The sequence below is a fragment of the Syngnathus scovelli genome, unplaced genomic scaffold (genome assembly GCF_024217435.2).
Source record: "Syngnathus scovelli strain Florida unplaced genomic scaffold, RoL_Ssco_1.2 HiC_scaffold_23, whole genome shotgun sequence".
NCBI lineage: Eukaryota > Metazoa > Chordata > Actinopteri > Syngnathiformes > Syngnathidae > Syngnathus > Syngnathus scovelli.
The window spans coordinates 2,351,519-2,495,697 of record NW_026061323.1 but is presented as its reverse complement, the minus strand read 5'-3'; the positions used below and the strand labels follow the sequence as shown (position 1 = coordinate 2,495,697).

The 144,179-nt window shown below is 46.5% G+C and overlaps 5 long non-coding RNA genes, 5 other non-coding genes and 1 pseudogene across 11 annotated transcripts; 8 read left to right on the top strand and 3 right to left on the bottom strand.

Moving 5' to 3' along the window:
- Window positions 1-33,701: 33,701 nt before the first annotated feature.
- LOC125992622 (uncharacterized) lies at window positions 33,702-35,963 on the bottom strand. Its single transcript, XR_011086284.1, has 4 exons — window positions 34,450-35,963; window positions 34,277-34,354; window positions 34,116-34,190; window positions 33,702-33,929 (listed from the first exon to the last, which is right to left on the bottom strand). It is a non-coding gene; the product is annotated as an uncharacterized lncRNA (long non-coding RNA).
- A 4,452-nt stretch (window positions 35,964-40,415) lies between these two features.
- On the top strand, window positions 40,416-47,463 carry LOC125992621 (uncharacterized). Its single transcript, XR_011086283.1, has 8 exons — window positions 40,416-40,586; window positions 40,694-40,775; window positions 40,883-40,993; window positions 44,450-44,566; window positions 44,669-46,715; window positions 46,811-46,888; window positions 46,975-47,049; window positions 47,236-47,463. It is a non-coding gene; the product is annotated as an uncharacterized lncRNA (long non-coding RNA).
- A 13,417-nt stretch (window positions 47,464-60,880) lies between these two features.
- LOC125992675 (U2 spliceosomal RNA) lies at window positions 60,881-60,963 on the bottom strand (annotated as a pseudogene).
- A 1,732-nt stretch (window positions 60,964-62,695) lies between these two features.
- Window positions 62,696-62,767, bottom strand: trnaq-cug (transfer RNA glutamine (anticodon CUG)). The gene has a single exon. It is a non-coding gene; the product is annotated as a tRNA-Gln (tRNA).
- An 8,837-nt stretch (window positions 62,768-71,604) lies between these two features.
- trnat-ugu (transfer RNA threonine (anticodon UGU)) lies at window positions 71,605-71,677 on the top strand. Its single transcript has one exon. It is a non-coding gene; the product is annotated as a tRNA-Thr (tRNA).
- Window positions 71,678-73,469: 1,792 nt separating this feature from the next.
- On the top strand, window positions 73,470-88,407 carry LOC125992670 (uncharacterized). Its single transcript, XR_011086275.1, has 5 exons — window positions 73,470-75,014; window positions 75,804-77,504; window positions 77,691-77,771; window positions 78,344-78,440; window positions 84,882-88,407. It is a non-coding gene; the product is annotated as an uncharacterized lncRNA (long non-coding RNA).
- Window positions 88,408-88,846: 439 nt separating this feature from the next.
- Window positions 88,847-89,037, top strand: LOC125992674 (U2 spliceosomal RNA). The gene has a single exon (XR_007489735.1). It is a non-coding gene; the product is annotated as a U2 spliceosomal RNA (small nuclear RNA).
- A 385-nt stretch (window positions 89,038-89,422) lies between these two features.
- On the top strand, window positions 89,423-94,251 carry LOC137839866 (uncharacterized). 2 transcript variants are annotated; one of them, XR_011086274.1, is made up of 3 exons: window positions 89,423-89,800; window positions 91,626-91,735; window positions 92,268-94,251. It is a non-coding gene; the product is annotated as an uncharacterized lncRNA (long non-coding RNA). The 2 variants fall into 2 exon arrangements; XR_011086273.1 differs by lacking the exon at window positions 89,423-89,800 and having other exon boundaries at window positions 91,461-91,735.
- Window positions 89,750-89,911, top strand: LOC125992673 (U1 spliceosomal RNA). The gene has a single exon (XR_007489734.1). It is a non-coding gene; the product is annotated as a U1 spliceosomal RNA (small nuclear RNA).
- Window positions 94,252-95,622: 1,371 nt separating the features above from the next.
- LOC125992686 (U5 spliceosomal RNA) lies at window positions 95,623-95,737 on the top strand. Its single transcript, XR_007489737.1, has one exon. It is a non-coding gene; the product is annotated as a U5 spliceosomal RNA (small nuclear RNA).
- Window positions 95,738-96,515: 778 nt separating this feature from the next.
- LOC125992661 (uncharacterized) lies at window positions 96,516-98,585 on the top strand. The gene is made up of 3 exons (XR_007489721.2): window positions 96,516-97,937; window positions 98,153-98,370; window positions 98,440-98,585. It is a non-coding gene; the product is annotated as an uncharacterized lncRNA (long non-coding RNA).
- The last annotated feature ends 45,594 nt before the right edge of the window (window positions 98,586-144,179 follow it).

Sequence of the window (144,179 nt, the reverse complement as noted above, 5' to 3'; positions counted from 1 at the left end):
TTTGGAGACTGTGTGTGAGATGCAAATGAACATTGATGAATGATAGCCTGAATGAAAAGAAATTACAGGTTGAATGGTTGAAGTCGTTGGCGACTACTATGGAAAATTAGTAGAGCGACTTTGATGAAAGAGTGATTTTGAGCAGGTTGAATGTTAGAAAGAAACACATAGCTTTTGGATTGATAATTAACTACAGAAAAAAAACTGGAGAACCAGTAACACATGTAGAAGATGTGTGAACTGGGAAATTGAGAAGCGTTTTGGACAGAAAGTCAAATTAAATGATGATGGAATCGTATGTAGTAAAGAACGCATTCTCCCAAAAAGATTGTCAAGGTGTGAGGTATGGGCGTTGCCAAGCCTCAAAAGGAGGGAGTGAGTAGGACAGATAGTGGAAGATAGTAATAATACAACACTTTATGACAATGAATTTTCGAATACATTTGGTGTTATACTGTGGTAATTTTTTTATTCTGGTGTAGATAGGTTAGCAACACGAGAGATTTAGAGGTTCAAAAGAAAGACAGTCAAAAGAAAACATTTTTGATTTGGACAATTGCAGGCTAACAGGAACATAAGAACGATAACAACTACGAGAGTTGCAAACAACAGATGAAGAGCAGTCCTTGGCAGATTATATGATCAGGACGCTCAAACTGTGTCAAAGACAAATTCACTGCCGCCTTATCTTTCCTCCTCACAGGTCGACAACCCCATCAATCCAGGAGACTGGGTCTACATCAAGGTCATCAAAAGAAAGAACTGGGCCAGCCCGCGGTGGGAGGGACCGTTCCAAGTTTTGCTTGCTACTCCCATGGCGGTAAAAATTTCTCAACGGCCCAGCTGGATTCACCACAGCCACTGCAAGTTGCAGAGAGTGCTGGACCCCTAATTCGGAGTGGTGGGGAAGGCTGACTACAAAGGGGCCCCATCGTTTAGGGTGAGGCGTCTCAATGTTGGTGAAGAATTCATCGATCCCCACTCCGCTAGGCGAGGGGATGTCCCGGTGTCTCTGCCATCCTAGTAGCAACGGGGCTCCATATGCCAGATGGATCCTCTGCTGCGTTGTGGTTGGAGCGTGCTATGGTCTATTGACTCATCTGAACAGACCAAATGACAATGTTGCCCGTGGTAAACGATGGTCACATGATGAGAACTTTGAAGACTGGTCATGGGACCCCAGAAACCCATACGAAACCAACACTTGGTACCGGTATGTCAGGTTCACTGTGAGAGCTCACACACGGGAGGCGTGCTATGTGTGTTCGAAACTCCCCCCTTCCTCCACGCAAGTTCGCTTGGAGGCCAGAGCAATGAATGTCACTGAAGCAAAATGTATGGCATCCATGGGAGGAGTTGGATATCAGCACCGTGCCGTCACAGTCAAAGATGCCGACCCTTACCGCCCTGGACTTGCTGACGGTGCCTGTGATCAGCTGTTCTGGACAAATCTCAATGTGACTGTTAAAGGACGGACAATACCACAAGTGGCCTACACAGAGAGACCAGCTGGAGTGAATTACACATGTTACATCCAAGGTAACAAGACCCACGTCTGCATTAACGACGACTGCTCTCCAGGAGGAAACTGGATGGGAGCTTTGGACATCACCGATGAGTGTCAAGATAAGAGAGCCATTTCAGGTGGTGAGGGCTCTCCAACCAACATGGCTACACCATCGAACGGAACATACTTCATACAGAATGGCTGGTGGCTTTGTGGTCACAAGGTTTATCCGATGCTGCCCGCCAACTGGACAGGAGTGTGTGCACCAGTGTGGGTGACAGACCACACCTACAGGATACGACATCATCTGCTGACAGGAGCACACAACTCATCTGGACGTCGACGCAGAGCAGTTGCAATCTTTGACCCTCATGACCCTGTCTGGGGTGCGAACGTTCCAGAGGACCATAAAGTGTGGTCTGCCGGAGACAAAGTTGTCCTTGCGCTCTTCCCTCAGATTGGGGTTGGGAAACTATCGCTCTTCATCGAGACACTGAACTATCGTTTTCAATCCTTTGTGAATCTCTCGCTGCAAGTCAACGATGGACAAAATAGAGAGATTCAGGCTATTAGACTGATGGTCTTGCAAAACAGGATGGTTCTGGACTTGTTGACGGCAGCACAAGGTGGTGTGTGCCACATCATTGGGACTTCCTGTTGCACATACATACCTGGAGAAAATGACACCCACATAAACGACGCCATGAATTCGCTGAAGAACTTACAGCAGGCCATGTCTAAAGACAAGGTCCCACATCAGTTTGATTTCTTTTCATGGCTATTCTCTGGCAACTGGTGGCAACTGCTGTTGAAATTGCTGTCTCCTGTGCTTGTTGTGCTGGTGGTGTTGTGCTCGTTTACGACCTGCGTTATCCCATGTTTGAAGTCTGCTGTGTCGAAATTTGTGTCCTCTACTGTAGCCCAAGTTCATATACAACTTCTTAGAGATGACGGATGTGATGACGATAATGACACGTGGATTGCGTAGATGCTGCTCTGTTGGGCATGTTTTACAGAAACTTGATGATTTAACCATCGAAAATGCTTCGCAAGTGATGGATACAATGATGTACTGTTTCTGTGTTTTTATTTTTATTTTTTATTGATAGCATTCTGGTCGCCTGTGGCACAGGGGCCGTTTAAGAATTTTCCTGCTAATAACATCTGGCCAGCAGGTTTTTCGCTTACACAATAAGTTTGATCTGGGGTATTGAGGTAATGCCTCATCTTCACTGGAAAGTGTTGCTATCATTGTTTGTTGTTTTTATTTTTACTATTCTTCTTTCTTCATTATACATATATATGTATATGTTTTTTCTTACTTGTCTTTGTTGTTTGGGGTGACATAATCATATGATAAAACAGGAGGGAGATGTTAGGGTTTTCCAGGTTATCTTTATCGTAGGATTATGTTGGAATGTAAACTATAATGATTAAATCAATCTTGTCTTGCCCTCACAATGCAGAGTAAGATGAAGTGGTTGCTTCCTCTGCTTGATTGACCAGCTGCAGGGGAAGCAATCAAAGTTGTTCTGTTTCCCACAACAGTGTAAAACACCCCCTGCTCTGATCTTATCAGAGGCCGGGGGTACACCAAACCTGTCCACTCTCACCCCCACTCTGTTCCTCCTAATAAATATGCCCTTGCAGGAAGGAGACTTTTAGATTTCGTTCCTGTAGCGAGTGATCTCTCCACCTGCAGGTGTCTAAAAGAACTTGCTTGTCTCCCGTGTGGTTCTTGCAAAATAAGTTGGAGTGAGCAAATCTCTAACATCAACAAGCTTCTTTCAGCGCAAAGCCTTCCAAAAGTCACATTTGAGCCGCCGAGTCTCGTGGAGTGCGAACATAAGGAGTTCGGCATACACTTACGGCGTTATCGCCCAGGATGTCCAGCTTCTTCATCAGATCACTGATGACGATGTCCGGGGGAAAGGCGCAAGGAGCAATGTAAGGTGTTCTGGGACCTCGGGTTAAGGTTAGGGTTGCGAGGGACGCCTTACGGTCCACTTGATGTCCGGGCCCCAACCGTCGATGGGCGACAGCTGCACTGCTATGTCCTTCGGAGGAGTGTGACAGACGACATAGTGCTCCGGATCCACAGGCTTGTAAGTGCCCGGAACAGAGTCTTGCACGGCCACAAAGCTGTACGTGACACCGTGGGCTGCGCGAACTGTGTTATGCAGCATAGTGTGGGGCATCTTAATGTACACTAGACTGTTTGCGGGCGCCGGGTCCACCACCAGTCCCGTTTCGGGTACCGTGATGGTGGGAGAACTGCCCGTTAGCTTCTTGCACAGCTCTGCGTGGGTGTACGGGCGCCCGGTATCTTCATTTCTCACATCGATGTTACGTTCTTTGCACATTGTTAGGGTTTTCCAGGTTATCTTTATCGTAGGATTATGTTGGAATGTAAACTATAATGATTAAATCAATCTTGTCTTGCCCTCACAATGCAGAGTAAGATGAAGTGGTTGCTTCCTCTGCTTGATTGACCAGCTAGCTGCAGGGGAAGCAATCAAAGTTGTTCTGTTTCCCACAACAGTGTAAAACACCCCCTGCTCTGATCTTATCAGAGGCCGGGGGTTCACCAAACCTGTCCACTCCCACCCCCACTCTGTTCCTCCTAATAAATATGCCCTTGCAGGGAGGAGACTTTTAGATTTCATTCCTGTAGCGAGTGATCTCTCCACCTGCAGGTGTCTAAAAGAACTTGCCTGTCTCCCGTGTGGTTCTTGCAAAATAAGTTGGAGTGAGCAAATCTCTAACATACATGGCGACCACTTGTCTCATAGACATCGTTCTCATGCACTCACGCATACTTGGAATACGTTGGACGCTGTTGCTGCTGCTGCTGCTGCTGCTGCTGCTGCTGCTGCTGCTGCTGCTGGCCACCGCGGGCCGATGCGAAGCTGATGTAACGGTACTGGTCTGCGGTGAGCCCGAGAGTATTGCCACTATGGCCGCTTTGTCAACGGCTCTGCCCCTGTCCATGATCACAATATCCGGATCGCTGCACATAAACTGGAGTTGAGTAGTGTTGTATTTTACCAGGACGCGATCCACAGCCTCATCGTGGAGTGGGTGACTCATGATGCAGTCGTTTTCATTAGGCTGAACTGTCTCTTGGAGCGTGCGTTCGGCCGGGTGAAACAACATCTCACACAACGCGTGCTTAGTCAGGGGCTTGTCTCGCTCATTCAGGTAAGGGATGCCCTTTTCCGTGCACATGTTCTGCAATTGCCCAGAGCCCTATTACGGTTGCCCGACTGAACTAGATACCACCATGATCGAGACGCCCACACGTTACGAGAGCACCGTCATCGACGCCCCCAGTTGGCCCATTGAACCGACACGGGTTACAGTTAGGCAGTGTGACATATCCACATTGCGCATAGCGGCCATTGTGTGCATACATAGTGCAGCGGGCTCTGGGCTGCTAAGAGAATGCCAGCATCTGGATGATATTCGAGTTGGGGAGGCAAAAATAACCAGAGGCTATAACCTTCCGGCCGATTTTGTCATCCACACCGTAGGCCCTGTGCTGAAACGCGGCAGTGTCCCAACCACGCAGCAAACCCGGCAACTGATGGGCTGCTACGTGCAGTCTTTGTACGAGGCCATGAACAACCACTTACGCACAATAGCGTTCCCGTCCATCTCTACAGGTGTGTACAACTATCCCATATGGGACGCTGTGCGAGTGGCCATGAACAGTGTGCGGGCCTTTGTAAGGCAACACCCACACGCGTTCGATTGGATCACATTCTGCCCATACAGTGCGGCCGACTTGCAGGTGTACCAGGAGGTGTACGCGCAGTACTTCCCATAGTTGGCCTACACCAGAGCGCTCGGGTCGATCCTGTTGTTCTTGAGCACGTATGCCATGTGCTCGGGCTTGATGAGCATAGTGCCGCTGCTGACTCAGCAGCACTCCCACAATATGCAGGTACACACAAATGTGCTGCTGCTGGATGCGCACTCCAGGCATCTTGTCCTTCATGAGCCTGATGATAGTGCCCGACTTAACGTAGTACATGGGTAGCTGGACCTCTGGCCACCCTGAGATGCCGATCACTTTGAGCAGCTTCTCGGTAACAGTTTTACTGTTGTTATAGTCGAGGCCCATGGTGATACGGGCGCACAGGTCCACAATGTACTGGTTCTTTATGTGGGCGATGACCTCTTGCAGCACACTGTTGGACAGTCTATACTCAGTGCCCATGGCGCTGAGTAGTTGCTCTTTTACTGAGTTGCACGACAGTGTGGCCTCTTTGCGCAGTGGCTGCTCGGTGTCTGCCATTTTATTTTATAACGCTCTGTTGCCTGAGCAGCTCTTTACGCACATACGCAGCCTGCAGATGCGCAGCGTACACTTTGCTACACACGGCGCCATAGACAAAGCCGTGACAAAGAGCTGATCACACGCATTTATGACGCTCTTCATGTAGTACAGGCGGTCCAACGGGTACACATCCTTGGTGTCGCTCCAGTGGTCATAGTCTAGGATCCTGCCGCCGAGGGGCGCTTCAGGCACCCCATGCTGGTGCCTGAGCACAACGTACTCGACGCGCGCCCCGCACACGACCGCGCGCCCCTGAAGCCTCATGCGCTCAGCGAGTTGGGCCTGGGCAGGCATCTGTTTGACAAGCTCCTCTCTGAGGGCGGCACGGTATGCATCCCCTGTGCCATAACGGCACCTCTGCTGCGCCACCTCCTGCGCCTTCTTGGGGTTGCGTATGCGGTACGAGCCCTGGTCATTGCACTCACCGCCTATGCCCTGTACGCTCTTGGTGAGCACAAAGTCATTGTCGGGCAGCGCCCCGGGCACCATGATGGCCGTCATCATGTCGCTGGCCGTGACGTGGGCCCGGGGGTCTTCTTGGAGGATGGCGGTCATGACGGCTGCATATATGTTACGGGCGCACATGGCACTGTCCCGCCTGGACAGCATGACGCCCTTGCTGCCTGTGCGGGTCGTGCCGTCCCTGGCCGCGGCTACATACACGTACCTCTTCTTTGTGAAGATGATGAACTTTGTATAGATGCACTGCTCGAACTCGAGACGCACGGGCTTATCGAAGAACGGCGACACCGTGTCGCTGGCGTCGATGGCCAGGTCCCACAGCTCCTCGAGGGAGGCTGTACGTAGCACGAGTCCGTGTCGCCGTAAACCATGGTGGCCCCCACCACGGTCCTGAGAAGCTCGGCGGCTCTCTCGATGAGCTTGCGCCCACAATACGTGACGGTCATAGCCCCGGCCATGAACGGTAGATATCCCCTCTGTGTGCCCATGGTGCCGTACACGGAGTTTGCGCTGATCTTGTACGCCAGCTGTCTCTTCTCCAACACCATGTACAGGTCCCTGTCCTTGATGTCCTTCATGCGACGGCGTATGGTCGCTCTGCTGTCCAACAGTCCCCTGAGCACCTTGGGCAGCACGCCCTCAAACTCTCGAGTGAACCTGTAGCTGAACGTGTTGCACTTTGTGCTGCCGGGCACCATGGCTGCGTACCGTACTTTGAGCTGTTGTATGCGATCCCTGAGACGGGCGCGCTCTTGCTTAGCTTTGGCCGGCAACGCTGCGAGCGAGCACTGCTGCGCCCCTATCTCCCGACCCAAAGCCTCCTTCTCGGCGTACCGCGGGGCATGCTCGCAGCCCTCGTGCTCCTCCCAGGCATACTCCTCGCCGCCGTGCTCTACTATGGTGGTGTAGCATATGTTTTTGCTGATGATGATGTTTGGATACAGGCTAGAGAAGTCTAGGGGTATGACGTTCTTGTACACACCCGGCACGGGCTCGTAGACGTAGGCCCCCGTGTACGAGCCGACCGCTTCGGCTTCGTTGCCGTCGGGTATGACGTATACCTTGTCTGTCACCGAGCGCGGCGTACAGTGCTTGTATATCTGAGAGTACACGCGCACCTGTTGACCCTGGGTGAATAATTGCATGATGGACGTGTTGCACACCGAGGCCATCTCACATAGGGCCAGCCACGTATTGAAGTAGCAGGCGAGCTGGTGGCACAGCAACGTGCCTTTGACACAGTACCTACCAACCGTGGCCATGTTGCCCGTGACGTACGCGTTGAAGATGTCTTTGGGCTTGACAGGGTCCTTGCCCGTCTTAAGAAAGTGGTTGGCCACAAAGTTGAGACTATACGAGTCGAGCTTATGATCCATGGTCACTATGGGCAACAGGTCTATGGTGAGCACGCCTTCCCACTGTATGTAGGCTATCCTCGCATGCCCCATACCCACGGTCTTTTCCAGGGCCAGTCTGGTGGGATCCCAGCCCACACGCCTAAGTGTGCCCAGGGCCGACAGCCGGCTGTACCTCTTGATCATGTAGGGTATATCGAAGCCCATTATGTTGTAGCCGCACACTGCAACCACCTGGTGATCCTTGAGGTACGCAACAAACGCCTGCAGGAGGTCGGCCTCTGTGTCATACTGGTACACTGTGCTGTCATAGTTGTTACCCCTGAGCGAGAGCAGGTCGGTCTTGAGTACCTGACTACCCTTGCATAGCACCATACCTATCTGAAAGACCACCTCGTCGTCCTTGTCACTGGGGAACACATTGGCAAACTCTGACTTGACCTCTATGTCAAAGTAGCAAATGGTGGGCGGCGGCACGCCCTCTATGTGGGGGGCGGCCTCAATGTCCGTGTTAGAAAAATTGTATATATATGTTATCATGCGTTCTCTAATGAGTACTTATTCACAATATTACTGTTCAGTATGCTTGCTGCTTTGCCTTGCTTATTCTTATCTTGTACAATAGAACAGAAGGATTACGGCTGGGTCAGGGGCGAGATGACGGTTGTGTCAAACAAGATGCTGCTGACAGCTCAGCGTCCACCAGAACAGATCGTGAAAACAACACGTCAAACAATGCGTCATGAACCTTCTGATCTTCCTTAAAGAACGTCACTTTCTCTTTTTATCTCTCGGAATATCGCTTAAACTGTTTTGCTGATATAGCCATATCTGCACGCAACACTTTGTGCGTTACTTTTTGTTTCTTTTCTTACGAGACGAAGCCACAATCTCTTCCCCCCCCCCCCCTTAAGGGCTAATCGTCTCACACTGTGGGTAGGGCATTCCAAATAAAAAGAGCGAGGAGTGTAAAACAGATTTTTAGTGTAGTCGGATTGCTGTAAGTCTGAATGCACTCCTTGCGAGAAAAGACTCAATATTCTGCCTCACTGGTTTTGTCTGCTGATCCTTTTGCTGATTTTGAACCTAACAGATTTTTGGGGGCTCGTCCGGGATCTCAATAGACCTATTTCGGGATTCCAGCTGACTTTTCGACCCAGGACAAGTCCTTGGCCAAGGCATATAGAGGAAACCCTTTTCACGGGGCTGACTCGATCAGTCAGCTGGACGCCGGAGTGGTTGACGAGATCATCCGAGGAGAAGGCCCAGCAGACTGTGAGTACGAATCTTGATTCTGTTGAAAGTAATGAAAGTGCAGTGACAAGAGGTCACTTAAAACCTTGACAATTCTAGACCCTATCAAGTGCAATTAGAAACAGTAAATTCCGCTGGGATGATGGAGTCCCCTGACTGATAAGTCAGTTAAATTCCATGGGAGAGCGGACCCATCTGTTTTCTAAAGAAGTACAGGTAATTTGGAGCAGTTAAATTCCGCTGAGGTGTCGTGGGCCCTCCTAACTTAACCTTCCTAATGTGTTAGCTTTCTGCTGCCATCTGTGGTGTTTTTCTTAACTCTTGTTTAGCTGGTTTGGCTTCTTTATCCATGAAAAGATAGGTTTTATATCTACTTTAAGAATAAGGCAAAAATAAGTTTTTTATTACACAATAGGAAGGTTAAAGAGTTTGTTAAAATCCACGGGAGGGCGGACTCCCCTGCTTGCCTGTGAGACGATAAGGATGCGCATTGTGTGTGTGTGTATGGTTTGACTGAGAGTGATCTCATTTGAGCTCTCCTTTATGTAAACAGTGGTTTTGTGTAAAAGCAGAGGAAAGGAGACTTACCACTCATTTTACCACTGTCCGGTGAATAAAGTTGGCTTTCGGACACTGTAGGTGCCATTCGAATTGCCAACTCCGAAATTTTGAGAAATAAACCATGGGAAAATCAAATAGCAAACAAAAGCCGCTACCCCGACATGAATTAAAATGCAAGGGGTTGACACCGAAAATATAAAATACCTTGACAAATGCATATTTTGGACAGAGGGGATTGCATTATGTGACGTGGCGGTGGCGAGGCTCTCCGCACTTCAGTTGCTCCCCCACCCTTGTTATCAGCTGGGAAGATTGTCATGTCTATGTTGTGGGCCCGTGTGTTTGTTTCTGTGTATGTTTGTCTTTGTGTATCAGTTCGTTATAAAGGTTGGAATTGCGCTAAATTGGTGCACGAAAACGGTGTGCTAGACAATGGTTTATCAGATTTGCATTGTTAAATGTAAAAATTTGAAATTATAGAATAATATGACGGTTGTGGGCAGAAACTCATCCCACGAGGAGAGTGCCCAACCCTCATAAAAATGTGAGAGTAAGAGAAAACATACATTGTAGAACTGGATACAATTAGGTTAATGATTATAAATCAATTGTGTTATTATTATTCTCTAATCCCCTGCATTGCAAATGTCTTCTTGATGCAGATAGGTTAACAGGCTAGGACTTTAGTGAGGAGATAATTTATCAATTGATGGGGGTTAGTAATTGTCCAAATTCTAGTCACATGTTTTGAGGGACCACAGCAACAACATTATATTTAATTTGCAGGCCATTATTTAGTATGATATGACAGTGTCTAGCTAAGTAGACTGTTCTATCAAAAAATGTGAGAGTGAAGGAGGAGGTTTGATTTGTAATCTGACATTTGGGTCCCATTTTGCAGAGTCTCTGCAGGAGCATAGATTGTTTTTGTTTAAAGATATGTTTAACAGTTTATCTCGGTGCAGTAAGGATATAGCAATTTTGCAAGACTTAAAATTAAAAATTAAAAAGCAAAATTACATTCTCATTTTCCCAGATGAGAGGAAAAGTGAAAGATAAGGAAGACGAAGAAAAGATAAAAAAGAACTTGCTGTTGCACAGACAGGAAGATGATGACACAGTGTCAGCGCGAGCTCGCTTAAGAATCGCAGCTAAGAATGTGATGAAGATGAGAAAAATGATCAAATTACAAAGACAGATGTTGTGGCACGGCAAAGCGAACCATCCTTTCCGTCTTTGTACCCCAAATTAAACAACTCATTGCTTCCTATAATTTGAGAGGTGATGAAGTACAACAGGTTTTCATGGCATCCTTAACCAAACATTGGGCAAGCGTTAAAGGCACCTGGAGTCCTTTTGATCTCCAGTGCCGTCCATTGGAATATAACAGGGTGCCATTACAAATACAAATTGACCAACTATTGGGCAGGATAAAAATAAAATTCCAACGTAGAGCAAATTACACAGACATTGGCCGAACTAAACAAAAACAAGATAAGTTGTTTGAAGACTTTAGACACAGACCAGAAAGAGTGTTCAACTGATGTCTATGATCAACAACTCAAAAATGCTCTACATGCAAATTTGCGACCAGTATTATGTCGACAACGAATAAATTCGACAAATTTTTCCCTATAAAATGGTGCCGTTTGGGTTTGAAGTACATAGTCGCTTCAAAGGAGGAAAAGCATGATTTAAGATACGCGATTGATCAATGAGAAGGCTATCCCTTGTGCCAGGGGTGTCAAACTCATTTGTTCAAGGGCCGCGGTGTAGTCATGGCTTCTTTTGGAGGGCCGGTATGACTGTCATACCCGAGTAGATGTGTGAGCGCCTCATATTGTGGGAGTTGCAAAACAAGCTGACGAGTAACTCGCTTTCAAATCAGACAAATACAAACTGGTCTAATATTTAAACTTACAACATTATTAAGAGGGAAGATAATTTGCAATTCGAGTAATGACATGAATATGAAGCACAATTTGACACCTGTGCCTTATACAAAGGTAAAGTAGGATTAGGAATTGCTTGCAATATAATTACAAATTAGTTAACACCTGTGTGATTGATTGATTGATTAATTGATTTTCAGATTGAGTGAGTGAGTGAGTGAGTGAGTGAGTGAGTGAGTGAGTGAGTGAGTGAGTGAGTGAGTGAGTGAGTGAGTGAGTGAGTGAGTGAGTGAGTGAGTGAGTGAGTGAGTGAGTGAGTGAGTGAGTGAGTGAGTGAGTGGCTTTTCTGTCACCTGCACGTCATCTTTCCTGCATGGCTACGTTGCTGTCTCAGCTGCATCTGACCGTTGAAAGATGCACGACACTCATTCCTGCCACTCTCATTCCCCTTCCTGACGACGGTGAATTCCATGATTGTGTCGATGCTGCCCAACAGATTGCAAAGGCTCGGCCTGATTTGGAAGATACGCCTCTGCCAGATGGTGATGTGGTTTTTGTTGATGGGTCTTCTAAGAAAAATGATTCTGGAGTGACCCTTACTGGGTATGCCATTGTTACTGCCGACGAAGTCTTGGAGGCTGCTAAACTGCTATCCTATATGTCAGCACAGGCCGCTGAGCTCATTGCTTTGACTGGGGCCTGCAAATTGTTTGCAAACAAGTCCGTCACTATCTGGACTGATAGTCAGTATGCTTTTGCTACAGTGCACGTTTTTGCTCAGCAGTGGAGCAACCGTGGCATGATAACTTCTACAGGGAAGCCCGTCACCCATTCCACATTACTAACTCAACTTTTGGACGCTGTCCAGCTACCTTTAAAGGTGGCGGTTTGCAAATGTGCTGCTCACACTGCAAGATCTGATCCTGTTTCTCTTGGTAATGCTTTTGCTGACAAATCCGCTAAGGCCGCTGCAGAAGGCCAGCTCCATGTCTTCTCGTCTCTCACTGATCATGATTCGATGTCACACATCTCCCCTGATGTGTTGCTTGACATGCAGTCTCAGAGCCCCTCCCAGGAACGACTCTCTTGGGAAAAACGGGGTGCAACTAAAAACACTGATGGTCTTTTTGTGTGACCTTTGGGCAAACCTGTCTTGCCTCGTAACTTGTTCAAATGGGCTGCTATTTCGAGTCATGGGGTCACCCATGTCTCGACGGGGGGTATGGTGAAACAAGTTGAAGCTATTTATACGACATACGGTTTTGCAGCTTTTTCACGAGGCAATTTAAGACCTCAGAGAGGAAAGTTCCCGACTCCATTGTATCCGCTTCAGACAATACATATTGTTTATATCCAATTACATAAATGTGAAGGGAAAAAATATTGTTTTTTTCTGCATTTATTTGTTTTCTGCATTTATCTTATTGTAAAAAGGTGATCTCCGCAGACCCAACCTAAGTACGGAAGGTGAGCAAAGTCTGGTAATAGTGCCTGATCCTGGTGCCAAGATCCAGGGTTGACACGAAAGCTAGCAGAAGCCAATTTCCAAGACACCAACCCGAAGCTCAGGGTGTTGACTCTGAGGAGATCCAAAAACATGAGCATTAGAGAGTCATTTGGTGAGTACTTTAATCCGGCTGTGGCCTGCGCAAAGTCTGCCATGTGTTTTTGGTTGCTTTTGCTGGTTTGTGTTACCATTGTATTTTTTTTTCGGGGGTTATTTTATTTGGAGGGATGGAGTACCATGAGCCTCGAACATTCTTCTCTCGGGCAACTACCGACGCTGATTCTAATCAATACGGCTCATGGGGAAAAATTGCTAGACATGAGGGCAACAAAAAATCCCCTTTCGATCATGTTGTTTGTACACCAGAAACCGTCCGCGTTCCAACTTGCGTACCATGGCTTTTGTCTTGGACTTACAATAACTCATTAATGTTTACTGTGGCTCCTAATACATCTTCTTCTATTATTTTACCTATGAAAAGTTTGAAAGGTTTCGAAATGGTCACCCCGCTCTCTGGTTCCAGTGAAGAGGCTGTGTTCTTTGCTAAACGAGTGACTTTGAAGAATCAGGGCACAAGCCTCCTTTTGACTCTTACACTCCCTGATGGTCAAATTCGTCCTCCAAATGCCACCTTGTTTGACACTTCTTGTTGGGGTTTTCAACTGTGGGCCTGGTCCTCTGGAATCGATCCTCACTTTCCTATTGCTATTTGCCTTAATATAACAATGTCGATCGCAGACCGTCCCGTTACAAATAATTACACCTTGTCAGCAGGAGCAAAAATCACAAGTATGCTCCTCACTGATATAGACAGCTATTTTGTAGCTTCCACAGGAATAAGCGGTCAAACCAACAACTGGCTTCTTATGGCTGAGCAAGCCGCAAAAATGGCTAACACCAGTTGCATTGCATGTATGGGTCCAAGACCTCTTTTGAAAATACTTGCAAATATAGTTCCTAAGTGTGCTGCTGTTTTAATGTTAAACTCATCCATTTCACCCACTCATGATTGTTTTAAATGGGATAAGGTTTACCCTGTTGCCTCTATGACAAAATATAAACCCCTTTTTTTCGTCCGATGTAGCTAAGGGTAATTTTACATGCATTAGATTACCTGGTACTGGTGAGAAGCTCGGCGTCCTACCTACTCCATGGTGTGAGTCCATGACCAATGTCACTGCCCCTTTTTTGCCCATTGCTCGTAGTGATATTTGGTTTTGGTGTAATAGTAACAAACTTTATGATAGGTTGCCTTTAAACAGCTCTGGAATTTGCGCTTTGGTAACCCTATTGTTTCCTGTTCATTTGATACCAATGTCCTCTTATGATCTAACATCTTTTGCTAAGTCCGTAGTGCCCGAATACTGGCCGAGAACGAAGCGAAACGCCGAATGGCAGGGCGCAGTTAATCCAACTTACATAGACGCCATTGGTGTTCCTAGAGGAGTACCGGATGAGTATAAGCTGGTGAATCAGATAGCAGCTGGTTTTGAATCCGCCCTGTGTTGGTGGTGTACTCTTAACAAAAATGTTGACAGGATTAACTACATCCACTACAACGTGCAGAGGCTTGGAAACTGGACCGAGGCGAGTTTCAAGGCGGTCCACTCCCAACTGGCCGCTACTTCCCTCATGGCTTTCCAGAATCGAATGGCCCTTGACATGCTACTCTCAAAAGAGGGCGGTGTCTGCGCCATGTTTGGTGAGCAATGTTGCACATTTATTCCAAATAATACTGCAGCCGACGGAAGCCTGTCCCGGGCCCTTGAGGGTCTGAGGACCTTGAATGGGAGGATGAAGGAACACAGTGGGGTGAACACGGAGGTTTGGACCGACTGGTTGAATGTGTTCGGAAAGTACCGCACCCTGGTTTTCCTCGGTCCTGGTCTCCATTGCCGTTTTCTCTGCCATTTTGACCCTGTGTGGATGTTGCTGCATTCCTTGTCTCCGATCCTTAATTATTAAGCTAATTACAACTGCTATCGCTCCACCAGCTGAGACTTTTCCGTTACTCCAAAGGGATGACCTTTCGATCGACGGGAGTTCTTTCTCTAGTGACGACTCTGTCAGCGAATCCATTGTGGTAAACCTATCTGATTTGTTTCGTGACTCTGGCTTTGACGATTAAGACTCAATTTCCTCCCAAGTGTAAGTTAGTTCTTGCGAAATGTGATCCCTTGGCTGAAAATCTTTTGAAGTAGCCATATGGGTGATAAGTTAGTCCCCGAGAACTTATGATAAACAGGGGGGAATTGTTAGAAAAATTGTATATATATATATGTTATCATGCGTTCTCTAATGAGTACTTATTCACAATATTACTGTTCAGTATGCTTGCTGCTTTGCCTTGCTTATTCTTATCTTGTACAATAGAACAGAAGGATTACGGCTGGGTCAGGGGCGAGATGACGGTTGTGTCAAACAAGATGCTGCTGACAGCTCAGCGTCCACCAGAACAGATCGTGAAAACAACACGTCAAACAATGCGTCATGAACCTTCTGATCTTCCTTAAAGAACGTCACTTTCTCTTTTTATCTCTCGGAATATCGCTTAAACTGTTTTGCTGATATAGCCATATCTGCACGCAACACTTTGTGCGTTACTTTTTGTTTCTTTTCTTACGAGACGAAGCCACAATCTCTTCCCCCCCCCCCTTAAGGGCTAATCGTCTCACACTGTGGGTAGGGCATTCCAAATAAAAAGAGCGAGGAGTGTAAAACAGATTTTTAGTGTAGTCGGATTGCTGTAAGTCTGAATGCACTCCTCGCGAGAAAAGACTCAATATGCTGCCTCACTGGTTTTGTCTGCTGATCCTTTTGCTGATTTTGAACCTAACAGTCCGACTGCCAGTTTGCCACAAGATACTCGTGGTCGACCATGGTCTTTGTTCTGGCTACGGCGCACCGCTGCTGTACGGCCACCCACCCCACTGAGGGTAGGCCTGCGCGTGCAGTTAACTCTAGGGTCTTACTCACCTTTGTTTCGTGCAACTTAAATGTGTGTGCCTCTACGTGCTCTTGTATGGCACGCAGTGCCATGTATCCAGACACCCGCGCCCCAAAGAAAGTGCCTTTACCCTTACCGCCATGCAGGTTGCAGGCCAGCGGTGTTTCGTACACTTTGAACCCGTGGTCGATAAACAGCTTTTTGACTTCGACAGGCTCGCCCAGACACTCTACGTACACCACCTGCCTGAAATTGGGTATCCTAACGCACGCTACCTTAGATGTACGCGTTAGGCCGTACCCTCTAATCTCATAATTTGAATACAGCCACTGGTAAATGTATACTGTGTCCATTGTGCATGCTTAAGTATCTGATGCACTTTGTGCTGTTTCACAAATACAATTTTTTTATATATAAAATGCCTCAGCCAAATGTCTTCAGGTGCACTGCCAGCCCACGGTCCCTGCGCCGGATAGCCAGCCCCAAGAGACGCATGTCCCCCCGCAGGAGAAAGTCCCCCGCCACACGACGCTCTCCTGCTAGACGCCGCTCCCCCAGTAGACGCCAATCATCCCCCAGACGGCGCTCTTCCACCGGACGCCGTTAAATAACAACATTCTTGAGGCGCACATCCCTCAGCAGTTTGAGGTGGTCGCTGTTAGGGTTTTCAGGTTAGTTTGATCCTATGATTATGTTGGAATGTAGACTGTAATGATTAAATCAATCACGTCTGGCCCTCACAATGTAATAATTAAATCAACCACGTCTGGCCCTCACAATGCAGAGTCTGTTTCCCACAATAGTGTAAAACACCCCCTGCTCTGATCTTATCAGAGGCCGGGGGTTCACCAAACCTGTCCACTCCCACCCCCACTCTGTTCCTCCTAATAAATATGCCCTTGCAGGGAGGAGACTTTTAGACTTCATTCGATAATCGCTGTTCAGACAGCGACGAATGGACTCTCCACCTGCAGGTGTCTAAAAGAACTTCCTTGTCTCCTGTTTCGTTCTTGCAAAATAAGTTGGAGTGAGCAAATCTCTAACATTTTGGTGCCGAAACCCGGGATCCTCATACCCACCATCTGACCGGCGAAGGAGGACGTGCTGCATTGTCGACAAGCCAGCGTCCATTAGGAGGACCTGGAAAAGAAAGTCCTGGGAAGAGAATTCTTCGCTGGGCCAGCATCTTAGGTCTGCCTTCGTCTGACAGAGGTGGATTGACGGGATCCGGCGGTGCAACGAACCAGGGGACAAGTAAGTTAAAGCGCTAAAGATACGGCTTTGGTTTGTCCGAGCTATGAGATACGGCTTTGGTTTGTCCGAGCTATGAGATTCGGCTTTGGTTTGTCCGAGCTATGAGATTCGGCTTTGGTTTGTCCGAGCTATGAGATACGGCTTTGGTTTGTCCGAGCTATGAGATACGGCTTTGGTTTGTCCGAGCCATGAGGCCTAAAAAAGCGCTGGAGTTTGTGTGATTGAGTGTGTGACTGGTAGGATAAGTTGACGAAGAAGCAGTTCTAGCATTGATACAGGCTAGTGATTTGTTGAAAGGTCAATTTAAACCTGCATTGAGGATCCTCAAAGACATAAATAAATAAATAAATAGTAATAATAATAATAATAATAATATTTTTGAGAAAAATAAATTGTATAACCTAGAACTACTAGAATTAAGATGGGAAATAAAAACGGTAAATCTCTACCTCTTGACGGAGATGAGAAGTACATGGCGAGTAGATTTCTTAATTGTATGCAATACATGCCAAAGTGGAAGAAAAAGTATGGTGTAGAAGGGAAGTTGATAGTTGAAGTGTGGAAGATAGTGGTTGAAGTTTTGGAGGACAGTGTGGCTAGGAAGATAGGACTGAAAAAGAAAAGAAAAGAGAGTGAATTGGATTGTGCTAAAATGTGGTTGAAAGCTTCACAAGAAAGAAGAGAACAAATCCAAAAGACAAAAGATAGAAAGTTGAAAAGTGATGAGGCCGCCATTCAATTGAGATTTGAAAAAGAATTCAGGGTGCATAGTGGCATCCCATTCAATGATACAGCTGAGAGTGCTTATCAACAACAGCTTAAAAATGCGCTCCTCACTAATTTCCGCCCTGAAATGGGCAGTTGGGTGAGGAAACACTTGGTGGAAGCGGACACTGCTTGGTTTACAAAAAACATGCAGTGGCCCGGAGACGCTGATAAAGGGATTGAGATAGGCAAAAGTTCTGATGTATTTCATCTAGATGATGATAATGATCTAAATGAAGATACAACGATCTTCTTCCAAAGTTCCCAAAGGGGCAGAGGAAGAGTTAGATACCAACAAGGTCGCAGGCCGCCATATAATTCAAAACCCCCACGAGATTCTGACAACTGTTGGAACTGTGGGAGACGAGGACACTTCACACGAGAGTGTCGTTTTGCAAAACAATATCAATCAAAGGGTGGAGGAAAGAGCAGAGGAGAAGCCAAATGTTTAGCATGACAAGCTTCCTCCTCTTTGACCGCTTATGCTCATACAGAGAAAGAAAGAATAGATGCCCATATGACAGCAAAACATGTCATTGTCAGATTATTAGAATTTTTTTTAGATTATTAGAAGTCCTGTCCATCCAAGAAGTATGACAATGCTGTTTGTATGCCCAAATTACAAATGACTAGAGCTCAAATTGTGTTACACTGAAGTTAAAATATGCAAATCAAGTGGTAAAGAAATGCAACTTGCTTCTAGAAGATAAATAAATAAAATTAGAATGTGCTGTCCTCGTGTGCATGGGAGGGACCAGCTCATGATCGACCACAGGAAATGGCCAGCCTGTGACGAATCATTGGTGCTGGGAACTACCTTTTGCGTGCGAGAGCTGTGCATGTGTGTGCGTATATGTTAAAATGATGAACATTGGCTAAAGTTTTAGTATAAAAAAAATTTGCTAGACTGTGGTCTATCCAATTTGCACCGCAGAACAGAAATGATTTTGAAAGATAAAAATGAGAGGAAAAAGAGAGAAGTCTGTTTGCGAGCAGAAACTAATCCACACTAGTGCATGTAAAGTGTCGAGCCCACATGAGAAATTCGGAAAAAAAAAAAAAAAAAAAAAAAAAAAAAAAAAAATGACAGAACATGCTTTCAAGAATTGGAAGAAGCTAAATTGTGAATTTAAGATTTTGCAATGCTACATTTAATAGGAATAATTGATTGGTTGTGTTATAAGATTATACAAAATTCTAAATGCAAGCTAAATCTGAGAGATTGAGTTCTTCAAATTTAAAAACAAAGAAAAAATTCAGATTAATTTGCCAGTTGTTTGTTTTAGTTAAGTTTTTTTTGAATTGGTGGATTGTTCTACCAGGAAAGCTAAGTTGAAAATGATATATGAATGTTGTGTGGTGAGCTTGGATGAATTGGGACCAATGTGATAGAAAGACTCCTTTTTGGAGACTGCGTGTGAGATGCAAATGAACATTGATGAATGATAGCCTGAATGAAAAGAAATTACAGGTTGAATGGTTGAAGTCGTTGGCGACTACTATAGAGAATTAGTAGAGCAACTTTGATGAAAGAGTGATTTTGAGCAGGTTGAATGTTAGGAAGAAACGCGTAGCTTTTGGATTGATAATTAACTAGAAAAAATGGAGAACCAGTAACACATGTAGAAGATGTGTGAACTGAGAAATTGAGAAGCGTTTTGGAAAGTAAGTCAAATTAAATAATGATGGAATCGTATGTAGTAAAGAACACATTCTCCCAAAAAGTTTGTCAAGGTGTGAGGCATGGGCGTTGCCAGGCCTCAAAAAGGGGGGGAGTGAGTAGGACAGATAGTGGAAGATAGTAATAATACAACACTTTATGACAATGAATTTTCGAATACATTTGGTGTTATATTGTGGTAAATTTTTTGTTCTTGTGTAGATAGGTTAGCAACACGAGAGATTTAGAGGTTCAAAAGAAAGACAGTTAAAAGAAAACATTTTTGATTTGGACAATTGCAGGCTAACAGGAACATGAGAACGATAAGAACTACGAGGTGGGATCCAATTTCATTGGGGAGATTGAGAATTCACAGCACCATACTCTTAGTCACATTTTTGAGCAAGCATGACAATAATATGTGAGAGGTCAAGACATACAGATCAGGGCTTGATGTGGAAAGCAGACCTCGATGAGTTGATCTTCAATAATGATACAGAAGACAACATACTGTCCGATTAAATTGGAACTATAGATAAAATGTAGCTCAAAAATAGGATGAGTTGCAGGATTTACGATATAAAAACGAGACCTCTGTTATTAGAAGAATTTGAAGTTTGGTAAACAAACATTACCAGCAAATTGATGGAAGCAACTACATTTGGAGATAGTCTTACAAGTGTTCAAACCAGCCTGTCATTCTCAGTGTCAGGGCCCCTGAAACCCAATCCGAGTCTTCGCCTGCAGCCGTGAACAACCACAAAATGGTGCCTGGCTCTGAAGCACCTTTGACCTTTGGCGAAGGACAAGAAAAGACTGCTGTTGTGCTTGGAGGAGGACAAGTACACTCCAGAGGAAATACAACATCCTCGGGGACGAGAAAAGACAGTGAAAAGCGGAGGAACTCACAATGATGAAAATTGACTCATTTGAACAATGGACTCATTCAAGAGTGATGGATGGGGTCGCTCTGAAGCAACAACAAAAGAACACCAACTTGATAGGGTGAAGTGCGGCAAAAAGATATGGACTTGGAGTGTCTGACAACCAAATCGCACTCCTTGCTACGGCGTTCCCAAATTTGGTGAAGCTTGGTTCAAAGTGGAAGGGAGGTTCATTGTGCACTGAGTTTGACAGAACTGAGGAGATTTGATAAATAAATAATTAAAAATTTGAAAAATACGTAGGGGTACAGATTATAATCAGAGATTGAACGGATTTGGATAAAACAAATAGGCTAAAACGGTAGGAAACAAGAGCAAGATCTTATATTTTGGCTCATCAAGCTTAAGACGTAGAGGTCGAGTTATATAAATTTTAGAACAGGACATTTGGCAGTCAGGAGGAAGCTAGGTTGCTCAATGTACCTACTCAATACAATAGTAAGTTTTTTTGCACCACAGTGGAGGTTGGATGGTCAGAAAGTTAGGTACGTTCAATTTTTGACATTCACACAATCATGCATAGGAGCCACACGGCGACAGTTAACAAGACAATGACTGCAATAGGGGCCACCTACGACTGCACCGACATGAAAAAGTAGAAGTGAGAGAGCAGAGTATGGGATTATATGCTAAAACGTCTGCTATACATTTACCAATAGGAGATTCTATCAAGAGAAGCTACATGAGAGATGGATTAGAATCTCTTTGTCTGCGTGGGTGCGTGTGTATGTGTGTGTGTGTGTGTGTGTGTTCACACCCTGTGTGGGTGCGAGCGTGTGAGGACAAAGAAGGCATGGATAAGACAATCTCTTTTAAACCAGGAGGCAATAAATGGGAACGCCCCTGTCATAAATAGTTTTTGGTTAAAGGGAATCATTAGGAAGTGTTCAAACTCTTCCCGCAAACATTCCTATTTGCCAGTTAAATGGGCACTACAATTGACTACGAGAGTTGCAAACAACAGATGAAGAGCAGTCCTTGGCAGATTATATGATCAGGACGCTCAAACTGTGTCAAAGACAAATTTACTGCCGCTTGATCTTTCCTCCTCACAGGTCGACAACCCCATCAATCCAGGAGACTGGGTCTACATCGAGGTCATCAAAGGAAGGAACTGGGCCAGCCACGACGGGAGGGACCATTCCAAGTCTTGCTGACTACACATGTTGCACCCAAGGTTGCAGGACCCACAAATGCATTAACGACGACTGCTCTCCAGGAGGAAACTGGATGGGAGCTTTGGACATCACCGCTGTGTGCCAGGATGAGAGAGCCGTTTTCAAGGTGTAAGGGCTCTACTACCAACATGGCTGCACCATCGGACGGGACCTACTTCAGCCAGAAGTTCAGAGGCACTGCCCCACCTGCATCCTATGAGTGCACGTGCCTGTTCAGTACGGATCATGGTTTTGTGGTCACAGGAGTTGTCCGATGCTGCCTGCCAACTGGACAAGAGTGTGTGCGCCGGTGTGTGTGACAGACCTCACCTACAGACTAGAACATCATCAGCTGACGAAAACACGGGCACATATACAACTTCTTAGACGTGACAGTTGTGATAATGATAATGAGACGTGGATTGCGTAGATGCTGTTCTGTTGAGCATGTATTACGGAAACTTGTTGATTTGACCATCGAAAATGCTTCGCAAGTGATGGATACAATGATGTACTGTTTCTGTGTTTTTCTTTTTATTTTTTGTTATTCATAGCATTCTGGCCGCCTGTGGCAACGGGGCCGTGTAAGAATTTTCCTGCTAATAACATCTGGCCAGCAGGTTTTTCGCTTACACAATGAGTTTGATCTGGGGTGTTGAGGTAATGCCTCATCTTCACTGGAAAGTGTTGCTATCATTGTTTGTTGTTTTTATTTTTACCATTCTACTTTCTTCATTATACGTATATATGTTTTTTTCTTGCTTATCGTTGTTGTTTGGGGTGGCATAATCATATGATAAAACAGGAGGGAGATGTTAGGGTTTTCAGGTTAGTTTGATCCTATGATTATGTTGGAATGTAGACTGTAATGATTAAATCAATCACGTCTGGCCCTCACAATGTAATAATTAAATCAACCACGTCTGGCCCTCACAATGTAATAAGTAAATCAATCACGTCTGGCCCTCACAATGCAGAGTCTGTTTCCCACAATAGTGTAAAACACCCCCTGCTCTGATCTTATCAGAGGCCGGGGGTTCACCAAACCTGTCCACTCCCACCCCCACTCTGTTCCTCCTAATAAATATGCCCTTGCAGGGAGGAGACTTTTAGACTTCATTCGATAATCGCTGTTCAGACAGCGACGAATGGACTCTCCACCTGCAGGTGTCTAAAAGAACTTCCTTGTCTCCTGTTTCGTTCTTGCAAAATAAGTTGGAGTGAGCAAATCTCTAACAGTCGCGGTATAGGGTTACCTCATGGTGCCGTTGAAAGGGGCTCTTCCCGAGCCGTGTGGCACACTCGTGCCTTTCTCGGTTGACGGAGAGCAGCATGGCGACCACACTGACAGCCACTAGCAACCTGACAAACACGGGCGACCCGCTGGCTATGAGTGCGGCAGCTACGATGGTGTAGATAAACACAAATGTCATTTTTTCCTAAAACATACCTTAAAAAATGCCTACCAGTAAACCCCATTCGTACTACACTCTACACAAGCTCAAGGGTGCCGCTAACGTGGCAGACTACCACGACGGCCAAGACCACTGTCAGGACTGCAGCCACCATAACATGGGCGTTAGCACCGGTGATGGCCCCAAGCCCGACACTCCGACCAACTGGTACGGCAACATATCCACCATGCAGATGTGGGCCATTGCCGCGCTGGTGGCCGCTGTAGTGGTGTTTATCTGGTATTTTGCATCCAGCGGGCGTCATGGCCACAGCCCTGCGCCCGCGTACCCTTACCACCGGGGTGGATTTGAGTTTTAGAGTCCTTATATAAAATATATGGCTGAGGCCAATCTCTGGCAGAATGTCGCTGACGTGTGCGGGCGGGCTTACCCCATAATCCGTGGCTACGCGCTGCAGCTGAGAGACGGCCACGATAGCGGTCTGTCCTTCCGCAACTATTGGGCCATGAGGGGCGCGCACATCCTTGCGGACATGCCCTTCGAGGCTAATGACTACTTTGAGACCATGCTCAGTGTGTTGCGCCACTGCCCTGATCTCAAAGCCATGCTGCGGGAGTACGACTCTGCCGTGGTCGAAAACCCCTCCGACTACCTCGACCTGCCGCAACTCAACGGCTTTGTAACTAACGTTATGGATTCTGATTTCTTCAGGGACATCCGCAAGGACCTGGAGGCTTCGGGCGGCGGTGAGGGCATCATAAAAGTAGTGATAGACAACATGTCTAAGCACCACGACTACGTGCAGACCTTTGCAACAGAACTGATCAGCCACCTCGAGAAGATGTCACCCGAAGAGTTGGCTCAAGTGCTGGCCCGCTTCAAGACCATCGGCAGCAGTGCCGGTATCGACGTAGAATCCATGTTTACGGGCACATGAACATAACAATGTCATCAGCAACAACACAAGTGTTGATGACATTTACCCTGCATGCATGATGTGAAATGACAAACCAGCTTCACATCAGACTGTGAACAGATCCCTGTCCGAGAGCAGGGCTTCACCTGCGGCCAGCACGGCGCTGCGCCACGCTGAACTCTTGGTGCCCGTCACCTCGCCCAGCCTCCTCAGGCACCTGCATTCCTTCCAGTACCTGTAGTGTGTGTCCCTGCTCCGGAGGAGAAAGTAGCGACCGTGCACCCTAATTATGGGCGTGGGATGGCCGCGAGGCGTATACGACCATCTCTCTTGAGCCAGCGGACGTACCGGCACCTGTTGAAGTCCTCAGCGTACAGTTCGTAATTAACTCTAAGCATGTGCTCATCCAAGACCCGGTCTATCTTGGCCTTGTCGTCATCGTCAGCATACTTGGCCGTGGCGTCACACGTGCGTACGAACCTCTTGATGCGTGCGGACACCGACCCAGCCGTACTGTTGTCAAACACCAGGTCACACAGCTGTTCCCGGGCATAGTCTAGCCTCGGGGCCATATATTCCTCGAGGGTAGTTTCGTGCATTTTGAGGGCCTGGTCCTCCGACAGCTTCGACACTCTAGCCCAGCCGTGAGGAGGGGGTGGCTGGGCCTCAGGTCCCGAAAGCATGGCAATGGCCACGTCCACCTGGCGTGTGCCCTTGCTCGGGTCTCTATTCAGACCCAGCATACCTACAATCTTGTCGATGTACACAGACTGCTGACTCGTGGCCATGGGCAGTCCATCCAGGGTCTTAGCGTTGGTGTAGTACTTCACCTGTTCCTCCACCTCCTGCAGCTTCTTCCGCTGCTCCAGTGTGAACATTTTCTTTAATCATCATCCCACTCGATATCATCCCCCATCACCGGTACGGGCATGTGGTTAAACTGCGCCGCGGTCTTGGTCCGTTGAGAAACATATGTGGCCAGGTCCCCGCACGTGGACCCCATGAGCCTGGGTGCGTATTGCATGTATGTTCTGACTGTCACGTGGCCGGTGATCTCATCCCATGATGCATGCATGACCTCTGGTTGTCCCTCATTAGACGTTCTGTACATGTCAAGTCCCTTCTGGTGTGCCACGACAAGGAATGACAGGTTCCAGTTGACCAACCTATCTTTGACGTGTTGCATGCTATTCCCCGGTAATACGATGTACTCAAACATAGTGTTTTCAGAGGGTGGCATGGAACCGTACTCGGGCATGGACATGATCGACACGAGCTGTATGATCTTATCGATGTACCCCACAGTGTGCAGGGCGCCCGCACCCGCTATCTTCATGTCCACCATCTCCTTAAAGTGTTGTACTTGGAAGTAGGACATGCCCACTACAAGCAGCACCATTGAGTGTTGTGTCTCGAGGCTGTTATAGGCCATGTGTATGACGAGCTTGTGGTGGTTATAGTTGAGATACGCAGGGCACAGGCCCACTTGGCCGACGTTGCCACAGTTGACAAAGCCCATTTGAGCCATGTATGGTCTAGCCAGGTCTCTGGGGATCATGAGCCTGGATCCATATATATGTCCTGCTGTATAGAGGCAGGCCGCCATATAAGTGCTGAACTCAGAGCTCCCCACGTCCACAACCTTTACACAACCATGCGTCACTTTAACCGTTAGGAACACCGAATTATCGCGGTCGTGCATAAATGTCACCAGGTTGTTTTCGCGGCCCACTACCAACACAGTCCCAATTTCCAATATACTGTATATTTTAATGTAAAATGGAGGCATACTTTAAGCGCACCGATCCCCACCCTCCGAAGGCCGTGTTTGACAGGTTGACCGAGCGCTACGGCCGGGTGTTTACAGCCGCTACCATCGAGAATGCCTACGTGCTCACGGGCTCCGAGAACATCGCCTGTGCATACCTAAATCGTCTCGCAGTGCGTGAGGCCAAGTCTCAGATGGCACTACGGCGTGACACCGACCACAGGATGCCAGACAGCACTTCCGTGGCCAGGTCTATACCGAGTGTCATCACCACGGCCCTGAAGGCCAAGGGGCACACCATTTAGCGGTGTCTCCTGCTCCTGTGTATGTAGGCACAGCGCATCAGCATGTCATCCACCATCCTGTCCACGGTGCCGTTGGTCCTCTCGATGTTGTCCAATATGGCCCTGATGGAGCCTCCGGTAACCCCACGCACAGCCAGGACCGTGGCCCAGTCTACCAATGGCTCAACGCGCTGTTCTCCTGTGCCTACGTCCACCACACGCACAGTACCTTCGGAGGACTGCGGGGGCTGACACTCCATTTGGGCCGCCACCAGCAGTAGTGCATCAGCGGGACGCTTCCAAGCAGTGCTCTTGTAGACGTGTCTAACCAGTACACGGCTGTTGTGTGAATTGACACGGTGTGTAATATGCGCCGTTATCCTGGCCAGAACTAGGATGCTCTCAGCGCACGGGCACGCCACAAGATTCGCACAGGCCACCCGCAGTCTCTCCAGACTATAGCCAAAGTGCTCGATAACGGTACGCCAGGCCGCACGGACGTCGCCCGCCAATGGCTGTGGGCCTATGGACACTACCGAGCGCATGATGAACAGCATGGCGAGCATGGTGTCGGTGTCACAGACATTGCTTGTGGGCAATATCTCGGTTAGCAAATGGCACAGACTCCTGAGATTCCTGTGATGAGGTCTGCTGTCCTTGGTGGTGGGGATACTGTTTATTAACGGTTGATAGTCGACCACTCCGCTGCGGGATTGCATCTGGCGCAACACGTAATCCAGGCCCATGAGAAATACCGCCACGTCGTAGCGCCGGTCAGGGCGGTGGGTAGTGGACGATATGCCGATCTCCGTGAAGTAGTCTGCGCCCAGGTACCGCCGGTCGTGGGAGGGCATACGCGACAACCCAAAGTCTATGATCACAGGTTCCAGGCCATGGGTAGGGGTGGACGCCAGCACATCAGGGCCGCTCACGTACACCACAAAGTCATGGGACGTGCGCCTGATAAGGATGTTAGCCACATGTAGATCATTGTGCCCTATGCCGTGCGCATCCATCGCACACATGCATCCTAGCGTCTGGAGTATCATGGCGCTTATGTGATCATTGGGTACATCTTCGCATGCGACGTACTTGAACATACTGTGGTACTGCGTGTTTGGTGGGTAAATGTTAGAGATTTGCTCACTCCAACTTATTTTGCAAGAACCACACGGGAGACAAGTAAGTCCTTTTGGACACCTGCAGGTGGAGAGTCCATTCGTCGCTGTGCGTGCAGCGATGATCGAAATGGAGGTCTGAAAAGTCTCCTTCCTGCAAGGGCATATTTATTAGGAGGAACAGAGTGGGGGTGAGAGTGGACAGGTTTGGTGAACTCCCGGCCTCTGGTAAGATCAGAGCAGGGGGTGTTTTACGATGTTGTGGGAAACAGAACAACTTTGATTGCTTCCGCTGCAGCTGGTCACTGAAGCAGAGGAAGCAACCACTTTACTACGTTGTGAGAGCAAGACAAGATTGGTTAATCATTATAGTCTACATTCCAACATAATCCTACGATAAAGATAACCTGGAAAACCCTAACATCTCCCTCCTGTTTTATCATATGATTATGTCACCCCAAACAACAAAGACAAGCAAGAAAAAAACATATATATATATATGTATAATGAAGAAAGAAGAATAGTAAAAACAACAAACAATGATAGCAACACTTTCCAGTGAAGATGAGGCATTACCTCAACACCCCAGATCAAACTTATTGTGTAGGCGAAAAACCTGCTGGCCAGATGTTATTAGCAGGAAAATTCTTACACGGCCCCGTTGCCACAGGCGACCAGAATGCTATCAATAAAAAATAAAAAGAAAAACACAGAAACAGTACATCATTGTATCCATCACTTGTGAAGCATTTTTGATGGTCAAATCAACAAGTTTCCGTAATACATGCTCAACAGAACAGCATCTACGCAATCCACGTCTCATTATCATTATCACATCTGTCACGTCTAAGAAGTTGTATATCCATCCATCCATCCATCTTCTTCCGCTTATCCGGGGTCGGGTCGCGGGGGCAGCAGCTTTAGGAGGGACTCCCAGACTTCCCTCTCCCCAGCCACTTCATCCAGCTCATCCCGGGGGATCCCAAGGCGTTCCCAGGCCAGCTGAGAGACATAGTCTCTCCAGCGCATCCTGGGTCGTCCCCGGGGTCTCCTACCGGTGGGACATGCCCGGAACACCTCCCCAGGGAGGCGTCCAGGAGGCATCCTTATAAGATGCCCGAGCCACCTCATCTGGCTCCTCTCAACGTGGAGGAGTAGCGACTCTACTCCGAGTCTCTCCCGGATGACCGAGCTTCTCACCCTATCTCTAAGGGAGAGCCCGGACATCCTGCGGAGAAAACTCATTTCGGCCGCTTGTATCCGAGATCTCGTTCTTTCGGTCACGACCCATAGCTCGTGACCATAGGTGAGGGTAGGAGCGTAAATCGACCGGTAAATTGAGAGCTTTGCCTTTTGGCTCAGCTCTCTCTTCACCACAACGGACCGGTACAGGGTCCGCATTACTGCCGACGCTGCACCGATCCGCCTGTCGATCTCACGCTCCATCCTCCCCTCACTCGTGAACAAGACTCCAAGATACTTGAACTCCTCCACTTGGGGCAGGATCTCATCCCCGATCCGGAGAGGGCATTCCACCCTTTTCCTTTGGACTCGGATTTGGAGGTGCTGACCCTCATCCCGACCGCTTCACACTCGGCTGCGAACCGTTCCAGCAAGAGCTGGAGATCACGGCCTGAAGAAGCCAACAGCACCACGTCATCTGCAAAAAGCAGAGACGCGATGCTGAGGTCCCCAAACCGGACCCCCTCAATGCCTCGGCTGCGCCTAGAAATTCTGTCCATAAAAATTATGAACAGAATCGGTGACAAAGGGCAGCCTTGGCGGAGTCCAACCCTCACTGGGAACGAATCTGACTTACTGCCGGAAATGCGGACCAGACTCTGGCATCGGTGATACAGGGACCGAACCGCCCTTATCAGTTGGCTGGGCACCCCGTACTCCCGAAGCACCCTCCACAGAACCTCCCGAGGGACACGGTCGAACACCTTCTCCAAGTCCACAAAACACATGTGGACTGGTTGGGCGAACTCCCATGCACCCTCGAGGATCCTGCCGAGGGTGTAGAGCTGGTCCACTGTTCCACGGCCAGGACGAAAGCCACACTGCTCCTCCTGAATCCGAGGTTCGACCTCCCGACGGACCCTCCTCTCCAGCACCCCTGAATAGACCTTACCAGGGAGGCTGAGGAGTGTGATTCCCCTGTAATTGGAACACACCCTCCGGTCCCCCTTCTTAAAGAGGGGAACCACCACCCCAGTCTGCCAATCCAGAGGCACTGTCCCCGATGTCCACGCAACGTTGTAGAGGCGTGTCAGCCATGACAGCCCCACAACATCCAGAGCCTTTAAGAACTCTGGGCGGATCTCATCCACCCCCGGGGCCTTGCCACCGAGGAGTTTTTTAACTACCTCAGTGACTTCGACCCCAGAGATTGGAGAATCCGCCTCAGAGTCTCCAGGCCCTGCTTCCTCAATGGAAGGCGTGTAGGTGGAATTGAGGAGGTCTTCGAAGTATTCTCCCCACCGACTCACGACGTCCCGAGTCGAGGTCAGCAGCACGCCATCCCCACTGTAAACAGTGTTGACGTTGCACTGCTTCCCCCTCCTGAGACGCCGGATGGTGGACCAGAATTTCCTCGAAGCCGTCCGAAAGTCATTCTCCATGGCCTCACCGAACTCCTCCCACGCCCGGGTTTTTGCCTCAGCAACCGCCGAAGCCGCGTTCCGCTTGGCCATCCGGTACCTGTCAGCTGCCTCCGGAGTCCCGCAGGCCAAAACGGCCCGATAGGACTCCTTCTTCAGCTTGACGGCATCCCTTACCGCCGGTGTCCACCAGCGGGTTCGGGGGTTGCCGCCACGACAGGCACCGACGACCTTACGGCCACAGCTCCGGTCGGCTGTGGCCGTTGAAGTTGTATATGTGCTCGCGTTTTCGTCAGCTGATGATGTTCTAGTCTGTAGGTGAGGTCTGTCACGCACACTGGCGCACACACTTGTGTCCAGTTGGCAAGCAGCATCAGACAACTCTCGTGACCACAAAACCATGATCCGTACTGAACAGGCACGTGCACTCATAGGATGCAGGTGAGGCAGTGCCTCTGAACTTCTGGATGAAGTAGGTCCCGTCCGATGGTGCAGCCATGTTGGCAGTAGAGCCCTTACACCTTGAAAACGGCTCTCTCATCCTGGCACACAGCGGTGATGTCCAAAGCTCCCATCCAGTTTCCTCCTGGAGAGCAGTCGTCGTTAATGCATTTGTGGGTCCTGCAACCTTGGGTGCAACATGTGTAGTCAGCAAGACTTGGAATGGTCCCTCCCGTCGTGGCTGGCCTAGTTCCTTCCTTTGATGACCTCGATGTAGACCCAGTCTCCTGGATTGATGGGGTTGTCGACCTGTGAGGAGGAAAGATCAAGCGGCAGTAAATTTGTCTTTGACACAGTTTGAGCGTCCTGATCATATAATCTGCCAAGGACTGCTCTTCATCTGTTGTTTGCAACTCTCGTAGTCAATTGTAGTGCCCATTTAACTGGCAAATAGGAATGTTTGCGGGAAGAGTTTGAACACTTCCTAATGATTCCCTTTAATCAAAAACTATTTATGACAGGGGCGTTCCCATTTATTGCCTCCTGGTTTAAAAGAGATTGTCTTACCCATGCCTTCTTTCTCCTCACACGCTCGCACCCACACAGGGTGTGAACACACACACACACACACACACACACACACACACACACACACACATACACGCAAAGCGGTATCACAGGGGACCCATGGTAGTATCCTGTTGACAGGGGACTTTAGGTTCCAGTCGTTTTAACAGTACACAGACACAACAGAAATATTATTTTGAAGATATTTGGTCATAATATTACTGAAAAAAACCCAAAATGTTTTGATTTGAGGAAATTACAAACAGGGGACGTTCCTCCTTGAGTGACGTTTACATCTCAAAGGGAGGACATCCATGTACTGCAGTAGAGCTGCCTGTATTCATTGTTTCACAAATGGATTGCTAATAGCTTGTTAAGCAAAACAGAAAAACATTTTAAAGTCCTTTCTGACTTTAATATTGTCAAAAAATACAGTCAATACAGACAAGCAAAATGTTAAATACTAATAATAAATTGATTTTGATTTTTACGTATTCAAGAGGGCATTTCTCTTTTAAAAAAAGAGAAAAAAAGTTTGCTGTAGAAGCAAACAGGTAGAGTGGATTCGTGTTTATTATTATATTTAATAAATACCAACGTTTTCATGCAGGTCATATCATATTATTTTTGTTGTATTTATCCGCCACACCTCAAAGACCGGTCCTTGAAAATATTGTCTGACATTAAACCGGTCCGTGGTGCAAAAAAGGTTGGGGACCGCTGCCTTAGGCAGCCTTTCAGACTCAGCTTTAGTGAAGTTTAATTATACCCTTAAAAAGAAATAAACACTAAATTAAATGTGTGTTTTAAAGGAAATACTTCAGAAATACTTCAGGAGATTTATACTTTTAAAAATTAAGAAAAACAGAAGATCATTTTGAGCTCTTTCATGAATCTATTATAGTCAAAAAATGCACGGATTGGACATACAAATTGTGTTTACCTGTTGCCTTTATCTGACAAAGCTTTCTGACATTTAATTTTTGCTGGTACAGTGTCTTTCTATCATACAGGGGACTTGCGCGAAGTTTATATAGTAAAGCGGGGACATGCGCATTGTGAAATGTCAGACAAACAAAATATTACACACTCTGCTTACAAGCTGATTTTTTTTCATACTGAGTAGGGCACTTTTCTGTCCATACAAATAATGCATATAGCTGACATTTCCGACATCTCATTTTTGCTGGTACATTGTCAAGACAGGTTGACTTGTGCGAAGTTTATATATTAAAGAGGGTACGTGTGCATTGTAAAATGTTCCGACAAACAAAATATTACACACTCTGCTTTCAAGCTGATTTTTGCAGACTGAATAGGGCACTTTTCTGTCCATACAAATAATGTACATACCTGACATTTCTGACATGTTATTTTTGCTGGTACAATGTCATCCTATCATAGAGGTTGACTTGCGCGAAGTTTATATATTAAAGAGGGGACATGTGCATTGTAAAATGTTCAAGACAAACAAAATATTACACACTCTGCTTTATTGAATTTCAAGCTGATTTATACTTATTGAATAGGGCACTTTTCCGACATTTCATTTTTTGCTGGTGCGATGTCTTCCTATCCTAGAGGGGACTTGTGCGAAGTTTATATATTAAAGAGGGTACGTGTGCATTGTGAAATGTTCAGACAAACAAAATATTACACACTCTGCTTTCAAGCTGATTTTTGCAGACTGAATAGGGCACTTTTCTGTCCATTCAAATAATGTACATACCTGACATTTCTGACATGTTATTTTTGCTGGTACAATGTCATCCTATCATAGAGGTTGACTTGCGCGAAGTTTATATATTAAAGAGGGGACATGTGCATTGTAAAATGTTCAAGACAAACAAAATATTACACACTCTGCTTTATTGAATTTCAAGCTGATTTATACTTATTGAATAGGGCACTTTTCCGACATTTCATTTTTTGTTGGTGCGATGTTTTCCTATCGTAGAGGGGACTTGCGCAAAGTTTATATATTGAAGAGGGGACATTTGCATCGTAAAATCTTTACATATGTTAGCATGTGTTATGTTAGAAGGGTGCCGGTTCAATTCCCCCGCTGACCCTCCCTGTTTGCATGTTCTCTCCGAGGCTTCAGGGATACTCCGGTTTTCTCCCACATCCCTAAAACATGCTTGATAAAGCCGATTGAGCACTCCAAATTTCCCCAAGGTGGGACTGCGAGTGCGGATGGTTGGTTGTTTCTGTGTGCCCTGCGATTGGCTGGAAACCGGTTGAGGGTGTCTCCCGCCTACTGCTGGAAAGGCTCCAGCACGCCCGTGACCGCCATTGCGACAAAATGGTGCAGAAAATGGATGGATGAATTTTTACATATTGAAGAGGGGACTTTTATGTACAACAGTGTTAATTGCAAGTGTGTATTTAGTCGTTAGACTACAATGCTATTTAGTCTTAGTTTTATGTCAGTCATCTGGACTCTTTTAGTCTTAGTCTAGTTTTAGTCGACTAAATATAAATTCTAGTCTTAGTCGACTAAATGGTTCTCCAGAATTCCCAGTCACTGGAAATATCAATCACGCTGGTTGTTGGATTTGGTCCACAATTAGGAAAGCGTGCTATCCGCGCCTCACGGCAAAACCCATAGCCAATCACCTGTTATCCAATGTATTCACTGCATGCTCCTTTTATTTCTTCAGTTTTAGGAAAAGGCCAAGACTTGGGTGAGTGTTTCATTTTTTTTCTTACTGTCAAAAAAAGAAAACAAGTGACTTTCACCCCCCCCCCCCAAAAAAAAAAAATAATGTTACACTAAGTAAAATAAAGCATTGTTTGACATGATAGACCTGGTTAAGACCAAACTATATATTTTTTATACTCAGAGACCCAATAACCCCCCCCCCCCTTTGCACTTTGCAACGGAGGGATGGTAAAACGAGAAGAACCCTCGGACAAACCCTGACTGCAGGTGGGTGGCCATCTGCCTTGACCGGTTGGGTGGAAAGAGACAGCGAGAGACAAACTTAGCACTCATTTATTACACATTTCTCCTTAAGGATGCAATTTTGTTGTGTACAAAGAATTTTATGGCTTTCCAGTCTCGTCCATGATCTTTGAGTGATGGATTTTCATTTAAACATTTTTCACAGTCTTCCTTTCGAGGAACCCTCATTTCTGTCAGGAACTGCTTCAAATGACATTGGATAATGTTTTTTTCTGTCTTTGACCAGAGTATTCTGGATTTCACTGTAAATAAACAAAGAAAGTAAGAAAGTGAATAAATAGATGGATGGAAATGATTATCGTTCAATCTTCTTAAACAAGCACATTACACAGGCATTATTAGTCATCCATTTTCCTTGTTAACAAATGTCAAACAAAGTGTTTGATTTCAAGGAGACAATATATTTTAGAGTCACTACACTAACACACCCTTTTGTTTAGATGGCTGTCCCCCAACTGCCTCTCTTGAAGTAGCAACTGTTTCTTTACCTTCCTCTGAGTTTTCTGAAATCATAAGACGTTTGCACTTATTGTGATTGAAAGTCACAATGCAGATGTAAATAATGAATGAATATTCAGTGAAAACTTACTTTCTTGACTTTTGAGAGTGGGCCTCTCAGACGGAATGTCCTTCCTCTCAGAGTCATCCGGCTCCTCTTCAGCTGAAACTAAATATTTTAAATCAATACTTGTGCACTAAAAGTCATTTTCCTTTGCTTTGTTTAGTAATAAGTGTAGCAAGTTATTGAAACCCTATACTTACAGTTTATGTTTGGCATTAAGCCCTCCAAGGTCTGTCCTTTGAATTGCCCCACTCCACTTTCCATGGCATAGAGGAGTCTACTGACTTTTGCTGTTTGCAAGGTCTCTTCAGGCAGTCTGTAGTATTCCCTATGGACTTCAATATCATGGCCCATGAAAGTTGCCAGCTGATCAAGCTCATGGCTTTTTAGATTTAGCAGCTGTGAAACAGTAGCCACATGTTTTCGCAATTTTGTGGACGTTATATTTTCTGGCCGTTCTGCTCCACAGGCCTCTGCAAATCTTTTTAGAGTATCGCATCCACGAATATTCCCCTCAGAACAGAAATGGGTGCGGGCAAAGATGTAGGGGTTGTTTGGGGCAATCCCAACCTCTTCCCTTGTTTTGAGGAGAAGATCCACAGATTCCTTGACATCAGGAGGGAACAACACTGGAACTTTGCGGCCTCTTTTCCCCTCTATTTCTACCCTGGTGAGATGATTGCACAGATTCTTCTCCAAAGGGGATAGACTGTTCAGAATGTCATCCTGCATGCTTTTCTTGTTTCTGTCCAGGTATGATTTCAACTCCATCCGCGACACTTCTCCTTCACGACGCCGATTGAATATTATAAGCTGTGTCAGAGTTATTTGAGACAGTTCACTCCATGCCTTTGTCGATGGATGGTCGATGAGTGCTTTTTTGTTAGCTTCTTCAAGGCATTTCAGATGATCACGAAGCTTTTTGATGTCCTCGGATAAGGGCAGTGTTTGGGGGTTGTTCCATTTCTTCCGATAAAGTGTTTTCAGAGCATTGGATGACACAAGCGTTGACCACTCCATTTCGATTAATCGCAGGAATTGATCTGCTCTTTCCTGTAAGCCGTGGTCCTGTTGACGCAGAGCCTCTCCTTGCAAAATCTGTGCCACCGTAACAAGGGAATAGCGCAGTTTCACCGGTGTTGAAGGAACGGCATATCTGTTCGTCAAGTCATTGAACCCATTCATACTTTTCACAGCCTTGAGTACAGTGTTGAACTTCCCTGGGTGGATTAAATCCTTCAGAAAGACAATGTCTTTGTCGATTTCCCTTGCCTCTAGGACAAGTCTGGCAAGTTCCCTCATCTTATTGCGCATGTCTGCCCGATATCGGCTAGACTCGCCATTTTTTAGAAACATCCTCTCTCCCAGTGAGATTATCAGCGTGTCACTTTTCACCACTTGAGTAACATGATCATATGTCATGTCTCCAAGAACCCGTTTCAGTCCGATGGAAATGGAGGTGTCAGTGGGCAACAACATGGAGCAAGCAGCTTGAACTTTTCTCCTCACTGGTCCATCTTCTTTCACTCGCAATTTGCAAATTTTGATATGTCGCCAGATGTCAGATTTGACATACATAGCAAAGCAAAACTTGCATGGCAAATAGTCTGCAGCTGTTGAGGGATTTGTTGCTTGCCTTCTTGGCACGATTTGTCCATTTCCAGATGCTAGTACTTCACAGTTATGTTGGTAGTTTCCTTGATTCCTCACTTTGGTCAATAAACATTTACGCTGGCTTGAGCCTTTCTTATGCATCAGTGCCTTAGCTATGTCAGGTTTATCGCAATGTTTCTGCATCAGATGCCTTGCAATTTTTGCAAAAGGTTTCTCGCAATAAAGGCAGTAATTCCTCTTATCATAGACACGATGATGGGCAGTGTTTGAGGACATTTTAACATGAATACCTCGTTGAATGTCGCTACCATTACCATTATAATTTACTGCCTTTAGGGGTTTTAACGAAGTGCTTGACACTTCTGCAAGCTGTTCTTTCTTATCTGACATGTCCAGCTCAAGGGAAACCTGTTTCCTTGGGATTTTGGAAGGTGGCTCTTTGTAGATCCCTCCCTTTTCTGCTTCTTCATCGTCATCTTCCTCCTCCTCTTCATCATCATCATCATCATCATCATCATCGTCCTCTTCTTCTTCAACATAGTCCTCATCTTTTTGTTCATCTTTATCCTCATCATCATCATCATCATCAGTAGCATCAGAGATATCCAAGGGAAGGGAAAGCTGTTGCACACTGGTCTGAAATAAAGACACACAACGTATGTACCTTGCAAACAATAAACTGTGTCAATATCCTCAATACTTTTCTCCTAGAAAATAATGTATTAAACCACTTCTTACCATTTCAGACACAGATGGTTCCTTTTCAATGGGAGAAGCTGAATCCACCAGGTCATTGCCAGTAATTTCCAACACATCTGGGGTTATGAAATCACAATTTTCAGTTTGAGTTGTGACCTGTAAAGATATTTAAAGGAAGAGTTAAACATTTTGGTGAATTTACATGTTTTGCACATACGGATACAATCCAGATGTACAGCTTAGCATGAAGATTTTGATAAGCCTCTATCATGACAAACATCTTGATTCACCGACAATTACATTTTATAATCCATGTTTTACAGCATGAAATCACTCATTTGAAGTAAGTTTCTATCATTGCGAATATAAAAAACAATTCTTGTTCCCTTGACATGTGATATATCATGTAATTTTAACTATAATAAAAATAAATTATTAGTCAATACCAGAATCTGCATGTAAAGGCATGCAGTACTTTTGTTTATTTAATTTACAATTATAGATATATATATATATATATATATATATATATATATATATATATATATATATATATATATATATATATATATATATATATATATATATATATATATATATATATATCCATCCATCCATCCATCTTCTTCCGCTTATCCGGGGTCGGGTCGCGGGGGCAGCAGCTTTAGGAGGGACTCCCAGACTTCCCTCTCCCCAGCCACTTCATCCAGCTCATCCCGGGGGATCCCAAGGCGTTCCCAGGCCAGCTGAGAGACGTAGTCTCTCCAGCGCGTCCTGGGTCGTCCCCGGGGTCTCCTACCGGTGGGACATGCCCGGAACACCTCCCCAGGGAGGCGTCCAGGAGGCATCCTGATAAGATGCCCGAGCCACCTCATCTGGCTCCTCTCAACGTGGAGGAGTAGCGACTCTACTCCGAGTCTCTCCCGGATGACCGCGCTTCTCACCCTATCTCTAAGGGAGAGCCCGGACATCCTGCGGAGAAAACTCATTTCGGCCGCTTGTATCCGAGATCTCGTTCTTTCGGTCACGACCCATAGCTCGTGACCATAGGTGAGGGTAGGAGCGTAAATCGACCGGTAAATTGAGAGCTTTGCCTTTTGGCTCAGCTCTCTCTTCACCACAACGGACCGGTACAGGGTCCGCATTACTGCCGACGCTGCACCGATCCGCCTGTCGATCTCACGCTCCATTCTCCCCTCACTCGTGAACAAGACTCCAAGATACTTGAACTCCTCCACTTGGGGCAGGATCTCATCCCCGATCCGGAGAGGGCATTCCACCCTTTTCCGATCGAGGACCATGGACTCGGATTTGGAGGTGCTGACCCTCATCCCGACCGCTTCACACTCGGCTGCGAACCGTTCCAGCGAGAGCTGGAGATCACGGCCTGAAGAAGCCAACAGCACCACGTCATCTGCAAAAAGCAGAGACGCGATGCTGAGGTCCCCAAACCGGACCCCCTCAACGCCTCGGCTGCGCCTAGAAATTCTGTCCATAAAAATTATGAACAGAATCGGTGACAAAGGGCAGCCTTGGCGGAGTCCAACCCTCACTGGGAACGAATCCGACTTACTGCCGGAAATGCGGACCAGACTCTGGCATCGGTGATACAGGGAGCGAACCGCCCTTATCAGTTGGCTCGGCACCCCGTACTCCCGAAGCACCCTCCACAGAACCTCCCGAGGGACACGGTCGAACGCCTTCTCCAAGTCCACAAAACACATGTGGACTGGTTGGGCGAACTCCCATGCACCCTCGAGGATCCTGCCGAGGGTGTAGAGCTGGTCCACTGTTCCACGGCCAGGACGAAAGCCACACTGCTCCTCCTGAATCCGAGGTTCGACCTCCCGACGGACCCTCCTCTCCAGCACCCCTGAATAGACTGAGGAGTGTGATTCCCCTGTAATTGGAACACACCCTCCGGTCCCCCTTCTTAAAGAGGGGAACCACCACCCCAGTCTGCCAATCCAGAGGCACTGTCCCCGATGCCCACGCAACGTTGTAGAGGCGTGTCAGCCATGACAGCCCCACAACATCCAGAGCCTTTAAGAACTCCGGGCGGATCTCATCCACCCCCGTGGCCTTGCCACCGAGCAGTTTTTTAACTACCTCAGTGACTTCGACCCCAGAGATTGGAGAATCCGCCTCAGAGTCTCCAGGCCCTGCTTCCTCAATGGAAGGCGTGTAGGTGGAATTGAGGAGGTCTTCGAAGTATTCTCCCCACCGACTCACGACGTCCCTAGTCGAGGTCAGCAGCACGCCATCCCCGCTGTAAACAGTGTTGACGTTGCACTGCTTCCCCCTCCTGAGACGCCGGATGGTGGACCAGAATTTCCTCGAAGCCGTCCGAAAGTCATTCTCCATGGCCTCACCAAACTCCTCCCACGCCCGGGTTTTTGCCTCAGCAACCGCCGAAGCCGCGTTCCGCTTGGCCATCCGGTACCTGTCAGCTGCCTCCGGAGTCCCGCAGGCCAAAACGGCCCGATAGAACTCCTTCTTCAGCTTGACGGCATCCCTTACCGCCGGTGTCCACCAGCGGGTTCGGGGATTGCCGCCACGACAGGCGCCAACGACCTTACGGCCACAGCTCCGGTCGGCGGCCTCAACAATGGAGGCGCGGAACATGGTCCACTCAGACTCAATGTCCCCCGCCTCCCCCGGGACGTGGGAAAAGCTCTGCCGGAGGTGGGAGTTGAAGCTCTTCCTGACAGGAGATTCTGCCAGGCGTTCCCAGCAGACCCTCACAGAGCGTTTGGGTCTGCCAGGTCGGACCGGCATCTTCCCCCACCATCGGAGCCAACCCACCACCAGGTGGTGATCAGTTGACAGCTCCGCCCCTCTCTTCACCCGAGTGTCCAAAACATGCGGCCGCAAATCCGATGACACGACTACAAAGTCGATCATCGAACCGCGGCCTAGGGTGTCCTGGTGCCAAGTGCACACATGGACACCCTTATGTTTGAACATGGTGTTCATTATTGAAAATCCGTGTCGAGCACAGAAGTCCAACAATAGAACACCGCTCGGGTTCAGATCAGGGGGGCCGTTCCTCCCAATCACGCCCTTCCAGGTCTCACTGTCATTGCCCACGTGAGCATTGAAGTCACCCAGTAGAACGATGGAGTCCCCAGAAGGAGCGCTCTCCAGCACTTCTTCCAGGGACCCCAAGAAGGGTGGGTACTCTGAGCTGCCGTTTGGTGCATAGACACAAACAACAGTCAGGACCCGTCCCCCCACCCGAAGGCGGAGGGAGGCTACCCTCTCGTTCACCGGGGTGAACCCCAATGTGCAGGCGCCCAGCCGGGGGGCAATAAGTATACCCACACCTGCTCGACGCCTCTCACCGTGGGCAACTCCAGAGTGGAAGAGAGTCCAGCCCCTCTCGAGAGGGCTTGTACCGGAACCCAAACTGTGCGTGGAGGCTAGTCCGACTATATCTAGTCGGAATCTTTCTGCCTCGCACACCAGCTCGGGCTCCTTTCCAGCCAGAGAGGTGACATTCCATGTCCCAAGAGCCAGCTTCTGCAGCCGGGGATCAGACCGCCAAGGTCCCTGCCTTTGGCTGCCGCCCAGCTCACATTGCACCCGACCCCTTCGGCCCCTCCCACAGGTGGTGAGCCCATGGGAAGATATATGTATATATATATATATGTATATAAAACACACACATACTGTTATACATACCTGTCGCCATGGACAGTTGGTGTCCCCATAGTCGTACACAATTTCTTCTCCTTTGTTTATTTTTGTGATTGCAAAAGCATTTTAAGCAATTTAAGGCTCTACTACGGGTCTGCTATGCAAAACTTTTTTTTTTTTTTTATCATACTATAATTAAATGTAAATACTCACATTTTTCAGGTTATGGAATAATTGCCACCAAAAACATGGAGGCAGGAGAGTTCTTGCTTGAATACGTTGGAAGGCACGTGACAGGTTCAGAAGGAGAAGCCCTGTTCAAACAATACTCAGATACAGATGCGGCATTTCTGTATTTTTACTCTTTCCGGGGACAGATTTTCTGGTAAGAACAATTAAATGAATCATTTAGTTATAGATGCTTCAGCTATGTTTGATAATATCGCTGAAATGCAACAAAGACTAAATAAGTGCAATAAATCCCCTATACAGCGTGGATGGCAGCAAGCACACAGCAAGACTTGGAAGATTCATAAATGATGATCACATAAAGCCAAACAGCAAAATTAGAATAGTAAGTAACAATATATATGTATACACTGTTGAAACCGTCAGACAGAAAAATTACTGTTAATGACTGTAATTCCTACTATTTATTGTCTGTGCCTATATGACCAACAGATACTGGATAAACAGAAAAAAACACATCTGTGTGCTTTTGCAATCACAAAAATAAACAAAGGAGAAGAAATTGTGTACGACTATGGGGACACCAACTGTCCATGGCGACAGGTATGTATAACAGTATGTGTGTGTTTTATATACATATATATATATATATATATACATATATCTTCCCATGGGCTCACCACCTGTGGGAGGGGCCGAAGGGGTCGGGTGCAATGTGAGCTGGGCGGCAGCCAAAGGCAGGGACCTTGGCGGTCTGATCCCCGGCTGCAGAAGCTGGCTCTTGGGACATGGAATGTCACCTCTCTGGCTGGAAAGGAGCCCGAGCTGGTGTGCGAGGCAGAAAGATTCCGACTAGATATAGTCGGACTAGCCTCCACGCACAGTTTGGGTTCCGGTACAAGCCCTCTCGAGAGGGGCTGGACTCTCTTCCACTCTGGAGTTGCCCACGGTGAGAGGCGTCGAGCAGGTGTGGGTATACTTATTGCCCCCCGGCTGGGCGCCTGCACATTGGGGTTCACCCCGGTGAACGAGAGGGTAGCCTCCCTCCGCCTTCGGGTGGGGGGACGGGTCCTGACTGTTGTTTGTGTCTATGCACCAAACGGCAGCTCAGAGTACCCACCCTTCTTGGGGTCCCTGGAAGAAGTGCTGGAGAGCGCTCCTTCTGGGGACTCCATCGTTCTACTGGGAAACTTCAATGCTCACGTGGGCAATGACAGTGAGACCTGGAAGGGCGTGATTGGGAGGAACGGCCCCCCTGATCTGAACCCGAGCGGTGTTCTATTGTTGGACTTCTGTGCTCGACACGGATTTTCAATAATGAACACCATGTTCAAACATAAGGGTGTCCATGTGTGCACTTGGCACCAGGACACCCTAGGCCGCGGTTCGATGATCGACTTTGTAGTCGTGTCATCGGATTTGCGGCCGCATGTTTTGGACACTCGGGTGAAGAGAGGGGCGGAGCTGTCAACTGATCACCACCTGGTGGTGGGTTGGCTCCGATGGTGGGGGAAGATGCCGGTCCGACCTGGCAGACCCAAACGCTCTGTGAGGGTCTGCTGGGAACGCCTGGCAGAATCTCCTGTCAGGAAGAGCTTCAACTCCCACCTCCGGCAGAGCTTTTCCCACGTCCCGGGGGAGGCGGGGGACATTGAGTCTGAGTGGACCATGTTCCGCGCCTCCATTGTTGAGGCCGCCGACCGGAGCTGTGGCCGTAAGGTCGTTGGCGCCTGTCGTGGCGGCAATCCCCGAACCCGCTGGTGGACACCGGCGGTAAGGGATGCCGTCAAGCTGAAGAAGGAGTTCTATCGGGCCGTTTTGGCCTGCGGGACTCCGGAGGCAGCTGACAAGTACCGGATGGCCAAGCGGAACGCGGCTTCGGCGGTTGCTGAGGCAAAAACCCGGGCGTGGGAGGAGTTTGGTGAGGCCATGGAGAATGACTTTCGGACGGCTTCGAGGAAATTCTGGTCCACCATCCGGCGTCTCAGGAGGGGGAAGCAGTGCAACGTCAACACTGTTTACAGCGGGGATGGCGTGCTGCTGACCTCGACTAGGGACGTCGTGAGTCGGTGGGGAGAATACTTCGAAGACCTCCTCAATTCCACCTACACGCCTTCCATTGAGGAAGCAGGGCCTGGAGACTCTGAGGCGGATTCTCCAATCTCTGGGGTCGAAGTCACTGAGGTAGTTAAAAAACTGCTCGGTGGCAAGGCCACGGGGGTGGATGAGATCCGCCCGGAGTTCTTAAAGGCTCTGGATGTTGTGGGGCTGTCATGGCTGACACGCCTCTACAACGTTGCGTGGGCATCGGGGACAGTGCCTCTGGATTGGCAGACTGGGGTGGTGGTTCCCCTCTTTAAGAAGGGGGACCGGAGGGTGTGTTCCAATTACAGGGGAATCACACTCCTCAGCCTCCCTGGTAAGGTCTATTCAGGGGTGCTGGAGAGGAGGGTCCGTCGGGAGGTCGAACCTCGGATTCAGGAGGAGCAGTGTGGCTTTCGTCCTGGCCGTGGAACAGTGAACCAGCTCTACACCCTCGGCAGGATCCTCGAGGGTGCATGGGAGTTCGCCCAACCAGTCCACATGTGTTTTGTGGACTTGGAGAAGGTGTTCGACCGTGTCCCTCGGGAGGTTCTGTGGAGGGTGCTTCGGGAGTACGGGGTGCCGAGCCAACTGATAAGGGCGGTTCGCTCCATGTATCACCGATGCCAGAGTCTGGTCCGCATTTCCGGCAGTAAGTCGGATTTGTTCCCAGTGAGGGTTGGACTCCGCCAAGGCTGCCCTTTGTCACCGATTCTGTTCATAATTTTTATGGACAGAATTTCTAGGCGCAGCCGAGGCGTTGAGGGGGTCCGGTTTGGGGACCTCAGCATCGCGTCTCTGCTTTTTGCAGATGACGTGGTGCTGTTGGCTTCTTCAGGCCGTGATCTCCAGCTCTCGCTGGAACGGTTCGCAGCCGAGTGTGAAGCGGTCGGGATGAGGGTCAGCACCTCCAAATCCGAGTCCATGGTCCTCGATCGGAAAAGGGTGGAATGCCCTCTCCGGATCGGGGATGAGATCCTGCCCCAAGTGGAGGAGTTCAAGTATCTTGGAGTCTTGTTCACGAGTGAGGGGAGGATGGAGCGTGAGATCGACAGGCGGATCGGTGCAGCGTCGGCAGTAATGCGGACCCTGTACCGGTCCGTTGTGGTGAAGAGAGAGCTGAGCCAAAAGGCAAAGCTCTCAATTTACCGGTCGATTTACGCTCCTACCCTCACCTATGGTCACGAGCTATGGGTCGTGACCGAAAGAACGAGATCTCGGATACAAGCGGCCGAAATGAGTTTTCTCCGCAGGATGTCCGGGCTCTCCCTTAGAGATAGGGTGAGAAGCGCGGTCATCCGGGAGAGACTCGGAGTAGAGTCGCTACTCCTCCACGTTGAGAGGAGCCAGATGAGGTGGCTCGGGCATCTTATCAGGATGCCTCCTGGACGCCTCCCTGGGGAGGTGTTCCGGGCATGTCCCACCGGTAGGAGACCCCGGGGACGACCCAGGACGCGCTGGAGAGACTACGTCTCTCAGCTGGCCTGGGAACGCCTTGGGATCCCCCGGGATGAGCTGGATGAAGTGGCTGGGGAGAGGGAAGTCTGGGAGTCCCTCCTAAAGCTGCTGCCCCCGTGACCCGACCCCGGATAAGCGGAAGAAGATGGATGGATGGATGGATATATATATATATATAATTGTAAATTAAATAAACAAAAGTACTGCATGCCTTTACATGCAGATTCTGGTATTGACTAATAATTTATTTTTATTATAGTTAAAATTACATGATATATCACATGTCAAGGGAACATGAATTGTTTTTTATATTCGCAATGATAGAAACTTACTTCAAATGAGTGATTTCATGCTGTAAAACATGGATTATAAAATGTAATTGTCGGTGAATCAAGATGTTTGTCATGATAGAGGCTTATCAAAATCTTCATGCTAAGCTGTACATCTGGATTGTATCCGTATGTGCAAAACATGTAAATTCACCAAAATGTTTAACTCTTCCTTTAAATATCTTTACAGGTCACAACTCAAACTGAAAATTGTGATTTCATAACCCCAGATGTGTTGGAAATTACTGGCAATGACCTGGTGGATTCAGCTTCTCCCATTGAAAAGGAACCATCTGTGTCTGAAATGGTAAGAAGTGGTTTAATACATTATTTTCTAGGAGAAAAGTATTGAGGATATTGACACAGTTTATTGTTTGCAAGGTACATACGTTGTGTGTCTTTATTTCAGACCAGTGTGCAACAGCTTTCCCTTCCCTTGGATATCTCTGATGCTACTGATGATGATGATGATGATGAGGATAAAGATGAACAAAAAGATGAGGACTATGTTGAAGAAGAAGAGGACGATGATGATGATGATGATGATGATGAAGAGGAGGAGGAAGATGACGATGAAGAAGCAGAAAAGGGAGGGATCTACAAAGAGCCACCTTCCAAAATCCCAAGGAAACAGGTTTCCCTTGAGCTGGACATGTCAGATAAGAAAGAACAGCTTGCAGAAGTGTCAAGCACTTCGTTAAAACCCCTAAAGGCAGTAAATTATAATGGTAATGGTAGCGACATTCAACGAGGTATTCATGTTAAAATGTCCTCAAACACTGCCCATCATCGTGTCTATGATAAGAGGAATTACTGCCTTTATTGCGAGAAACCTTTTGCAAAAATTGCAAGGCATCTGATGCAGAAACATTGCGATAAACCTGACATAGCTAAGGCACTGATGCATAAGAAAGGCTCAAGCCAGCGTAATTGTTTATTGACCAAAGTGAGGAATCAAGGAAACTACCAACATAACTGTGAAGTACTAGCATCTGGAAATGGACAAATCGTGCCAAGAAGGCAAGCAACAAATCCCTCAACAGCTGCAGACTATTTGCCATGCAAGTTTTGCTTTGCTATGTATGTCAAATCTGACATCTGGCGACATATCAAAATTTGCAAATTGCGAGTGAAAGAAGATGGACCAGTGAGGAGAAAAGTTCAAGCTGCTTGCTCCATGTTGTTGCCCACTGACACCTCCATTTCCATCGGACTGAAACGGGTTCTTGGAGACATGACATATGATCATGTTACTCAAGTGGTGAAAAGTGACACGCTGATAATCTCACTGGGAGAGAGGATGTTTCTAAAAAATGGCGAGTCTAGCCGATATCGGGCAGACATGCGCAATAAGATGAGGGAACTTGCCAGACTTGTCCTAGAGGCAAGGGAAATCGACAAAGACATTGTCTTTCTGAAGGATTTAATCCACCCAGGGAAGTTCAACACTGTACTCAAGGCTGTGAAAAGTATGAATGGGTTCAATGACTTGACAAACAGATATGCCGTTCCTTCAACACCGGTGAAACTGCGCTATTCCCTTGTTACGGTGGCACAGATTTTGCAAGGAGAGGCTCTGCGTCAACAGGACCACGGCTTACAGGAAAGAGCAGATCAATTCCTGCGATTAATCGAAATGGAGTGGTCAACGCTTGTGTCATCCAATGCTCTGAAAACACTTTATCGGAAGAAATGGAACAACCCCCAAACACTGCCCTTATCCGAGGACATCAAAAAGCTTCGTGATCATCTGAAATGCCTTGAAGAAGCTAACAAAAAAGCACTCATCGACCATCCATCGACAAAGGCATGGAGTGAACTGTCTCAAATAACTCTGACACAGCTTATAATATTCAATCGGCGTCGTGAAGGAGAAGTGTCGCGGATGGAGTTGAAATCATACCTGGACAGAAACAAGAAAAGCATGCAGGATGACATTCTGAACAGTCTATCCCCTTTGGAGAAGAATCTGTGCAATCATCTCACCAGGGTAGAAATAGAGGGGAAAAGAGGCCGCAAAGTTCCAGTGTTGTTCCCTCCTGATGTCAAGGAATCTGTGGATCTTCTCCTCAAAACAAGGGAAGAGGTTGGGATTGCCCCAAACAACCCCTACATCTTTGCCCGCACCCATTTTGGTTCTGAGGGGAATATTCGTGGATGCGATACTCTAAAAAGATTTGCAGAGGCCTGTGGAGCAGAACGGCCAGAAAATATAACGTCCACAAAATTGCGAAAACATGTGGCTACTGTTTCACAGCTGCTAAATCTAAAAAGCCATGAGCTTGATCAGCTGGCAACTTTCATGGGCCATGATATTGAAGTCCATAGGGAATACTACAGACTGCCTGAAGAGACCTTGCAAACAGCAAAAGTCAGTAGACTCCTCTATGCCATGGAAAGTGGAGTGGGGCAATTCAAAGGACAGACCTTGGAGGGCTTAATGCCAAACATAAACTGTAAGTATAGGGTTTCAATAACTTGCTACACTTATTACTAAACAAAGCAAAGGAAAATGACTTTTAGTGCACAAGTATTGATTTAAAATATTTAGTTTCAGCTGAAGAGGAGCCGGATGACTCTGAGAGGAAGGACATTCCGTCTGAGAGGCCCACTCTCAAAAGTCAAGAAAGTAAGTTTTCACTGAATATTCATTCATTATTTACATCTGCATTGTGACTTTCAATCACAATAAGTGCAAACGTCTTATGATTTCAGAAAACTCAGAGGAAGGTAAAGAAACAGTTGCTACTTCAAGAGAGGCAGTTGGGGGACAGCCATCTAAACAAAAGGGTGTGTTAGTGTAGTGACTCTAAAATATATTGTCTCCTTGAAATCAAACACTTTGTTTGACATTTGTTAACAAGGAAAATGGATGACTAATAATGCCTGTGTAATGTGCTTGTTTAAGAAGATTGAACGATAATCATTTTCATCCATCTATTTATTCACTTTCTTACTTTCTTTGTTTATTTACAGTGAAATCCAGAATACTCTGGTCAAAGACAGAAAAAAACATTATCCAATGGCATTTGAAGCAGTTCCTGACAGAAATGAGGGTTCCTCGAAAGGAAGACTGTGAAAAATGTTTAAATGAAAATCCATCACTCAAAGATCATGGACGAGACTGGAAAGCCATAAAATTCTTTGTACACAACAAAATTGCATCCTTAAGGAGAAATGTGTAATAAATGAGTGCTAAGTTTGTCTCTCGCTGTCTCTTTCCACCCAACCGGTCAAGGCAGATGGCCACCCACCTGCAGTCAGGGTTTGTCCGAGGGTTCTTCTCGTTTTACCTTCCCTCCGTTGCAAAGTGCAAAGGGGGGGGGGGTTATTGGGTCTCTGAGTATAAAAAATATATAGTTTGGTCTTAACCAGGTCTATCATGTCAAACAGTGCTTTATTTTACTTAGTGTAACATTATTTTTTTTTTTGGGGGGGGGGGGGTGAAAGTCACTTGTTTTCTTTTTTTGACAGTAAGAAAAAAAATGAAACACTCACCCAAGTCTTGGCCTTTTCCTAAAACTGAAGAAATAAAAGGAGCATGCAGTGAATACATTGGATAACAGGTGATTGGCTATGGGTTTTGCCGTGAGGCGCGGATAGCACGCTTTCCTAATTGTGGACCAAATCCAACAACCAGCGTGATTGATATTTCCAGTGACTGGGAATTCTGGAGAACCATTTAGTCGACTAAGACTAGAATTTATATTTAGTCGACTAAAACTAGACTAAGACTAAAAGAGTCCAGATGACTGACATAAAACTAAGACTAAATAGCATTGTAGTCTAACGACTAAATACACACTTGCAATTAACACTGTTGTACATAAAAGTCCCCTCTTCAATATGTAAAAATTCATCCATCCATTTTCTGCACCATTTTGTCGCAATGGCGGTCACGGGCGTGCTGGAGCCTTTCCAGCAGTAGGCGGGAGACACCCTCAACCGGTTTCCAGCCAATCGCAGGGCACACAGAAACAACCAACCATCCGCACTCGCAGTCCCACCTTGGGGAAATTTGGAGTGCTCAATCGGCTTTATCAAGCATGTTTTAGGGATGTGGGAGAAAACCGGAGTACCCGGAGAAAATCCCTGAAGCCTCGGAGAGAACATGCAAACAGGGAGGGTCAGCGGGGGAATTGAACCGGCACCCTTCTAACATAACACATGCTAACATATGTAAAGATTTTACGATGCAAATGTCCCCTCTTCAATATATAAACTTTGCGCAAGTCCCCTCTACGATAGGAAAACATCGCACCAACAAAAAATGAAATGTCGGAAAAGTGCCCTATTCAATAAGTATAAATCAGCTTGAAATTCAATAAAGCAGAGTGTGTAATATTTTGTTTGTCTTGAACATTTTACAATGCACATGTCCCCTCTTTAATATATAAACTTCGCGCAAGTCAACCTCTATGATAGGATGACATTGTACCAGCAAAAATAACATGTCAGAAATGTCAGGTATGTACATTATTTGTATGGACAGAAAAGTGCCCTATTCAGTCTGCAAAAATCAGCTTGAAAGCAGAGTGTGTAATATTTTGTTTGTCTGAACATTTCACAATGCACACGTACCCTGTTTAATATATAAACTTCGCACAAGTCCCCTCTAGGATAGGAAGACATCGCACCAGCAAAAAATGAAATGTCGGAAAAGTGCCCTATTCAATAAGTATAAATCAGCTTGAAATTCAATAAAGCAGAGTGTGTAATATTTTGTTTGTCTTGAACATTTTACAATGCACATGTCCCCTCTTTAATATATAAACTTCGCGCAAGTCAACCTCTATGATAGGATGACATTGTACCAGCAAAAATAACATGTCAGAAATGTCAGGTATGTACATTATTTGTATGGACAGAAAAGTGCCCTATTCAGTCTGCAAAAATCAGCTTGAAAGCAGAGTGTGTAATATTTTGTTTGTCGGAACATTTTACAATGCACACGTACCCTCTTTAATATATAAACTTCGCACAAGTCAACCTGTCTTGACAATGTACCAGCAAAAATGAGATGTCGGAAATGTCAGCTATATGCATTATTTGTATGGACAGAAAAGTGCCCTATTCAGTATGAAAAAAAATCAGCTTGTAAGCAGAGTGTGTAATATTTTGTTTGTCTGACATTTCACAATGCGCATGTCCCCGCTTTACTATATAAACTTCGCGCAAGTCCCCTGTATGATAGAAAGACACTGTACCAGCAAAAATTAAATGTCAGAAAGCTTTGTCAGATAAAGGCAACAGGTAAACACAATTTGTATGTCCAATCCGTGCATTTTTTGACTATAATAGATTCATGAAAGAGTTCAAAATGATCTTCTGTTTTTCTTAATTTTTAAAAGTATAAATCTCCTGAAGTATTTCTGAAGTATTTCCTTTAAAACACACATTTAATTTAGTGTTTATTTCTTTTTAAGGGTATAATTAACTTAATTAATCACCTACAATGTTAAGCTTGAAACTTCACTAAAGCTGAGTCTGAAAGGCTGCCTAAGGCAGCGGTCCCCAACCTTTTTTGCACCACGGACCGGTTTAATGTCAGACAATATTTTCAAGGACCGGTCTTTGAGGTGTGGCGGATAAATACAACAAAAATAATATGATATGACCTGCATGAAAACGTTGGTATTTATTAAATATAATAATAAACACGAATCCACTCTACCTGTTTGCTTCTACAGCAAACTTTTTTTCTCTTTTTTTAAAAGAGAAATGCCCTCTTGAATACGTAAAAATCAAAATCAATTTATTATTAGTATTTAACATTTTGCTTGTCTGTATTGACTGTATTTTTTGACAATATTAAAGTCAGAAAGGACTTTAAAATGTTTTTCTGTTTTGCTTAACAAGCTATTAGCAATCCATTTGTGAAACAATGAATACAGGCAGCTCTACTGCAGTACATGGATGTCCTCCCTTTGAGATGTAAACGTCACTCAACGAGGAACGTCCCCTGTTTGTAATTTCCTCAAATCAAAACATTTTGGATTTTTTTCAGTAATATTATGACCAAATATCTTCCAAATAATATTTCTGTTGTGTCTGTGTACTGTTAAAATGACTGGAACCTAAAGTCCTCTTGTTAGGGTTTTCCAGGTTATCTTTATCGTAGGATTATGTTGGAGTGCAACAGGTAATAAATACCTTACCTTGTCCTCCTTATCACAAGGTCATAAAACATCCCCTGACATGTTTAGACTAGAGGGCAAGGGCTTTAGCCAGCCTACCCATACCCCCACTCTGTTTCTCTTAATAAATATGCCCTTGCAGGAAGGAGACCTTTCAGATTTCATTCCTGGAGCGAGTGATCTCTCCACCTGCAGGTGTCTAAAAGAACTTGCCTTGTCTCTTGTGGTTCTTGCAAAATAAGTTGGAGTGAGCAAATCTCTAACATTTTGGTGCCGAAACCCGGGATCCTCATACCCATCATCTGGCTGACGGAGGACGACGCGCTGTACACCGTCGACGGGCCAGCGTCCACTAGCCGGACCTGGTAAAGAAAGACCTGGGAAGGAAATTCTTCGCTGGGCCAGCATCTTAGGTCTGCCTTCGTCTGACAGAGGTGGATTGACGGGACCCGGCAGTGCAACGAACCAGGGGACAAGTAAGTTAAAGGCCTGAAGTTGTGTGATTGTGTTGTTGTGAAACGCGTATAAAAAAAAAAAAAAAAAACACGTGAGATTCGGCTTTGGTTTGTCCGAGCTATGAGATTCGGCTTTGGTTTGTCCGAGCTATGAGATACGGCTTTGGTTTGTCCGAGCTATGAGATACGGCTTTGGTTTGTCCGAGCTATGAGATACGGCTTTGGTTTGTCCGAGCTATGAGATTCGGCTTTGGTTTGTCCGAGCTATGAGATTCGGCTTTGGTTTGTCCGAGCCATGAGAAAAATACAAAGCGCTTGAGTTTGTGTGGTTGGGAGTGTGACTGGTAGGATAAATTGACTAAATAGCAGTTCTAGCATTGATCCACGGCAATAATACAGGCTAGTAATTTGTTGAAAGGTCAATTTAAACCTGCATTGAGGATCCTCAAAGACATAGTTAAATAAATAAATAGTAATAAATAGTAATAATAATAATAATAATAATATTTTTGAGACAAAGAGATTGTAAAACCTAGAACTACTAGAATTAAGATGGGAAATAAAAACGGTAAATCTCTACCTCTTGACGGAGATGAGAAGTACATGGCGAGTAGATTTCTTAATTGCATGCAATATATGCCGAAGTGGAAGAAAAAGTATGGAGTAGAAGGGAAGTTGAGAGTTGAAGTGTGGAAGATAGTAGTTGATGTTTTAGAAGAGAGTGTGGATAAAAAGAAAAATGGACTGAAAAAGAAAACAAAAGAAAGAGAATTGGATTGTGCTAAAGTGTGGTTGAAAGCTTCACAAGAGAGAAAAGAACAAATCCAAAAGACAAAAGATAGAAAGATGAAAGGTGATGAGGCTGAGACTATGTTTGTCAGGCCGGAAGACAATGAGGCCGGAGTGCGCAGGCGCACTGCCGCGGCCACGGCTCCCGCTGACGCTGAAGGCGCAGCTCGAGCAGAGGAGCAAGAGGGGCCTTCCGCTCGTACACAAAACTTGTATCCAAGCTTAACAAACCTGCAGCCCCCCCCATATAACAGCAAAAGAAGTCAGGGTCACATTACTAGAAGTCCTGTACAAACAAGAAGTTTGACCACTGCTGCTAGATTTTCTCAAAATTTAGACAAGGTTGATGTGTGCCCAATGATACAGGTGCCAAACCCTAATGTAGGGGAAGGCCAACTCCCACATACATATGTTTTCCGGCCATGGACTTTGGAAGAGGCAAGAAAAGCTGTTGAAGGGGTTACCCCTGTTGCTGAAGACCCAGCTATATGGGCAGAGGACATGGCTGGAATTATACATTCCTATAGACTGAATGGACATGAGGCAGGAGAAGCTGCAATGTCCTCCTTGGGAAAAGACTGGGCAAAGGTTAGAGGAAATTATACAGGTAGAAATAATCAAGGGCCTTTTCCCTATCCCGTTGAGGGAAATCAATTGGGAGAGGAGTATGCAGCACAATGGAATGGTCTTGTGCAAAGAGTGCGAACTATATTTCAAAGACGAGCGAATTATGGTCATTTGGCAGGAATAAAACAGAAGCCTGGCGAAGATACTGATGATTTTCGTTTGAGATTTGAAAAAGAATTCAGGGTGCATAGTGGCATCCCATTCAATGATACAGCTGAGAGTGCTTATCAACAACAGCTTAAAAATGCGCTCCTCACTAATTTCCGCCCTGAAATAGGCAACTGGGTGAGGAAACATTTGGTGGAAGTGGATGTTGCAAGTGTGACAACCACTATGCAATGGGCCAGACATGCTGAAAAAGTGATCAAAAAAGGCAAAAGTTCTGATGTATTTCATCTAGATAATGATGATGATGAACTAGATGAAGATACAACAGTCTTCTTCCAAGGGTCCCAGCAAGGCAGAGGGAGAGGTAGAGGCCAACAAGGTCACAGGCCGCCATATAAATCAAAACCCCCATCAGATACAAACTGTTGGAACTGTGGGAAACGAGGACACTTAGCAAGAGTGTGTCGTTCTGCAAAGCAGTATCAATCAAAGGGTGCAGGAAGGGGCGGGGGAAGGGCCAAATTCTCAGCATGACTAGATCCCCCCCCCTTGACCTCTTGTGCTCCTATAGAGGAAGAAATAGTAGATGTCCATACAGCATGGGACGTTCTGAGTGCATTAAAAGAAAAACCATATGTTACTCTAAACATTGGAGGCAGTGATGTCGAGTTTTTGTGTGATACCGGGGCTTGTAAAACCGTGATAAAAACTAAAATCCCAAATCTAAAGGCCTCCCAAAATACTATTTGGGTGAAATCTGCTGATGGGCAGGTACACAAGGAGAGTATCTCTAATCCAGTTGAAGTGAGAGATAAGGAAACTGGAAGCATGGCTTCAGTTTCGATTGTCCTATCCCCAAAATGTCCCATAAACCTGTTGGGACGAGATCTGATGACTCGGTTGGGAATTGCAATAATTCCAGTAAAGGATGGCATGCGAGCATGTAGAGTGAGAGATGTGGACTCATATGCTGCACAAGCAGGTGAACAGATTTGCTGCTCCTATGCCATCCCTCCTGAACGAAATCCTAAACTCCCAAGCAGATTGCTGGGTGAAGCTCGAAAACAATTGTCCCAACCTGAATCAGAAATGACTTGTACTGAATTACATGTCACCATGAATATTCTCACTGATCCACAAGATGACTATATTGGAAGTTTTCTCAGCGACACAGAAGTAACTTTAACAATCACTGCTCTGTACACTGATCGCAGGTCATTTGCGGCTGCCGCTGTACGCCTGCCCGCTCCTCAGAAAGATAGATACAAATTGTCGGCTGTACCCCACATCTCATTGTTTAAACCTCACAGTATAACGTGGGCAGATGTGGGTTCCCGAATTAAACTTGCTGGATCTGTGACTGATTATGAGGACAAAGGTGATGGGTGGAGCTACAGTACCAGTTGTGACGTGTGGAAGCAAACAGTGTGTGAAGTGGCTGTAGGCAGAGCAGGCGCTTGTGCGCTTCCCTGACTAGTTGACACTTGTTTGAATGAAAAGGAGGAGGGGGAATTGGCTGGGCTTCCTGAAAAACTGTGGACCAAGGGCCCATCTGATGTAGGACTTTTAAAATCCATTTCCCCAGTACAGATCAAACCAAGATCAGAGTGGCGTCCAAGAGTTAAACAATATCCTTTAAAACAGGAGGCAATGAACGGGATTGCCCCTGTTATAAATGATCTTTTGACAGGAGGAATCATTAGGGAGTGTTCGGATTCTCCTTGCAACACTCCCATTTTCCCAGTCCAAAAGGCCGACAAAATTAATTGGCGAATGATACAAGATTTACGAGCAGTGAATGATGCAGTGCAAACAAGAGCACCCAATGTGCCTGACCCACACACACTTCTGAACACTTTGAAACCTAATCAGAAGTATTTCACAGTAATTGATCTCAGCAATGCATTTTTCTCAGTGCCAATTCACCCAGACTCACAGTTTTGGTTCGCTTTTACCTTTAAAGGACAAAGCTATACATACACCAGATTGCCACAAGGATTTGCTGATAGTCCAACTATTTTCGTTCAAGCTATCATGTCCTGTTTGGCTGATTTTCAGATGTCAAACAAAAGCCAACTTCTAGTTTATGTAGATGATCTCCTGGTAGCCTCTGAAACTGAAGCTGCTTGCAAGGCAGACTCCTTAGCATTGTTACACTATCTCTGCAAAACAGGGAATAAAGTGAACAAAAATAAGTTACAATGGGTCAGACAGGAAGTGAACTATTTAGGTCACACTTTGTCAGCTTCTGGAAGACAGATACAAAGAACCAGAAAGCAGATTATTTCAGATACACCGAAACCTGAAACAAAAAAACAAATGATGTCATTTTTGGGGCTCTGCAATTACTGCAGAGCATGGATCCCATATTATGCGGAAAAAACACAACCGCTGCTGGATATTGTGCATGGAGTTCCCATGACAATGACAGAAAAAATCATGTGGACACCAGCAGCGGATGATGCTTTTGTAGTGCTGAAACAGGCTCTGATAGAAACCACAACTCTTATCTTGCCAGACTACAATAAAACCTTTGTGCAAACAGCAGACTGCAGGAATGGTTTTATGACCTCAGTGTTGCTGCAGAGTCATGGCAGCAAACTAAGACCAATTGCATTTTATTCAAAAAAACTGGATCCAGTGGCTCTGTCTTTGCCAGACTGTGTCCAAGCAGTGTGCGCGGCGGCGCTTGCAGTGAGACAATCTGCAGATGTGGTGCTCTTTCACAAAATGGAGCTGCTGGTTCCACATGCTGTAGATGTGTTGCTGCTGCAAAGCAAAATGAACTTTTTGTCACCAGCCAGACATCTGTCCTACACTGCTATACTTCTGTCACAACCACACATTGTGATAAAGAGGTGCACAATCCTTAACCCAGCAACGTTGATCCCGTTGCCAGGGGATGGAACACCACATAACTGTTTGGATGCTACAGAACATCTACAGCTGCCCAGAGGAGATTTAAGTGACACGCCACTTGACAAGGGGGAAAAGTGGTTTGTGGATGGATCATGTTCAAAGGATCCTAAAGGGAACAATCAAAGTGGTTATGCAATTGTGAAATTGCCAAACCAGATTGTTGAAGCAGAGAAGCTTCCATACACCAGGTCAGCACAGGCTGCTGAGCTGATTGCTCTAACAAGAGCTTGTCAATTAGCGGAAGATAAGGAAGTCACTGTATACACAGACAGTCAGTATGCGTTTTCTTCTCTGTTCTATTTTGCAAAACAATGGGAGCGCAGAGGGATGACAACATCAACCGGTAAACCGGTTACCCATGCCTCCTTGTTAAAAGACTTGTTGCAGGCCATTCTTTTACCTGCTAAACTAGCTGTGTGTAAATGTGCTGCTCACACCACTGGCAGAGATGAAGTCTCAAATGGAAACAGATTAGCAGACAAGATTGCAAAAGAAGCAGCTGCAGGGAGACATGGCCATGAAATTTTTTTAATGGGTTCAGAGGACACACAACTCATAGATAAGACTGTACTGACAGATATGCAGGGCAATGCTCCAATGATGGAAAAACGAATGTGGACGACAAAAGGTGCAATAGTGGATACAGATAATATCCACCGCATCAATGACAAACCTGTTTTACCAAAATCACTTTTTAAGGCAGCAGCGCTTGCGACACATGGGCCTTGCCATGTGTCGACAGGAGGGATGAAGTCCATCATAGATCAACAATTCACTACCTTTGGTTTAGATGCTTACTTAAAAATTTTTTGTAAAGCATGTCCTGTTTGTGTGAAACATAATCCACAAGGAAACATGAGACCTAAGAGAGGCTCATTTCCAAAACCCTCTTATCCATTTCAAATCATGCATATGGATTTTATTGAACTCACACAAAGTGGACCTTACAAATACTGCCTAGTGATGATTGATGCATTTTCAAAATGGGTGGAAGTAGTTCCATCTAAACGCGCAGATGCCTTAACAGTGGCAAAAGCTATCTGCAAAACCATCATACCAACTCATGGCATCCCCCAAACCATTTACAGTGACAATGGTCCACACTTTGTGAACCAAGTTGTGCAGAACATGGCTGTACACCTTGGAATAACGTTAAAAAACCACTGTGCTTGGCATCCTTCGAGCGCAGGCCTGGTTGAACGGGCAAACTTTACCATCAAAAGCAGGTTGAAAAAATGCATGGAAACAACAGGCAGACCTTGGCCAGAGTGCCTCGACTTAGTGAAGCTCTATATGAGAATTACTCCCACTTCAGAAGGACTAACACCTTTTGAAATCATACATGGGAGACCATATAGACTACCAGTGTTCCCTGCAGATTTGCAAAAAGCAGATGAAGAACAGACCTTGGCAGATTATCTAATCAGGACGCTCAAACTGAAAGATGTGTCAAATGCAAATTTACTGCCGCCTGACCTCTCTCCCTCACAGGTGGACAACACCATCAATCCAGGAGACTGGGTCTACATCAAGGTCATCAAAAGAAAGAACTGGGCCAGCCCGCGGTGGGAGGGACCGTTCCAAGTTTTGCTTGCTACTCCCACGGCGGTAAAAATCTCTCAACGGCCCAGCTGGATTCACCTCAGCCACTGCAAGTTGCAGAGAGTGCTGGACCCCTAATTCGGAGTGGTGGGGAAGGCTGACTACAAAGGGGCCCTGTCGTTTAGGGCGAGGCGTCTCAATGTTGGTGAAGAATTCATCGATCCCCACTCCGCTAGGCGAGGGGATGTCCCAGTGTCTCTGCCATCCTAGTAGCAACGGGGCTCCATATGCCAGATGGATCCTCTGCTGCGTTGTGGTTGGAGCGTGCTATGGTCTATTGACTCATCTGAACAGACCAAATGACAATGTTGCCCGTGGTAAACGATGGTCACATGATGAGAACTATGAAGACTGGTCAGGGGACCCCAGAAACCCATACGAAACCAACACTTGGTACCGGTATGTCAGGTTCACTGTGAGAGCTCACACACAGGAGGGATGCTATGTGTGTTCGAAACTCCCCCCTTCCTCCACGCAAGTTCGCTTGGAGGCCAGAGCAATGAATGCCACTGAAGCAAAATGTATGGCATCCATGGGAGGAGTTGGATATCAGCACCGTGCCGTCACAGTCAAAGATGCTGACCCTTACCGCCCTGGACTTGCAGACGGTGCCTGTGATCAGCTATTCTGGACAAATCTCAATGTGACTGTTAGAGGACGAACAATACCACAAGTGGCCTACACAGAGAGACCAGCTGGAGTGAATTACACATGTTACACCCAAGGTAACAAGACCCACGTCTGCATTAACGACGACTGCTCTCCAGGAGGAAACTGGATGGGAGCTCTGGACATCACCGATGAGTGTCAAGATAAGAGAGCCATTTCAGGAGGGGAGGGCTCTCCAACCAACATGGCTACACCATCGAACGGAACATACTTCATACAGAATGGCTGGTGGCTTTGTGGTCACAAGGTTTATCCGATGCTGCCCGCCAACTGGACAGGAGTGTGTGCACCAGTGTGGGTGACAGACCACACCTACAGGATACGACACCATTTGTTGACAGGAGCACATAACTCTACTGGACGTCGACGCAGAGCAGTTGCAACCTTTGACCCTCATGACCCTGTCTGGGGTGCGAACGTTCCAGAGGACTATAAAGTATGGTCTGCCGGAGACAAAGTTGTCCTTGCGCTCTTCCCCCAGAGTGGGGTTGGGAAACTATCGCTCTTCATCGAGACACTGAACTATCGTTTTCAATCCTTTGTGAATCTCTCACTGCAAGTCAACGATGGACAAAATAGAGAGATTCAGGCTATTAGACTGATGGTCTTGCAAAACAGGATGGTTCTGGACTTGTTGACGGCAGCACAAGGTGGTGTGTGCCACATCATTGGGACTTCCTGTTGCACATACATACCAGGAGAAAATGACACCCACATCAACGACGCCATGAATTCACTGAAGAACTTACAGCAGGCCATGTCTAAAGACAAGGTCCCACTTCAGTTTGATTTCTTTTCATGGCTATTCACTGGCAACTGGTGGCAACTGCTGTTGAAATTGCTGTCTCCTGTGCTTGTTGTGCTGGTGGTGTTGTGCTCGTTTACGACCTGCGTTATCCCATGTTTGAAGTCTGCTGTGTCGAAGTTTGTGTCCTCTACTGTAGCCCAGGTTCATATACAACTCCTTAGAGATGACGGATGTGATGACGATGATGAAGCGGGGATTGCGTAGATGCTGTTCTATTGAGCATGTTTTACAGAAACTTGATGATTTGACCATCGAAAATGCTTCGCAAGTGATGGATACAATGATGTACTGTTTCTGTGTTTTTCTTTTTATTTTTTATTATTCATAGCATTCTGGTCGTCTTAGGCAAAGGGACCGTGTAAGAATTTTCCTGCTAATAACATCTGGCCGGCAGGTTTTTCGCTTACACAATAAGTTTGATCTTGGGGTATCAAGGTAATGCCTCGTCTTCACTGGAAAGTGTTGCTATCATTGTTTGTTGTTTTTATTTTTACCATTCTACTTTCTTCATTATACGTATATATGTTTTTTTTCCTTGCTTGTCTTTGTTGTTTGGGGTGGCATAATCATATGATAAATCAGGAGGGAGATGTTAGGGTTTTCCAGGTTATCTTTATCGTAGGATTATGTTGGAGTGCAACAGGTAATAAATACCTTACCTTGTCCTCCTTATCACAAGGTCATAAAACATCCCCTGACATGTTTAGACTAGAGGGCAAGGGCTTTAGCCAGCCTACCCATACCCCCACTCTGTTTCTCTTAATAAATATGCCCTTGCAGGAAGGAGACCTTTCAGATTTCATTCCTGGAGCGAGTGATCTCTCCACCTGCAGGTGTCTAAAAGAACTTGCCTTGTCTCTTGTGGTTCTTGCAAAATAAGTTGGAGTGAGCAAATCTCTAACACCTCTGTCAACAGGATACTACCATGGGTCCCCTGTGATACCGCTTTGCGTGTATGTGTGTGTGTGTGTGTCTGTGTGTGTGTGTGTGTGTGTGTGTGTGTGTGTGTGTGTGTGTGTGTGTGTGTGTGTGTGTGTGTGTGTGTGTGTGTGTGTGTGTGTGTGCGCACCCTGTGTGTGTGCAAGCGTGTGAGGAGAAAGAAGGCATGGGTAAGACAATCTCTTTTAAACCAGGAGGCAATAAATGGGAACGCCCCTGTCATAAATAGTTTTTGGTTAAAGGGAATCATTAGGAGGTGTTCAAATTTTTCCCGCAAACACTCCTATTTGCCAGTTAAATGGGCACGACAATTGACTACGAGAGTTGCAAACAACAGATGAAGAGCAGTCCTTGGCAGATTATATGATCAGGACGCTCAAACTGTGTCAAAGACAAATTTACTGCCGCTTGATCTTTCCTCCTCACAGGTCGACAACCCCATCAATCCAGAAGACGGGGTCTACATCGAGGTCATCAAAAGAAGGAACTGGGCCAGCCACGACGGGAGGGACCATTTCAAGTCCTGCTGACTACAGATGTTGCATCCAAGGTTGCAGAACCCACAAATGCATTAACGACGACTGCTCTCCAAGAGGAAACTGGATGGGAGCTTTGGACATCACCGCTGTGTGCCAGGATGAGAGAGCCGTTTTCAAGGTGTAAGGTGCTCTCCAACCAACATGGCTACACCATCGAACGGAACATACTTCATACAGAATGGCTGGTGGCTTTGTGGTCACAAGGTTTATCCGATGCTGCCCGCCAACTGGACACGAGCGTGTGCGCCGGTGTGTGTGACGGAACACACCTACAGACTAGAACATCATCAGCTGACGAAAACACGAGCACATATACAACTTCTTAGACGTGACAGATGTGATAATGATGATGAGACGTGGATTGCGTAGATGCTGTTCTGTTGGGCATGTATTACGGAAACTTTTTGATTTGACCATCGAAAATGCTTCGCAAGTGATGGATACAATGATGTATTGTTTCTGTGTTTTTCTTTTTATTTTTTATAGATAGCATTCTGGTCGCCTAGGCCAAAGGTGCCGTGTAAGAATTTTCCTGCTAATAACATCTGGCCAGCAGGTTTTTCGCTTACACAATAAGTTTGATCTTGGGTATTAAGGTAATACCTCATCTTCACTGGAAAGTGTTGCTAACATTGTTTGTTGTTTTTTTTTTATTTTTACTATTCTACTTTCTTCATTATACGTATATATGTTTTTTTTTTCTTACTTGTCTTTGTTGTTTGGGGTGGCATAATCATATGATAAAACAGGAGGGAGATGTTAGGGTTTTACAGAGTATCCTTATCATAGGATTATGTTGGAATGCAACAGGTAATAAATACCTTACCTTGTCCTCCTTATCACAAGATCGTAAAACATCCCCTGAGATGTTTAGACTAGAGGACAAGGGCTTTCTATTCAGCCTACCCATACCCCCACTCTGTTTCTCTTAATAAATATGTCCTTGCAGTTGGGGGAGCTTCAGACTTCACTCCTTCAACGTGTGAACTCTCCACCTGCAGGTGTCTAAAAGAACTTGCTTGTCTCCCGTGTGGTTCTTGCAAAATAAGTTGGAGTGAACAAATCTCTAACAGATACTACACTTGATCTTAGCCAAAAGGCAGAGAAGCGATGGAGTATGCGAGTGAGGGACACGCTTACAGGCTTCCCCGTCTACCCATTCTCACCAACGGTTTGTTAGAATAGGCCTCTTTGGCACATGTGATTAGCGAGGGAGCGTGAGCTATGCCATTATATCGCTGTAACCCTTCTCTTGCTTTATTAGCTTTCTCTACTCTATGACACCCTTTGCACATATGTAGAAGTCGCTCTCGGTTAAGACGACAAGGTCACACATTATCACACAGGCTAGGCAGAGTCGCCTCCTTGCAGGAAGGCGGCCAGAGTAGTATAAGAGCAGGAACCTTGGCGCTGGGAGAGGGACCTTCTTTTGCATCTCGCAGAAAAGGCTCCACAGCTGTGCATCGATCATTTTGGCATACATTAAATAGTTAAATTGTGAAGGCTGCCTCTTGGTAATTACTGTTAGCATATTGAGCATTAAAGATAAAGAACTGGGAACAAACCTAACAGGTTACAGTACGGAACAGAGTGCTGCTCTTCTGGGCACTAATAAATCGGCAAACCTGTCTGCCGACTTATTTGTTCACTCTTCTTCACTCGCAGTAATGCATGAAGTTCTTGAGGCATATATGTGTCCCCTTTGACCAGTCTCTATCCACCTACACAGTGTAGGTACCTATTAAAAGGGTAGTCCCGATGAACATGAAAGGCAAAGATTGATAATTCGCCAAGAACTTTCCAGGGTATCATATGTACAACGGCTGCACCGAAAAGAGTTGGGCCAGAAGAATAGTACGGAACTGACAGAGGATTATAACCCACGCCTTAGGAGATACTGGAGCCTAAATCCAGCAATTTAGACCGCTCAGCCACACTACCTACCAGCTGCAGTTCCAACATTGAATTTTGTTGACAATTCTATTAAAACATGAAAGTGGATAAAAAGTTGGTTTCTCCACCAGCATCCAGGTTAGTGCTGCCCGACTGAGCTTTGTTCATAATGTAATGAACAATATGAGTGACAATCAGAATCCAGTTGCGAGTTGGAACCAAATGCTTGTTTGCCGATTAGAGGACTTGAAGAACTTCTAGCACTGAGCAGCAGAGTGGCACAGCGGGTGCGTGCTGGGCCCATAACCTAGAGGTTGATGGAATCAAGCCATCTTCAGCTGTTTGGAGTTTGTCTGCTTTGGACCTTCTTTCAAGCCATGCTTTCGAGAAGAAATGTCGTGTGCATAATATTTTCCACACGTTGGTTGTGCTGCATGGAAGTCGACCCATCCTCAATGCATACAGTTTATGAGGCATATATGTATTTTTTTTTCACTAACGAGGGGTTCGGTGATTGCGCATATGAAACTGGTGGGATTCGGTACCTCCAACAAGGTTAAGAACCACTGCTCTAAACACTTCCTATAGCTTCCAATGAGAGTGTGGATTCTGGTTGAAGGTATATTGGACCATTCTTCTTGACAAATCTGTAACTCCTATAAACTTCATTTCACTTCTCAAATATCACTGTGTCTGTCTGCTATTGCTGATCCGAACAGCCAAGGATTTATGAAGAAAATCTTGAAATTGATTAGGGGTGCCCAAACTTTTGCATATGACTGTATATGACCAAAGATTTGAGGTCCAACCGAGACTGGAACTGAGATCACTGGATTCAGACTCTAGAGTGCTCATGGAACCCTCAGGTGTAGGGAAGCATACGATTTCATGGGGCAGCCCACAAGCTGCTGCCATCTGTAAATTTTTCCCAGCTAAATGACAAATTATTTGAGGTCCCACCGAGACTTGAACTCGGATCACTGGCTTCAGAGTCCAGAGTGCTCACCATTACACCATAGAACCCTAGCAGTGGCAGAAGGAGGAGCATAATTTTTCTGAGCACAATGCACTAGCGCTCATTTTACGAAAGTGACAAAAGTAGTGGAGGCAGGGCTTACACACTCATAGGGCTGTACACAAAGTACTGAATTGGAATTTTCAATTTTTTTTTCCATGTAAATGACTACATTCTACCGTGGCACCATTGAGAGCGTCCTTACCAGTTGCATCGCTGTCTGGGGTGGTAACTGCACTGAACAGAACTTGAAGGCCCTGCAGCGCATAGTGAATACGGCTGGTAAGATTATTGGTGCTTCGCTCCCCTCCCTGAAGGACATTTACACCTCCCATCTCACCCGCAAGGCAACCTCGATTGCGAGAGATGTGAGTCACCCGGCTCACTCTTTGTTTGACCTTCTGCCCTCTGGGAAGAGGTACAGGAGCCTGCGCTCCCGCACCACCAGACTCGCCAACAGCTTCTTTCTCCAGGCTGTTAGGGCCCTGAACTCGCTACCCCCTTCTGCGTAGCGTGCGGCACTGTTGCGCTATTTCCTGGAATGTCTGCTGTACGCGCACTTGCTCCTTTTTTTTTTGCTCCTCTTATTTATTTATTTATTTGTTGTTATTTATATATTATTTATTCGGGACGCTTTTGTTATACTTGTTTACTTGTTTGTCTGTTGTGGGCCATGTCTTGTCACCGTGGGATAGGGGGGAACGAAATTTCGGTTTCTTTGTGTGTCTTTGGCATGTGAAGAAATTGACAATAAAGCTGACTTTGACTTTGACTTTGACAAATTGGTAGTTTCACCACGACTTGAACTTGTATTGCTAGATTCAGAGTGCTCACAATCACAGCATGCAAACATTGATTGATTGATTGATTGATTGATTGATTGATTGATTGATTGATTGATTGAACATTTATTGATCCGGGGGTGGGGAAATTCAGGCCCCAGCAGAACCCATAACACAGAGCGGGTACACAAAAGACACACAGATGGCATGAGCGCAACTCAATAGGCTCTCATAAGGCACCGTACAACGGCGCCACAAAGACATCACAGCAAACCAAAGCAAAAAGACAAAGGAAAAAATGTAACAGTTGCCAACTAGCACCCCTCAATATCAGAGAACACCCCAAAACACACAAAATACACTCCACGGGGTCCATAAACAGGTGAAAGGGCAGTCCAGTTCAACGGCGCTCAAAGGACCGTGGTCGTGAATCGGTGAAAACATCACAAAACAGGCACCCTGGGCACCCAGTCGGGGCACGTGCAGATGGTCACCACGGGGCTTGCACGGCGAAGGTCGTTGGTTCCGACGAGCACAAGGCTGCGAGGCCAAGGCGAGGGACCCGTCAGCACCAGCCGGATAAGCAGGAAGCCGGTTTCGACCGATTACACGGTAATCCAGAAGAGCATTAGCTTTAAAACCATCCAAGATCTAAAGTAAGTTCCACCAGTTGACATTGTAACTTGGAGAACATGTGACTACTTTATCAAATACTATATGACCAAATATTTGAGGTCCCACTGAAACTTAAAACTCGGATCACTGGATTCAGAGTCCAGAGTGCTAACCATTACACCATGGAATAGACACACACACGCACACACACGCATGAACACACAGGCACACACGCACGCACACGCACTCACACACACACACACACACACACACGCACACACACACACACACACACACACACACACACACACACACACACACACACACGCACACACACACACACACACGCACACACAAACAATACTCAATGCAGCTGTATAATGTGGACATTATTTACCAAATCTACATTGAAATTATAATGAATACATAAAAAATAAACTAACTATGGCGAAAGGATAGCCAAGAATGAGAATATCATCGAATGACAAGATGAACAATAAAAGCAACTCGAAATAAGCGATATGGGCATGAAAAGGTTTTAACGTTCATAAGGGGTGACCATGAACCAACAGATTAGGCTCCACTAGGTTGTACCCTGATAAGTTGCACTCACTGAATGTCTTCTGGATGGATGAACTGGAGGCAGTTCTGGAGTGGGTCTGCAGTCAGCTGGCCAAGCCAAGAAGGAAAGAGTTGGCTTGACAGTTAAAGGTAAAAAAAAAAAAAAATGGAAACACAGATTAGAGGCTGGTTTCACCCTACACGTGGTCAGGGGAGCATTTTAGCGGAGTGTCGCACACCTGGCTGTTGCTGACTCAGAGAGCTTCTGGCTCACATTTGCAGAGGTGTCCCTGGCACACTTTGCAAAGCAGACAACACTGACAAATAAATTTAGAAAACGTTGTTTCCACCCAGTCTCAAACAGGGGTTGTTTCGCATCTTCGAAGAACATGATGACCACTACGCTATGGAAACTGCTGTGACGTCCAAAGCATTTTGAGAAGCCCGGCAAAAGTTCAACAAAAGTGAGTGAGGAAGAAAGCAGGCACTTATGAACTTTTTGATTTGCTTTTCAAAACTGTGCCAGCAAAAGCAATGTTTTCATTCAAAGAAATGAACTCCGCGCCGGGGAATTGAAGCCCTATTTGCCGAGCCCAGGCTAAGTCGTTTCGCTAAAGGGTACCTGATTTGAGACTGGGTGAAAACTAGGTTTCGCACTTTTGTATAACTTTTGCCAGGCTCTTCAAAAGGCTATGTGTGTCAGCGCAGTTTCCACGGTATAGTGGTTATCACATTTGCCTCACACGCTGAAGGTCCCTGGTTGGAAACAAGTCTTAAGATCCTTTTGATTTTAAACTTTGTGTCAGGGAATTGAAGCTCAGTTTGTCAAGCCGAGGCTGTGAATAGCATAGCTAAAACGGGCTGTTGCGTTTTGTTCAAGATGTCCATCGTTAAGCAAGGAAAACAAAAATGTGGAGTAACAGTTTTTGTAACAGATATTAGGTTGTTTAATGGCGGTCAGTGCACAAGGCACTTCAGCAGAAGAAACAACAAGGTCACACTCCAGATCAGAAGGCTTTATACTGACCAAAAGCAGGAACAAGGAAGGGAATGGGAGGGAAGGATAAGGTATGTTCTGTTATCACCTGAATATCCTGTTATTTACTGAATGTTTTGTGACTATGCGCCATGGAACTTTACTGAGCTCTGTGTGCCGTGTCTGTGCTCACTGCCTATGTGTAAGTGAAAGTCACAAAGCTCTGTGTGCTGTGTCTGTGCTCTGATTGAGCAACTATGTTTGGGTAAATTATTTACACATTGATTGATATGATGAAGTATATATGTTTGTATAAACTAATAAGAGTATCTGCACATTGCTGTGGCTCCCTCTTCAGGCCCTAATTGGATCCCCATTCACTTCCATCCTTTCCGTTCATTATCTGTACCGCGGGGGTGTCGCAGGCGAGCTGGAGCCTATCCCAGCAGCCAATGGTGCAGTAGGCGGGGGACATATTGTAACTGGTTGCCAGCCAATCAAAGGGCACACAGAGACAAACAATCATTCGCACTTGCACCACACCTATGGGCAATTTGGATTACTAAATCGGCTGACCAAGCATGTTTTTGTGATGTGGGAGGAAAACCCAAGGAAAACCTACGCAGGCACAGGGAGAACCTACAAACTCCACAGAGGTAGCACCAGATCACAAGTCAAAAGTCCTTATATGGTACAAATGGATTTGCTTTCATGTCGAATAGTATGCTTTGCATGTTTGAATGGGGATTTGGGGAGGTTTCACTGAAGATGTGAATGAATGAGGGACACTTTGGGCCAGTAAGTAAGGTGCACCACCGTAGCAGATGTTTCCATAGTGTGATTATCACGTTTGCCTAACACGCGAAAAGTCCCCAGTTCGTGACTGGGTAGAAACAGCTTCGTTACGTTCCGATTGATAGCGAATATGACATGGACCTGAGGACTGGATTTCAGTGATTAATGAATTCTGATTAATATCATAGTCGGTTTGGGCGTGCACTTCCAGGGTCATAATTGTGTGTCTACCGCTACCTCGTGGCAGTCAGGCCTAAAAAAAAGATGGGAACGCCTGAGGGAGTTTCGCCAAGATGAATTAGGAAGAACTTTATAAAATAAAGTTGATGTTAAAACGTAGGTGGACGTAATGTCTGGAAGCTTGTGTTCAACAGAAGTCTGTTTGGCAACAGTGAACAACGGACAAATTCAGCAAAGTAATTTAATTACGCCATGACCCAGATTCGTTCCGAGGATGCTACGGCCACCATGCTATACGATCATGACCGATATGATATCACAATAAGTTTAGGGTCTTTTATTTAGGATCTTCATCCAGGACACGCAGGCAAATCATGAAGGAATGTTGATCTTAAAATGTTGGTGGAACTATCCAACTGTGCAGATCCGATGATCCCAAAGATTTGGGGTAAGACAACATTGAAAAAACCTTTTTCTTTGTTGACAGTGTCACTTCTATTGTGGCTTAGCTCTTCTTCGTTTCACATCTAAAGTATCGTATCATTTTACCTTGCGGCTTATACTAAACCGTACATACCATATCATGTCACCCATACAACTCATGCATGAGATGCGATGGCTGAGATATTTAGGCGATGGGTTGCCACTCATCATTTCAAATCACATCCTAGTCGGATTTTCATTATCTTCACATCCAAAGTGTCTTGGCACAACATACATACCGTGACTTGTCAACACAAGACTTTCAAGACGAGGTGGCTGAGAGGTTATGGCGATGAAATGCTAGTCCGTTGTGGTCTGCACACCTGGGTTCACAGCTTCATCCCCGTCGAAGGTTGGTTTTAAATTTTTGTACAGTGGAGCCTCGGTTTTTGAATGTCCCCGTTCTCGAACAAATCAGTATTTGAACAAAAAATTCGAGATTTTTTTTTTGTTTCGGATGTCGGACGAAATTCGGTTGTCGAACCTCGCGAGATGAGCCGAGAGAACCCGCATGCCAACTGACTCCGTTCGTTATTAGATTCTCGTTACTCTGAGGATTGCATCAACTCTAATCGTGCCTCCAAAGGAAGCAAGTGGGAGCAGTAAAGCAATCCTAAAACACAAAGACGCTCCCAAAGCAATGCGACAGTGAGCGCCCGGTGCGTTGCGGTTGCGCGATCGGACCAAATTAAGCTCCCTGCGCACTGAGGTCCACTTAAATTCTGGAAAGTACATCAGGACTTTAAAAATATTTTGTAAATTTTAGCGACCGCTCTGTCACAATAATGCGAGCAGCAGTTGTGCGGTCGGCGACGCGCTGCAGTTGCGCGATCGGACAAAAATCATCTCCAGATGATTGATTGATTGATTGATTGATTGATTGATTGATTGATTGATTGATTGATTGATTGATTGATTGATTGATTGATTATAGATCCCTGGGGGTGGGGAAATTCAGGCCCCAGCAGTATTCATACCACAGAGCGGGTATATAAAAGACTCAGATGACATGAGCGCAACTCAATAGGCTCCTATAAGGCTGCCACACAACGGTGCCACAAAGAAAGCCAGTAAGCACGAAAGTTAAAAGCCATCAAAGCAAAGCAACAAGACAAAGGAGAAAAGTAACAGCGGCTAACCAGACTCCCTCAATTCCAAAGAACACCTCAAAACACACAAAATAGCCTAATAGGGTCCATAAACAGGTGTAAGGGCAGTCAAGTTCAACGGCGCCCAATGGACCGTGGTCGTAAATCCGTAAAACATCACGAAACAAGAAAACGTGTGAGCAGCGTCCCGGGCACCCAGTCGGGACACGTGCAGATGGTCACCATGGGGCTGGTACGGCAAGGTTCCTACGAGCACGAGGGAGCGGACCTCCCAAACGGGTCGCGGCTGCGAGGCCAAGGCGAGAGACCCGGTCAGCATGAGCCGGATGAGCAGGATGGCCATCGTAGAGTCACGACCGATGTGTACAGCCATCCCAGCTCCCAGGGAAAAAAAATATCTGATCCGAAACAATCTGCACACGCCGAGGTGCAGTCGAAGGCACCAGCATTGCCGAATGGACAAATAGAAAGAAAGAAAAAGGAGATAAGAACAAAATAAAGTACAAAAGAGAGAACACTGCTGGTAGGCTTCCACTCACAGTGGCGCCAAACCAAAAAAAAAACAAAAAGGCCTTGCATATAAGGTCACCGCTCGTGGGGTCCGACAAATAGTGGATTTTGAAGTTTCTCTTCAGAGAGAATCTTTGGCCACAAAATGAGTAGGAGACAGGTTTTTCACCTGTGTGTGTTCTTGCATGTGATTTTAAGTTTACTTTCTGAGAGAATATTTGGCCACAAACTAAACAGGAAAAAGGTTTCTCACCTGTGTGTGTTCTTGTATGTGTTTTAAACTCTCCCTTCTCTGAGAATCTTTGACTACAAATTGAGCAGGAAAAAGGCTTTTCTCACCAGTGTGGGTTCTTGTGTGTCTTTTTAAGTTTCGCTTCTCTGAGAATCTTTGGCCACAAACTGAGTAAGAAAAAGGGTTTTCACCTGTTTGTGTTCTTGCATGTGTTTTTAAATTTACCTTCTGAGAGAATCTTTGGCCACAAACTGAGCAGGTCAAGTCAAGTCAAGTTTATTTGTATAGCCCTAAATCACAAGCAGTCTCAAAGGGCTTCACATAGACAAACAATTGACACTTATTCTCAAAGCATCCCCTGATCTTTAGCTCCCAAAAGGGCAAGGAGAACCTCAAAAAAACCCTACCAGGAGAAAAATGAGAAACCTTGAGAAGGGACCACAGATGGAAGGATCCCCCTTTCAGGATCACCAGGCTGCAATGGATGCAGAGAGGGCACCTAAAATACTTAATATGAAAATCAATGAAAAAGTGGATGTCCAAGTCAAAGCGAAGAGCTGCCAGAGGTGCCCTCGATTGTCCTGGCAGTGTGTTCGAGGAAGGTAAGCTGCAGTTCCCTCATCCTGAAGTGGTCCACGAGAATCCAGATAGCCGCTCTCAGCTTGAGTGCCACCGAACCACCTCCCAGCCGGGGAGGGGTGGGGGGACGGGGGATGGGGAGAGGGAGCAAAAACAAACTCCTGCCGAATCGGCCACTACAGGTTAATTAAAGGCCATATCATAGAAATGTGTCTTTAAACGTGTCTTAAATGTTTCTAGAGAGGTAGTAGTTCTAATATCCATTTGTAGGGCATTCCAAAGCTCTGGAGCTCAAATAGAAAATGCCCTAGACCCTGCAAACATTTTCTTGGCCCTCTGTGTCACTAAAAGACTAGCGTTTTGTGAACGAAGGTTACGAGACGGAACATAAGGAACAACTAGGTTGGCGAGATATGAAGGCGCTAAGCCATGCAATGATTTATAGGTTAATAGGAGAACCTTGAAGTCACATCTTAAATGGACCGGGAGCCAATGTAAATTGGCTAATATTGGGGTAATGTGATCAAATTTTCTTGTCCGTGAGAGCAGCCTTGCAACAGTATTTTGTACTAACTGTAGACTTTTGATGCTGGACTTAGGAAGACCAGAGAATAATGCATTACAGTAGTCCAGGCGCGACGTGATGAACGCATGTATAATAGTTTCCGCATCACCGGTCGAGAGGATCGGACGAATCTTAGCAATATTACAAAGGTGAAAAAACGCAATTCTGGTTATATTCTTAATGTGCTTTTGAAAGGAGAGCGTTTGGTGAAATATTACCCCGAGATTAGTTACAGTATCACTCTGAATGATAGTACGGTTATCTATAGTTATAGTGGTTTCCTTAAATAAGTGTTATTAACGAGTTGGACCAATTATCAACATCTCAGTTTTATCTGGGTTAAGACGAAGGAAGATGAGAGACATCCATTGCTTGATCTCCGCAAGGCACGCCTCAAGATTACAACAGTCCCGCAGATCTGTCATCAATAACGGCATATATAATTGGGTGTCATCCGCTTAACATTGACATTATAGTAGAACTCAGAGGACGTATTGCCATGGACCACTCGGTGCGTCCGGTCTGATAGATGTGAATAGAATCAGCCTCGTGCTGACCCTGACATACCAACACAACTTTTAAGACGCTCTAATAAAATATCGAAGTCTACAGTGTCGAAGGCTGCACTAAGATCAAGTAGTAACAATACCGATGAAGTGTTCGAATCCATAGCTATGAGGAGATCATTAGTCACTTTAGCAAGTGCTGTCTCAGTGGAATGATTAGTTCTAAAACCAGACTGAAAAGATTCACATTGATTATTGGCGACCATGTACTCAATAAGCTGCTGCGCTACTACTTTTTCAAGAAGTTTTGCTATGATTGGGAGGTTTGAAACTGGCCTATAATTACTGAGACAGTCGGGGTCAAGATTTGGTCGCTTAAGTAACGGTTTAATGATAGCAGTTTTAAAGGCTGTAGGCACTATCCCAGAGGAGACAGACAGATTAATTATATTTAAGACAGACGGACCTAAAATTTGAACTAATAATAATTTAGGATTGTTTTTATTGGGATTAATGACTTGGGAAAAATAACGAGTTTTTGCTAAGATAAGTGCATCTTTATATTTCAGGAAAAGGGTTCTCACCAGTGTGGGTTCTTGTGTGTCTCTTTAAGCTTCCTTTCTCTGAGAATCTTTGGCCACAAGCTGAGCAGGAACATTTTCTTTCACCTGTGTGTGTTCTTCCATGTGTTTTTAAGTTTACCTTCTGAGAGAATCTTTGGCCACAAACTGAGCTGGCTGTTGTCACATTCAAACATAAAGACCAGCGCTTCAACCACCAGCTTCAACCAGAGGTTCGAGCACGCTAACTGGTTCTCAAACTTGGCCAAGCTATTTTGCCTTGCTTGCTCGCAGAATAGTAGCATGGGAGGTAGATGCGGTGACATCCTGATTTCCACGTTGCAATATTGTAGTTGAATAGTTTATAGTTTATTATTAACCACAGTAGAACAGGCCTTGTAGCTCAGTGGTTAGAGCACTGCTCTTGTAAACCAAGGGTTGTGAGTTCAAATCTCACTGAGGCCTGATTTTATACTAAGCATTTGCTGCGCAAGCTGGATTTATAAGAGTTGAGGGTGTAATTGCACATACTTTGTCCATGGTACTGGTGACCAGCAGTTGTGTGAAGAGTTATTGTCTTTGAGGATCTTAAGGGAAATTTTATAATTTCCCACGACACACAAATGTGTCCACACTGAATGAGAATCACTGGCTTAGAGTCCTCTTTAGACTACATTTTCAAGCATTTCTTTTGGTCAATATTCTAAATGGTTGACACAGTTTTGCCAAGCAAGGCTGTGTAGCTCAGTAATAAGAGCACTAGAATTGTAACTCAGAGGGTGTGAGCCCTGCTTGATAGTAGTGTGTTTGAATTTATGATTAGCGGTAGGTGCTAAAGCCTCATTGCGAGCAAGAGAACTGGTCTTGCCAAAAAATGATTCACTTGCTGTGTCCAAATTAACATGCTACATCCTCAGAAAGTCAAGGTTTTTTTTGCCAATTATCAGGCTGCATGACGTGACTACCGGTGCGACGCGAAGGCACGTCACGTGACACACGAATTCAGCCTTGAAACTGGCATTCGTTAAATGGCGACGGATGCTGAGCGGAGACTACATATATTTTAAAGTCATTTGCCATATTACTCTTTCAAATATCTATTCAGAAACTCTGAACATATATGGACATATTTATTGAGAGAAAACAGGGGGGGGGGGGGGGATTGAGAGTGGACAGGTTTGGTGAACCCCCAACATCTGGTCAAATCAGAGCAGGGGGTGTTTTATGATGTTGAGGGAAACAGGGGGAAACTTGATTGCTTCCTCTGCAGCTGGTCAACCAGTGCAGAAGTCTTAGCACTTTGTTTACGATGTTGTGAGAACAAACAGAAGAAGTTTGTTCCCCTCAGCAACTGGTTAATCAATATAGTCTACATTCCAACATAATCATACGATCAAGATACAGTGGAGCCTCGGTTTTCGACCACAATCCGTTCCAGAAGGCTGTTCGAGAAGTGAATCATTCGAATTCCGAATCATGTTTTCCCTTTACAAATAATGGAAAAAAATTAATCCGGTTCAATCCCAAAAAACGCCTTTTTTAACCATTTTATTCATTCGCGCAACTGTAGTGCACCGCCGAACGCGCAACCGCAGCGCGTCGCCGACTGCGCAACTGCACCGCGCTGGTCGCATTATTGTGACAGAGCCGTCGCTGAAATTTAGAAAATATTTTTAAAGTCCTGATGTACTTTCCAAAACTTAAGTGGACCTCAGTGCGTAGGGAGCTTAATTTTGTCCGATCGCGCAACTGCAGCGCACCGCCAAACGCGCAACCTTAGTGCGCCGCCGACCGCGCAACTGCACCACGCTGGTCGCATTATTGTGACAGTGCGGTCGCTAAAATTTAGAAAATATTTTTTAAAGTCCTAATGGACTTTCCAAAATTTAAGTGGACCTCAGTGCGCAGGGAGCTTAATTTGGTCCAGTCGCGCAACCGCAGCGCGCCGGGCGCTCACTGTCGCATTGCTTTAGGAGCGTCTTTGTGTTTTAGGATGGCTTTATTGCTCCCACTTGCTTCCTTTGGAGGCATGATTAGAGTTGATGCAATCTTCAGCGTAACAATAATGTAATAACGAACGGAGTCAGTTGACATGCGGGTCCTCTCGGCTCATCTCGCGAGGTTCGACAACCGAATTTCGTCCGACATCCGAAGCAAAAAAAATCTCAAAGTTTTTGTTTGAATACCGATTTGTTCGAGAACCTGGACGTTCGAAAACCGAGGCTCCACTGTAATTTGTCAACCCTAACAATCTTGGGCCAAGAACTGAGAAGGAAAAAGGTTTCTCACCTGTGTGTGTTCTTGTGTTTATTTTTAAGTGACTGTTCTGAGAGAATCTTTGGCCACAAACTGAGCAGGAAAAAGGTTTCTCACCTGTGTGTGTTCTTGCATGTGTTTTTATAAATGTCCCTTCTGAGAGAATCTTTGGCTACAGCTTTTTTGATGAAAGGACACACCTTGTCCTTTAGCTCGTTAGGCATGGCTGTTGCCGGCTGTTGTCACATTCAAACTTGTACATATAGAAGAATCAAAATCAGGACTCAATCCTGCTTTCCAAGACCAGTGCTTCAACCAGCTATGAGGTTCGAGCACACTAACTGGTTCTCAAACTTGGCCCAGCTATCTAGCTTTGCTTGCTCGCAGAATAGTAGCATGGGAGTTAAACATACCTGTTGATTTGTGACACATCCTGATTACATTTCGCAATATTGTACATGAATAGTTTATAGTTTATTAGTAACAGCCATAGAACAGGCCTTGTAGTTCAGTAGTTAGGGTACTGGTCTAGTAAACAAGGGGTTCTGAGTTCAGTTCTCACTGAACTCTGATAATATACTTAACATTTGCTGTGCAAGTTGAATTTATAATAGTTGAGGGTGTATTTCCACATATCTTGTCCATGGTACTGGTTTCCAGCAGTTGTGTGATGAGTTGTTGTTGTCTTTGGGGACGTGAAGGGAAATTTTATAGTTTCTCATGGCACACAAATGTGTGCACACTGGTTGAAAATCACTGTCCTAGAGTCCTGGTTAGACTACATTTTTAAGAGTTTCTTTTGGTTCATCTTCTAAAAGGTTGACACAGTTTTGCCAAGCAAGGCGGCATCGCTAAGTGATAAGAGCACTAGAATTGTAAATCAGAGGGTGTGAGTTAAATTCCCACTAGGGTCTGACAGACAGCTACATCTGCTAACCTTGCTGTATAGTAGTGTGTTTGAAATTTTGATTAGCGGTAAGTGTTGAAGCCTCGTTGCTAGCAAGAGAACTGATCCTGCAAAAAAGGGGTCACGAGCTGTGACCAAATTCACAGGCTGAATCCTCAGAAGGTTGGTTTTTGGGCCAGTTATCAGGATGCACGACGTCACTTCCGGTGCGACGCGAACGCACGTGACACAGAGGATGAAGATTTCAATGAATTTAATAATTTGGAGTGACACGGATGGTGCGATAAACTTGGTATTTATGTTAGTTATTTGTTATATAGTTTATTGATTGATTGATTGAAACTTTATTGATCCCGAGGGCTGGGAAATTCAGGCCCCAGCAGTATTCACACAACGGCGCCACAAAAAAAAGCCTTTAAGTGTGAAAGTTAAAAGACATCAAAGCAAAGCAACAAGAAAAAGGAAAAAAGGAAAAGCGGCCAACCAGCCCCACTCAATACCAAAGAACACTCCAAAACACACAAAATAGCCTCCACGGCTGGGGTCACCAACACGGTGCCCGCGGGCACGAGGACGCCCATGAGGACCGCATGAGTCGCCCGCAGGACTGTTCTAAAATTAGCTTAAATAGCGGCACTTGTCAGTGAGCTGCATCTATTTCTTTTACAGTCAAACCTCGGTTTTCGAACGTCCTGGTTCTCGAGCAAATAAGAATTCGAACAAAAAATTCGAGATTGTTTTGCTTCGATTGTCGAACAAAATTCGGAGGTCGAACCTCGCGAGATGAGCCAGGAGGACCCAAGACATCCCGACTGCGCAGCCCGGATGCCGGCTGACTCCGTTGTTATTGTATTTTCGTTACTTTGGTAACGCTGCGGTTGCGCAATCGGACCAAATTAAGCTCCCTGCGCACTAAGGTCCACTTAAATAATGCGACCAGCGCGGTGCGGTTGCGCGGTCGGCGGCGCGCAATGGTTGCGCGTTCAGCGGTGCGCTGCGGTTGCGCGATTGGACAAAACTAAGCTCCCTGCGCACTGATGTCCACTTACATTTTGGAAAGTACATCAGAACTTTAAAATATTTTCTAAATTTCAGCGACGGTCTGTCACAAAAATGCGACCAGCGCGGTGTAGTTGCGCGGTCGGCGACGCGCTACGGTTGCATGTTCGGCGGTGCGCTGCAGTTGCGCGATTGGACAAAAATGCGCAAATGAAAAAACTGCTTAAAAAAGGCAGTTTTTTTTTTTGGCTTGGAACGGAATATTTTTTTTCCCCCATTATTTGTAATGGAAAAATGTGATTCGGAATTCGAATGATTCACTTCTTGAACAGCCTTCTGGAATGGATTGTGTTTGAAAACCGAGGCGCCACTGTATAGAGGTGAATGTAATTCTCATTAATGGAATAAATTACTCCTTTTGACCAGCAGGGGGGTTTGTGAACCTATTCGCAAACCGTTTGGTGGGAAAGCTTCAAATCCCAAGTGTTCCAGTTTCTTCACTAAAGAGACGTGAGTTCTTTGTTACAGATGTTTACTGTGATCTTAATTCGTTGACATCACAGCCACACCATAGGACTAGCGACAACACATAGATATACTTAGATTTACAAAACATACATATCAAATACAAAAGTAAAAGTAAAACATACATACCACTTTGGCCTGCCAGTGAACAACTGGGTACTTTACTGTTTTTAACTTAGTAGCTTCGCGATGACGCATCCTAGGTCGGTCGTTAACTATTGCGCTGTTGCATCACGTCACCTTTCCGCTTCTTTCCAGGAAACAGGAAGTGCCCTCGAAGTCTAACTTACCCCCGGTTTCTATCGCAACTTAATATCAACAAGACAGTGCTACAAACTATATACAAATAACAAGGAACTACAATTAATTCACACAAAAATAATTTGCACACCATGCAAACCTTGAAGCTTCGCCAGAGCCGCAACAGCTCCGCCCAGCGGCGAAAGACACATCTGCTTCGGGTTCGGCAGTTACACTGAAGGGATAGGGTCGAAAGACAGAAAACCCGCATGGCCACGATAACAGATAGGCTCACATCTCTTTGGATAAAGTATATAAGCAGACAAGTATATTCACGTAATCAACCAATAAAGACGACATAACTAGACATTCTTTGATAATACGATAATAACAGAAGTTGCTACAACTTCATGATTCAATATGTATTTCTGTGCACTGCAAAATAAATGTCTTTTGATATATTGCCCAAATAGCTGAATGACCTTTAAAGAACTGTGCAATGCATGCCTGATGTTTTTCTCTAAATCATGGACACGGCCAGAGTCGTCGTGACCGTTCAGTATTTGGTTATATCTTGTGTTTTATAACTTGTGTTTTGACTAAACGTCATATGTTGCCTAATGCGAGACGCCATCTTTTTGATTACTACTGAACGTTCTGCACAGAGGGAAATATCTTGGCCTAACCAAGAACAGATACGGTTGGAAACATGATTAAACTAAGAATATAATGACGTAAGCAAAGACATGAAGTATCAAAAGCACAAACTTTACATAGCCAGGTAAGAGCAATAGATTAATGATGTCACAACCAAAAGCTAATATAAATTCGCACAAGACGACACAATTGGAAGAATGCGGTACGATAGTGTATGTCCGAGATTGGAGGAGAATGTTCACAGGAAGGTCACGTGGAGATAAAACCAGCTGGTGCCAGAAGGAGCCACCCGAGAACTCGGCCAAAGATGATCGCCAAGGCCGAAAGACGGGAGGGAAGACAACAGCCCCCACCCGAGAACTCGGCCAAAGATGATCGCCAAGGTCGAAAGACGGGATGGAAGACAACAGCCCCCCTCCACACACACACACACACACCAACAGCCCCCCACCTCCACGCCGAATCGCCCATAACCAGCACCACTCCCATGGAAGCAGACTCTCCTTCGAACTTGCCCCACCCCGAAGACTCATCGCCCATCAATCCCGGCCCACAATGTGCTACTGAATATAAAACTGATCTAACAACCTTGGACTTTGCCTTTTCTGAATGGAGACTTTCCGTTCTTGAAGGGCCCAGCGCTGTATTGTACTTTCCTGAAAACAGAGCTTTTTGAACAAGAATTGTGATTGAACTCAACCAATCTGTGTGAGTCTAATTTCTGCTTCAGTGTCTTTGCATTTTCCTAAATCTGAAGAAATCAAACGAGCATGCAGTGAGTAAATTGAATAACAGGTGATTGGCAAAGGCTTTTGCCGTGAGGCGCAGATAACGCGCTCCCTAAATTGTGGACAAAATCCAACAAATGGTGACCATCCGACGTGATTTCTTCAGAGGGAAGAGTGCAGGCTCCAGGAAAGGATTATTCCTCGTCCGCTCTTGCTCAGCAACATTGCAGCCCGATTGGCACAAACGGTAAGAGGACATTTTTTCTCTCTCCCAGTTCAAGCAATGTTGTGGAGTGAAGGCGGAATGCAGGGAATGATAATTTCAGCTGTGTGTTCAGGAAAGATTGTTGTTTAACTTGTTTGTTGTTAGATATTTAGGCTTGTGTGGAACTTGGTAAAAGTGATTTTTGGGATAAAGAAAGAAAGAGAAAGGTGGTGAGGACTTCGTCTGATCAACGAAGGGCGCTCACACCGTAGAGAACTTGTGGGGTGCCAGTGACTAGCATATGGGCACCCGGAGTGGCCTCAATAGGAGACGCTCGGGGACTTGTACTGTTGCCTGAGGTCAAGGTCGATTGATTCGGCCAGGCCACCACACGGGTCGGGGACTCGTAAAAAAAAAAAAAAAAAAAACAGGTGAAGGCATCGCTGATATAGCAGGACGGATGCCTAGCGACTCCAATAGTGTGACCTTAGAACATTATAGGGCTGTCTAAGGCAAGGGACATCTGGGATGTCCGAGTCGCGGTAAAATATATATTATTGTGATTGTGTGAAAATGGTAATGTATAATAGGTCCTATTGTTTATATTGTGGCAGCAGCGGGGTTAAGAGTGTATCTCTGTGAAGATTCTGTGCAAAACTGCGCGGGTGCTGAATCGGTGGCTTCTGAGCGAACGAGTGAAAGAGACGAGGGGTGAGTGCGGGGTTCATACTGTATCTCTTGTTTCCTACTATCCCTTTTCTTCCGCTACCTGTATTTATTTGTGCTGGCTGTGTTTTGTCAAAAGAACGGGGTGATAACAGTTGGTGGAGCACATTGTGATGCTTGTGAAACTGGCAGTGTCAAATTTTTGCTGAGACAACGGGGAGGAGAAAGACTGAGACTGAGACTGACATAAAGTAACAGACTATTCCGATAGAAGACGGGCCCAACCGGGACAATTAAACGGACGTTTAGAGGAGTCAGAAAAGACAACATAAAAAATCAGCATGGAATTTAAGTGGAAGGAAGAGATTCTAAAAGTGGAGGTAGAGAAATTTGGAAAGGCGAATATCACGGTGCGACAACAATTGGATCTTGTGTGGCCCTGTTTGGGAGAATTGGCTGGAAATAAGGCTAGAGAAAAGACAAAATTAGTAAGAAAAGTTCGTGAGCAAATAGATCAAGGGCAAAAATGTGGTTTTTTTCCCGCGAGATTCGGAACATGTTGACGTACTCAAGGCAGTGGCAATAATTATGGCTGGATTTGAGGAATTGGCACGCGAATTGGAGGAAATGCAAAACGATAAAAGAAATATGTTCAAAAAACGTATTTGTGAGGCACGTCGCCGCAAAGTGGCAAAAATGATGACTGTCCTATTTCAATTGGCGGCGGCATTAAAATTAGCACGGAGCGACAATGTCGCAGTAGTGACAGGATCTGGAGAGAGGCAAGATAAGGGGGAAATAGCTCGGGCTCCCCCTCCACGGCCGGTAGATCCACCGACGTCATCCGCTATGCAAATTGCCAAATCAGCAACTATGGGGGAAGAGAGAGCAGGGATCCAGGCCCCGATTGCTGAAATTGTTCGGGGAACAGTACAATATGAGGTAGCTGACCGCCCGCCCAGGGGTAAAGCGAGAGGGCGGGCTTCCGCTAATTATGTGCCGAGATTATCTTTTTCTACAGGCGCGGAGCCCGACGAGCGGGGGGATTTGGACCCGGAAGCTGAATTGGTGAGGTGCTGGAGTACTAGGGAAGACCGCTGCAAGCCACGAGCGTATGTTGCTAAAAATAACCACGCACAGGGTTGTGGAGCATACTGCAGAAAGGAACTTTATGATACAGTAGCCCAGGGGGTACGACAAACGGTACATGATGTACTCTCTTCTGAGTTTGAAGATGAGACAGAGACAGAGGGTCCACAGGCGGGGGCTCTGGGTAAGCAGCAGGAGGAGGAGAAAGAAGGCCCCGCTCTGGGAACTTGGCCAACCTTATCAAACGCAGACCGAGATAAGGGACGAGGCGAAACACACACAACTTCCCATGACAAGGCAGAAACAAACATTGTACAATATCAAACTCGATCAGCCACAAAGCCCCAAATTCAGGCACCATTGTTAACAACACCGCACGACCCTCAAACCCGCATTTACTCCCCATTTAGCCTCACAGACCGCGCTTGTCTGACCGACAAGCTGCCCGCTCCTAGTGGAGGCGGTGCAATATTCATGCAGAGATTTACAGACGCAACACAAGGACTGTCATTGGCTATGGGCGATTTAAGGGCCATTTGTGGGACTAAACTAACTTTTCAGGAGCTGAGGAATCTAGAGGAGATTGCCGGCACTAACAGCTTGCGGGACGAGCTCCCGCTCACGGGCGCGATTCTACGCGAGGTCGGTAGCGCCATGCGACGAATGTTTCCTGCCCCTCTGGGGCTTTTGTCGAGCTGTGTTTTTCAGATGGGGAAGAGTGAGACAGGCTTGGCATATTTGTCACGTACCCGACGCGAGTGGACAGAGGCCTCTGGGATGGATCCATCAGCTAGCCTGTTGATGACACAGCTATATCGGGAAGCGGTTTTGAAAGGCAGCCCTGTAGAAGTGGCTGACCAGCTAAGAGATGATCCGTCACTAACAAACGCTGATCAGGCTGAGTGGAAAACACATTTTTTACACCGTCACTCAAGATTTCAGGAGAAAGAAAAAGCAAATGTGGATAAAGAGGAGGCAATGAGAATAGAACTTTTGCAATTACAGGTGCAGGAAGCAAAACGGGCGAATACTGCCTATAAGAAGGACAGGCAAATGACGCAACAAGCATCACCGGCTACTTCAGGACAGGCCTCTTCTTCTGCTCACGCGCAAATACCAGGTGAGGCAATGCCAACACAATGTTTCATGAATAATCCAAATCCCAATTATCAGGGATATAAAAAGGGCCGGGGGCGTGGACAGAGGGGTCGGGGTGGAGGGGGACCGGGTGCTCGGAGCGGTGTGTGTTATTACTGCCGAGGCTGGGGGCACTGGGTGAGGGACTGCCCGTACCTATCAACTACCTACCAGCCTGCGCAAACATCTGGATTTGCCCAGTATCATCCACAAGGGCAAATGGCGCCGCAAGGGAGTTTCCAAATGGCACCGGCACAAAGTCAGTTTTTGCCCCAGCTGCCTGCCCCACCGACTCAACTGGCGTTACCAGCCCCAGCGCCGACACCGACAATACCAGGTGCTCAACTGGCCCTGACGTACCCGGGACAGTACCCTATACAACAATAGGGCTGCCCGAGTGGCCTCAACATGCAGGGTCTGGCAGATCCCTGCATCCCGGTGATGGTGGAAGGACAGACCCTCCAGTTCATGCTGGACACGGGAGCAAGGTACTCTACAATTTGTGAACTTCCTCCACGCCTCGGTGTCACCAACCACACCGTCACTCTCGTCGGCTTCTCGGGACTGCCTGATTCTCTGCCATTAACCGGCCCTGCCATCGTTGAGGTGGGTAAACAAAGACTCGAACATTCTTTTGTGTTTTCATCAAAGTGCCCACTAAATCTCATGGGGAGAGACCTGCTCATCAAATGTGGAGCTTGCATTTGGTGTACAACAAAAGGACTGCAAGTGACTTTTCCTGATGGAACTAAGTATGAGTGTGCACACTGGTCCGGAAAGGCATACGCCATGCTCTCCACCTACCCGACGGCTGAACAAGAACAATATGCTGACATTTATTGGGCGGTCCTGAACCCTGAGTCACCGGCTGAGGTTGGGGTACGCGCGCTGTTTCAACTTTGGTCCCCCTGGCTGTTGACCTTGTACCCCTTTGATCAACCAGCGGACCCACTACATTGTACATTGTACTATGATCGCACATCCAATCTGGTTTATCAAGAGGCTTTTGCCAAACAAATTGAGGGACACCAATGGAAATTGGTGTCTGATTTTGTGTATATAACCATCAAAGGCATTGCCGCGCATGTATCCTTGACGCCTGAACAGGGGGATTGGTATGAGATGAGCGCGTTCGCGGAGCCACACATCACACTTGCAATTGGGGCACAACATCAGGCAAAGGATTTGGGACCTATGGTAAAACAGTGTGTACAAGTTAAAGATTGGGTCCCAACTTCCTGGCCGTCTGTCGAATATTCTGTGTCTGCGTCAGCCTATCGAATTCCGGCAAACACATTGAATTCTTCGGTTTTGGAACATCAACAAATTTCACGAGATCACGGGTGCGAGAAAACCGATCATCCCAGAGCCGAGTCTATGCTTGTGTCACTACCGGGGGGGCTGTGGTCGCGGGGCCCGACGGATGTTGGGTTTTGCGCGGCAGTCGCCCCGGTGGTGTTTGCCGTCTCCACTCTTTCCCCAGTCTGGCAGAACCAGTACCGCCGGGACCAGGAAGCAGAGCAGGGAATTCGAGAGACTATCGCGGGCCTAAAAGCATCAGGGGTGTTGGAGTACTCTCAGTCATCATGGAACACTCCCATCCTGCCTGTGGAAAAAGTAGCTGGAGGGTATCGTATGGCACACGATCTCAGACGCATTAACGCCATTGTCATTACTCCAACGAGTCCTGTACCAAATCCATTTACGGCCCTCAGTATAATTGATCACACACATACATTCTTTACCGTGATTGATTTGGCAAACGCATTCTTTTGCCTTCCCCTAGCTGAGGAAGTGCGTGATATCTTCTCATTCACATATGAGGGGGAACAACTCCGCTACACCAGATTACCTCAAGGTTTTTTGCTGTCACCAGGAATCTTTAATCAAGTGTTGAAAGACCTTTTGTCTCCACTCACCTTGCCTAGCGGCGTGGTATTGATTCAGTATGTGGATGACCTGTTGCTGGCGGCACCAACAGACACCACATGCCTGGAAGCCACTGATCTGCTATTACGACATCTACACAAGTGTGGTTTCAAGGTTTCTAGGGAGAAATTACAATGTTGCCGGGCGACAGTATCCTTTTTGGGACGAATGTTGTCACGGACAGGGACCGCCATCTCACCGACACACCGTGAATCAATTTTATCACACCCCAGACCACAAACTGTGCGAGACATCCTGTCATTTTTGGGACTGGCAGGGTATAGTCGTAGTTATGTGGCAGACTATGGAGAACTGACGGCACCCTTGCGAGCCCTGATTGCGGCGAAGGGGATGCGCAACCGAACTGCAGTTTTAGATTGGGACACCCAGTCCGAGAGTGCGTTCATCTCGCTCAAGCAGGCGCTGGCTACAGCAGCAGAGCTACACCGACCAGACTACACAAAGCCTTTCTATTTGGATGTGTCTGAAAAGACCGCCACAATTGGCGGCGTTCTTTTTCAGAAGGGGGGAGGGGACAGACAAGTCTTGATGTACACAAGTGTACAGCTCGACCAGACAGAAAAAAGGCACCCACCATGCACCAGATACGTGGCAGGACTGGCAAAAATCTTGCAGAAAACTGCACACATTGTGATGCTTCACCCACTTACAGTACTCACAACACATAGTGTAATGGCGTTCGTAACATCTACAGCATTTACACTATCCCCATTGAGACAAGGCCGGGTAGAGAAGATTGTGAGTGCACCGCATATTACATACACACACAAGGGCATCAACATGGCAGACGCGCTTTTGGAAGGGGAACAGCATCAGTGCGAAAGGAGAGCAGTGGAGCAGTCTAAGATCAGACCAGAGTTACAAGGGGACGCATACCCGGATGCGGAAATGAATTTGTACACTGACGGTTGTTGTTTCAGAGATCCCCACGCAGGAGGCTTACGGACCGCCTATGCAATAGTGGAGCAAAACATGCAGGGTCAGTTGGAAGTCAAAGAAACAGAAAAAATGGAAGGGAAACAATCAGCACAGCGGGCAGAGCTCAGAGCCGTGGTAAGAGCGCTAGAACTGGCAGAAGGTAAAAGTGTGAATGTGTATACAGACTCGGCATATGTTTGTGGAGTTGTACATGTGGAATTGATGCAATGGCTTAGAGCAGGGTTTTTAACAGCAACAGGGAAGCCAATTAAACATCAGGAAGAAGTGATGAGGTTGCGGGAGGCCTTGATGAGACCCAGCAAGGTCGCGGTGATCAAATGCAAAGGACATAGTAAGGGCACAACTTGGGTAGAGAAAGGAAATGAGGCCGCAGATCAGGCAGCCAAACAGACAGCAGGGTACCGGCCGGTATACCAAATGATGAGCACCGAGGTAGATCCGGTCGAAATGTTTCCAAAGATAACGGTAGAGACCTTGTTAGAAGACCAAAAACAGGCTTCCCCAGAAGAAAAAACAGCTTGGAAGGCTAATAGAGCTTCCAAGGATGACACTGGCTTGTGGCGGCATCCAGACGGACGTCCTATTCCCTCTGCTCGACGGCTCCGTGTCCTGGTGGAGGAGGCGCATGGGGCAGCACACGTGGGTAAGACGCAAATAACACGATCACTTTTGCACTGGTGGCACCCACACATGCGAGACACAATTGACAGGGTGGTGGATAATTGTCAGGTGTGTCAATTGCACAATGTTCGGCCAACCATGAAACCTCTCCAAGGGACGTTTCCATTGCCCCGGCAACCGGGTGAGGAAATACAAATTGATTTTACTGATATGCTTGATCGGGTGAGAGGACAGCGATATTTGCTGGTGATTGTGGACACCTTCACACGATGGCCCGAGGCATATCCATGTAAACGCGAGGACGCGGCCTCTGTCATCAAGGCCTTGGTGAACCAGTATATTCCAACTCACGGCTTTCCTCGCCGTATTCGATCAGATAACGGACGGCATTTTAAAAACAAAGATCTTCAAAGGGTAGAAAAAATTCTGGGACTCAAACATGTTTTCGGAACCGTCTATCGCCCACAATCACAAGGGAAGGTCGAAAGGATGAATCAGACCCTAAAAAACCGAATGGCCAAAATAATGGCAGAAACAAAATTGACATGGCTGGATGCGCTGCCGCTAGCATTGTTGTCCATTCGAAGCTCAGTCAGTTCACAGACCAAGTTCACACCGTACGAGCTCTCTAGAGGACAGCAGTTCCCCGGACCAGCAGCAGGAACAGGGACGGAGGAAAAAATGGAGCCCCTCAGGTATAAGCCGTACTTCGAGGCGCTCAACCGTCTTGTTCGATTATTCTCCAAACAGGTCAGCACGACAGAGAAAGGCAGTGAGAACCCGGTGGAGACTCTCACTACATCATGGGTCTACTTGAAAAGTTTGAAGAGAAAGTGGGCCGAGCCAAGATGGACCGGTCCGTACGAAGTAACCGAGAGGACGTCCCACGCCCTCCGCTTGAGGGGAAAAGGGGCAACATGGTTCCACTTGAGCCAGTGCGCCCCAGCCCACTGCGAGGAAGCGGCGCAGGACGACGACTGATGCATTGGATGACACTGTCCTGTACGGTATTAATCATAACACTCATTGTTGTAGTACCGCTCGCAGACATTTTCAAATTCCAAGGCATTTTTGAACCTACGAGACGAGAGACACAAGTAACATTTAGATGGCGTCGGGAACAGCCGCCACTCAAACAGGCTGACACGTGCTTGGAACGATTTAGAGGTCTGTCCCTGGACTACATCCTGGGCACCACGCGAACCTATCAGTTTGATGTGTGCCAAGTTTTCGTCTGTCAGACAACTCCGGGACAGAGGGGAGTGTCCAGAAAAGTTGCTAAAATTAGCGATCTGTATTTGTGCCCTTACGATCCTTCTGAGTGCGACACGTGGGGTTCTGTAGTAGCTTATACTGGCTCGTGGGTCCCAACTAATCCGATAAAAAATGTTGAATTGTCGAGGGGGGAATTGACTAAGGCAGAAACTGACACTCAAATTTTACTTACAATAACCACTTTCAATGCTGACCCAAATTACAGACAAATTGAGACATGGAGAGCATGCCGGGGGGATCCGAAGGGCTATTATCTTTTCTTTGGGGCCGATATAGAGGGGACTGATCCCCTGGGGTTGATCAAGATTCGATTAATAACTCCCGGAGCTAGTGCGCCCCCGGCGGACAAATTGTTGCTGCCCACGGCAAAAGTTAAGGTCTTTGATACTGACAGTCTTACGCTTCCGCAGAGATTTCTAGCATCCACAGGGGTAGATGCCATGACTAATGTATGGATGCAAACAGCAACTGATGTGGCTAAACGCACACAGGCTAGTAATTGTATTGTGTGTGCTCCCCCCAGACCATTGTTACGAGTAGTGCCCTCCGCGTTCGGGAGGTCTAGAGGCACGGGCCAGACCCTTGAACCAGCCGCAAAACCGGATTGGTACTGTTTAATAGAGTTAATGTCTAAAGATAATGTGAGCCCTTTGTGTCGGGGTTATGATGAAGTGTTTCCCTTGGCACCCGACATGGAACCACCAACGTTCCAGGTCCCTATGGTAGGAAATCATACGTGTGTGGTGAGAGATTTGAGGACATCTGACGCTCTGCTTTTGGGGAGGGTACCGTTGGAATTGTGCACCCACTTTGTGAACTTGACAGGAAATCGGAGCGCGAAAAGGTTGGTGAAAAGCAGAGCAGATATCTGGTGGTGGTGCGGCGGTAGGCGTTTGGTGGGATGGCTGCCCCCACATTGGGAAGGGACTTGTGCTCTGGTGTCATTGATCTCCCCTGTGACTTTGTTCTCTATAGGCGGTGACCTTGCAGACTATTCGGGCTGGTCCTCCAGGAGGCAGTACGGGGGGAGGGTCCGTAGGGACTATTTATCAGATGTGACGCGTACCACCTCCCCCGTTTACATAGACGCTATTGGAGTTCCCCGTGGAGTCCCAGATGAGTATAAATTGGCTGACCAGGTAGCTGCGGGCTTTGAGTCTATTTTTCTCTGGGTGACCCCAAACAAAAATGTGGATCGAATTAATTATGTTCATTATAATCAGCAGAGGCTGGCTAACTTTACGACAGAGGCAGTAACAGCGATTCATGGGCAGTTGGCCGCCACGTCATTGATGACCCACCAGAATCGTGTAGCACTGGATATGGTGCTGGCAGAGAGAGGAGGAGTGTGTTCCATGTTTAAAGATGAGTGTTGCACGTACATTCCTAACAATACGGCCCCAGACGGCACACTCACTAGAGCCCTCCGCGGGCTAAGGGCCCTTTCCCTGGAAATGTCATCTAACTCGGGCCTGGGTGTGCGTTGGTGGGATAAGTGGGTGAGTAAGTGGTTTGGTAGATACGCGGGAATGATAGGGTCAGCGATAACGGCAGTAATGGGAACTATGGGTGTGTTGGTGCTTTGTGGCTGTTGTTGTTTTCCGTGTATCCGCTCTCTTTGCCAGAAGGTGATGGTGACGGCCATTGTGGGGAGGCAGGAACAGCCCCCCGGGTACATGATGTCCACATTACTAATGAATCCGGAGGCGGTACTGAGGCTGGTTGAGGTGGCCGCGGAGGACCCACAGTAAGGCATTTCTGATTGTGATGGAGCTAGAAAGACGCACGGCTGAAACGGGGGGGGGGGGTCAACAGAGGGAGCATGAACACATACGGATTTTTGGTGACCTCAGTTAAACTGAGGTCAACAGAGGGAGTGAAGGGATAGGGTCGAAAGACAGAAAACCCGCATGGCCACGATAACAGATAGGCTCACATCTCTTTGGATAAAGTATATAAGCAGACAAGTATATTCACGTAATCAACCAATAAAGACGACATAACTAGACATTCTTTGATAATACGATAATAACAGAAGTTGCTACAACTTCATGATTCAATATGTATTTCTGTGCACTGCAAAATAAATGTCTTTTGATATATTGCCCAAATAGCTGAATGACCTTTAAAGAACTGTGCAATGCATGCCTGATGTTTTTCTCTAAATCATGGACACGGCCAGAGTCGTCGTGACCGTTCAGTATTTGGTTATATCTTGTGTTTTATAACTTGTGTTTTGACTAAACGTCATATGTTGCCTAATGCGAGACGCCATCTTTTTGATTACTACTGAACGTTCTGCACAGAGGGAAATATCTTGGCCTAACCAAGAACAGATACGGTTGGAAACATGATTAAACTAAGAATATAATGACGTAAGCAAAGACATGAAGTATCAAAAGCACAAACTTTACATAGCCAGGTAAGAGCAATAGATTAATGATGTCACAACCAAAAGCTAATATAAATTCGCACAAGACGACACAATTGGAAGAATGCGGTACGATAGTGTATGTCCGAGATTGGAGGAGAATGTTCACAGGAAGGTCACGTGGAGATAAAACCAGCTGGTGCCAGAAGGAGCCACCCGAGAACTCGGCCAAAGATGATCGCCAAGGCCGAAAGACGGGAGGGAAGACAACAGCCCCCACCCGAGAACTCGGCCAAAGATGATCGCCAAGGTCGAAAGACGGGATGGAAGACAACAGCCCCCCTCCACACACACACACACACACACACCAACAGCCCCCCACCTCCACGCTGAATCGCCCATAACCAGCACCACTCCCATGGAAGCAGACTCTCCTTCGAACTTGCCCCACCCCGAAGACTCATCGCCCATCAATCCCGGCCCACAATGTGCTACTGAATATAAAACTGATCTAACAACCTTGGACTTTGCCTTTTCTGAATGGAGACTTTCCGCTCTTGAAGGGCCCAGCGCTGTATTGTACTTTCCTGAAAACAGAGCTTTTTGAACAAGAATTGTGATTGAACTCAACCAATCTGTGTGAGTCTAATTTCTGCTTCAGTGTCTTTGCATTTTCCTAAATCTGAAGAAATCAAACGAGCATGCAGTGAGTAAATTGAATAACAGGTGATTGGCAAAGGCTTTTGCCGTGAGGCGCAGATAACGCGCTCCCTAAATTGTGGACAAAATCCAACAACACCAAGGAAGCCTCATGTGTCCATCACTACTCAAAAGCGTTCAGTGTGTCACAGCACTGTAGACCTAAACTCCGTGTACGTACTACTGCGCAAATGTTTAGTTCTAAACAGAAAGAACGCAATCCCCCACAAGCAGAAATTATGCAGTAGAGATCCCCACATTTGGGGAATTCACAGGGGTCAGTATGTGGCATTAGCATTAGTCGATATATGTAACCATAACTGGAATTGGTCTCTCTATTTAAGTCGTTGCCTCAGACCCATTTCCAGTTATTGCTTCTCGGCCTTTTGGCTAAGATCAAGGGTAGTATCTGTTCTTATCAGTTTAATATCTGATACGTCCCCTATCCGCGGACCACATATTAATTATATTTTTGGGTTAGGGAGATGGGGAAAGGGCTTGCCCCGTCCACTCCACGCATTGACCTGGTATTGCAGTGCCTCCAGGAACGGTGCACCTCCTCTCCTGGTCAAATCGGTAGTTCATATGCTAGAGAACCATTTCAATCCGTTCGCTTAATTCTTACAGGGTTAAGCAGTCAATTATGACTTGATGGGGTCTGATCTAAATGTAAGACATTTCGATTTGAGAGGCAGCAAGAATTTATGTAACCGTTCTAAATATAATTAAAATGTGTTTCATTGCTTGAGATTTTCCTATCATTGTTCCAAGAATTTTTATTACAATTCTTATCCTCAATTTTTTAAGAAAATGTCATTTTCAAAACTTGTTCAGAAAAAAAAACATAATATTCAGTGGTTTTCAATAAACACAAATTCATACAGTTTTAGGGTTCTCAGGTTAAAAGAGGCAATGCTAAGGGGCATGTTTTTGCACATATATTATTTTACTACGATTTTTTATGGTTTGTTATGGTTGCTGCCATCACCGTTAGATGGCGACTCTAAGAAAAAGGAGGTGAACAAAGGCGTGGGGGTAGGGGCAATGAAGGGTAGAAAAAGAAGCAAAGCATGATGGTAGTGTTTCTTAATCTATTTCTTACTTAATTTATAATACTTTGGTTTTGTAATGACAAATGGTACTATTTAAACAGTTCTACAAATCCTGTTTCATCCGCTGAGTGTGTATGTGTGCCACACCTTTTTAGCAATTAAGCCCGTGACTGAAGATGGCGTGTGCGATAAAGACGTCAGCCCGGTAACTTCTATTATTCATACTTGCCTGGCACGGGAGACAACCTGAACAAGAAGGCAAATCACACAGGGTGAGAATCATCCATTGCACTCCGGAAGTGTCGACTCCTGCGACTTAAGAATCGTGGGAAATCTTGACTGCATATCTTCTGTGGGTGAGGACAGCGTTCGCGCTCTCCCCCCGGACTTACTGATTAAAGCAAAAGTTACACGCAATTGTACGCACATAGATTAAGTCTGAACGCCATTGAGCATGTTAACTGTACTCTAGAACTGTGCATTTGCTTGCTAAACTGTTTCAAACAAATTAGTAAAATGCGAAATATGTAATTACCACGTTCCCGACTCGTTACATGATATGAACGTATCAAAACCTTTTTGTCAGCTGTAAGTATGTCTTTTTGAAGAATTCGCCCGATTGTTGTTCCTCATACATTACAAGTATGGATTTCTAGAAAGCAACTTTTACTTCCTAAAGTAAACTGACAGATTTCTATTCAAATGTAAAATATCGAACGCCACTGTTGGGTTATCTATTAATTTATAATTAATCGTAATACGTTGAAGAACCAGACGTGAGACGGTCGTAGGATTGAACGGTCAAAAGGGTCCCCCCTCGTTTATTCACCCCTCAGGAATACCGCGCTATTCAAAGGTTCCTACTACCGTAGTTCACCTAATACTACATCCTCCTTTCTGAGTAGGAATCCTATTATTTTCAACGTCACTATAATAACCAAACTTTTCATGAAAGTGTTGAGAATATAACTGTTACTATATCTTCCGTAATACACACTCCTTTCAACTACTGAACCATTATCAGTTTCAACTGTGAAATATATGACTAACTACTGAGTAATGTAGTCCTTCAATCCGCTTGGAGGTTGTCTTTCCCTGGTAGGGTAGCGTCTCTCGTTTCCTTGTCTTCGCTGACTCCCATCAACCAGCGTGCTGTGTGTGCTCGTCGGTTCATCAACAACACTGTTGTGCCCGCCCTCAGTCTCTGATTGGACGATTTCAGTCGATGGTGCAATAGGAGTAGTAGAAAGATGTACTCTGTTTCTCCGCAGGATACCTCCTTGCATCTCGACATGGTATGATCTGGGTGTGTCTGCCGTGGAAACTATTGTCCCTCTTTCGTTCATGTCCTTCACCCAGACATGGTCACCTGGATGCAGACGCGGCAGATCATGTGCTCTGTGTCGAGTGTTCAAATGTCTCTGCTGTTTCTGTCGAGAACTTTGCTCGGTGTTTCTCAATGTCTCCATGTCTGCCCATCTTGGGTCCAGTTGTGAAGGGATAGTTGGAAGTTGCGTTCTTATTCTTCTCCCCATCAGCAACTCAGCTGGACTGTATCCATTTGCCAATGGAGTCGCTCTGTATGCCATTAGAGCTAAATATGGGTCACTGGATTTGCTTAGCAGACTCTTCACAGTTCTGACAGCTCTTTCTGCTTCCCCGTTGCTCTGTGGAAACTTTGGACTAGACGTCGCATGTTCGAAACACCAGTCCCGTGAAAATGTTTTGAAACTGTCTGATGCAAATTGTGGCCCATTATCCGTGCGCATTTCCTGTGGTATTCCATGTCGCGCGAATATGGACTTACAATGCTCCACTACTGCTTCAGATGTTGTAGATTTCAGTGGAGCAACTTCAAAAAAATCGGGAGAAGTAGTCGACAATGAGTAAATATACTTTACTCCCTTTTTGGAATAGATCTGCTCCCACCTTCGACCAAGGCCTCTCTGGGAATTCGGTTGGAATCAATGTCTCTTTATTGACCACTCTTTCTCGAGCACAAACATCACACTTCTCTATGTCATGTTGTATTTGTTTGCTCAATCCTGGCCACCACACTGACTGTTTCGCCCTCTCCCTGCATTTTTGTATTCCCAGATGTCCGTCGTGCAACCTACTCATGATGTCGCAGCGTAGAGCTTCTGGAATCACAATCCGAGTGCCTTTCAACAACAATCCGTCTTGCACACTGAACTCTCCTGAGAATGGCAAGTATGGCTGAACGATAGATGGCGCCGTGAACCTTTCTGGCCACCCTTCAGAACAATAATTTTTTACTTGACTAATCACGACATCGTTGTCTTGATGTTTCTTGATGTCTGCAATTCGGCTGTCAGTTGCTGGCAAACTAGCCATGACAGCGTGCACATACAAGTCAATTTCCTCCTCCTTTAGCTGATCTTCTGAGCTGTTCATCGGTGATCTTGACAACACATCCGCGGTTGCAATACTTTTGCCTGGTACGTGCGAAATGTCATATGAAAACCCCATGAGCCGCATCCTCAGCCGCTGTATGCGTGGTGGAAGATCGTCTAGGTGTCGTGAACCCAGGAGTGGGACCAATGGTTTATGATCCGTTTCCACGTGGAAAGTAGAGCCAATGAGAAACTCTGCAAAGCGTTCACATGCCCATGTTGTGGCCAAAGCCTCTTTTTCAATTTGCGCATAGCGCTGCTCTGTAGTAGTAAGGGCGCGTGACGCGTACGCAACTGGTCTTACTTTTCCATCCTGTTTCTGCAGAAGCACTGCTCCTAACCCATATGAGGAGGCATCAACCGATGCCACTGTCTCAGCGTTCGGGTTGTACAATGCAAGTATTGGTGGTGTCGTAAGTTCTTTTTTGATTTCTTCAAAAGCTTTTTGTTGCTGCAATCCCCATGTCCACATGTTAGTCTTCTTGAGTAGATCTCTCAATGGCTTTGTTTTGTCTGCTAAATGTGATAGGAATTTCCCCAGGTGATTAACCATGCCGATTAAGCTTCTGGTTTCAGTGATGTTTCTCGGCTCCCGCATGGTGGACACCGCTTTCACCTTGTCTGGATCAGCACTCACTCCTGAGGCTCCCACAATCTGCCCCAGAAATGTTATTGTTGACTTGAAAAACTCACATTTGTCACTGAGTGTGACGCCTGCATCCTGGAGCCGTGTTAGTGCTGCATGAAGTCGCCTGTCATGCTCCTCCTGCGTAGCTCCTAGGATAAGCACGTCATCCATCTGGCACAAAACACCATCCAATCCATCTAGAATTTGTGACATTCTCTTCTGGAAGTGCTCAGGTGCGGACGATATTCCAAAGCACAATCTCTTATAACAGAATCTCCCGAAAGGTGTAATGAATGTCGTCAAAAGAGACGAGCCTTTCGACAGCGCTACTTGCCAAAATCCAGAATTTGCATCCAATTTGGAAAATACTTTGGCTCCGGCAAGTTGTCCTAGTGTCTGTTCCACTGCTGGAAGTGGATGTCGCTCCCTCTGCACAGATTTATTTAGTTCTGTGAGGTCAGAGCATATCCGTACTTTTCCGTTGGGCTTGGGCGCCACTACCATTCCGGCACACCATTCGGTTGGTTCCTCCACCTTACTGATGACGCCTTGTGACTCCATTCTCGCCAACTCCTCCTTCACCTTTGGAAGTAGTGGCAGCGCAACACGTCTTGCCGTAGAGATTGAGAATGGCACTGCATCGGGTTTCAACACAATGTCGTATTCTCCTTCCAATTTCCCTAATCCATTGAACAGGTTGGGAAACTGTTGTTTTACTCTAGCTTTTGAGTCGAGAGTCACTGTATCAAGCCTAGCTACTAACTTCAGTGCATTTAGTGCTGGCCGTCCCAATAGTGGGAATCCTAGTTCTTTCACGACATAAATGTCTTGCATTGTTTCCCTACCATTTTTGTGGAGTTTAGTGTTGAATTTTCCTTCCACCGTTAAAGGTACATTTCCTGGCCCACGCACAACTCTGCTGACGTGCTCCAGCTTTGCCAACTGTCCATTGTAGAGTTTTGCTGGTATCGCCGTGACATCGGCGCCAGTGTCCATTTTGAATTTTGTGTCTGTGCCACCCATTGATATTGTTACAATCCATGGGTCATCATTTTGGCCATTGCTAAGTGCCCCTAAAAATAAATCATCACGCTCTTCTGTGACATTCATTTCATGCACCATTTTTGTGCGGCACACCTTGGCATAATGTCCTCTTTTCTTGCACAAATTGCATGCTGCTTCTCTTGCTGGACATTGTTGTGGATTGTGTCCTTTCAAATCGCCACATTTCCCACATTTTGTCTGTTTTGGGGTCTCTGAGAACGTCTTTTTAACCATTGTCCTCTTTTGTTGCCCTCCCGTACTTTTCCAGCAGGTGGCAGTGTCGGCTCGCTGACGCTGTTTCAGGCTGACGCTGTTGAGTTCCGCGCTTGCTGCTTCCATGTTAAAATTACTTTTCAACATTTCTTGTTGTTTCTTTACTTGTTCACTCTGACGGCACTTTGTCAAGTCCGGGTCTAGCTGCAATTGTTCTGAGAGTTTTTTGTCTTTTAATCCGACCACCAATCTGTCTCGGATCATTTCTTCATGCAACGCACCGTAGCCACAATGCTCCGATAGACAGTGAAGTGCAGTAATAAAGCTGTCCACAGTTTCTCCCGCCTCTTGCTGTCACATATTGTATTTGGCTCGTTCAAAAATTACATTTCTTCTTGAAATAAAGTGTGCATTTAGCCTTTCCCTCACCGTTCCATAGGCGGTCATCTCTCTGTCAGTCAATCTTAATGACGTGAGGATATCCTTGGCCGCTTCTCCCATTGTGTAGATTAAGGCATTTACCTGGTTTCCCTCAGGTTGTGTTTCCAGTCCGGATGCTACTCTGAACCTTTCAAAGCGCTTTATCCACTTCGGCCATTCCTCTGGCTTGAACGTGAATTTCTCCGGTGGCGGCACATGGAACCTCTCATGCTTGCGTCTCCTCACCGTCACGCACACGGACTGCACCTGCTCCCCCTTTTGTGAGGCTTTCAATGTCCGGGACCTCCAACTCCGTGGTATCTTCCTTTTAGCACCACTTCTGACACCATGTTGGGTTATCTATTAATTTATAATTAATAGTAATACGTTGAAGAACCAGACGTGAGACGGTAGTAGGATTGAACAGTCAAAAGGGTCCCCCCTCGTTTATTCACCCCTCAGGAATACCGCGCTATTCAAAGGTTCCTACTACCGTAGTTCACCTAATATTACAGCCACCATCGCAGTGGAGGTGAATTACACTCCAAACCATGCCAGCAACGTCAAAAGCCTCAATTATTTGCGACACAAGAGAGATATAGAGCATTTCTGAAATTTGAGAAACCATTTGAGAAATTACGATCGTATTTTGTTTCCCGATTTGTGTTGAATAAAGTTATGAAATTACAAATTTTCAAATAAAACACAGAGATGGGATCATTTCCCATTCTCTCATACCAAAAGTACTGTCACGTGCTGGCGCCACCTGCGACAGGACCACGCCCACCTGTCAGTGGAATCGCCGTCACCTGCCACGGGCTCATGGACAGCGAGATATCAGCGCCGCCAGCGCACACCTAAGTGTCAGTCTGTCCCTTGATGCTGCTTCGCTCATCAGTCCCTGAGATACTGACTCGCTTGACTATTGGAAATCCCGCAGAATCGTTTGTCCTCTCCAGCCCGGTCGTCGCTCTAGCGCCAGCTGTTCCCATCATCCCCTTCCACAATAAAGTCTGTCGCTACGCACTTGGCTGTACTGTCCGATCCCTTACAAGTACACGTACCAAGACATACAACTGTTGCAAAATAGTCGCCCAATCGATAGGTGATACCGTTTGAAAGAACGAGCGCCGTCAGTGTTCGATCAGGTACCTACAATCCTGTGCGCCAACAATGTTTAAAGTAAAAAAGACATTAATTAACACAAAATACTCGTTTAAACCTTCTATTTAAGTTGAGTCCTTGTAAGTATAGTAAATCTATGAACGTCTATTGTTTGTATTAGAAGGAATGGTTGCTGCAATTTGAGTGTGAGAACGCCTGTGAATTTGGTTGACCAGCAGTGGGGTGGCCCGGTTTGACCCAGATTATCAGCTCTCTCTTTCTTCTCTTCAGATGGAATAAATATTTCACCTTTTACTAAAGATTTCCGTGGGGAGGAAATATAAGAGGCTATCTCAATATTTTTGATGCTCTGCGAAAGCGTAGCATTCTTTCTCTGTTAAAATATCAATATTGCAACAAATAGCCACCTATATCATTCTCCGCGCGACAGTCATACGTTCACATAATTCATACCGACACATATGTGAACATGTTCACATAAACAGAGAAATTATGCCGAGTGCAGACAGACAATCACGTTTAAGCCCTCGTTTATCAATGCAGTTTAATGTCTGGTGGTACCCATTTGAATGGGCACATGTCAGTCTATTGCAATTTGGCAAAAAATATTGTTATTGAATAAAAACCAATAACCACCCCCCCCCCCCCCCCCCCCCCCAATAAGCACTCCTGCTCCTCACATCAAAGAACACGGACTTGAGAAGATCCGTCGCGCTGTGCTTCGTTGAAACGTGGCTTGACGGACGCACCCAGCACCACGCCGTGGAGTTAGCTGGGTTTCGGCTATTGCGTGCAGATCGCAGCGCGGAGTTCACTGGAAAATCAATGGGAGGTGGTCTCTGTTTCTATATTAATGAACGTTGGTGTACTGATGTCACGGTGTTGAAAGAGTCTTGCAGCCCTCTCCTAGAAACACTTTTCATGAACTGCCGGCCGTTCTATTCACCACGGGAGTTCTCCTCGATCGTCATGGCGGCTGTTTACATTCCACCGCACGCACGTGCGAGTGAAGCCACGCAGATGCTGGCTGACCAGGTGTCAGACATGGAGAAACTTCTACCAAATTCACTAATCATTGTTCTGGATGACTTTAACAGGGCGAACCTCGCACATGAACTCCCCAAATACAGACAGCACATAACGTGTCCCACCAGAGGGACACAGACACTGGACCACTGCTACACCGTCATTAAAGATGCATACCACTCTGTGGCTCGTGCGGCTTTAGGACTCTCGGACCACTGTGTAGTTCGTTCATCTGATCCCGGCCTACAGGCAGAAATTAAAGACTTCTAAGCCTATGGTGAGGACTGTGAGGAAGTCGACAGTGGAGACAAGGCAGGACATCCAAGCTCGCTTTGACTGCACCGATTGGGGAGTTTCTGAAGCTGCACCTTCAGACCTGCATGAACTCACTGACACTGTCACATCATACATCAGTTTTTGTGAGAATCTGTGTGTGCAGACTAAGACCTTCTGCACGTATGTTGTAAATTTTAGCCTGCATGTGTCTCTGCATGTTGCCTTAGAACACCGGGCCGGCAGCAGTGGGATTACGCATAGGTTATTTGTGCTGGACAGGGAGGTTTAGTTTCAGTAATGTATAGGTACCTAGAATGTAGAAGGGCCAGTTGTCCGTGACCACAAAAGAACCGAGTAGATGGCCTTTTAGGGACAACGAAAACAACAAGTATACTGAGAGTCGAACCGCAGCTGTTATTCAAAGCGATATAAGAGTATAAGAGATACGATGCCTGGGAGACGAGAGGGAGCAGCTAACATCTTTGCTTTTGGGTCACTCGAATATTTGGAGAAACTTCACTCTGACATCGGTTGAATAAAATATTTTCCCAATCAGCCGTGTGTCACTGAAGTGTTCCTTCTCTCAGCCAGCCATCTTCCACCAAGTGTTTTTTTGGAGACCAGCGGAGCAACAAAGACAATTCACCACACGTACAACAACGACAAACCTTGTTTTACACCGAACCTCAGGAGGCTGCGCAAAGTCAAGGAGGAGACCTACAGGAGCAGCGACCGGGACCTGTTCAAGCAGACCAGAAACACACTGAACCGAGAGGTCAGGAAAGCCAGCAAGTATTACGGGGAGAGCCTGGAGAGACACCTCTCTGCCAATCCTGATCCCTCAACAGTGTGGAAAGGTCTGCAGTGCATCACGGGCTTCAAAAAACGAACCCCCTGTCCTGTGGAGAGCCCAAGGCTTGCAAACCAGCTAAACAGGTTCTACTGCAGGTTTGATCGGTCCTCCCACACAACAGGACCTCCTGCAGCACAATCCACATACTCACCTCCCCCCACAACCGCTCTGTCCACTCCTCCACCACCGTTGTCACCTACTCTCTTGCAGAGGCCGCGCCCGCAATCCAGATCCGCGAGAAAGAAGTGTGCCACATGTTCCGGAGACAAAACATCAGGAAGGCACCGGGCCCAGACGGCGTGTCACATTCCTGCTTGAAAGTCTGTGCTGAACAACTAGCACCCACCTTTGCACGGATCTTCAACCGTTGCCTCGGATCTATTGACAACAATGGACTTTGTTCGCACTTGGTAAGTTCTCCTTTAATATAAATTCATATTGAAAATGGCTAAGGATAGCCCCGAGGCTAAGAACGTGCAGTGTGAAAAGCCCTAAAATGTGATAGGATGTTAGGAGTCATCAGCAGTAAATATGCAGTCAATTTTGGCTTTAGAGATTACACATGACTAATTTACGTTACAGAGAGTAGCTACAGTAACTCCTGGTTTTGTCTTACCGTTGTCAGGGTCCGGGGTGGTGTACCTCCTTTTTCCACAGGGAGCAACCGTGAGCAGAGTGGCAGAGGACCCAGTTGGAGCTCATCAGGCCCGTTAAAGGAGGGCTCTTAAGGAGCATGCTGTCAATTGCTCGTCGTGTCCTACCTGTTGTGATCACCTCCACGGTTGTGCCTTTGGCTCCTCGATACCCTCTTGCTCATCGACGCCACGTTCTCCTGATCCTCAGGTCTGCTGTAAGATCTCCGCCATAGCCACGTCGTATCCTCTGACCAAGCCTTGTGTATTTTGTTGGCAGATTCCCTCCACGGCTCACCGCCAAGATCCACCCCGTCTGGCTGAACTCCACACGCTCCGCCGTTGCTGCTCCTTGCTCCTAGCGCAGATCCTCCCGCTCTGCCTCCACCGCATCTCCTCCAATAAACACTCATCACTCATTCTGAACTTCTGAGTTGGTTTCCTGCATGTGGGTCAAATCATTCGCCAAAACGATGACAACCGCCTTTCTCAGATATGTAGTAATCTAACATAAACGTTAGTCAAACAACCCTAACCCAATGCTAATAATAGTAGTTTCACATTCTTGTTGGGTGTTTCACTAGCATGTTGTGGGTAGTGGAATACCATTAAACAAGACCAAAGAGAGGATCATAGTGGTAGAGAACATTTATATTTGAAACACAATGACAACGTTACTGTTAGGGTTTTTCAGATTATCCTTATCGTATGATTATGTTGGAATGCAACCGGTAATAAATAAGATAGCTGTCCCATCCTACACAAGGTCGTAAAACACCCCCTGATATGTTTTGACTAGAGCACAAGGGCTTCCTATTCAGCCTACTCTTATCCCCACTCTGTTTCTCTTAATAAATATGCCCTTGCAGGAGGGAGAGTTTTAGACTTCACTTCTTCAACGTGTGAGCTCTCCACCTGCAGGTGTCTAAAAGGACTTGCTTGTCTCTCGTGTGGTTCTTGCAAAATAAGTTGGAGTGAGCAAATCTCTAACATTTTGGTGCCGAAACCCGGGATCCCTCATACCCGCTATCTGTCTGACGAAGAAGGACGTGCTGCATTGTCGACAAGACAGCGTCCATTAGGAGGACCTGGAGGAGAAAGTCCTGGGAAGAGAATTGTTAGAGATTCGCTCACTCCAACTTAATTTGCAGGAACCACACGGGAGACAAGTAAGTCCTTTTAGACACCTGCAGGTGGAGAGTCCATTTGTCGCTGTGCGTGCAGCGATGTTCGAATGGAGGTCTGAACTCTCCACCCTGCAAGGGCATATTTATTAAGAGAAACAGAGTGGGGGGATGAGTATGCTGAGTAGAAAGCCCTTGTCCTCTAGTCCAAACATGTCAGGGGATGTTTTACGACCTTGTGATAAAGAGGACAAGGTAGGGTATTTATTACCTGTTGCATTCCAACATAATCCTACGATAAAGATAACGTGGAAAACCCTGACAAGAATTCTTCGCTGGGCCAGCATCTTAGGTCTGCCTTCGCCTGACAGAGGTGGATTGACGGGACCCGGCAGTGCAACGAACCAGGGGACAAGTAAATTAAAGGCCCGAAGTTGTGTGATTGTGTTGTTGTTTGTGAAACGCGTAAAAAACCACAGGTGCACAAAAGATACGGCTTCGGTTTATCCGAGCTATGAGATACGGCTTTGGTTTATCCGAGCTATGAGATACGGCTTTGGTTTGTCCGAGCTATGAGATACGGCTTTGGTTTGTCCGAGCTATGAGATACGGCTTTGGTTTGTCCGAGCTATGAGATACGGCTTTGGTTTGTCCGAGCTATGAGGCCTAAAAAAGTGCTAGAGTTTTTGTGATTGAGTGTGTGACTGGTAGGATAAATTGACTAAATAGCTGTTCTAGCATTGATCCACGGCATTAATACAGGCTAGTAATTTGTTGAAAGGTCAATTTAAACCTGCATTGAGGATCCTCAAAGAAAAAAAATGTGAAAAAAAATTGTAAAACCTTAAACTACTAAAATTAAGATGGGAAATAAGAACGGTAAATCTCTTGCTCTGCTCTTCTTTGAGATGAGAAGTTCATGGCGAGTAGATTTCTTAATTGTATGCAATACATGCTGAAGTGAAAGAATATGTAAGGAATACAAGGAAATTTGAAATGTGGAAGAATTGGTAGAAGTGCTAGAGTGTGGTTGAAATCTTCACAAAGAGATAAGAACGAATTCAAGAGACAAAAGCTAGAAAAATGAAAACGGATGAGGTCACAAGTGTTTGTCAGACCAGGACACAATAAGGCCTCTGTGAGCAGGTGCAAGGCCGCAGCTCAAGCCGCGGCTCAAGCGAGGGGCAAGAGGAGTTTGATAATAATAATAATAATAATATTTTTGAGGTGGCAAATTACAAATGACTAGAGATCAAATTGTGTTACACTAAAGTTAAAATATGCAAATCAAGTTGTAAAGAAATACAACTTGCTTCTAGAAGATAAATAAATAAAATTAGAATGGGCTGTCCTCGTGTGCATGGGAGGGACCAGCTCATGATCGACCACAGGAAATGGCCAGCCTGTGACGAATCATTGGTGCTGGGACCTACCTTCCGCACGCGAGAGCTGTGCATCTGTGTGCGTATGTGTTAAATTGATGAAGATAGGCTAAACTTTCCATTTGAAGAAATTTGCTAGACTGTTGAATTTACACCGCAGAACAGAAACAATTTTGACAGATAAAAATGAAAGAAAAAGAGAGAAATCTGTTTGCGAGCAGAAACTAATCCACACTAGTGCATGTTAGTGTCAAGCCCTCATGAGAAATTCGGAGTAAACAAAACAACAGAACATGCTTTCAGGAATTGGGAGAAGCTAAATTGTGAATTTAAGATTTTGCAATGCTACATTTAATAGGAATAATTGATTGGTTGTGTTACAAGATTATACAAAATTCTAAAGTCAAGCTAAATCTGAGAGATTGAGTTCTTTAAATTTAAAAACAAAGAAACAATTCCGATTAATTTGCCAATTGTTTGTTTTTGTTAAGTTATTTTTTGAATTAGTGGATTGTTCTACCAAGAAACTTGAGTTGAAAATGATATATGAATGTTGTGTGGTGAGCTTGGATGAAATGGGACCAATGTGATAGGAAGACTCCTTTTTGGAGACTGTGTGAGATGCATATGATGAGCATTGATGAATGATTGCCTGAATGAAAGGTTGAATGGTTGAAGTTGTTGGCGACTACTATAGAAAATTAATAGAGCGACTTTGATGAAAGAGTGATTTTGAGCAGGTTGAATGCTAAAAAAATCGATTGATAATTAACTAGAAAAAAAAAACTGGAGAACCAGTGTTAGAGATTTGCTCACTCCAACTTATTTTGCAAGAACCACACAGAGACAAGGCAAGTTCTTTTAGACACCTGCAGGTGGAGAGATCACTCGCTACAGGAATGAAATCTGAAAAGTCTCCTTCCTGCAAGGGCATATTTATTAGGAGGAACAGAGTGGGGGTGAGAGTGGGGGTCAGAGTAGACAAATGGCCGAAGCCCTTGGCTGATCAAAGCACAGCAGGGGGTCCTTCACGATGTTGTGTGAACTAAACAACTTTGATTGCTTCCTCTGCAGCTAGTCACTTTGTTCTACTACTTTTGTTAAGACAACACAGGCGAGGGTAATTATTACAGGTTACATTCCAACATAATCATAGGATCAAACTAACCTGAAAACCCTAACATCTCCCTCCTGATTTATCATATGATTATGCCACCCCAAACAACAAAGACAAGCAAGAAAAAAACATATATACGTATAATGAAGAAAGTAGAATGGTAAAAATAAAAACAACAAACAATGATAGCAACACATTCCAGTGAAGATGAGGTATTACCTCAAACTTATTGTGTAAGCGAAAAACCTGCTGGCCAGATGTTATTAGCAGGAAAATTCTTACACGGCCCCGTTGCCACAGGCGACCAGAATGCTATGAATAATAAAAAATAAAAAGAAAAACACAGAAACAGTACATCATTGTATCCATCACTTGCGAAGCATTTTCGATGGTCAAATCATCAAGTTTCTGTAAAACATGCTCAACAGAACAGCACCTACGCAATCCATGTTTCATCATCGTCATCACATCCGTCATCTCTAAGGAGTTGTATATGAACCTGGGCTACAGTAGAGGACACAAACTTCGACACAGCAGACTTCAAACATGGCATAACACAGGTCGTAAACAAGCACAACACCATCAGCACAACAAGCACAGGAGACAGCAATTTCAACAGCAGTTGCCACCAGTTGCCAGAGAATAGCCATGAAAAGAAATCAAACTGAAGTGGGACCTTGTCTTTAGACATGGCCTGCTGTAAGTTCTTCAGCGAATTCATGGCGTCGTTTATGTGGGTGTCATTTTCTCCTGGTATGTATGTGCAACAGGAAGTCCCAATGATGTGGCACACACCACCTTGTGCTGCCGTCAACAAGTCCAGAACCATCCTGTTTTGCAAGACCATCAGTCTAATAGCCTGAATCTCTCTATTTTGTCCATCGTTGACTTGCAGTGAGAGATTCACAAAGGATTGAAAACGATAGTTCAGTGTCTCGATGAAGAGCGATAGTTTCCCAACCCCAATCTGAGGGAAGAGCGCAAGGACAACTTTGTCTCCGGCAGACCATACTTTATGGTCCTCTGGAACGTTCGCACCCCAGACAGGGTCATGAGGGTCAAAGGTTGCAACTGCTCTGCGTCGACGTCCAGTAGAGTTACGTGCTCCTGTCAACAAATGGTGTCGTATCCTGTAGGTGTGGTCTGTCACCCACACTGGTGCACACACTCCTGTCCAGTTGGCGGGCAGCATCGGATAAACCTTGTGACCACAAAGCCACCAGCCATTCTGTATGAAGTATGTTCCGTTCGATGGTGTAGCCATGTTGGTTGGAGAGCCCTCCCCACCTGAAATGGCTCTCTTATCTTGACACTCATCGGTGATGTCCAGAGCTCCCATCCAGTTTCCTCCTGGAGAGCAGTCGTCGTTAATGCAGACGTGGGTCTTGTTACCTTGGATGTAACATGTGTAATTCACTCCAGCTGGTCTTTCTGTGTAGGCCACTTGTGGTATAGTTCGTCCTTTAACAGTCAGATTGAGATTTGTCCAGAATAGCTGATCACAGGCACCGTCAGCAAGTCCAGGGCGGTAAGGGTCGGCATCTTTGACTGCGACGGCACCGTGCTGATATCCAACTCCTCCCATGGATGCCATACATTTTGCTTCAGTGACATTCATTGCTCTGGCCTCCAAGCGAACTTGCGTGGAGGAAGGGGGGAGTTTGGAACACACATAGCATCCCTCCTGTGTGTGAGCTCTCACAGTGAACCTGACATACCGGTACCAAGTGTTGGTTTCGTATGGGTTTCTGGGGTCCCATGACCAGTCTTCATAGTTCTCATCATGTGACCATCGTTTACCACGGGCAACATTGTCATTTGGTCTCTTCAGATGAGTCAATAGACCATAGCACGCTCCAACCACAACGCAGCAGAGGATCCATCTGGCATATGGAGCCCCGTTGCTACTAGGACGGCAGAGACACTGGGACATCCCCTCGCCTAGCGGAGTGGGGATCGATGAATTCTTCACCAACATTGAGACGCCTCGCCCTAAACGACGGGGCCCCTTTGTAGTCAGCCTTCCCCACCACTCCGAATTAGGGGTCCAGCACTCTCTGCAACTTGCAGTGGCTGAGGTGAATCCACCTGGGCCGTTGAGAGATTTTTACCGCCGTGGGAGTAGCAAGCAAAACTTGGAACGGTCCCTCCCACCGCGGGCTGGCCCAGTTCTTTCTTTTGATGACCTTGATGTAGACCCAGTCTCCTGGATTGATGGTGTTGTCCACCTGTGAGGGAGAGAGATCAGGCGGCAGTAAATTTGCATTTGACACATCTTTCAGTTTGAGCGTCCTGATTAGATAATCTTCCAAGGTCTGTTCTTCATCTGCTTTTTGCAAATCTGCAGGGAACACTGGTAGTCTATATGGTCTCCCATGTATGATTTCAAAAGGTGTTAGTCCTTCTGAAGTGGGAGTAATTCTCATATAGAGCTTCACTAAGTCGAGGCACTCTGGCCAAGGTCTGCCTGTTGTTTCCATGCATTTTTTCAACCTGCTTTTGATGGTAAAGTTTGCCCGTTCAACCAGGCCTGCGCTCGAAGGATGCCAAGCACAGTGTTTTTTTAACGTTATTCCAAGGTGTACAGCCATGTTCTGCACAACTTGGTTCACAAAGTGTGGACCATTGTCACTGTAAATGGTTTGGGGGATGCCATGAGTTGGTATGATGGTTTTGCAGATAGCTTTTGCCACTGTTAAGGCATCTGCGCGTTTAGATGGAACTACTTCCACCCATTTTGAAAATGCATCAATGTGGTTTGTATTCTCCCAGTTTCAGCCTTTCCCTTGTTATTAACCTGGAGTCAACCTTCAACCTGGCCTTCAGAGTCTTGATTAGTGAAAGTGGTTGAGCTTACTGTCTTCGGATATTCAAAATATTTGGAGGGCAGGATAGTGAAACAACGCCTTCATCACACAAGGTAACAAAGTTAAACGCCAAACTCAGACTATGGATGGACAAAAGGAACAGTCACTGAAGTTGAAATCTTACAAATCATGTTCTACAAAAACGTCCTCTGGCAATGCTGCTGCCATTGCCCGCGCCGAAGCCAAGGCAGCGAAAGTACTCCTTTCCTTCACAGATAAAGAAATGATTCTGAAAATGGATAAGGCACAATTAGAGCAGAGATGGGACCAAGTCACACATGTACAAGTCTCAAGTAAGTCTCAAGTCTTAACCTTCAAGTCTCAAGTAAGTCCTAAGTCTTTTTTTTTCTTAGGCAAGTCAAGTCAAGTCAAGTCAAGTCAAGTCAAGTCAAGTCAAGTCAAGTCAAGTCAAGTCCTTAAATAGGTCAAGTAAAGTCCAAGTCAAGTCCTTAAATAGGTCAAGTCAAGTCCAAGTGACGTTAACTGTAGTTTTTATTTATTAACTTGCTCCATATTAAGTCATATTTACTTAATTCAGTTTCATCATCATATTCATTGCATTAAAGCTACATATACACACACCTACTTAGATACATGAAAAGCACTTACTTGGCAGAATGGCTCTTCAGATGACAGACACAGTTTGAAGTTGTCGTCTGGCTGTCCAAAATGTTTTTGTTGCATATCTCGCACGAACCAGCTATACACAAGAGCCTCCAGCGCCGCCACATGTACTCTCCCAGGATTAGCCTGTTCAGCTACGTATAACACGTGTGGCTTATAAACTTGTGTGTAACACTTTTGAAAAAATAAAAAAAATGGGTGACATTATTTGAATATGCCATGACGCTTTATCCATTGCGCCACTCGCCCTACAAGTTAAGTCTATCGACCACAAACGTGTGGAAAATAGTCATTGTCCAAAAGAAGGCTGTTCAGCAATAGTGAGCAGGGACAAATTCCACCCAGTAATTTGAGTATGCCATTACCCGGATTCGAACCGGGGTTGCTGCGGCCACAACGCGGAGTACTAACCACTATACGATCATGGCCAACGTATTTAACGCTACTGCATACAGGCTATGATCGTGTAGTGGTTAATGGTTGTGTTCGATTCGAATCCGGGTAATAGTATAATCAAATAACCTTGATGAATTTGTCTGCTGGTCACTGTTGCTAAACAGCCTTCCTTTGGACAATGACAGTTTTCCACACAAGTTTACAGTCGATACAGTCTTGTAGGATGAGTGGCGCAATGGATGACACATGACGGCAAGTGATGAGAAAAAAAAACAGATTTAAGAGACCCAAGGTAAATTAACTCAATCGTTTCAATTGACAGCCCATGTGACACTCAACTCAGATGAAATGGGGCTAGTTGATCAACAGCAATATTTTAACGAAGGGTTCATCTGGGAGTTGAACCCCGGACCTCTCACACCCAAAGCAAGATTCATACTCCTAGAGTCTAGGGGTATGAATCTTGTCTAGGGCCTAGACAAACAAGCCTCAAAGAAAGCTTGCAGACCATGTTACATTCTGTGTAACATGGGCCTGTCAAACACTCCACACAACAGACAACAGTGTTTCAAAGAAGAGATCGTCCGGGAGTTTAACCCGGGTAATCAATGAACGCTAGGCGAGAATCATTCCCCTGCACCAATGAGCCCCATAGTAGACCAGCTGACGCCGTTATATTCCGATTGGTAGCCCATGTGACATGGACCTGAAGACTGAATGTCAGTGATTTATGGAATAAATTGAATCTGGTTGGCCTAAGGCTCCCAATTCCCCAACTTCAAGCCCTAACGCTAAGCCTAAAACCTTAACAAATACCAAACCCTAATAATTTAACCTTAACCTGCTAACCCGCCTACTGTAACCCCTTCACCTTTAATCTCTAATGCTCCCCCTAAAGGTAGTGCTTTCTAAACTTGAAGGCAGGCATATGTGAACTGGAACAAACAGCTGTCGATTCCGGACCTACGTGCGGCGCTTGTATTGTCAGTTGGCGGCTCCAATTATTCCACAGACACGTAACCAGTCCGTGGCACAAAAAAGGTTGGGGACCACAGATTTAGTAGAAAGTGGATACAGATGAAAGTTTGAGTTCGATTTGAAAAACTTACAGGTCACTCACTTAAGTTTAGACGCACGCACAACCAATGCAGCTATATAATAACTCTGCTGCAAACATAGGTTAACGCACTTGGGTTGAAAACTGAACCCCGGTCTTTCATGCGACAAGCAGAGATACTATCCAATATACTAACGAGGAACATGCCCTGTGTTGGGGCAAGATGCACTGCTTGGTGGGAGAAAGGAAAGGGAGGGGGCAGAAAGGGGAACGCTCACGGAACACATGCGCGTATAACTATTATGTGGATTTTAACCATCTGTAAAGGTTTCTAAAACAGTACTGATATGGGGCAATCTGCTGGTCTGGTTCATATATGCCTGCCTTCAAGTTTAGAGGGCACTACCTTTAGGGGGAGCATTAAAAGTTAGGGTTAAATGTGAGGGGGTTACCGTTAGCAGGTTAGTGGTTAATTATTAGTGTTTGGTTATTGTTAGGGTTTTAGAGTTAGCGTTAGGGCTTGAAGTTAGGGAATTAGGAGCATTAGGCCAACCAGATTCCATTTATTCCATTAATCACTGACATTCAGTCTGCAGGTCCATGCCACATGGGCTACCAATCGGAATGTAACGGGGTCAGCTGGTCAACTATGGGGCTCATTGGTACAGGGGAATGATTCTTGCTTAGGGTGCATGATTGCCCGGGTTTAGCTCCCGGACAAGCTCTTCTTGCAAACACTGTTATCATTATGTGGAGCGTTTGACAGGCCAACATTACACGGAATGTAACATGGTCTACAAGCTCTCGTTGTGGCTCGTTTGTCTAGAGGTATGATTCTCGCTATGGGTGTGGGAGTTCCTTTGTTCAACTCCCAGACGAGCCTTTCTTTAAAACATTGCTGTTGATTAACTAGCCCAATTTAATCTTGGGCGCTAGCCCGAATCCATACACGGTGGATGGCGACAGTGATATTTGAGAAGTGAAAAGAAGTTTATTGGATTTGCAGACAGTGTGTAATCATTATTTCAACAAAAGTAGGCAGGTATATACATTTAGTAGATCCTCCTTTTGCAGAAATAACAGCCTCTAGACCAGTGGTTCTTAAACTGGGTTTGGTCAAACCCTGGGGGTTCGGTGAGTCGGTTTCAGGGGTTCGGCAGAGCCTCCACTGCAGAGGTCCGGACACACCTGATTTATATATCCACATATCTGAACTGGTCTCGCAAAGGCAAAAGCAGAAGTCACACTGATTTGCTGGTATGTCATTTGTTGTGAATTTATGCATTGTGCTTGTTTCATTCTTTGAACAAGGTGATGTTTATGCACGGCTCATTTTGTGCACCAGTAAAAACATCTCTGTCTTGAAAAAAAAAAAAAACACTAAAGAGGGGTTCAGTGAATGCGCATATGGAACTGGTGGGGTTTGGTACCTCCAACAAGGTTAAGAACCACTACTCTAGATACTTCCTATAGCATCCAATGAGTGTGGATTCTGATTGAAGGTATATTTCACCATTCTTCTTGATAAATCTGAAAATCCCATGAACTTTATTTCACTTTTATAATATCATTGTCTCCGTCCGCTATGATATATTTAACTGATATTGCTGATCTGAACAGCCAATGATTTATAAAGGAAAATCTTGAAATTGATTTTGCATACGAATGAAACTTTTGCATATGACCGTATATGACCAAAGGTTTGAGGTCCAACCGAGACTTGAGCTGGGATCACTGGTTTCAGAGTCGAGTGTTCAAGGAACCCTCAGGTGTATACAAGCATAGGCTTTCATTGGGCAGCATACAAGCAACCATTTCACAATTTCTACCCAGCTATATGACAATATATTTGAGGTCCCACCAAGACTTGAACTCAGATTGCTGGATTCAGTGTCCAGAGTACTCACCATTACATCATGGAACCCTGGCAGTGACAGAAGGAGGGGGATCATTTTTCGAAGCACAATGCACTCTCTAAGGCGCTCATTTTACTAAACTGACAAAATTAGTGGAAGCAGTGATTACACACTCATAGTGCTATACACAATGTACTGGATTGGAATTTCCAAATTTTTGTTCCAGATAAATGACTACAAATTGTAAGTTCCACCAAGACCTCAGCTTGTATTGCTAGATTCAGAGTGCTCACAATCACACCATGCCAACATTATACGGTAATCTAGAAGAGCATTTGCTTTCGAACCATCCAAGATCTAAAGTTCCACCAGTTGACATTGTAACTCGGAGAACATGTGATTACTTTATCAAATACTATTTGACCAAATATTTGAGGTACCACTGAAACTTAAAACTCGGATCTCTGGATTCAAAGTCCAGAGTGCTAACCATTACACCATGGAATAGACACACACACGTACTCGCACTTACACACACGCACGCACGGACACATGTGCACACGCACGCACGCACGCACGCACGCACGCACACACACACACACGCACACACACACACACACACACAGGGCAGTGACTCTTTTATACACATAGATACCAAATAGTCAGGTGACGCTTTCCCGCCTTTTCCGGACAGTATAAAACCTTCTGACCTGGAGATGGGGGTTGTTGTTACATCTGCTGAAGTGCCGTGTGCATTGACCGCCATTAAATAATTCCAAGATGTTGCCAATAAAGAACAAACCGTTACTCCACATCTTAGTTTTCCTGACCCAACAACAGACATCATCAACAACATGCAACAGCTGTTGGTGGAATCGAACCCGCACTTTCCTAACTGTGAAGCGGACGTGCTAACCAGTGTACCAACGAGCCGCCAAAGAGTATAAATATTACTATGTAGAGTCAAATACAAGCCAGATTCCAGATTTAAAACCACTGTCAGGTTCAAAGTGCTAACTGAATATCTGAATAAGAGAAAAGGATCAGCAGACAAAAAACAAGTGAGGAAGAATATTGATTTTTCTCGCGAGGAGTGCGATACAGATTGCTTTCTACAATCTGACTACACTAAAAATCTGTTTACACTCATCGCTCTTTTTATTTGGAACGCCCTACACACAGTGTGAGACGATTAACCCCTGAGGGTGAGGGGAAAAAAAAGATTATGGGCTTCGTCTCGTAAGAAAAGAAACAAAAAGTAATGCACAAAGTGTTGCGTGCAGATATGGCTATATCAGCAAAACAGTTTAAGCAATCAATGACTTTCTTGGATTCCGAGAGATAGAATAAGAAAGTGACGTTCTTTGAGGAAGATCAGAAGGTTCATGACGCATTGACGTGTTGTTTTCACGATCTGTTCTGGTGGACGCTGAGATGTCAGCAGTATCTTGTTTGACACAACCGTCATCTCGCCCCTGACCCAGCCGTAATCCTTCGACGAGGATGGGAATCCATGCGTGTAGAGCACAGCGGATTATCAATCCATCACCTTAAACTCTCGGTCGCCTCGTCTTGGACTACTTGTGTTGACACATCACATTATGTACGTTGTGCCAAGGTACTTTGGATATGAAGATAATGAAAATCCGGCGAGGATGTGATATGAAATGATAAGTGGAGAGCACAATGGGGTAGCAACACATCGCCTGAATATCTCAGCCACCGCATCTCATGCATGAGTTGTATGGGCGACATGATATGGTATGTACGGTGTGGTATAACCCGCAAGGTAATATGATACAATACTTTAGATGTGAAATGAAGAAGAGGTAAGCCACAAAAGAAGTGACACTGTCAACAAAGAAAAACGTTTTTTCAATGTCGCGTCACCCCAACTCTTAGGGATTATCGGATCTGCGCAGTTGGATAATTCCACCAACATTTTGACATCAACATTCTTTCATGGTCTGCCTAGGTGTCCTGGCTGAAGATCCTAAAGGTTTTGAACTCATTTTATGCTTCCGCATATAAGCCATGATCGTATAGTGATAAGTACTCTGCGTTGCGGCCGTATTAACTCCGGTTGAATCATGTTTTCAAAACTATTACACGCAAGCTTGGAAGGTACAACCTATTCTGGGGCAATGGACACAATGGATAATGCATCTGACTACGGAACAGAAGATTCTCGTTTCAATTCCTCTCTAGCTTCTATGGCATATTTTGGTCAACATTAGCTATGTGCACTTGAAACTTATGCGTTGAAGTGACTTACAGACACTGTCAACAAAGAAGTTTTTCCAATGTTGTCTCATCTCAAGTCTTTGGGATCATCGGATCTGCGCAGTCCCCTCCGTGAGTCGTCACCTTATCGTGGTGGAGGGGTTTGCGTGCCCCTATGATCCTAGGAGCCATGTTGTCGGGGGCTTCATGCCCCTGGTAGGGTCACCCATGGCAAACGGGTCCTAGGTGAGGGGTCAGACAAAGCACGGCTCACCCAAGCCCCTTATGACGAAAACCACAAATGGACTTTGTTTTCCCTCGCCCGGACGCGGGTCACCGGGGCCTCCCTCTGGAGCCAGGCCTGGAGGCGGGGCTCGAAGGCGAGCGTCTGTTGGCCGGGCCTTCGCCCATGAGGCCCGGCCGGGCATAGCCCGAAATGGAAACGTGGGTCCCCCTTCCCATGGGCTCACCACCTGTGGGAGGGGCCGAAGGGGTCGGGTGCAATGTGAGCTGGGCGGCAGCCAAAGGCAGGGACCTTGGCGGTCTGATCCCCGGCTGCAGAAGCTGGCTCTTGGGACATGGAATGTCACCTCTCTGGCTGGAAAGGAGCCCGAGCTGGTGTGCGAGGCAGAAAAATTCCGACTAGATATAGTCGGACTAGCCTCCACGCACAGTTTGGGTTCCGGTACAAGCCCTCTCGAGAGGGGCTGGACTCTCTTCCACTCTGGAGTTGCCCACGGTGAGAGGCGTCGAGCAGGTGTTGGTATACTTATTGCCCCCCGGCTGGGCGCCTGCACATTGGGGTACACCCCAGTGAACGAGAGGGTAGCCTCCCTCCGCCTTCGGGTGGGGGGACGGGTCCTGACTGTTGTTTGTGTCTATGCACCAAACGGCAGCTCAGAGTACCCACCCTTCTTGGGGTCCCTGGAGGAAGTGCTGGAGAGCGCTCCTTCTGGGCACTCCATCGTTCTACTGGGTGACTTTAATGCTCACGTGGGCAATGACAGTGAGACCTGGAAGGGCGTGATTGGGAGGAACGGCCCCCCCGATCTGAACCCGAGCGGTGTTCTATTGTTGGACTTCTGTGCTCGACACGGATTTTCAATAATGAACACCATGTTCAAGCATAAGGGTGTCCATGTGTGCACTTGGCACCAGGACACCCTAGGCCGCAGTTCGATGATCGACTTTGTAGTCGTGTCGTCGGATTTGCGGCCGCATGTTTTGGACACTCGGGCGAAGAGAGGGGCGGGGCTGTCTACTGATCACCACCTGGTGGTGGGTTGGCTCCGATGGTGGGGGAAGATGCCGGTCAGACCTGACAGACCCAAACGCTCTGTGAGGGTCTGCTGGGAACGTCTGGCAGAATCTCCTGTCAGGAAGAGCTTCAACTCCCACCTCCGGCAGAGCTTTTCCCACGTCCCGGGGGAGGCGGGGGACATTGAGTCTGAGTGGACCATGTTCCGCGCCTCCATTGTTGAGGCGGCCGACCGGAGCTGTGGCCGTAAGGTCGTTGGTGCCTGTCGTGGCGGAAATCCCCGAACCCGCTGGTGGACACCGGCGGTAAGGGATGCCGTCAAGCTGAAGAAGGAGTCCTATCGGGCCGTTTTGGCCTGCGGGACTCCGGAGGCAGCTGACAGGTACCGGATGGCCAAGCGGAACGCGGCTTCGGCGGTTGCTGAGGCAAAAACCCGGGCGTGGGAGGAGTTTGGTGAGGCCATGGAGAATGACTTTCGGACGGCTTCGAGGAAATTCTGGTCCACCATCCGGCGTCTCAGGAGGGGGAAGCAGTGCAACGTCAACACTGTTTACAGCGGGGATGGCGTGCTGCTGACCTCGACTCGGGACGTCGTGAGTCGGTGGGGAGAATACTTCGAAGACCTCCTCAATTCCACCTACACGCCTTCCATTGAGGAAGCAGGGCCTGGAGACTCCGAGGCGGATTTTCCAATCTCTGGGGTCGAAGTCACTGAGGTAGTTAAAAAACTCCCCGGTGGCAAGGCCCCGGGGGTGGATGAGATCCGCCCGGAGTTCTTGAAGGCTCTGGATGTTGTGGGGCTGTCATGGCTGACACGCCTCTACAACGTTGCGTGGACATCGGGAACAGTGCCTCTTGATTGGCAGACTGGGGTGGTGGTTCCCCTCTTTAAGAAGGGGGACCGGAGGTTGTGTTCCAATTACAGAGGAATCACACTCCTCAGCCTCCCTGGTAAGGTCTATTCAGGGGTGCTGGAGAGGAGGGTCCGTCGGGAGGTCGAACCTCAGATTCAGGAGGAGCAGTGTGGCTTTCGTCCTGGCCGTGGAACAGTGGACCAGCTCTACACCCTCTGCAGGATCCTCGAGGGTGCATGGGAGTTCGCCCAACCAGTCCACATGTGTTTTGTGGACTTGGAGAAGGCGTTCGACCGTGTCCCTCGGGAGGTTCTGTGGAGGGTGCTTCGGGAATACGGGGTGCCGAGCCAACTGATAAGGGCGGTTCGGTCCCTGTATCACCGATGCCAGAGTCTGGTCCGCATTTCCGGCAGTAAGTCGGATTCGTTCCCAGTGAGGGTTGGACTCCGCCAAGGCTGCCCTTTGTCACCGATTCTGTTCATAATTTTTATGGACAGAATTTCTAGGCGCAGCCGAGGCGTTGAGGGGGTCCGGTTTGCGGACCTCAGCATCGCGTCTCTGCTTTTTGCAGATGACGTGGTGCTGTTGGCTTCTTCAGGCCGTGATCTCCAGCTCTCGCTGGAACGGTTCGCAGCCGAGTGTGAAGCGGTCGGGATGAGGGTCAGCACCTCCAAATCCGAGTCCATGGTCCTTGATCGGGAAAGGGTGGAATGCCCTCTCCGGATCGGGGATGAGATCATGCCCCAAGTGGAGGAGTTCAAGTATCTTGGAGTCTTGTTCACGAGTGAGGGGAGGATGGAGCGTGAGATCGACAGGCGGATCGGTGCAGCGTCGGCAGTAATGCGGACCCTGTACCGGTCCGTTGTGGTGAAGAGAGAGCTGAGCCAAAAGGCAAAGCTCTCAATTTACCGGTCGATATACGCTCCTACCCTCACCTATGGTCACGAGCTATGGGTCGTGACCGAAAGAACGAGATCTCGGATACAAGCGGCCGAATTTAGTTTTCTCCGCAGGATGTCGGGGCTCTCCCTTGGAGATAGGGTGAGAAGCTCGGTCATCCGGGAGAGACTCAGAGTAGAGTCGCTACTCCTCCACGTTGAGAGGAGCCAGATGAGGTGGCTCGGGCATCTTATCAGGATGCTTCCTGGACGCCTCCCTGGGGAGGTGTTCCGGGCATGTCCCACCGGTAGGAGACCCCGGGGACGACCCAGGACGCGCTGGAGAGACTATGTCTCTCAGCTGGCCTGGGAACGCCTTGGGATCCCCCGGGATGAGCTGGACGAAGTGGCTGGGAAGAGGGAAGTCTGGGAGTCCCTCCTAAAGCTGCTGCCCCCGCGACCCGACCCCGGATAAGCGGAAGAAGATGGATGGATGGATGGATGGATGGATGGATGGATGGATGGATGGATGGATGGATGGATGGATGGATGGATGGATGGATGGATGGATGGATGGATGGATGGATGGATGGATGGATGGATGGATGGATGGATGGATGGATGGATGGATGGATGGATGGATGGATGGATCTGCGCAGTCTGATAGTTCCACCAACATTTTAACATCAACATTCTTTCATGGTATGCCTGGGTGTCCTGGTTGAAGATCCTAAAGAAAAGACCCTAAACTCATTGTATGCTATTGCATGATCGTATAGCGTTGTGGCCGCAGCATCGCCGGAACGAATCTGGGTCACGGCTAATTAAATTACCTTGCTGAATTTGTCCGTTGTTCACTGTTGCCAAACAGCTTTCTGTTAAACACAAGCTTCCAGACATTACGTCCACCTATGTTTTAATATCAACTTTATTTCAGTTTTTCCTAATTCATCTTGGTGAAACTCCCTCAGGCATTCCTATCTGTTTTTAGGCCTGGCTGCCACAAGGCAGCGGTAGACATACAATTATGACTCTGAAAGGATACGCACAAACTGGCCATGATATGTTGTGTGAGATGTTCTTTCACCCGGCCGAAGAGATGTTGTTTCACCCGGCCGAACGCACGCTCCAAGAGACAGTTCAGCCTAATGAAAACGACTGCACCATGAGTCACCCACTCCACGATGAGGCTGTGGATCGCGTCCTGGTAAAATACAACACTACTCAACTCCAGTTTATGTGCAGCGATCCGGATAATGAAATGAGTTAATGAGAGTCTAAATTTTTTTTTTAATGATTATATTAATACAGCAAAAAATTACAACCACTAAATACAGTATTATTTAGGGTGATCTGAATTTAGAGTGTTTTAAAGGGGATGATCTCCTTTAATCAATTGAGCAACACAATCCTTTTCACTCCATCACTCAATCCCCCTCAACAGTAGAACTATGTTAAAAGACAGAGTCATGTACCGCTTTAGTTACCATGACTACGTGTACATGCAGATGCAGTCAATAACCATTTTAAAACACGAATATTGGGAGTATTCAGGTCCTTAAAGGTCATGTAAACACAAACAAAAACCCAGGTATGCGCAATCCCTGACACACACACACACACACACGCACATACACACACACGCACACACACACAATGGGCATATATATATATATATATATATATATATATATATATATATATATATATATATATATATATATATATAAATATATATATATACGTATATACACACACACGCACACACGCAATGGGCATATATATACGTATGTATGTATATATATATATATATATATATATATATATATATATATATATATATATATATATATATATATATATATATATATATATATACCATCACTGAAACCAATGAGCTGATATACACCTCAGCAGCAGTGATCCTAGAAATGCTTGGCTACAAGAAGAATGACCATATGCGACCACAACAGTGCCCACCATGGAAGAGAAGGCTGGAGGCCAAAATCAAGATAGCACGGAGAGAAGTGAGCCAAATGACAGAGGCCCAGAAAGGTGCAATGAAAAAGCAAGTTCCCAAGAAATACAGCCAGATGCCCATACCTGAAGCACTCGAAACTGCCAAACAGAGACTTCAAGCCTTGGCCAGCCGCCTAAAGAGGTACACAAGAGAGAATGAAGCCAGACGAATAAACAGGTTGTTCACAACACAACCAGCGAAAGTGTACGCTCAGTGGCAGGGGAATAATAGCAGAGCAGACCCACCAAGACTGGAAACTGAACAGTACTGGAAGGATATATGGGAGCGGGAGGCATCACATAAGAATGATGCACAGTGGCTGGTGGCTCTGAGAAAGGACCACAGCAAGCTCCCTGAACAGAACCCAGTAACCATCACAGTGGCAGACATCCAGAGAAGAGTCTCAGGAATGAAAAACTGGACAGCACCAGGCCCTGACATGATCCACAGCTACTGGCTCAAGAAACTTACAACTCTCCATGAGCGCCTGGCAGCACAAATGAACCAGCTGCTAAGGGATGGGACTCACCCTGAATGGCTAACCCAAGGGCGTACGATCCTGATCCAGAAGGATCCTTCAAAGGGTACAGTCCCATCCAACTACCGGCCAATCACCTGCCTCTCCACAACATGGAAGCTGATGTCGGGCATAATATCAGATAAGATCAGCGGGCACATGGATCAATACATGAGCACTGCTCAGAAAGGGATTGGTAAAAATACCAGAGGAGCAAAACATCAACTCCTGGTGGATAGAACAGTCACCCAAGACTGCAGAACCAGACGTACCAACCTGAGCACTGCCTGGATTGATTACAAGAAAGCATATGACTCAATGCCACATACTTGGATCACTGAATGCTTGAGGCTGTACAACATCAATGGGACTCTGAGAACCTTCATCGCCAACTCAATGAAACAGTGGAAAACCACACTGGAAGCTAATGGCAAGCCACTTGCACACGTGACCATCAAATGTGGTATATATCAAGGAGACGCTCTGTCCCCAATGCTGTTCTGTATAGGACTGAACCCCCTCAGCCAAATAATCAACAAGACGGACTATGGATACCAACTCAGGAATGGGGCCACCATCAGCCACCTCCTCTACATGGATGACATAAAGCTGTACGCTAAGAACGAGCGGGACATTGACTCCCTGATGCACACTACCAGGATCTACAGCTCTGACATTGGAATGTCATTCGGACAATCTTTGTTTCTAATCCACTGGATTGTTGAGGGATGATTGGTCATTCTTCGAGGCTCTTAAATCAGCTGCTAAACCACTTAGGCATCTAAGGAGACACCTCACCCAATTCTTTGTTTGTCCTTTCCTCTGTTTCCCTTTTCACATACATTTTCCATGTTCTCTCGTCTTCGTTCTTAAACATGAGAGAACAAACAGAGCATAACATTCAAACCTCGTAAATATTTTATATGTTTTTAAGGTAGAACTACTGTCTCTCATACACTGAATACATTAGAAGCGTGTCGAAGGAATGTTAATCTTACAATGAGAAATGTGCTGCATTTAAAAAGAAATAAATTCATCTAAATATTTTTATATTTTAGTTTGTGGACACTGTACATAGTCTCAGGTTACGTCCATCTGAGTACCAAAGCTGAGGCCACCTGCCTAACCAGAGAAGAGCCGTGCTTTGTTGTTCAGTCAACCCAAAACGCATAGATGCCTGCACACTCGGGCTCCAGACCTTTGGAATGCCCTACCGATAGATATCAGAACTGCTACCTCAGTAGAAACATTTAAGACGACGAAAGATACAATTTTATGCTATGGCCTTTAATTAACCTGTGTTGGCCGATTCGGCTGGAGTTTGTGTTCTCTGTCCTGCCCTGAATATGGGCATCCACTTTTTCTTTGGATTGTTCTACATTATGTGTTCTATGTGCCCTCTCTGCATCCATTGCAGCATGGTCATCATGGAAGGGGGATCCTCCCATGTGTGGTCTCTTCTCAAGGTTTCTCATTTTCCCCAGTAGAGTTTTTGGGGGGTTTTCCTTGCCCTCCTGGGAGTTTATGATCAGGGGATGTTGAGAATAATTGTCAATTTTTGTACATGGGAAGCCCTTTGAGACTTGTCTGTGATTTAGGGCTATATAAATAAATGACTTGACTACACAGGCTTTGTCACTGATTATTCTCAACTCAGCTGTTGTGCTTTTCTGCCCGACTCCTAGCGATGTCAACCAGTTTACAGTTGACCACTTGTTTTCAACCAGCTGTGCTTACTCTGCTGTGCTCACCTTGCACATAATGTGAGTGAGAACTTAAAAAACTAAAATAAAATAAAAGGAACCTAGCTTCTAAAGATGGAAATTGACAAACACAAAAGTGTATTCTTCATGTTTTTATTGAAAACACGCTGTTAGATAAATTGTATATATATGTTATCATGCGTTCCCTAATGAGTACTTATTAATAAAGTTATTGCGCAGAATGCTTGCTGTTTCTTCTTGCAGACATCACCCAGTCCACAACAAGTCAAACGATGCTGTCTGGAGCTTCCTGACCTTCTACACATCTGGGAATCCAAGAAAGTTGTTGATGTCTACGCATGTCATTTTGTCTATGCACTGTTTTCACATGACTACTTTGTTTCCCATAACATTCACTTTTCGTTTCTCATGGGATCCTGTCTGCGACTTCTAGTTTCACATAGAATCTCGTTTCTTCTCTCATGAGACAAAGACCACACTTTCCCCCCCACCTATCAGGGGCTAGTCTCACATTGTAGGTAGGGCATTCCTAAATAAAAATAGAGGAGTGTAAACAAGACCTTTAGTGTATATTGGATTGCTGTAAGTCTGGATGCACTCCTCGCGAGAAAAGACTCAACATTCTGTCTCACTGGTTTTGTCTGCTGATCCTTTTGCTGAATCTGAACCTAACACACGCTGTCTACCGCACAGCAACGGCTTTCGCCTTTCACTCATTGCGTGTATGCTCCTGCAGCAGGGGATGATCACGGGGGTACCTACTTTGGCACAACACCGGACGTACCCAGTCATAAGCTCTACGATTAAAAATAATTGTTAAAATGAACTAGGAGGCGCACGAAAAAGACATTGCATGGATGGCAGCACATACTCCAACTCGATGACAGCTGGACTTGTTTACATCAATGCTGGCCACACACTGACGCGACATAATCTGGAGCCAGGCCTAAAGTTGGGGCTCGAAGGCGAGCGTAAGGCGGCCGGGCCCGGGAATGTGGGTTCCCCTTCCCATGGGCTCACCACCGGTGGGAGAGGCCAAAGGTGCAAAGAAAGATGGGCGGTGGCCAAAGGCGGGAGGATCCATGTCTCTCAGGTGGCGTGGGAATCCCATGAGCTCCCCTGGGATGAGCTGGACAAAGTGGCTGGGGAGAGGGAAGTCTGGGAGTCCCTCCTAAAGCTGTTGCACCCGCGACCCGACCCCGGATAAACGGAAGATGGATGGATGGATGGATGGATGGATGGATGGATGGATGGATGGATGGATGGACGGACGGACGGACGGACGGATGGAGGGACAGATGGAGGGCAGACGGACTCACGGACAAACTGACAGACGGATGGATTTTAAAACAGCTGCATTTGTAACAAAGTACTTCATATGTAGCAGTAGGACAAACACAAAGACAGACTTGTAGTACAGTGCAGCGTATCTATGGATTTTTCATGATTTTTCTATCTAATACACTTATACGCTTGTTAGTAAAAAGGTTGTGGGAGAAGCTCAGAGAGGTAAGCTATGGCGAGGCCCAGTGACGTGCGGTGAGGTTCATCACTGGGGAGGCACTGACGTGTTTGTTTGTCTCTGTGTGGCCTGCAATCGGCTGGCAACAGGTTTAGGATGTCCCCCGCCTATTGCCCGATGACTGCTGGGATAGGCTCCAGCACGCCCTCGACCCCCGTGGGGACAAACGGTATATAGAGAATGGATGGATGGATGGATGGATGGATGGATGGATGGATGGATGGATGGATGGATGGATGGATGGATGGATGGATGGATGGATGGATGGATGGATGGATGGATGGATGGATGGATGGATGGAGAAAAATCAAAGCAATTGTGTTTGTCTAATTTGTAAAGAGACGGTTGTCTTGTTTAAGGATTTCAACCTAAAGAGACACGATCAGACTAAACATGCTTGTTAAAGTTAAAAGTCAAAGTCCCAATGATCGTCACACACACATCTGGGTGTGGTGAAATTTGTCCTCTGCATTTAACCCATCCCCGTGTGATTTTGATCCATCCCCTGGGGGAGAGGGGAGCAGTGAACAGCAGCGGTGCCGCGCTCGGGAATCATTTGGTGATCTAACACCCCAAATCCAACCCTTAATGCTGAGTGCCAAGCAGGGAGGCACTGGGTCCCATTTTTATAGTCTTTGGTATGACCCGGCCGGGGTTTGAACCCACAACCTTCCAGTCTCAGGGCGGACACTCTACCACTAGGCCACTGAGCTGGTATGTCACGCCCGTGCCAGAGCACGCTCGGCCGACAAACTTCCCTCAGCCACATCCATCACCGTAATGTCTGTCACCTGCTTCCTCTCGTTGTCTCATGTATTTAAACCCTGCCCGTGTGTTCCTCCTTGTCGGTGTCTACTGCCCAGTGTTTGGACACCTCTGTGACATTCACCATCAGTTTAATTTGGATGAACTACCTTGACCTATGAGCGTACACATAGTTGCTGTGTGTGAATACAAGACTGGTGGCAAGAAAATTCTTATAATCAGGTACTACCAGTACAAGGAACCTTGGTCTAAAAATGACCCATAACCAAAGTGGTAGAAGAGGAGGAGGGATTAGGTGGAGGGACTGCGCGCGTTGCGATTCTGAGCGGAGCACTATTCCCACAAGAACTCAAATGTCAAAACAGTTTGGTGGGTTACATTTTTATGTTGTTAATGAATGGAAAAAAATGGGCTCAGGTTTTCTAATTTTCTCATCTTGAGCAAAATAAGGGCACGTGCTTGGGCACCACTAGGGGTCAATCTCTGGACGTGCCTACTACATGCTATATTTGTGTGTTTGTGTATTCACCAGATGTGATAAGATAGAACATTTCCAAAAATATCCCTGCTATCAGCAAGGACAGCCCTGATAAACAAAAGCGCACACGCATGCGCACACGCATGCACGCACACACACACGCACTCACACTCACACGCACACGTAGACACACGCACACACCCACACACGACATGTCTTTTTAGTATCATCAGCTTTTACTTTGGCATTTTGGAGGTACTAGCATTTACTCTAATGGAGTGTGACCTTGATGTTTTGGTTTGCCCTCAGTTAGATTACTCATTTAACCTCTCCTTAACATGCTCATGCACGAACAGTTTGAGGAAAGAAGACCAGCTCTCATTCCGATTCTTGAGTAGTGGGACGTGACACATTATGGAATACATATGAAAGAATATCTTATCTTAGTGCTTTAAATAATAACAGCTATAGGGATTTGTCTTTTAACATAGTTTTAGTGTTGAAATATTTTGGTATTATATAAGACATCCTGAGCAGCACAGTGATTCACTTAGCACTGTTACTGTCTTAATTTGAGGTGACACTACTGGACAGCTGTTTTTTAATTTAATAGCAGCTATTTATATGTACATAAATTCAATTGATTTGGTCCAAATAAAAAAAAGCTATTGGGATTTGTCTTTTAACATAGTTTTAGTATTGAAATATTTTAGTATTACATAAGATATCCAGGGCAGCACAGTGATTCACTTAGCACTGTTGCTGTCTTAATTTGAAGTGACATTACTGGACAGCTATTTTTTAATTTAATAGCAGCTGTCCAGTAGAGAGTATACTCTATATATATATATATATATATATATATATATATATATATATATATTAAAAAAAAAAAAAAAAAACTACTCCTCACCCCTTGTGGGTGGTCTCTTTTTCCCTTCCAGCTCGGGTCCTCTACCAGAGGCCTGGGAGCTTGAGGGTTCTACGCAGTATCTTTGCTGTTCCTAGTACTGCACTTTTCTGGACTGAGATGTCAGATGTTTTTCCTGGGATCTGTTTCAGCCACTCCTCCAGTTTGGGGGTTACTGCCCCTAGTGCTCCAATGACCACAGGTACCACTGAAGTCTTCACTCTCCAGGTCTTCTCCAGCTCTTCTCTGAGCCCTTGATATTTCTCAAGTTTCTCATGTTCCTTTTTCCTAATGTTACCATCATTCGGGATGGCTATGTCAACCACAACGGCTTTCCTCTGCTCTTTGTCCACCACCACAATGTCCGGTTGGTTCGCCATTACCATTCTGTCTGTCTGGATCTGGAAGTCCCAGAGGATCTTGGCTCGGTCATTCTCTACCACCTTTGGAGGTGTTTCCCACTTGGATTTTGGGACTTCCAGTCCATACTCTGCACAGATGTTCCTGTACACTATTCCAGCTACTTGGTTATGGCGCTCCATGTATGCTTTACCTGCCAGCATCTTACACCCTGCAGTTATGTGCTGGATTGTCTCAGGACCTTCTTTGCACAATCTGCACCTGGGGTCTTGTCTGGTGTGGTAGATTTGGGCCTCTATTGCTCTGGTGCTCAAGGCCTGTTCTTGTGCAGCCAGGATCAGTGCCTCTGTGCTGTCCTTCAGACCAGCTCTTTCTAGCCATTGGTAGGATTTCTGGATATCAGCCACTTCAGCTATGTTTCGGTGGTACATCCCATGTAGGGGCTTGTCCTCCCATGATGGTCCCTCCATCCATACGTATATATATGCCCATTGTGTGTGTGTGTGTGTGTGTGTGTGTGTGTGTGTGCGTGTGTGTATCAGGGATTGCGCATACCTGGGTTTCTGTTTGTGTTTACATGATCTTTAAGGACCTGAATACTCCCAATATTCGTGTTTTAAAATGGTTATTGACTGCATCTGCATGTACACGTAGTCATGGTAACTAAAGCGGTACATGACTCTGTCTTTTAACGTAGTTCTACTGTTGAGGGGGATTGAGTGATGGAGTGAAAAGGATTGTGTTGCTCAATTGATTAAAGGAGATCATCCCCTTTAAAACACTCTAAATTCAGATCACCCTAAATAATATTGTATTTAGTGGTTGTAATTTTTTGTTCTTGGCGCATTTTGACAGGTGCATGTTGCTTTTCAAGTTACATTTGCTGTATTAATATAATCATTAAAACATTTTTTTCAGACTCTCATTAACTCATTTCATTATAAAATATCTTAACCTACATCTTGGGACAATCTTTGTTTCTAATCCACTGGACTGTTGAGGGATGATTGGTCATTTTTCGAGGCTCTTAAATCAGCTGCTAAGGAGACACCTCACCCAATTCTTCGTTTGTCCTTTCCTCTGTTTCCCTTTTCACATACATTTTCCATGTTCTCTCGTCTTCGTTCTTAAACATGAGAGAACAAACACAGCATAACATTCAAACCTTGTAAATATTTTATATGTTTTTAAGGTAGAACTACTGTCTCATACACTTAATACATTAGAAGCGTGTAGAAGGAATGTTAATCTTACAATGAGAAATGTGCTGCATTTAAAAAGAAATAAATTCATCTAAATATTTTTATATTTTAGTTTATGGACACTGTACATAGTCTCAGGTTACGTCCATCTGAGTACCAAAGCTGAGGCCACCTGCCTAACCAGAGAAGGGCCGTGCTTTGTTGTTCAGTCAACCCAAAACGCAAAGATGCCTGCACACTCGGGCTCCAGACCTTTGGAATGCCCTACCGATAGATATCAGAACTGCTACCTCAGTAGAAACATTTAAGACGACGAAAGATACAATTTTATGCTATGGCCTTTAATTAACCTGTGTTGGGCGATTCGGCTGGAGTTTGTGTTCTCTGTCCTGCCCTGAATATGGGCATCCACTTTTTCTTTGGATTGTTCTACATTATTTGTTCTATGTGCCCTCTCTGCATCCATTGCAGCATGGTCATCATGGAAGGGGGATCGTCCCATGTGTGGTCTCTTCTCAAGGTTTCTCATTTTCCCCAGTAGAGTTTTTGGGGGGTTTTCCTTGCCCTCCTGGGAGTTTATGATCAGGGGATGTTGAGAATAATTGTCAATTTTTGTACATGTGAAGCCCTTTGAGACTTGTCTGTGATTTAGGGCTATATAAATAAATGTTGTGCTTTTCTGCCCGACTCCTAGCGATGTCAACCAGTTTACAGTTGACCATTTGTTTTCAACCAGCTGTGCGTACTCTGCTGTGCTCACCTTGCACATAATGCGAGTGAGAACATAAAAAACTAAAATAAAATAAAAGGAACCTAGCTTCTAAAGATGGAAATTGACAAACACAAAAGTGTATTCTTCATGTTTTTTTTGAAAACACGCTGTCTACCGCACAGCAACGGCTTTCGCCTTTCACTCATTGCGTGTACGCTCCTGCAGCAGGAGATGATCACGGGGGTACCTACTTTGGCACAACACCGGACGTACCCAGTCATAAGCTCTACAATTAAAAATAATTGTTAAAATGAACTAGGAGGCGCATGAAAAAGACATTGCATGGATGGCAGCACATACTACAACTCGATGACAGCTGGACTTGTTTACATCAATGCTGGCCACACACTGACGCGACATAATCTGGAGCCAGGCCTAGAGTTGGGGCTCGAAGGCGAGCGTCTGGCGGCCGGGCTCGGGAACGTGGGTTCCCCTTCCCATGGGCTCACCACCGGATGGATGGATGGATGGATGGATGGATGGATGGATGGATGGATGGATGGAAGGATGGATGGATGGATGGATGGATGGATGGATGGATGGATGGATGGATGGATGGATGGATGGATGGATGGATGGATGGATGGATCGATCGATCGATCGATAATACAATGGTATCTCTACCAACGAACATCTACCTCTAAACTTTAGTTTTTTTTACATTAGGCATCAGCAATTGCGCACTGCTCACGCAGTCTCTGTGCACAAGAAACTCTATGCTGCACACAAAATAAAATTCAGCATAAACTGTAAATTAATATCTAATGTTAGATGTAATCTAATCTAATTAATTAGATGGACGAATTAAGTGGACGAATGATTTTCTTTCTGTGCCTTTTTGTAGTGTAAATCAGTGATTGACAGGTGTCCAGCCAATGATATGGTTCACTTACAGTCACACATCTATGAAAGCAAGCAAGACTAATAATAAATGATATTAAACCATACAGTAATCCCTTGTTTCTCACGGATAATTGGTTTCAAGACCACCCGCGATAGGTGAAAATCTGCGAAGTAGTGTCACTCTCTAATTTTTAACATACATTTTTTGTGTATCAATAAATGTATATTAAACCATATAAGTGCATATGTTATCATTAGAAGATTAAATAATAGTTTCACACATGTAGATACTATATTAATAGTATAAACGACATAGAGAAAATAATGTAAAATTAATATAAATACCGCATTGGCCCGAATATAAGACAATGTTTTTTTGCATTGAAATAACACTGAAAAAGTGGGGTCGTCTTACATTCGGGGTCTAGACATTATACCCATTCACTTGTGCACAGCGGTAAGTTAAAGGTTGCTGGTATCGACTGAGTATGTTGCTGTGATCGTGTGCGTCTTTGACACAAAGTTAGTATATCCATTTCATTGTTACCACTGTCCACTGTTGTGCCGTTTGTCCGATCGCGGTTTGATTGACAGCTCCGGCGCGCTCCTTTAAGTTTGCCTCGCATCGTACGAGTCGCCGTTACACAGCGGCACAGCGTCTAACGGTCGCCAGCAAATGTATTTTGTTGTCTCGATGACTTATGTTTGGTGTGTTGCAGAGAGTATCTCATTTAAGGGTTGTTTAGTGTAGCAGAACCGTTACGCGCAGTTACTTATGTAATGTGTGCCATCTACTAGTGTTGTGTGACATCAGAAGTTGAACGTTGACTTACGTGCTGTATTTCTGTCTGTTGCAGAACCACACACACACACGCACACGCGCGCGCACGCACGCACGCACGCACACACGCACACACACACACACACACGCACGCACGCACGGACGCACGCACGCACACACACACACACACACACACACACACACACACACACACACACACACACACACACACACACACACACATACACACACACACACATCTGCTGCCATGCCTCGTGTACTGGCCACCATTAAACAACCCAAGATCTTACTAATAAAGAACCAACTGTTATTCCACATCTTTGTTTTGCTTGCTCAACAACGGACATCTCAAACTACACGCAACAGTATGAAAACCTCAATATATGTACGGTACACGGTACACAGCAAAATATTGAACCATTCTGTCCTCTCACAATATGCCCTAATGCAGTGTTTCCCAACCAGTGTGCCGCGGCACACCGGTGTCACGTGAGAGATTTTCCGTGGGAAATTGTCCAACATTAAATACCGAGCGAATTGTAACAGGATTACCAAACCACAGGTCAGTTTCCGCAAGGCTAATCGTGCATGCGTGGCAAATCGGAGAATTTTGAGATTTCATGTTGTGGCATCGGCACATACTCAATTTATGTGTGTGTTGCTGTTAGTGATGGCTCGTGAGTGAACGATTCGTTCAAAAAAGGTTCAAAAACCGTGGCGCAAAAATGGAGGCACAGACCTTATCGTGGGTTATATGTACCGTTGCACCCCTAGTGAATAACACAGATCTCTCTCCATAGAGGGTAGTCATCCAAGGTAATATTTTGTTGACATCCAACAATGCCATCCTCAGCTGCAGTGTGACGTAGGACACCAAAAGGCAGGGATGAAGGCAGGTAGAAACTGGTTGATAACGCTTTATTCATAGAAAAACCCCAAAATATGCCTGACCTGCCAAGAGTAAAAAATCAAAATCAACAATCAAAATCCTCAGCATTTATGCGTGAGTGATAAGTCTTAGTCTGAGTAGATTTGAATGGCTTAGTGTCAAAAGCTTTTGAGGGAAATGGCAATGGTCCAATGAGCCTTTTTATTCCTGATTAAAGGCGAAGTTAACCCAAAAATTCGCTTTACAATAATATGTTTTATGTGCCACTACGTGTCTAAACACAGCATTCTGATTAATATTGTGTTTGTGGAATACGAATTAAGCAGCAAAATTAACCCATTTTTATCCATCTCAGTGGACTGCCATTTTACCACCTGTCAACTGAAAATTACATCATAGTTGGTCAGGTCTCTGGTAAAAAACAATCATATCTGCAGTTTTCTTGAGCTGATCTGGTTGGTTCCAGCATAGATCGCTGATGTCTTACTGTGGTGCTTTTTGAAACCATGTTGATGGTTGAAAGGTTTTCCATCAGTGCCAGAAGTAATAAAATGTCACGAGTTTTCTCAACAGGCGAAAGAAGGCTGATTGGTCAAAATGATTTGCGTTGACTGATAGGTTTCCCAGGTTTGGGCAGTGGAATTATACACATGTTTCCAGATAACCAGTATTTCAAGTGTTTGTTGCGATAGATAGAAGAGTTCTGTGAGATATTGCATGGGGACAAAAACATGTTTTTTGAGGAACATTGTGCAGATCCCATCTGGGCCTAAAGTCCCCATCTCATTGAGAGGCAAACATTTACGAACATTTGCAGAAGTAGCAAAATGCGCATTCACGTCAGAATTGTCAACAGTTTCAGTAATATATATATATATATATATATATATATATATATATATATATATATATATATATATATATATATATATATATATATATATATATATATATATATATACACTGCTCAAAAAAATAAAGGAATCGTTTTTTTTATCACGGTATGGCATAAATTCAATTACACTTTTCTGATAAGGTTTTGGTCAGGTACGCGGCAGAGGGAGTTGTTAATCAGTTTCAGCTGCATTGGTGTTGATGGAATTAACAACAGGTGCACTAGAGGGGCAACAACGAGATGGTCCCCAAAACAGGACTGCTTTTGCAGGTGGAGGCCGTTTCAAGTTCCTCCCTCTTCGTCTTTTTAAACTGGTTTTCAGCGTGTTGGCTTTAGCTAGAGTCATTATCATGACTGGGAGCATGAGGCGATTTCTAAACCCTCCTGAAGTTGAGCAGTTTGTCCAACTCCTCCAGGATGGCACATCCATGCGTGCTGTTGCAAGAAGATTTGATGTGTCTCCCAGTACAATCTCCAGAGCATGGAAGAGATTCCAGGAGGCAGGCAGTTACTCTAGGAGAGCTGGACAGGGCCGGAGACGGTCCTCATTCCATCAGCAGGACCGATATCTGCTGCTTTGTGCAAGGAGAAACAGGTTGAGCACTGCCCGAGCCCTACAGAATGACCTCCAGCAGGCTACTGGTGTGAATGTTTCTGTCCAAACAGTCTGAAACAGACTTCACGAGGGTGGCATCAGGGCACGATGTCCTGTAGTGTACCCTGTGCTCACTGCTCAGCACCGTGGACCTCAATTGGCATTTGCCATAGAACACCAGAATTGGCAAGTCCGCCTGCAACATCATTCAGCATGACCGGTTCGATGGTGGGTCAGTGATGGTCGAGGGAGGCATTTCCATGGAAGGACGAACAGACCTCTACAGGCTAGAGAACGGCAGTCTGACTGCCATTAGGTATCAGGATGAAATCCTTGCACCCATGGTCAGACCCTACGCTGATGCAGTAGGTCCTGGGTTCCTCCTGATCCACGACAATGCCCGGCGTCATGTGGCAGGAGTATGCAGACAGCATGTGGAGGATGAAGGAATTGACACAATTGAATGGCCCTCACGATCACCTGATCTAAACCCGATAGAACACCTCTGGGACATAATGTTTCAGTCCATCAGACGGCGCCAGGTTTCTCCTCAGACTTTACAGGAGCTCACTGATGCCCTTAGACAGATCTGGGAGGACATCCCACAAGACACCATTCGTCGTCTCATTAGGAGCATGCTGCGACGTTGTCAAGCATGCATACAAGCATGTGGGGGCCACACAAGATATTGAAAATAATTTTGAGTTGCAGAAATTTAATTTAGGCAAAATGGATGAGCCTGCATTTTTTCACTTAGATTTTTGGGGTGTCTATATACTGAGCCCTCTGTAGGCTGAAAACGTTTATTTACATCAAAAGACGTGGCATCTTTTTGTTCCTGAGACATTAAACTGTCCATATCAGTATAGATATCCAACATTTTTGTTCTCACCATTGAAATCTGATGTATTTTCAAAGTGTTCCTTTAATTTTTGAATAAGAGTTATATTGTGTATATCAAGATTAATTACAATTGCAATTAAAGGGGCTCTTTTAAAATATCTTGGAGCATATTAATTAAAAAAAAAACTGTATAGCCGAGATAAAATGTGTGGGGTTTGTCCTGCCCAGGGAGTAATTCAGTGGAGAATAGCCACTGGCTGATCAGAGAGATCATCATTCCCTCAGGAGAGTTGTGTTCTACTGACTTGCTTTCTAGTTAAAAAGACCCTTATAAATATTTCTCCATTTCAACAAATGTTGTGTTAAGTGGTTGAGCAATGTTTGGCAGGGAAAACCCTACATAATGCATTGCATGCGTGCTCACAAAGAGTTGTGTCTCTTTTGAATGTTTTAGTAATGGTGTCTGCTGTCTTTGTCCATGATAAACCTTTGTACGCCACAATAGTGAAGAAGCAAACTGAAAAATAGAAACAACGTTTTTCCTCTATTTTGCTGCCATGAGATCTTGAAGGTGGATCAAAGACTCTGCAAGACTACTTAACAGCGGAACAGTCATGAGTAATGTTGTCAAAAGAACTGATAATTTCGGTACCAATTCAGTACTAATGCGCAAAAAAAATTGTCTTTCATAACAATGGCTTCAGCAAGTGAGAGTGGAAGTCCAACACGCCACCTTGTTGAGAAGCCAGGTCGCTCAAAGAGTCTTGTATGGAAATATTTTGCATTTGAGGCGGGTGCAACCGGAGTAGCGTAACGGCAGGGGGGCGAGGCTGTTGGTGACAGTGCTGGAGTTGGCGGTGGCAGTCAAAAAACAAAATCCTGGACAATTTTGAAATTCCCCCTAGAAATTTTCTTAGGTCTCAGAAGTAGGACATGTCTGGGAAAAAGAGGACGTCTGGTCAGCCTAAACTGGAGCAATAATCGATTTGAACAAGCCAACGTGCAAAAAATGCTTGAGATGTTTGAGGCTTGAGAGGCCCCATGCCACTGCTGCTCTTTTTTAATATATACAGTAATCCCTCACTATATCGCGGTTCATTTATCGCAGCTTCAGTACATCGCTGATTCCCCCCAAATAAATACAAAATCCATCCATCCATCCATCCATTTTCTTCCGCTTATCCAGGGCCGGGTGGCGGGGGCAGCAGCTTTAGGAGGGACTCCCAGACTTCCCTCTCCCCAGCCACTTCATCCAGCTCATCCCGGGGGATCCCAAGGCGTTCCCAGGCCAGCTGAGAGATATAGTCTCTCCAGCGCGTCCTGGGTCGTCCACGGGGTCTCCTACCGGTGGGACATGCCCGGAACACCTCCCCAGCGAGGCGTCCAGGAAGCATCCTGATGAGATGCCCGAGCCACCTCATCTGGCTCCTCTCAACGTGGAGGAGCAGCGGCTCTACTCCGAGTCTCTCTCGGATGACCGAGCTTCTCACCTTATCTCTAAGGGAGAGCCCGGACACCCTGCGGAGGAAACTCATTTCGGCCGCTTGTATCCGGGATCTCGTTCTTTCGGTCACGACCCATAGCTCGTGACCACAGGTGAGGGTAGGAGTGTAGATCGACCGGTAAATTGAGAGCTTTGCCTTTTAGCTCAGCTCTCTCTTCACCACGACAGACCGGAACAGAGTCCGCATTACTGCTGACGCTGCACAGATCCGCCTGTCGATCTCGCGCTTCATCCTGCCCTCACTCGTCAACAAGACCCTAGGATACTCGAACTCCTCCACTTGGGGCAGGATCCCATCCCCGATCCGGAGAGGGCATTCCACCCTTTTCCGACCGAGGACCATGGCCTCAGATTTGGAGGTGCTGACCCTCCTCCCGACCGCTTCACATTCGGCTGAGAACTGCTCCAGTGAGAGCTAGAGATCATGGCTTGAAGAAGCCAACAGCACCACGTTGCCTGCAAAAAGCAGAGACGCAATGCTGAGGTCCCGAAACCGGACAACCTCAATGCCTTGACTGCGCCTAGAAATACTGTCCATAAAAGTTATGAACAGAATCAGTGACATAGGGCAACCTTGGCGGAGTCCAACCCTCACTGGGAACGAATCCGACTTACTGCCGGAAATGCGGACCAAACTCTGGCATGTGCTCCTCCCGTCACTCTGGTTAGGTGCGCATAGTAAAAAGTCCTCTTGGCAGCTAGAGAGTGCCACGTTGACCACTGCACATGAAGAAATAAGCACCTGCAAGTTTGGTTTAGGTTTTAGGTGCATTTTTAATTTTATTGCTTAAATCGCATTTTCTCGACGAGCTGAGCACGTTTTCTGAAATGTGCTCCTCCCGTCACTCTGGTTGGGTGCGCATAGTAAAAAGTGCTCTTGGCAGCTAGAGAGTGCCGCGTTGACCACTGCGCATGAAGAAATAACCACCTGCAACGTTTGGTTTAGGTTTTAGGTGCATTTTTAATTTTATTGCTTAAATCGCATTTTCTCGACGAGCTGAGCACGTTTTCTGAAATGTGCTCCTCCCGTCACTCTGGTTGGGTGCGCATAGTAAAAAGTGCTCTTGGCAGCTAGAGAGTGCCGCGTTGACCACTGCGCATGAAGAAATAACCACGTGCAACGTTTGTTTTAGGTTGTGGGTGCATTTTTAATTTTATTGCTTAAATCGCATTTTCTCGTCGAGCTGAGCACGTTTTCAGAAATGTGCTCCTCCCGTCATTCTGGTTGGGTGCGCATAGTAAAAAGTGCTCTTGGCAGCTAGAGAGTGCCGCGTTGACCACTGCGCATGAAGAAATGACCATCTGCAACGTTTGGTTTAGGTTTTGGGTGCATTTTTAATTTTATTGCTTAAATCGCATTTTCTCGACGAGCTGAGCACGTTTTCTGAAATGTGCTCCTCCCGTCACTCTGGTTGGGTGCGCATAGTAAAAAGTGTTCTTGGCAGCTAGAGAGTGCCGCGTTGACCACTGCGCATGAAGAAATAACCATCTGCAACGTTTGGTTTAGGTTTTAGGTGCATTTTTAATTTTATTGCTTAAATCGCATTTTCTCGAGGAGCTGAGCACGTTTTCTGAAATGTGCTCCTCCCGTCACTCTGGTTGGGTGCGCATGGTAAAAAGTGCTCTTGGCAGCTAGAGAGTGCCGCGTTGACCACTGCGCATGAAGAAATAACCGCCTGCAACGTTTGGTTTAGGTTTTGGGTGCATTTTTAATTTTATTGCTTAAATCGCATTTTCTCGTCGAGCTGAGCACGTTTTCTGAAATGTGCTCCTCCCGTCACTCTGGTTGGGTGCGCATAGTAAAAATTGCTCTTGGCAGCTAGAGAGTGCCGCGTTGACCACTGCGCATGAAGAAATAACCACGTGCAACGTTTGTTTTAGGTTTTGGGTGCATTTTTAATTTTATTGCTTAAATCGCATTTTCTCGTCGAGCTGAGCACGTTTTCAGAAATGTGCTCCTCCCGTCACTCTGGTTGGGTGTGCATAGTAAAAAGTGCTCTTGGCAGCTAGAGAGTGCCGCGTTGACCACTGCGCATGAAGAAATGACCATCTGCAACGTTTGGTTTAGGTTTTGGGTGCATTTTTAATTTTATTGCTTAAATCGCATTTTCTCGACGAGCTGAGCACGTTTTCTGAAATGTGCTCCTCCCGTCACTCTGGTTGGGTGCGCATAGTAAAAAGTGCTCTTGGCAGCTAGAGAGTGCCGCGTTGACCATTGCGCGTGAAGAAATAACCACCTGCGACGTTTGGTTTAGGTTTTAGGTGCATTTTTAATTTTATTGCTTAAATCGCATTTTCTCGACGAGCTGAGCACGTTTTCTGAAATGTGCTCCTCCCGTCACTCTGGTTGGGTGCGCATAGTAAAAAGTGCTCTTGGCAGCTAGAGAGTGCCGCGTTGACCACTGCGCATGAAGAAATAACCACCTGCAACGTTTAGTTTAGGTTTTGGGTGCATTTTTAATTTTATTGCTTAAATCGCATTTTCTCGTCGAGCTGAGCACGTTTTCTGAAATGTGCTCCTCCCGTCACTCTGGTTGGGTGCGCATAATAAAAAGTGCTCTTGGCAGCTAGAGAGTGCCGCGTTGACCACTGCGCATGAAGAAAAGACCATCTGCAACGTTTGGTTTAGGTTTTGGGTGCATTTTTAATTTTATTGCTTAAATCGCATTTTCTCGACGAGCTGAGCACGTTTTCTGAAATGTGCTCCTCCCGTCACTCTGGTTGGGTGCGCATAGTAAAAAGTGCTCTTGGCAGCTAGAGAGTGCCGCGTTGACCAATGCGCATGAAGAAATAACCACGTACAACGTTTGTTTTAGGTTTTAGGTGCATTTTTAATTTTATTGCTTAAATCGCATTTTCTCGACGAGCTGAGCACGTTTTCTGAAATGTGCTCCTCCCGTCACTCTGGTAGGGTGCGCATAGTAAAAAGTGCTCTTGGCAGCTAGAGAGTGCCGCGTTGACTGCTGCACATGAAGAAATAACCACCCCCAACGTTTGGTTTAGGTTTTAGGTGGATTTTTAATTTTATTGCTTAAATCGCATTTTCTCGACGAGCTGAGCACGTTTTCTGAAATGTGCTCCTCCCGTCACTCTGGTTGGGTGCGCAAAAGTGCTCTTGGCAGCTAGAGAGTGCCGCGTTGACCACTGCGCATGAAGAAATAACCACCTGCAACGTTTGGTTTAGGTTTTGGGTGCATTTTTAATTTTATTGCTTAAATCGCATTTTCTCGACGAGTTGAGCACGTTTTCTGAAATGATCTCCTCCCGTCACTCTGGTTGGTGCGCATAGTAAAAAGTGCTCTTGGCAGCTAGAGAGTGCCGCGTTGACCACTGCGCATGAAGAAATAACCACGTGCAACGTTTGTTTTACGTTTTGGGTGCATTTTTAATTTTATTGCTTAAATCGCATTTTCTCGTCGAGCTGAGCACGTTTTCAGAAATGTGCTCCTCCCGTCACTCTGGTTGGGTGCGCATAGTAAAAAGTGCTCTTGGCAGCTAGAGAGTGCCGCGTTGACCACTGCGCATGGAGAAATGACCATCTGCAACGTTTGGTTTAGGTTTTGGGTGCATTTTTAATTTTATTGCTTAAATCGCATTTTCTCGACGAGCTGAGCACGTTTTCTGAAATGTGCTCCTCCCCGTCACTCTGGTTGGGTGCGCATAGTAAAAAGTGCTCTTGGCAGCTAGAGAGTGCCGCGTTGACCGCTGCGCATGAAGAAATAACCACCTGCAACGTTTGGTTTAGGTTTTAGGTGCATTTTTAATTTTATTGCTTAAATCGCATTTTCTCGACGAGCTGAGCACGTTTTCTGAAATGTGCTCCTCCCGTCACTCTGGTTGGGTGCGCATAGTAAAATGTGCTCTTGGCAGCTAGAGAGTGCCGCGTTGACCACTGCGCATGAAGAAATGACCATCTGCAACGTTTGGTTTAGGTTTTGGGTGCATTTTTAATTTTATTGCTTAAATCGCATTTTCTCGACGAGCTGAGCACGTTTTCTGAAATGTGCTCCTCCCGTCACTCTGGTTGGGTGCGCAAAGTAAAAAGTGCTCTTGGCAGCTAGAGAGTGCCGCGTTGACCACTACGCATGAAGAAATAACCACCTGCAACGTTTGGTTTAGGTTTTAGGTGCATTTTTAATTTTATTGCTTAAATCGCATTTTCTCGACGAGCTGAGCACGTTTTCTGAAATGCGTCCTCCCCGTCACTCTGGTTGGGTGCGCATAGTAAAAAGTGCTCTTGGCAGCTAGAGAGTGCCGCGTTGACCGCTGCGCATGAAGAAATAACCACCTGCAACGTTTGGTTTAGGTTTTAGGTGCATTTTTAATTTTATTGCTTAAATCGCATTTTCTCGACGAGCTGAGCACGTTTTCTGAAATGTGCTCCTCCCGTCACTCTGGTTGGGTGTGCATAGTAAAATGTGCTCTTGGCAGCTAGAGAGTGCCGCGTTGACCACTGCGCATGAAGAAATGACCATCTGCAACGTTTGGTTCAGGTTTTGGGTGCATTTTTAATTTTATTGCTTAAATCGCATTTTCTCGACGAGCTGAGCACGTTTTCTGAAATGTGCTCCTCCCGTCACTCTGGTTGGGTGCGCAAAGTAAAAAGTGCTCTTGGCAGCTAGAGAGTGCCGCGTTGACCACTGCGCATGAAGAAATAACCACCTGCAACGTTTGGTTTAGGTTTTAGGTGCATTTTTAATTTTATTGCTTAAATCGCATTTTCTCGACGAGCTGAGCACGTTTTCTGAAATGTGCTCCTCCAGTCACTCTGGTTGGGTGCGCATAGTAAAAAGTGCTCTTGACAGCTAGAGAGTGCCGCGTTGACCACTGCGCATGAAGAAATACCCACCTGCAACGTTTGGTTTAGGTTTTGGGTGCATTTTTAATTTTATTGCTTAAATCGCATTTTCTGGACGAGCTGAGCACGTTTTCTGAAATGTGCTCCTCCCGTCACTCTAGTTGGGTGCGCATAGTAAAAAGTGCTCTTGGCAGGTAGAGAGTGCCGCGTTGACCACTGCGCATGAAGAAATGACCATCTGCAACGTTTGGTTTAGGTTTTAGGTGCATTTTTAATTTTATTGCTTAAATCGCATTTTCTCGACGAGCTGAGCACGTTTTCTGAAATGTGCTCCTCCCGTCACTCTGGTTGGGTGCGCATAGTTGTCACGTGCTGGTGCCACCTGCGACGGGACCACGCCCCCCTGTCAGTGGGATCACCGTCACCTGCCACGGGTTCATGGCCAGCGCTATATCAGCGCCGCCAGCGCAGACCCGAGTGCCAGTCTGTCCCTTGATGCTGCTTCGCTCATCAATCCCGGAGAGAATTTACTCACGTGACTACTCGAAACCCTCGCAGAATCGTTGTCCTCTCCAGCCCGATCGCCGCTCCAGCGCCAGCTGTTCCCATCATCCCCTTCAAATAAAGTCCGTCGTTACGCACTTGGCTGTACTGTCCGATCCTTAACAGTACAGCCAACACGATGCAGTCAGCGAACGACGAGACGGCATTGGGCCGACTGGAGCGAGCCGAGACCGCCATCAGCAGCCTGTCCGCCGACATCCGGAACCTGATCGAGGTTGGTCAGCAACAACAGCTGCAGCAGCAGGAGATGGCCCAAGCCCTCCAGAGACTGTCGGTGGCTGCGTCCCCGGCTGTCACGGCACCCCCGCACCGCCCGTCTGCCGAGGCCAGGAGGCTCGTGGACGTCCCGGAGCCCCGCCTCGGCAACATTGAAAAGTTCAACGGCGATCCCAAGCACGTGAGGGCGTTTGTGACCAACTGTCGCATAATGTTCAGCCTCCAGCCCGTCACGTTTGCGTCAGAATCAGCCAAGGTCGGTTTCGTTCTAACCCACCTCACGGGCGAGGCGCGGCTATGGGGTTTGGCAGAGTATGAACGGATGGCCCCGGCATGCGATTCCTTCGACGCCTTCGCAGAGGAATTGCTCTTCCTGTTCGACCTGGGATCCGCCGCCGAAGACGCCGCCGAGGAACTGGCGACGCTGCGTCAGGGTAGCCGATCGGTCGCGGAGTACGCCCTTAAATTCCAGACGTTGGCCGGCAGCAGCGGATGGAACGCGCCAGCGCTCGTCAGCACGTTCCTAAATGGCCTCGCGGATTATATGAAGGACGAACTGGTGTCGTACGATCGCCCGCGAACCCTGAGGGGCGCGATGGACTTGGCGGCCCGAGTAGACCGGCGGATCCGGACGCGGCGGCGCGATCGGGAGAGGAGGTCCCCGCGGAATCCGCGTGGCCACATTCCTCCGTCTGCTGGGGACCCGCCCACCACTCCACCCGCCGAGCCCATGGATCTGGGAGGGGCTCGGGTCTCCTCGGAGGAGCACCGTCGACGCCTCTCGCTGGGCTTGTGTTTTTACTGTGGGGGAGGGGGGCCATCGGGTGGCGGGGTGCCCGCTAAAAGGCCGGAGCTCACGCGGCGTCGGGGGATCCGCGTGAGCTCGACCAGCACCGGCTCTCCCAGTCCCAGCACGCTCACGCTGCAGGCACGTGTCCAGCTTGCGGGGGGCGACCAGAACGTGGCAGCCTTGGTGGATTCCGGCGCGGAGGGGAACATCATGGACATTAGCCTGGCGCGTCGGTGGGGTGTCGGCTTCCTCCCTCTGAGCCCGCCCATTCCCGCGCGTGCCATTGATGGCCGCCTGATTGGCGAGGTGGCGTTCGTGACAGAACCGGTTAAGGTACTGCTCTCCGGCAATCACCACGAGACCATCCAGTTTTTTCTTCTTTCCCTCCCAGGACAGCAGCTCATCCTGGGGCACCCTTGGTTGCGGCAGCACAACCCGGTGCTGGACTGGGAGGTGGGGGTTGTACGGCAGTGGAGCGAACGCTGCCATCGAGTGTGCCTGAAGGCGGCCACCAGCCCACTCGGCAGAGCCCCGCCCAGGTACAGTTCCGACATCTCCAATGTCCCAGCAGTTTATCACGAACTCAAGGAGGTTTTTAGTAAAGCCAGGGCCGCTTCTCTTCCTCCACACCGGTCCTACGATTGCGCCATCGACCTGTTGCCCGGCACCTTCCCTCCCAAGGGGCGCGTCTACTCCCTGTCCGCTCCTGAGCGCCGGGCTATGGAGGAGTACATCCGAGAGTCCCTGGCAGCCGGCATCATACGGCCGTCCTCTTCACCTGCGGGAGCGGGGTTTTTCTTCGTGAAGAAGAGGGAGGGCACGCTCCGTCCGTGTATCGACTACCGGGGAATAAACGCAATCACCGTAAAGAACCGATACCCTCTGCCTCTTCTTTCTTCCGCCTTTGAGAGCCTTCAGGGTGCCACCATCTTCACCAAGCTGGATCTTCGCAACGCCTACCACCTGATCCGCATCCGGGAGGGAGACGAGTGGAAGACGGCTTTCAACACCCCGAGCGGACACTACGAGTACTTGGTGGTTCCGTTTGGGCTCACCAACGCCCCAGCAGTTTTCCAGTCACTGATAAACGACGTATTACGAGACATGCTGGACAAATTTGTGTTCGTTTATTTGGACGACATCCTCATCTTCTCCCGCTCGCTTCCTGAACACATCAAGCATGTCCGGGCGGTGCTGCGACGCCTCCTAGAGAATTCGCTCTACGTGAAGGCAGAGAAGTGCGAGTTCCACACCTCCTCTGTCAAATTCCTCGGCTACGTGGTGCGTGAGGGATCCATCGAAATGGACCCTGGGAAGGTGGAGGCGGTCACGTCATGGCCTGTTCCCGAGACACGCAAGCGGCTGCAACAATTCTTAGGTTTCGCGAACTTTTATCGCCGTTTTATCCGTGGGTACAGCACGGCGGCCGCGCCACTCACCGCCCTTACCAGCCCCGCCTCTCCATACAAATGGACAGAACGGGCAGAACAAGCATTTCAGGAGCTTAAGAGGAGGTTCACATCCGCTCCCATCCTCAGAGTTCCCGATCCCGACAGACAGTTCGTGGTCGAAGTGGACGCCTCGAACGTGGGTGTCGGGGCGGTGTTGTCTCAACGCAGCCGCCAAGACGATCGTCTCCATCCGTGCGCCTTCTTTTCTCGCCGTTTGTCAGCCTCAGAACGGAACTATGACATCGGTAATCGGGAGCTCCTCGCCGTCAAGTTGGCTTTGGAGGAGTGGCGACATTGGCTGGAGGGCGCCACCACTCCGTTCATTGTCTGGACCGACCACCGCAACTTGGAGTATCTGAGATCGGCCAAGAGACTGAACGCGAGACAGGCACGGTGGGCTCTGTTCTTTGACCGGTTTGAGTTCTCTCTTTCCTACAGACCGGGTTCCCGTAACGCGAAGGCGGACGCCCTGTCGCGTTTGTTTCCTGGTGGGGAGGAGGGACAGGGTCCGCCTCCCACTATCCTCCCGAGCTCGGTTCGGGTGGCGGCTCTTACATGGGAGATCGAACGCCAAGTGGAAGCCGCATCACGCGATCAACCCGGCCCCAGCAACTGCCCGGAGGGTCGCCTGTTCGTCCCGGAAGGCCTGCGATCGGCCGTGCTGCAATGGGCGCACGACTCACGCCTGGCCTGTCATCCCGGCGCTGCACGCACGAGGTACGTGGTGGAACAGCGTTTCTGGTGGCCCACCTGGCAAGTGGACACCAGCGACTACGTCAGAGCCTGCTCAATCTGTAACCGCTACAAGACGCCTACTCGTCCTCCGGCCGGGCTGCTTCAACCCTTGCCGGTTCCCCAGCGTCCCTGGTCTCACCTGTCGATCGACTTTGTCACGGGCCTCCCCCCCTCAGAGGGAAACACGGTGGTCCTCACGGTGGTAGACCGTTTTAGCAAGATGACGCATTTCATCCCTCTGCCTAGGCTCCCATCTGCAAAGCAGACAGCGTCCATCATGGTGCGGGAGGTGTTTCGTCACCACGGTCTCCCACGAGACATCGTGTCAGACCGAGGACCTCAATTCGCTTCCGCCTTCTGGACGGAGTTCTGCCGACTCCTCGGCGCCACGGCCAGCCTCTCCTCGGGGTTTCACCCTCAGTCCAACGGTCAAGCGGAGCGCCTGAACCAGGAACTGGGCAGGTCTCTCCGATGCATGGCCGCCGGAGACCAGCGCGGGTGGGTACAACAGCTTCCCTGGGTAGAGTACGCTCACAATTCCCTTCCCAGCTCGGCCACGGGACTTTCGCCTTTCCACTGCGTCTTCGGGTACCAGCCACCCTTGTTCACCCACCAGGAGCGTGGTGCGGCGTGCCCGTCGGCCCAGGCTTGTGTCCGCCGTTGTCATCGTGCCTGGGCGAGGGGCCAGGCCACTCTTCTCCGCTCTGTTTCAGGCTACGCCCGCCAGGCGAACAAGCACCGGACGCCGGCTCCGGAGTACAGAGTGGGGCAGCGTGTGTGGCTCTCGACGCGGGATTTGCCGCTGCGAGCGGGATCCCGCAAACTGGCGCCCCGCTTTGTTGGACCGTTCCCTATCCAGAAGGTGATTGGCCCGGCCGCAGTCCGTCTGCTCCTTCCAGACTCCATGAAGGTTCATCCCACGTTCCACGTGTCCCGTGTGCGGCCCATCCATGAAAGCGCGTTGGCGCCGGCGCCCGTTCCGCCGCCGCCGCCCCAGCTCGTCGATGGGGGCCCGGCTTACGCTGTCCGCTCCCTGCTCCGATCGCGGCGGCGTGGTCGGGGCCTACAATACCTCGTGGACTGGGAGGGTTATGACGACGCGCACCGCTCCTGGATTCCGAGCCGCTGGATACTCGACCGTTCGCTCATCACGGAGTTCCATCGCTGTCATCCGGACCAACCGGGTCCTCGGCGCGGGCGCCCGAGGAGGGACGGGGGGGACCAGGGGTGAGGGTCCAGGGTGGTCTTGCCCACTGGTACCGGGGTCTTCTGCCCCCGCGCCCGTCGATCCTGCGTCTGGCGAGGTGTCGGACGTTTCAGCGGTGTGCTGACCCCTCCACCTGGCCACCCGGGGTAGTGCCTTCCTTTTAGTTTTTTTGTTTTGTTATTTTCGGTTCCTGGGGACGTCGGGAGCCGTCCCTTGTGGGGGGGGTTCTGTCACGTGCTGGTGCCACCTGCGACGGGACCACGCCCCCCTGTCAGTGGGATCACCGTCACCTGCCACGGGTTCATGGCCAGCGCTATATCAGCGCCGCCAGCGCAGACCCGAGTGCCAGTCTGTCCCTTGATGCTGCTTCGCTCATCAATCCCGGAGAGAATTTACTCACGTGACTACTCGAAACCCTCGCAGAATCGTTGTCCTCTCCAGCCCGATCGCCGCTCCAGCGCCAGCTGTTCCCATCATCCCCTTCAAATAAAGTCCGTCGTTACGCACTTGGCTGTACTGTCCGATCCTTAACAATAGTAAAAAGTGCTCTTGGCAGCTAGAGAGTGCCGCGTTGACCACTGCGCATGAAGAAATAACCACCTGCAACGTTAGGTTTAGGTTTTAGGTGCATTTTTAATTTTATTGCTTAAATAGCATTTTCTCGACGAGCTGAGCACGTTTTCTGAAATGTGCTCCTCCCGTCACTCTGGTTGGGTGCGCATAGTAAAAAGTGCTCTTGGCAGCTAGAGAGTGCCGCGTTGACCACTGCACATGAAGAAATAACCACCTGCAAGTTTGGTTTAGGTTTTAGGTGCATTTTTAATTTTATTGCTTAAATCGCATTTTCTCGACGAGCTGAGCACGTTTTCTGAAATGTGCTCCTCCCGTCACTCTGGTTGGGTGCGCATAGTAAAAATTGCTCTTGGCAGCTAGAGAGTGCCGTGTTGACCACTGCGCATGAAGAAATGACCATCTGCAACGTTTGGTTTAGGTTTTAGGTGCATTTTTAATTTTATTGCTTAAATCGCATTTTCTCGACGAGCTGAGCACGTTTTCTGAAATGTGCTCCTCCCGTCACTCTGGTTGGGTGCGCATAGTAAAAAGTGCTCTTGGCAGCTAGAGAGTGCCGCGTTGACCACTGCACATGAAGAAATAACCACCTGCAACGTTTGGTTTAGGTTTTGGGTGCATTTTTAATTTTATTGCTTAAATCGCATTTTCTCGACGAGCTGAGCACGTTTTCTGAAATGTGCTCCTCCCGTCACTCTGGTTGGGTGCGCATAGTAAAAAGTGCTCTTGGCAGCTAGAGAGTGCCGCGTTGACCACTGCGCATGAAGAAATAACCACCTGCAACGTTTGGTTTAGGTTTTAGGTGCATTTTTAATTTTATTGCTTAAATCGCATTTTCTCGACGAGCTGAGCACGTTTTCTGAAATGTGCTCCTCCCGTCACTCTGGTTGGGTGCTTATAGTAAAAAGTGCTCTTGGCAGCTAGAGAGTGCCGCGTTGACCACTGCGCATGAAGAAATAACCACGTGCAACGTTTGTTTTAGGTTTTGGGTGCATTTTTAATTTTATTGCTTAAATCGCATTTTCTCGTCGAGCTGAGCACGTTTTCTGAAATGTGCTCCTCCCGTCACTCTTGTTGGGTGCGCATAGTAAAAAGTGCTCTTGGCAGCTAGAGAGTGCCGCGTTGACCACTGCGCATGAAGAAATAACCACCTGCAACGTTTGGTTTAGGTTTTAGGTGCATTTTTAATTTTATTGCTTAAATCGCATTTTCTCGACGAGCTGAGCACGTTTTCTGAAATGTGCTCCTCCCTCACTCTGGTTGGGGGCGCATAGTAAAAAGTGCTCTTGGCAGCTAGAGAGTGCCGCGTTGACCACTGCGCATGAAGAAATAACCACCTGCAACGTTTGGTTTAGGTTTTGGGTGCATTTTTAATTTTATTGCTTAAATCGCATTTTCTGGACGAGCTGAGCAGGTTTTCTGAAATGTGCTCCTCCCGTCACTCTGGTTGGGTGCGCATAGTAAAAAGCGCTCTTGGCAGCTAGAGAGTGCCGCGTTGACCATTGCGCATGAAGAAATGACCATCTGCAACGTTTGGTTTAGGTTTTGGGTGCATTTTTAATTTTATTGCTTTAATCGCATTTTCTCGACGAGCTGAGCACGTTTTCTGAAATGTGCTCCTCCCGTCACTCTGGTTGGGTGCGCATAGTAAAAAGTGCTCTTGGCAGCTAGAGAGTGCCACGTTGACCACTGCGCATGAAGAAATGACCATCTGCAACGTTTGGTTTAGGTTTTAGGTGCATTTTTAATTTTATTGCTTAAATCGCATTTTCTCGACGAGCTGAGCACGTTTTCTGAAATGTGCTCCTCCCGTCACTCTGGTTGGGTGCGCATAGTAAAAGGTTCTCTTGGCAGCTAGAGAGTGCCGCGTTGACCACTGCGCATGAAGAAATAACCACCTGCAGCGTTTGGTTTAGGTTTTGGGTGCATTTTTAATTTTATTGCTTAAATCGCATTTTCTGGACGAGCTGAGCACGTTTTCTGAAATGTGCTCCTCCCGTCACTCTGGTTGGGTGCGCATAGTAAAAAGTGCTCTTGGCAGCTAGAGAGTGCCGCGTTGACCACTGCGCATGAAGAAATGACCATCTGCAACGTTTGGTTTAGGTTTTAGGTGCATTTTTAATTTTATTGCTTAAATCGCATTTTCTCGACGAGCTGAGCACGTTTTCTGAAATGTGCTCCTCCCGTCACTCTGGTTGGGTGCGCATAGTAAAAAGTGCTCTTGGCAGCTAGAGAGTGCCGCGTTGACCACTGCGCATGAAGAAATGACCATCTGCAAAGTTTAGTTTAGGTTTTAGGTGTATTTTTAATTTTATTGCTTAAATCGCATTTTCTCGACGAGCTGAGCACGTTTTCAGAAATGTGCTCCTCCCGTCACTCTGGTTGGGTGCGCATAGTAAAAAGTGCTCTTGGCAGCTAGAGAGTGCCGCGTTGACCACTGCGCATGAAGAAATAACCACCTGCAACGTTTGGTTTAGGTTTTAGGTGCATTTTTAATTTTATTGCTTAAATCGCATTTTCTCGACGAGCTGAGCACGTTTTCTGAAATGTGCTCCTCCCGTCACTCTGGTTGGGTGCGCATAGTAAAAAGTGCTCATGGCAGCTAGAGAGTGCCGCGTTGACTGCTGCGCATGAAGAAATAACCACCTGCAACGTTTGGTTTAGGTTTTAGAGGCATTTTTAATTTTATTGCTTAAATCGCATTTTCTCGACGAGCTGAGCACGTTTTCTGAAATGTGCTCCTCCCAAACACTCTGGTTGGGTGCGCATAGTAAAAAGTGCTCTTGGCAGCTAGAGAGTGCCGCGTTGACTGCTGCGCATGAAGAAATAACCACCTGCAACGTTTGGTTTAGGTTTTAGGTGCATTTTTAATTTTATTGCTTAAATCGCATTTTCTCGACGAGCTGAGCACGTTTTCTGAAATGTGCTCCTCCCGTCACTCTGGTTGGGTGCGCATAGTAAAAAGTGCTCTTGGCAGCTAGAGAGTGCCGCGTTGACCACTGCGCATGAAGAAATAACCACCTGCAACGTTTGATTTAGGTTTTGGGTGCATTTTTAATTGTATTGCTTAAATCGCATTTTCTCGACGAGCTGAGCACGTTTTCTGAAATGTGCTCCTCCCGTCACTCTGGTTGGGTGCGCATAGTAAAAAGTGCTCTTGGCAGCTAGAGAGTGCCACGTTGACCACTGCGCATGAAGAAATGACCATCTGCAACGTTTGGTTTAGGTTTTAGGTGCATTTTTAATTTTATTGCTTAAATCGCATTTTCTCGACGAGCTGAGCACGTTTTCTGAAATGTGCTCCTCCCGTCACTCTGGTTGGGTGCGCATAGTAAAAAGTTCTCTTGGCAGCTACAGAGTGCCGCGTTGACCACTGCGCATGAAGAAATAACCACCTGCAGCGTTTGGTTTA